Source organism: Onychomys torridus, chromosome 1 (assembly GCF_903995425.1).
Source record: "Onychomys torridus chromosome 1, mOncTor1.1, whole genome shotgun sequence".
Lineage (NCBI taxonomy): Eukaryota > Metazoa > Chordata > Mammalia > Rodentia > Cricetidae > Onychomys > Onychomys torridus.
The window spans coordinates 10,865,044-10,988,232 of record NC_050443.1 but is presented as its reverse complement, the minus strand read 5'-3'; the positions used below and the strand labels follow the sequence as shown (position 1 = coordinate 10,988,232).

Here is a 123,189-nt window from a genome sequence, read left to right as displayed (position 1 = left end):
ATTTGTCTATACCACAGCTGGTTTGAGTCAGTCTTACACCAGGCTAGCTGGCCGTGAACTGGAGATTCTCCTGTCTGCTCCTGTCTCCTCCTAGGAACACTGGGATACAGGCGGCCACATTATACTGTCTGGCTTTTACATGGGTGCTGGGATTTGAACTTGGGTCTTCAGGCTTTTGCAGCAAGCTTTTTTTTTTTTTTTTAATCCACTAAACTAGCTCCCCAGCCCAGAATCCTCTTTCTTGAAACGCTAGCGGCTTTTGTCACCTGCTGCTACAGACAAGCTCACCACTCCTTAGGACACACCAGCCACACACAGTAATCACTGCCAACTAAGTCACCATCTGTTGCATTCCATCCCTTAAGTACCTGGGGGACACCAGTACAGCTACCCTGCTACCAGCCCCTTCTGAACTAGGCTGGGGAGGAGCTGAGGCATCCTGGGTTCTGGGGAAAGCCTGCCTGGTGGGGTCCTGATAGGACAGTCCTCACCACCTCAGCTGGGGTCAGTATGTTGAGTCTCAGCAGCTCTGGCCCAGTGGACGCACCCTCTGAGCCTGTGCAGGGCTCCTCCTGGTCTTGGCTGGGAGTTTGCTTGTACCGGCAGACTGCTGCTGGGAAGGATGTCCACCTCAGTGATGCTGATGAGATCCGGAGTCCCAGGAGCTCTTCGCCAAGATGATCATGTGAAAATGAGGCTCTTAGGATGGGCCCCAAACCAGCATAAAAAGCATACTTATGCAGGGGCAATTGGGGGTCGGGTGTAGCTCAGTGGTACAGTATTTATCAAGCATGCCCTGGTTCCACTCTCAGCACCTCCAGGTAGGGGTGTGTGTGTGTGTGTGTGTGTGTGTGTGTGTGTGATATTTATATATCGTATGGCTGCTTGTATACCTATAGTCCCAGTTACTCAGGAGGCTGGAACGAGAGTCACTGGAGCGCAGGAACTCCAGGCCAGGCTGGGAAACACAAGAGCCTAGTTCTTACCAAAAAAAAAAAAAAAAAAAAAGAATGTGGACCCAGCCATAGTGCTGGCCATGTGACAACAGGGTTGGGGTGACGAGTGAAAGGCCAGGAAAGTTCTCTCTTGTTCTCAGAACCTCCACACACAGAAGACAATGTCTGGTGGTGGCAGCCACTCATGGTTGGTGGCTTGCCACAGCCTTTTAGAGATGGGTCAGCTCTGTAGAGCTCACTGGTGTCCAGGGCCATGGGATTGCAGGCTGGAGGTAGAAGCCAACATCAGGGTATGTGATTCTTCCCTCTGAAAGCTCAGCCATTTGTCCCTCTGTGGCAGCTGTGTTTTGAGACAGGGTCTCTCTCTATTACATAGGCTGTCCTAGAACTCGCTCTGTAGACCAGGATGGCCTTGAACAGATTCGCCTGCCTCTGCCTCCAGAGTGCTGGTATTAAAGATGTGCAGCGCCATGCCCACCTGGATTGGTTGTTCTGAAGCTGTACCCAGTTCTAGTGACCCCAACAGCTGACACTGGAAATGTTCCTTGCTGGACTTCCTGGAGCTCAGCATGGAGGCTGCTGCTCTTCACCACATGACTCAGGGACACCACCCCTGCAAGCCTGCACTGGCAGCCAACCCCCAGGGCTACATGCATCACTGGTCCTGGGGCCGACAGGGTCTCAGCTTTTTAGTACACGAATTTTGGTTGGTGGCAGCCAACTCCTTGGCCTGTGTGAGAGCACACATAAGCCCTGTGGTGTACAGGAACTAAATCCTGACATCCTGTCTAGGTTGGGCAGACATACAGTCAGAGTCTCAAGATAGAGCAGGCAGGATGTGGTGAGACATACAGGAGGTGGAGGCAGGAGGATTGGGAGTCTAAGATCATCCTCTGCTACATGTCAGTCTGGGCTATGTAAGGGCTACCCTGCCCAGAAAACAGCCCTGGCAGCCGCACTCAGCACATACTTCAGGTTCCGATGGTTGGTCCCCCAGCTCTAGTAGATGGTGGTCTTGGCTGATCTAGGATGCACCTATCTATCCCAGCCTCAACTTTGTGAAGAAGCATGTGGGCAGCCTGGTAGATAGGAAGGGAGACATCCGGCCCCCACAGCCTGTGCATCCGTGGGACCCGATGGAGTCAGGAGGCCCTGTCAGTACGGTGGCTTCACCTTCCCTCTGGAAACATCTGCCTGGCTGGAAATTTTTTGTTTTGTTTTTTGAGACAGGGTTTCTCTGTGTAGCCTGGCTATCCTGGAACTCCCTCTATAGACCAGGCTGGCCTTGAACTCACAAAGATCCCCTTGTCTTTGTCTCCCAAGGGCTGGGATTAAAGGCTTGTGCTGCCATAGCACCCCCCACCCCCAAATTTTAAGATACTTTTATTACTTTTTTTTTTTTTTTGAGACAGGGTCTCTCTACATGGCCCTGGCTGTCCTAGAAGTCAGAGACCTGCCTGCCTATTTGTTGATTTACTTATTTGTTTGTTTGTTTAGTGTGAGGGTGCTTGTGTGCCGAGCTCGGGTCACACTCAGGTCAGCAGGCTCAGCAGTCTTTACCCACAGAGCTGTCTCCCCAGCCCTCTTTACTCTGTGTGTGTTGGGGGGGTGGGGGTTGCCTTAAAATTACCTTTTGCTTTAGATTTTTAAATTACATTTTTTGATGATTTTGTGGGGTGGGGTTCATGTAACATGACACATTGCTGAGTCAGTTCTCTCCTTCCACCATGTGGGGCTGGGGGCATATCTAGTTTGTCAGGCTTGGCCACAGGCACTTTTACTCACTTTACAGTCCATCTTGCAGGACTGTGGGACTGGGAGGGAAAAAAAGGTGTAGAGAGTCTGCTTCAAGCCCAGGCTGGGGTCTTGGTTGGGACCCCAAAAGGTCCCCAGGAGTCCCGATTAGAAGGTTGTTTGACCTGCCAGGACCTTATCAAGACCTTCTAGCCATGGTGAGATGCACCTGCAGGCTCAGTGTGTGCTCAGGACCTTGGCAGGGCAGGGTGAGGAGGGGGGCGGTGAGGAGGGAGGGCCAGCAGCTTGCCATCCTGGGCAGACAGGAGCTTTTCAAGATCTCCAAGGTGCAGGCAAAGCAGTCAACCTTAGCTCAGGGCACAGCCAACTCTTTCTGCTGCCTCTGCTGGCAAGTGACTTGGAAGACTTCCTCCATGTACTGCATAATGCGCTCCTCAGAAATGGACAGTGGCAACAGCCACACAACACTCCAGGAAGCTTTTTTTTTTTTCCAGATTTTATTTTTATTATTTATCTTGTCGCAGGGTCTCTCTTTGTAGACCTGGCTTTTCTGAAACTTACTATGTAAACCAGGCTGGCCTGAACTTACAGAGATCCTCCTGCCTCTGCCTCCCGATTTTTAAAGACTTACTGTTTTATGTGTATGAGTGTCTGTCAGCATGTATGTCAGCACCATGTGCTTGCAGGAGCCACAGAGGCCAGGAAAGGTTGTCATATTCCATGGAACTGGAGTTACAGATGGTTATAAGCCACCATGTAGGTGTTGGGTCAGGTTCTCTGCAAGAGCAGTAAGTGCTCGTAACCACTGGACCATCTCTCCAGGCTACCTCTGACCCTGACCCTGATGTCATCTTTCAGATACTATCACCTTGGTTCCCAGTGGACAGGTACTGAGACTTCAGGCCACTCACTCACCAACATGGAGAGCCAACAGGAGCCCCCCTGCAGATTTTTAAGTGTGTGTGTGTGTGTGTGTGTGTGTGTGTGTGTGTGTGTGTGTGTGTGTTGGGGGGTACGCATTGAGAGCAGTGACCACAGGGACCAAAAGAGGGTATAGAATTCTCTGGAGCTGAAGTTCCAGGTGGAAGGAAGGGTTGAGATCTCCTGACAAGGATTCTGGAAACCAAAGATGCGGCCTGCAAGAGCAGCAATCTTGCTGGGCGGTGGTCTGTGAGTTCGAGACCAGCCTTGGCTACAGAGTGAGTTTCAGGACAAGCACCAAAACTACACAGAGAAACCCTGCCTTGAAAAACAAACAACCCAGCAATCTTGCCAACTCCGAATCTATGGGTTCTATGGAGCCTAGAGGTCTAATTCTGGTTGTCTGGCAAATGCTTTTATTGGCTGACTGGCTGTGGAGACATCTTCTAAGATGTTTTGTTTTCATTTTTATTTATTTTTAAAGATTTATTTATTATGTATAGTGTTCTGCCTGCAAGTATGTTTGCAGGCCAGAAGAGGGCACCAGATCTCATTACAGGTGGTTGTGAGCCACCATGTGGCTGCTGGGAATTGAACTCAGGACCTCTGGAAGAGCAGTCAGTGCTTTTAACCTCTGAGCCATCTCTCCAGCTCCTTGTTTTGATTTTAGACAGGGTCTCACTATGCAGCCCTGGGTGGTTTGGAATTCACAGAGATCTGCCTGCCTCTGTTTCTGGAGTATTGGGATGAAAGGTGTGAGCCACCATTCCCAGCACTGTGAAATTCTGAATACTGTCAAATTCCACACCAAGGCTGGAAGACATTTCCTTACAGTTAACGTGGCTGCCTAAATTATGTTCGCTTAGCCAGTAATCCTGAGAGACCAAAGAAGTCAGGGATAGATTGGCTTTAGCCAGAGACCTAAGGGATGTGAAGTCAATACCACCAACTGGTGAACCACATAGTCTGAGAGTGGATGACTTTGCCAAGCTCTTGGTTCCTGGGGTAAAGGTACTGTCCTCTTAGTCTTCAGGGACTGTGGCTCAAAAGTCACTGATTTGGTCAGTGACTGTAAGTCAGCAGTAGAGCCCCTGCCTAGAATCCCCCAGTGAGGGGCTGGGGTGTGGCTCAGTGGTAGATTGCTTGTCTATCAGGCAGGAGGGTCTTTATAAATCCTCATCACAAAACAAAGTCATCCCCTTGCAATTCAGAGCTGAGCTCTGCTGTTCCCTCCCCGCCACACTATAGTGGATGAGGAACCCCAGCCTGAGTGTGTGGCGACATACTTGACCACTGGGGCCTCAGGAGCCACCCACAGGTGTGACGCTCATCCCTGGTCTCTGACCACGCTAGCAGGAAAGGGCCCAGCCCAGCCACAGTTCATACTGTCCCACCTGGCTTTGTTCTGACTCTACATTCCCCTCAGGTGCCAATCCCTGTTCCTCAGCTTCCCTGCTGGTGATGTGGCAGTCAGTACCCAGCCCCAGCCAGTGGCCCTGGAGTGACTTGTAAAACAGGCACATCCTCAGTAGTTCCTCTTGGACAGTTACCTGCCTATCTGGGGAGGGCTGTGCCACACACCCATCTGGTTGAGGCTTAATTAGCCCACATGCTGAGAGGTGGAGCCACCTGATGAGGTCACAGGCACCGCCCTGGGAAATGCCAGTTCCTGCTCTGCCCACAGAGGGCAGGCTTGGGTGTGGGGAACAAAGGCCTGGGATCCCCGGAGGCCTGGGTGCTCCCCTTTGCCTGAGTAACTTGGCGTCTGCCCTTCATCTCCCCTGCCCCCGCAGCCTCACCCACCACCCCCGCAAGCCTCCTACCACCTGGGATGCCAACATCAGTTGCTAGGATGCAGTTCAGAGGCCCGGCTTCCTGAGGAGGAAGTAGGTGGGGGCAGGTGGCATCCTCACCTAGCCAGAAATCTAGGACATGAAGGCCATCCCTGCTTTCCACAGCTTCCTTTATTGCTTTTTTAACTTCCGTATTCCTCACTGGCCCCTCTCTGTTCGCTCAGACACCGGTGTGGGAGCTACCTACTCCAGGAAGCTGCTACCTGCCGCCCTTTTGGCTTCCAAAGTCACCAGGGTGCGTCCCATCCCAAAGCCCGTTGGTCTTGAACCCAGCCCTGCCCTCCACCCTCATGGGGTAGGTGGGATGTGGCTGCCGCCCGTGGCTGCCGGTGTTCTCCATCCCGAACCCAAGTGACCTCTACACCCCTGAAATTAAAGGACTTAGGCCATCGGCCTTGGCTTGCCCCCATGGGTCCGGTCTCTACCGTGCACCTCTCTACTGTGTCCTGATCCATGGGCCACCTGGGACGTCCCTGCCGCATTACTGGTTCCACGACTGGCCTGGGGATCATCCGGAGATGGGGACTTGGGCGGGCTGGGCGGCTTGAGTGCGCTAACGGCCCGGATGAGGCCCATGCGGCGGCGAATGGAATGGTCCAGGTTGACCGTGCAGCGCAGCAAACTCTGTGCCTCGGACACGGTGAAGGGGAAATCAGTGCCCAGAAAGCGCTCAAAAAGCTCAGGGTCGCCATCCAGGTCCAGCACATTCTGCAAGGCCTTGGTCATGGTGTGCAGCTCGCGACTATTGTCGCAGAAGACGTCCCAGAGACGCGCACGGCCCTCGGGCGCGCCCCCCGCCTGCTGCCGGTCCTCCAGGCATTGCAGCACCCAGCTGAGGCGACAAGGCCACTGGTTGGCGAGCACGACCCAAGCCACCGCGTGACGCGGGGTGGGTCCCACGCGGTCGGACTGCTGCTGCTGCTGCTGCTGCAACAGGCGCACGGTGATGGGCACCGTGTTGACGATGCGCCGCATGGACACCACGTTGTCGGGCACGTACTCGTACAAGCAGTCGTGCTCGTCGTGCAGGCAGCAGAGCGCCTCCTGGATGCGCCGCGCCGCCTCCGCGTCCACGCGGCCCTGCGCGCGCTCCCCGTCCGCCTGCGTCTCCACCGCCAGCAGCTGCGTCCCCTCGCCGGCGGCCGAGTCCTGGCTCTGCGGCTGCAGCTTGAGCGTCAGCTCCCGGAAGAGCAGATCGTCGCGGCTGCGCACCGCGTCATGCAGGAACTGCAACTTGGTGCGACGGCCCATGACCGGCACCGAGAAGGGCAGCGTGACCGTGCGGTTGAGGAACAGGTAGCCGTTGTCCGCCGTGCCCTTCATGTTGCCCGCGCTCTCCAGGCACGCGGCCAGGATGCTGGGGTCCACCACCAGGATGAAGATGAAGGGGGCGTGGCTGTCGGACAGCAGCGTGTTGATGGCGTTCAGCACGCCCACCACGCGCTCCGGGTAGCACGTGTCCAGCCCGGTGACCTCGAGCACCACGCGCAGCCGGCGTCGCTGGTAGATCTCCAGGAAGCACAGGAAGTCGGTGAGCAGCTCCACCTCCTTCTTCACCTCGCACATGAAGCCCAGCTGGCTGCCGAACTTCTCACGCGACACTAGGCGCTCGATCTTCTTGCGCTGGCTCACGAACAGGTGCTTGCCCACAGAGTACACGGCCATGAGCAGCCCCGAGCCCGACAGCGTGGTGGCCGCGCCGCCCAGCGCCTTGAGCAGGCCACGACCCGTGTGGCCCGGCGCGTGGCCCCCCAGCGACAGGTACAGCAGCCCCACGCCCAGGCACAGCGCGGCCAGCAGCGCCAGCAGCGCCAAGCATACGCGGCGTCGGCAGTGCCACTCGCGTTGACAGAGGCCGTCGCGTGGGCCACCGGGCTTGTTGCCCAGCACCGAGTACACGCTGAAGGGCAGCGCGCCGTAGTGGTGGCGGATGCCCTCGCACAGCGTGGTCACCAGCCCCGCCCACAGCTTGTCGGTGCCCGCGTACTGCCAGGCGCTAAAGCGGATGAACAGGAAGCGCACGTTCCTGCGCCGCAGGTGCAGCTCAGTGATCACCGGCTGCAGAAACACCAGGAACCACAGCAGCTGCGGGACGCCCCAGCCGCGCACGCGCCGCGGCCGCCACTGCACGCGCTGCAGCTCCTCGCTCTCGCGCTGCGCGGCCTCCTGCTGCATCAGCGCTGGGGGAGGGGAGGGAAAGTGTCAGTGGAGCTGGCCGGGAGGGGCTGGGCCCAGGTGCGTGTAACGAGGGGTGGGAGGCCTGAAGAGAGAGACTGGGGGGGGGGTCGAGGACAGAAGTGGGGACCTCCCTGGAGAGAGATAGAAAGAGTTGGCAAGAGGGGGGAGGCATTCCCAATTCCAACGGGGAATGAATGATAGGCGAGTGAATGAATGAAATATGGATGGATGAATGAACAAATTAATGAACCGCCCATGTACAAGAAGATGAATGGATGGATAAATGAATGAATGAAATGCCCGGGAACAAGATGAATGAATGGATTATGAATGAATGAGTGAGTGAAATGTGGGAAGAGGACAGGCCAGACAAGGAAGCAGGAACACAGCCTGAGTCTTTCTCTGGCTGACGGCTCCTCCTCGGGGAGCCTACCCTGATCAGGCTGGGTCCTGGACACACTCTTGGTGTGACTGTCTCAGGGAGGGCAGGGCCCTGGCTGTTATCTTGGTCATCCCTGGGTCCCCTAAGCACCAAGGAGGTGCTGGCGGCATCTGAACAATGAGTACTCTGGGACAGGATGTGAGCCCAATGATGAGTGAGTGGGGACTGCCACCTCGCCCATGACCTAGCCCAGGGCTGGGACTCAGGAACATCCTTTTCCTGATCTTTTCTTTTTACTTGTCACAGCCCAGGGTGGGAGCGAACAGTCAGCAGGGACTGAACTCACTCCAACCGTGACTGAGTGTGGCAAAGGCTGCCATGTCCAACAGTTGGCCAAGTTTCTGCTGGTGTCTTCAGTGTGCCTCAGTGTGCTTGGGATCTTTGGGGACACCACCACCACCACCACCACCAGAGTGCGGGCTTGCTTCAGAAGCAGAGGTCTGGCCTGCAGCCTTAGTGAAGAACCCAGGCTTTCTCCTTAGGGTACCAGGGAGCAAGGCACACTCTTGAGTAAGGGTGGGGAAGGACCAGAGGATGTGACTTGGAGAACAGAGAAGGGACCAGAGACCCAGTTTCCTGCCCACCCCCACCTGCCCTCGAAACACGCAGCTACTCACTCATGATCTTGTCCAGCATCATGTGAAGACGGCAGCCGAAGGGAGCATAGAAGCCCACCGTCACGGGAACAGGCACGTGACACAGAGTTTTAGCCAGGCAGCTGCAGTAGACATCGTCCTCCGTCAGGATGTCTAGAGGTGGCAAAGGGAAACCGAGTCAGTGGCGCTGGTTGGGCGCCGCCCTCCCTCCCCCTGTGTGCCCTCCATGCCTGCAGCCAGCCCTGCTCTGCCTGCCACCAGCACCTTCCTGCTGGATCCCCACGGTGACTCAGGTCAAAGCCCTCCGCAGAAGCGCATCCACACCCCTTCTAGGATCGGGACCGCCCCAGAGACCCAGAGATGTGCAGAATCTGGCCTAAATCATTAGGCCTGCTCAGCCTTTACATGCCGTGGTTCTCCTAGGAAAATCTCACGGGCCTTCCTTGGGGCACAAGGCCCTCAGAGACTATGACACTCTCACACCCCCAAAAGCTCCACACACACCCCCAGTTTCTCACAGGGATTTTGGAACTGTGGCTTGTGAGCAGGCATAGGGAGCGTAAAGAGACTGACCTGTCATTGGTCAATGCCCTGTATCCAATGACCACTTAGGACACAAGTTCCTCATCCCAGAAGGCCTTGTGCACAAGCACCACAGCGTCCCCTCTAGAGGGGGCTCCTGTTGGACCCAGAATTAGGATGTCCAAAAGGTGGGGCCCAATCATGGAAGCTGATGTGGTGGGCTGCGGGATGTGGCTGTGACTGGTAGCGGAGCCAGGAAGAGCTTAGGATAAGGTGAGCTGAGGTGACAGTGGCCTGGGCGGACCCCAGCCATGCCTAATCAATGGGTGACCTCACCTTACTAAGCCTCTCTTTTTCTGAGTGTGAAATGGACTTCCCGGCCCCGGGGCGCCATGGCAGGTTGTGCATGCCCAACCTTGCTATGAGTTCTCACTCATTACCTGTTGTGCTATTCTCAGACCCAGGTCCTGAAACAGCCGTGTCCTCCACCTTTGCTGCCGCCACCCTGAACCTGGCTCAGCCCCTCCCTCCTCCCAGTGGCCCCTTCTCTGAGCCTATGCAGACCGCCTCGGTCTGGTGCCTCATATGACCCTGCCATCTGAGTGGTACCCTGACCATGGCCCCATTTCAAGCCCGGGTCTCCTTTCCCGTCTGTCTTACCTCCCCTCAAAGTGATTGTCATCTAGTGACCCTACAACTCCTCACTGAGCTGTCTTCCTGTAGGTGACCCTGCTCCCCCCCCCCCCAGCGCTCTCCCCTCTCCCACGCACTCCCGACCTCTTCTTTAACCCCCACTCTCCACCTGTGTCCCCAACACCACAGCTGGCCAAAAAGCTGCCCCAGGTCCTCATCACCCCCTGCCCCTTGTCCTCCCCGGCCTTGTGGGCCAGTTGAGGTAGGGGCTAAGAAGAGAGAAACCAAAACCGGGACACCAGCAGAGAGGAGGGGCAGAGGCCTGTCCCAGAAGTCAGGGACCCCAGGAGTTAAGGTAGAGACCAAGGGCTTGGGAGAAGCGCTCTCCTGACAGGGACCACAGTGTGTGTGGAGCGAGGACAGGCCCAAGGTGCCAGCCAGGGAGCAGAAGGCCCAGGCAGAAGCGAGGCAGATGGGGACGCAGCCCCAGAAGGAAGGCCTGGGCTGAGCACCCGCGCTGTAGGAGGTGAAGGAGCCGCAGGCGGGGGGCGCAGGCAGGGGCCGCGCCTCGGTGGGCTCGCTGGGCTCCAGGAGGGCGCCAGATGCAGAGGGCAGGGCTGCGCTGCTGCTGGCCGAGGCTGATACTGCTGTGGGCGATGGAGCGGCAGGTTGGGGGGCGCTGGCTGGTCCCGTGCGGGCAGCGGCGATCGCCGGTGACCCCTTCTGGGCCCCGCGAACTGGACCGAGCCGCTGCCGCAGAGGACTGGGGGGGGGGGGCGGGGGTTGTCGCTGTTGCTGCTGCCGCTGCCGCTGCAGAATGAGGGGCTGGGGACACCTGCGACAGCCGCCGCCACCCCGGTGGCTGTGATAAGCCTGCTGCCAGTGAGCCTTGGGGGGCAGCTGACAGGGCCCGTGGGGGTGAGTGGCCACCGGGTCCTGGTACCACTGACGACAGCATCCTGGAAGGAAGGAAGTGGGGGTGACTGGGACTGGGTCCCGGTCCCCCTGGGGACACTGGCTTGAACCAGGTTGTGCTGTTTGGTAAGGCTGGCCTGGAGCATCCGTGGGAGCCCCAGGAGTGGGAAGGGGCACAAAGGACCCAGGGACAGGACACACAGGGTCTGCGCTTTCCAGGAACGACCAAGAGAGGACAATACCAGAGATTCGTGCATCTTGGCACCCCAAATCCTGAGACTAATTTCCTGCATCCCTAGCGGGGGGTGGGGGGGTCCTTGCTGCAAAAACCTTAAGGTGAAGATGGTTGAGGATCTACTAGGAGCTGGCCTGGCTGGTCGGAAGTGGCCATGGAGAGGGGACAGGCCAAGGGCTGAGAGGGCAGGTGGGTCCTGAGCTATGAGACCCTGGGAGTCGGTAACAGCTTTAACAGGAAGCCAATGCCCCCTCCCCACTCCCCTTGGTCACTGTGGGGATCTGAGCCACTACCTCAGATGCACTCAATGGGCCCCCCCCTCTACCCTGCGCCTCCCACCCTGTGGCTCCTCTGGAGGCTGTCCCCCACAGCCTGGAGATTGTCCAAAGGGACACCCTGCTCCCACCCCTAGTGAAGGCTCCAACTTCTGGACTCTGCAGGACACACACGTGGTGACACACACCCGTAGCATCAGATTCCTGTGAGGCTGGGCTGGGAGGAGTGCCTGAGCCTAGGAGGTCAAGGCTAGCCTGGGCTACGGAGTGAGACCCTGTCTCAGGCCTTTTCAGTAAGACCAGTCTCTGTAACCCAGGCTAGCCTGGGACTTGCAGCAATCCTCCTGCCTCAGCCTGGAAAGTGCTGGGACTACAGGCATGTGCCACAATTGGCTCTGTTGGCTTTTCTCCCCAGAGGTGGTTTCTGCGGTTGCACATGAATGCAGCACCCCCACCCCCCTACCCACTTCTCCTGCCACAACCCACCCCCTCAAAATGAACTCTTACCTTTTTGGTGCCCCAACTCAGGATCCAAAAAGTATTGCTCGTTGGGGGTCCGGGCACTCTTGGTGAAGCGGACATTGTAGTTCTTCTGCATGGCGGGCCGAGACGTCAGTGGCCCGTTCCTAGATGGAAGGGTCAGTGCTCAGCTCGGTGGGGTCCCTGGGCTATTTTAAGATGACCCCTGTGATCTTGGACATCCAAGAGGCACAGTCCAGATGTGGGGGAGGGGGCTTCCCTGGGTCACTGAAGTGAGGGAGAGACAATGGCCAGATGGTTGGGGTTACCGTGGGGCCCAGTGGGGAGTACAGTGGGATAGGAGGTTGGTGCAGCCTGACCTGGGAAGCCACCAAGCAGAGCCAGACTAGAATCCAAGTGTAGGGAACTTCCCCGGCATGGTGGCACATGCCTTTAATCCCAGCACTCAGGAGACAGAGACCGGAGGGGGAATCTGAGTTTGAGGCCAGACAGAGCTACAGAGTGAGGCCTCTTACAAAGCAAAAGAAAACACAATAAATAAATAAATGTGGGCAACTAACCACGGGGGTGGAGAGAAGGGACTTGTGGGGTTAAAGAGAAACTGGTGTCTTCTGAGGAGACACAGGCAGAGAGGGTGCCGCGTTCAGAGGTTCCGAGGAGTCAGAGCTGAGCTGGGAAGGATACCCTCTGGCCCAGAGCGATGGGAACCTGGGTGACTGGGGTTGGGGATCAGGACAGTGGTCCAGCCTACCACCGCATGCCCCCCACATCCCAGCCTGGGCTCTCAGTACCTACCTGGTGGTGGCCCCGCGGCCCCAGCTCCCCGCCGTGGCCCCGCGCAGGCCTGGCTAGAGCCCAGTGGCGCCCGCTCGCTTGGCCGGTTCTCCGGCGTGTGTCCCCGCCCTTTGGGCAGGCGCCTGGCCTGCTGCTCTCTAGGACTGGGTGCCCCGGACAGGATGAACCCAGGAGGGGGTGGAGAGTCCACAGCAGCCCTCACAGCAGGTTCCTGGACTCCTCTGCTGGGAGGGAGGAGGCAGAAAAAATCCCAACAGTCTGCTGGCTCCTGTGTGGCACAGCTGTGTGACCACGGGTCAGTGACTTCATCTCTCTGGGCTTCCTCATTGATGAATAGGCCAGGTTGGCACCTGTTTCCTGAGGTAGTCAAAAGGATGAGTCCATCCAGCCCTTAGGGCCAGCACCAGCTGACCCATTTACCAAGCGCTGCCCTGGATGCCTCGCATAGATCCCCGGCTTCTAAGCCTGCTCACTCTGTAGCCCCCTTCATCACCACGACCCACAGAAGCCCTGCCCACTTCACAGATGAGAAATCTGAGGCCCAGAGACACACAGCCCCTTCCTTGCCCCAGACCACACAGAGCCGGGAATTGAAAGGAAGTGGTGGCTTCCAGGGTTCTGCCCTGTGCTTGGTCGGGCCAGAGTGGTGCTGGGAAAAATGGCACCCCACACTGTGGAATTCTTTCCTTGCATCAGCGGGGGCCTGGCTGGCCACACTGCCTCCTGCTGTCAGGGCCTGGCTACTTTCCCCCAACTGTGGTTTCTTTCTTGCCAGCTGGCCTTTGAGCTGTCTTTCTTTGGGGAGTGTCCCCTGGCCCATCTGGGAGGCAGGGATGTATCCAGAGGTGAACCGTGGGGTGCCCGTCCTGCCCACTAGGCTGTGTACAATAGAAAGGCCAGACACTCAAGGCTACTGGATCCATAGAGGGGACTAGGGTGGGGCCGACCAGGCAGGTGGTCATGTATGCAAATGTTTAGTTGTAGGGAGCTGGAGAGGGACAGGCCAGAGAACACAGGGGACATCTGGACCACTCTACAGAGGTGGATGCTTCAACCATAGGGACTCCGCTGAGCCTGGTGACATGTATTAGTCATCTCTTGGGAGGCTGAGGCAGGAGGACCACCTGAGTTCAAGGCCAACCTGAGCTACATAACTAGACCCTGTCTTATGTGTATGAATGTTTTGCTTGCACTTTATGTGTAAATACCTGGTACCCACAGTAGTCAGAACAGGGCTTCTCAAATCCTCTGGAAGTAGTTATGGATGGTTGTAAGCCACTATGTGGGTGCTGGGACTCAAACCTGGGTCCTCAGCAAGAGCAACCAGCCCTTGTAACCTCTCAACCATCTGTCCTGTCCAGTGGGAGAGACCTTGTCTTGAGGGTTGGGGACTGGAACGATGGCTCAGTAGTTAACAGTGCATGCTGCTCTTGCAGAGGACTGGATTCAGCAGACATGCACAGAATTACAAATTAACAAGAGCAGCGGTCCTCGTTCCTTCCACTGGGGTCTCAGTTTGCAGTCCTGGGTGCCTCCACACAGCAGTGGGCTGCAGAGCCGGGCCCCAGATGCTACAGGACACAACCAGGAGGCGGTAGTGAGGCTGCATTCACCGTGTCCTGCTGGGCCAGGTGTTGAGGGTGGGGGTGGGTGCAGAGGAACACGTGACAGTCACGGCACAGGTCTGTTTCCACGAACTTTATTGAGCACTTGCCGTCTTGGTGGCGGATGCCTTAATGTCCCTCCATGCCCATTCCAAAGTCACTGGGCCCTTCTGCCTCCTTTCATCCCCTCGTCTGAAGCATGCGATCACCTCAGAGCCTGTGAACTGCAGCTTCAAAGCCACCTGCAAAGGTGACCACTTGGACAGGGCCAAGGTCAGGCAGGGCAAGCCTGGGGTCCTCAGGACTTCTGGATCACCACCTGGAACTTACCTGGAAGGGAAGGGCCACCTTGAACTGGGGCTGGGACGGGAAGCCTGTCAGCAGGCTGGCTGCTCACCTGAACCAACAGCCTGGGGAGGCCTGGAGTGGGTCACGGGGGTACCACCCCCACCCAAGTGGCATGCATCACAGATCACGGAGGAGCCCAGATAGCTGAACATGTAGGAGGTAAGAGGGCTGGCCTAAGCTCCTGACATGTCCTGCTCATTCTTCACAAGTCCCCACAGTGGCAAGGAGGGGGTAGCAGCTGCCCACTGGGGGGCAGGGCTCAGGCCCAGCAGTGCCCTATGGGGTCACCATAACAGCAGATGGGCGGTGAGTTGCTACTCTTTAGAGCCATTGGGGGCCTGGCCAGGGTGTCTAAGATGTCCCACTGGGTCCTGTGCTACCCTCTACCCTTAGAGGTACCGCAGGGACACAAGCTGGGTACATGGATGTGCTCATGTTAGTGGTCTCTGGGCCTCAAATTCCATGTCAGATGGAATAATCTGGTTCCCCTTCCCAACACTGATGGGGGACCAGGGATGGGGAAGCCCCAAAGCCTACACCACATTTAAGGGATGCAAAGCACCCCTTCCCCAGTGACTTACAGGCGGGCAGGGCAGCCACAGAGGCGGTGACCAGGCTCTGGAAGCCCAGTGTATGGAGGGCGCCGCACAGAAGGCCGCAGGTGAAGGCCAGGAACTAGGGTGAGGACACAGACCACTGTGGGAAGAGGGGAGGCGAGCCCCGAGCCCCAGGAGAGGCCTAGCAGGGGGAGGGCAGATAGGCGTGTCCTGTACCGCCCCCAATACCTTGGGAGCTTCCTCTAGATACTGTGACCCCGAGCCCATGGTGACCAGGAGGGGGAAGCTGTTGTCCTGCAGCACGTAGGTCCCCTGGTGACAGAAAAAAGGCTGATGGGGCTGCGCACTGACCGAGGGAAGGACCCGAGCACCCAATCCTGCAGAGCTGCAGGGACCTGGGTACCCAGGAGTGCCAGATGCCCTGGGCCATGAAGCAATGACAGGGAGTGGGCACGGTGTGGGTGCTCAATGGAGACTCTACCACAGCCTGGGACAGGAATCACCAAGTCCAGCCTGCGGAGGGCTCACTCCTGACAGGCAGGCTGAAGAAACAGCCTTGCCACCCCACTGCAGACCTGGCTTCCCTGAAGGGCTCCAAGGAGAAGGGGCAGATTATAAAGGCAATCTATGGTTCTTGCCTCCCAAGTCCCCAGGGGGCCCGCTGTGGCATTCCCTTGTGGGGTTTCCACTGCTCCCAACCTGGAGGCCAGCTCACACACCCACCTGGTGGTTGGTGCGGAGTCCATCCATGTGCTTTTGGAACATGGCAGCCCACAGGTCTTTGCACAGAAACTTGAGGGCATCCAGCTCCTCTCTAAAGGCCAGCGTCTCCCGAGGCAGCCTGGATGAGGATGTGGAATGAAGCCAGGCCCATCCAGTACATGCGTGGGCCCATGAAACCTTCCCCACCCCAGGTCTTGACAGCAGGAACCCCAACATCAGTAGAGGAAGGCAGGTGTGGCTGGCTCTCACCTCTCACCCAGAGCCTGGCCCACACGGAAGCCCAGGCCCTCCAGGACTGACAGGCTCTTCTTCTTTCCCTAGAAGGCCAGGAAAGGGAGACTCAGGAGGAAGCTGTGCAGGTTTCTCTCCTTGGCCAGGAAAGCTCAGCTTCCAGATCCTTCTATCTGATCCTGGTCTTCTGACCAGGTAGTCCCCTGGCCCAGCCTTCTTGTCTGTCCCTGACCCCATGTTGTCCCTGTGAGGTTGGGGACTAGCTGCCAAGTTCAACTAGGCCATCAGTGGCTGGCACAAATACCCAACCAGAGAAGGGAGGGGTTGGGCTGAGCAGGCACGCTGTTCCAGGTGCTCATGGGAACACTGTTTGTGTTCAACCTTGGGGAGCTAAGGCAGGCTGCACTCTATGGGTGGAAACAGGCTCCGAAGGGTTAAGAAGCTGCCCCAGGCCACTGCAGACCCGTTATCCCAGCTACTTGGAAGGCTGAGGCAGGAAGGCCAATGGTGTGCCTGACGACAGAGTACATTCATGTCCAGTGTGGGCAACTTGGCTGAACCTTATCTTGAGGAAAACATTTAAGGCAAGTATGGTGGGGTATTCCTATAGTCCCAAAATTTGGGGAGCAGAGGTGTAAGGACCAGGAGCATGGGGTCATTCTCAACCACAGTGAGCTGAAACCAGCCTGGGCTACACAGGGCCGTCTCACACAGTTACAGAAGAGGGTTGGAGGCGTGGCTCGGCAGTAAGGTATGCTTGAGACCTTGTATCCAATCACACCTCAATACACCAAATCTCCGTGCCAGCTCAGTGCAGGGGGGCCTGGGTAAAGGGCATCTATGTTTCAAATCCAGGTGTTAGCCAGGCATGGCAGTACCACCTATGAACCCAGCACTTGGGGGGCTGAGGTAGAAGAATCACAACCTGAGGCCAGCTGGGCTATATCCGAAGACCCTGTCTCCGCCGCCGACCCCCAAAAGCTGGGCATGATAGTGCACACTTTTTTTTTTTTTTTTTTGAGACAGGGTTTCTCTGTGTACCCCTGGCTGTCCTGGGACTCGCTCTGTAGACCAGGCTGGCCTTGAACTCCACCACCCAGCAACAGAATACACCTTTAATCCCAGCACTCTGCAGGCAGAGGTGGGTAGATCTCTGTGAGTTCAGGGCCAGCCTGGTCCACATAGTGAGTTCCAGGACAGCTAGAGCTACATAATAGAGAGACTTTGTCTCAAAAAAAAAAAAAAAAAAAAGAAAAAAAAAAAAGAAAAAGAAAAAGAAAAAAAAAAGAAAACAAACAAAAAACCCCAAAATATAAAAAAAATGGAAACATTGAAGCAAACCAGCAAAACAGCCCAGTGGGTCAAGTTGCTAGATGCCGAGACTGACGATCTGAGTTATGTTCTGGGGTCTCACTTGGAAGGAGGGAATTGACTACCTGTAGCTGATTTCTGACCAAGCACAGTGGCGCACGCCTTTAACCCCAGCACTCAGGAGGCAGAGGCAGGTGGATCCGAGTTTGAGGCCAGCCTGGGCTACTGCGTGAGTTCCAGGACAGCAGGGCTACAGAGCAAGACTGTTTCAAAACCAACAAGCTGTATGTGATCTTCACACTCATGCCGTGGCCTGTTCCTTACAAAATAAATAAATGTAGTAAGAACACATCACTGAGCAGCCAGGCCTCACCCAAACGGGCAGAAAAGACACACCTTCCCACAGGAAGATGGTGGAGTGCTCTGCTGGCTCCCTCCAGCCTAGGAAGAGAGGATGGCTTTGGTGGCAGATCATATATGCAGAAGACAGATGCTGCTGACCTGCAGGGTGACATGTGGGGGATCCTGTCACATCTGCCCCCTTGGGCTGGTACTGTACCCTCGCACTTCCCGCATGTAGAGGGACCAGGGAGATGGGGTGGCACAGAATGTCTGTGCCTCAGTTTCTTTTTCATGAAAGGAAGGTAGCCTTAGCAGCAGTCCCCTGGGATCCTTATGGGTGAGGGAAGGGGCCAGGGGCATTCAAACCACCTCGTAAGCCTTACTGTAGCACCGTGCACATGGGGTGTGCATTTGTGTCCATCAGAAGAGGTGCTAGCCTGTGGCCAATGTGAAAGAAGCCATTACCTGGAGCAGAACCCTGTAAAGGAGGTGGTTATGTTCCAAAGCTCCAGAACCTAGAATAGCCCATGGTTGGCAAGCCTGGGGACCCTGGTGGCCACTCAATTCCTGGAGGCAGAGCCAGCTCTACTGTTAGGGAATAAAGGTGTCCCTGCTCAGGAGTTTTACAAGGAATGTCCAACCTTCTGTGGCCCAGGCTTCCTGGTTGCAGACATAGGGCAGGCCCACCAGCCGAGTTGGGAAGGGAGAGGGGTCAGAGGGGTCGCTAGCAAGTTCAAGTTTTCCTTTCACAAAATGTGCTGGATGTGTGACCTAGATACAGTGGCCTCAGTTACCCACATGTACAATGAAGCTCAAGGCACTCCCTACTTAGGGATGGTGACAGACACAGCCGTTGTCACTACTGGCTCCCTCTGCCTGTCCCTGGGCAAGGGTCAATTAAGCAGTTGCTGACCTGAACAGACCGGAGTGGCTGGGTCACGGGTTCAGGGGTGAGGTGTTATGGGATAGTTGCACACTGCATGAAGACATATTGCTGTGATTGATTTAATAAAGAGCTGATTGGCCAAAAGTTAGACAGGAGGTATAGGCGGGACTTCCGGGCAGAGAGAGGAACTAAGAGGAGATAATGCAGGCGTGTGTGGAGGATATCTGGAGACACAGAGGAAGCAGGATGGGCCGTACATGACAGATCGTAGATTAATAGAAATGGGCCCATTTAAGTGATAAGACCTGGTTGAAAACAAGCCTAAGTGAAGCCCATGCTTTCATAATTTATAAAAAGCCTCCGTGTCATTATTTGGGAGCTGGCTGATGGGACAGAGAAAGACACTTGGTGCTCCAGCACAGGGTGCAAACACACAAAACGAGAAGTCACAGCAGCCAGCACCGCCCCAATCACAGTCGCTGCCTGGGCCTCTCGGCTTGCGGGGACTCTGCAAAGTGGACTCACAACTTCCCAGAGCTGGGGCAGTATAAGTTTAAGATTGGTCTCACAGTCAAAGAACACAACAGACACACAGAAAGCCAGGTCCAGACACAGAAAACCTCTAAAAAGAATAGTATGCTTAAAAAGGTGCTTAGGTGCTGGGAAAAAGAAAACAGAAAGACACGGGCATATGGACAGTCATAGGAAAAATAGTTAAAAATAATAAAGTAAAATCTGTAAAGAGGGAGTAAAGTAATATTTTAAAAAAACAGGGAGTTTGGACCTTAAATGGTGCTTTTGTTAAATTTGAATTTTTTAATGCTGTGTACACAAAATAATAGCGGCTGAGAGACCCTGGATTATGGAAACTGCTACATTAAACCAACCTATATAGTTTAAGAATGTCTTCACTTCAAAATGGAAGTCAAAAATACCTTGTGGGGCTGGAGGGATGGCTCAGAGGTGAAGAGCATTGACTGTTCTTCCAGAGGTCCTGAGTTCAATTCCCAGCACCACATGGTGGCTCACAACCATCTATGAAGAGACCTCATGCCCTCTTCTGGCCTGCAAGCATATAAGCAGACAGAACACTCTATATGTAATAAATTAAAAAAAAAAAATCTTAAAACAAACAAACAAACCCTTGTGTTGAGGAAGAGGTTATGTCTTTGTTTCCACAGGAAACAAAAAGTTATGGCTCTTCAAAATTAATAAAGATCAAATTTAATTGAGGAAGGTCCCCTGAAAATCTTGGCCACAGTCATTGACTACAGAGTCCTCGTGACTTACTACATGCCATCCTTTCATATGGCATGGATGGAGATTTATATTAGTTTGGATAAGCAGTCCAAGTGGACTTATAAAGTTGACAGATGTCTTTTATCTGCTCAAAAATAGAACAAAAAATAATCTTTAACTGGTCTGCACACCGCACATTCCATACTTGTGTTAATGCAGATATATGTTACCTTTGGAAGTTTGTTTGTTTTCGGAATAAAAGGACCAGACACCAAAAAAGACAAGTAGCCCAAGTGATCCAGCCTCTCAGAATGCCTGTGTTTCCTCAAAACTCTACATTCAGAACAACTTCAAAGTTGCTAGCTGAGATGGTCCAGCCTCACAGACTGTCCAGCCAGGACTTCAGATAAGTCCTTCACTTTCCCATCAATGAGACTGGACAACAGTTAGCTCTCCCAGGACTTGACCATTATCACAATTTTCTCAGGGTCTCATAAAGATGCCATCACCCCAAACAGGAAACAGTCTAGAGAACACAATGCTCACATTCCCAAGAGGTGGAGTAGGTGGTTTTTGGTCATTGGTGGGTTATTGATATCTGTCATCGTTTAGGGTGGTTGGTCACAAGTTGTTATTGATAATGGTCAGGTAGAAGCTAAACAAAGGAGATTAGATTTAGGGATCTCAGTCTGAAAAAAAAAGGGGGGAGTATAGAAATGACAGGAGAAAAGGGCAGGTTACTGAATCTACTTTCAAACTAAAAAAGCAACAACTAGTCTCAGATATTTTACATTGGTATGGATTTTTGTATATTGATACAAATTTAAGGTTATTTTTGTTTATGTATATATGTTTCTACTTATGTTTAAGATATTGTACCTATGTAGGTCATTTAAAAACGCAACATAAAGTTCTAGTCCTTAAAAACTACTATTATAGTGCTGGGCGGTGGTGGCGCATGCCTTTAATCCCAGCACTCGGGAGGCAGAGGCAGGAGGATCTCTGTGAGTTCGAGGCCAGTCTGAGCTAACAAGTGAGTTCCAAGAAGACGGCGCAAAGCTACACAGAGAATCTGTCTCAAAAAAAAAAAAAAAAAGAGAGAGATAAAGTGTTTCAGTTTGAGAGACATAGAGCTTAAATTGTCTATCTAGAAAATGTCTTGAGATCTAAAAAGACAGCTGTAGGATGGAAAGTTATGACAGAAAATGCTTAGGTAAAAAACTTCAAATACATCAAGATAGATAATAGAGTATTTTCTTTGAATATGCAAAATATAAATGGACTGAACACTGTGAATGTAATTCTTACCTGATAATTGTTCTCATTGTATATAATTTTACTATGTTAGAGTTAAAACCTTTCTTTTTTTGTTTTGTTTTTCAAGACAGGGTTTCTCTGTAGCTTTGGAGCCTGTCCTGGAACTCACTCTGTAGACCAGGATGGCCTCGAACTCACAGAGATCCGCCTGCCTCTGCCTCCTGAGTGCTGAGATTACAGATGTGCACCACCACCGCCTGGCAAAACCTTTCTTTTTACTTAGACAAAAAGGGGGAAATGTTGTGGGATTGCTGTGATTGGTTCAATAAAGAGCTGAATGGCCAATAACTAGACAGGAGGTACAGGCAAGACTTCCAGGCAGAGAGAGGAAGTAGGAGGAGATAACTGAGGTGCAGAGGATACTAGGGCATCGAAATTTCCTTGTGGGGCCTGCTATGAGATTTCTCTCAGAGTCCTGGGAAGATGCTATGAATGGCCAGAGGTAATCTGAGAGAAAAGAATCTAAGTACCCCGAGCTCTGTCATCCATCTACTTTATTCTTCTGAGATTAAATTCTATCTATACAGCTTCAATTCTATGCTTACACTTACCTCCTCCAGGTCCCTTCTCCCCTGTCTTCTCACAACTCTAACTCTTTTCTGTCCTGACCTCTTCATCCTCATTCTCCTCCATCTCGGCTCCCCCCGCCCCTAGCTCTTGTCTCCGCCTCACCCACAGCCTGATCCTTCCAATGCCAAGCAAAGCTTCCAAGCTCCCTGCCAGAACTGTGATAGGCAGCTTCATCCACAACCCAAAAGGGGAGTGAATAGAGGTGGGTTGATAAGGCCTGGAATAAGTCAGAAAGGGAACTTATGTGCTCAAAATATATTCTTATAAGTGGTTAGGGGAACCGTTACGAGTCTATCATAAATGTGCTCAAACTACAATCTCACAGCTGGTTAGGTAAAAGATTTTATAAGTCACTAAAATAAAACTGCCTTTATTTTCCTATGCCGCCATATACCGGCAGGGCAGGGTAACTCTGCTTGGAGCTAGGAAACCTGTCTCAAAGCTACATTGCACCTGGTGTGCAAAAAACTCTTTTGTTCTGAGTCAACTGCTCTGGAATGCCATTTAGGCTGAGAGAGAGGAGGGTCTGAGCTTCATTTGCACAAGGAACAAAGCTATGTGCCTGTCTCTTGCGCAGTGTCTCTGGAAGGGTGTTTACCTTAAGTCAGGAGAGAGACTGTTTGCCTCCCCCGCCCCCCAGACAGGGTTTCTCTGTAGCTTTGGAGCCTGTCCTGGACTATCTCTGTAGACCAGGCTGGCCTCGAACTCACAGAGATCCACCTGCCTCTGCCTCCCGAGTGCTGGGATTACAGGTGTGTGCTGTCACAACCCGGGTCCTGTTTGCCATTTTTAACCTAGAATGCTAGAGAAGACTTTTAGGTAAAATACACTGTTATAAGTTCTTGGGAAAGTTATGAGCACACAAAAAATTCATAGCAGGAAACAGCTGATATATTAAAAGCCGAGTAACTCCAAATATTTCTTGATATTAGACTTCTCCAGAAGTATTCCTTGATCCTTCTAGGTATAGCTTTATCATATATAGCTGAATCTCTTATTTCATATTCCTGTGGCCCATAGCACTCAAGGAGACATGGAGGCCTACAGAGTGAGTTCCAGGACAGGCTCCAAAACTACAGAGAGAAACCCTGTCTCAAAAAACCCAAAAAACAAAAACAAGCCTAAGCTAAGGCCAGCCTTTCATAATAAGTCTCTATGTTGTTATTTGTAAGCTGAGCTGACAGCCCAAGAAAATCCGACTGCAGTGAGGAGACAGCAGAAAGCAGCGGGATGGACAGGAAAGGTGGACAAAGGAGAAGCTCCACACCACCACCACAGCTGTCTTACCAGACATGGAGATGGCAGAGCTTCCCCCCTCCCCCAAAACCACTTTGACATTCTGAGTCTCTTATTCTCCTAGAGGAGATAAAGCAGGGGCTCTATTGCCCCTGTGAACAGATGGAGCCTGGCCACTCAGCATGTTTCTAGGGCTGTCCCTGCTGGCCATGTGATCACGGTTAAAAAGAACAGAAGGTATAGTACACAGAGAAAGGACACTGGGAAAGATGTGATCAATACTGGGACAAGTGACGGATTGTACAAAGCAAAGAGCAGCTGGGTCAGGCAGACCCCTACCACAGACAATTCTGGAGCTGAGGGACTGATTCTGTTTTCGACTGTCCCCAGAGACTGTGCAGCTTCCCAAACAAGGACCTTCTTCCAAAGCCCCAGTCCTGAGAACCAAGATAAGCTGTCTGCCTCAGGCGCTGTTCTAAGACCTGACCACTTAACCTCCCCAGATAAACTGCAAAAGTCCTGATGGAATGGAGTGTTTGCAATAGCCCACACACTCCTCCACAGACCTTGCTTTATTTTGTTGTGCTGAGGATAGAACCTAAACCCTCATTGGGGGATTCTAGGCAGGGGCTCTACCACTGAGCCACACCCCAGCCTCTCACTGAGGGATTCTAGACAGGAGCTCTACCACTGATCTATAAACACAGCCTTCTGTAAATCCTTTCTAGATGATTATAATGCTAATACAATGTCACTGCTATATAGTTATACCATACTGTTTAGGAAATTAAAAAGTTTGTAAATAATCATTATAGATGTAATTAAAAAGAACCTGGGGGTTGGGGATTTAGCTCAGTGGTAGAGCGCTTGCCTAGCGCTTGGTCCTCAGCTCTGAAAAAAAAAAAAGAATCTGTGCCTCCAATCCCAGCACTTGGGATGTGTAGGCAGGAGGATCATGTGTTAGAGATTAGAATAGATAAGTGAGAGACCCTGACTCCAGGTGCCGAAGGCACGATGGGATGCATGGCCGACTGTACCACACTGGGAGCACAGCACACAAACCAGACACAGAAGGCTAAAGTTTGATCCAGAGACACTTTTTCCAAGTCAGAGAAGGAATACAGAGTGAGAAAGTATAGTTTTGTGTCTGCACCCCTATACCAGCACTTTCCAGGCAGACAGAAGCAGGAACCTCACCAGAAGCCAGCCTGGGCTACACAGTGAAAACCTGCCTCAAGAACTACATGCTTAGGGGATGGGGGGGAGACATCAGGGACGAAAAGAGAGAAAATAATAAAGATGGCTGACCAGTCTCTACAGCAGGTCTTGAACTCCCACAAGGAACGATCCAGAGGAAGCCATGAGAGCTGCCATGTAGTTTAAAGTCAGGGAGGTTCTGAGACCTGATGCTCAGGCCTCACTCCCACCAACTCTATCATCTCAGCTGTGGGGCCCCAGTAAGGGCAGCGGCGGCAGGAGGGGCTGCCAGAAGGAGCCGGCGAGTTCCCATCTCTGCAGACTCGTCACGGTGACACAGAGCAGAGTACAAGCAGGACCTCAGTGCAAGCAGCCTCTTCATGACTCAGATGGAGGGTCAGGCTGACCTCGCTGGGATGGGGTGGAAGACCCAGGACAGCACAAAGGGACACGTAAGTGGTAGGAACTATTATGGGTGACAATACTTAGTGATCCCAGCAACACCCTCCACATCACCGGGTGGGGTCTTTACTAACTATTGGAACAAAGCCTTACTAAAAGTCCCACTGGGTGCTGGGACCTGATGCGATCATCACAGACTTTATCCGGCTCACTCCGGGCACACACAGGCGGGGACAGATGAGTCGGGGTACTGCTAGGGTGCATTTTTTTCTGAGGAAACGGAAGGACAGGAAGATTAAGATGTTGAGTTGCCCACTGAGTGGTGAGGCGTGTCCTCATCCGCGCCTAATAACAGCCAATTACCCTAATTACCAACGGCTCGGCCCGGGCTGAGCGCCTTGCCCCGAGTCATCTCACTCCACGTCAGCGATGGCGGGCCAGGAAGGCTCGATCGCACCCCACTTCTCCACCGAGAAGCCACCCCCGAGGCCACGGCGTGCCGCTCACCCCCGAGCCAGCGTCTGGGTCCGGGGCCCACAGCTCCGCCACCATCTCGGTGTGCAGGAACTCGAACAGCACCGCGTCCGCCATGCGCCTCCTCGAGCCCCGCGCGCCCGGACGACGCTTCCGGCTCCCATTGGTCCGCTCAGGGGGCAGAACCGGTCTGATTGGTGCTCTGCTATGGCTCCGCCCCTTCAGCCGGCACAGGGAGCGCAGAAACTAGGAAGCGAGGGGGCGGGCCCATCGAGCCCCTTCGTGGGCCGCGCACGTTAGCGTCTTCCGCCCTTACTTCGCTTCCCTCGCTGTTTCCGTGTCTTCGGACATTCCTATTGGCCGAATCTCTGACTCAAGTGACAGTCCTAGTTCAAAAAAATAAAAATAAAAAAAAATTCACGTGTCCTACAGAATTATCATATATATAATATATATATCATATATATATAAATAAAACAACAAAAGCCAAAATAACAACACGGAAGCACTTGTCTAACCGCTTTCCTATTGGCCGGACCTCGATCATGTGACTCTACGCGGAGAAACACCTTCACTTCCGCCAGGAGACGGATCCCTCGGGTTCGGAGCTTCGGAGACCTGGTATGGCCTTCTGGGTGTGGACTGTGGTGTTGGTGACTCCCGGGTAGTGTCCCCTAGGGTGGTCGTCCGCTCTGGGTCCTCCCTGGCGCCTCTGCTGCCTGTGAGCTGGCCTGGAGCACAGTGGAGGGTGTGGGCAGTGCCGGAGGACGCCGGGAACTCTTGGCTACAAAGCTTTTTAAAAATTATTTTGGCAGTATTATGTTGAGACAGGGACTCGGTGTGTAGTTCTGGATGGCCTGAGACTATTGGAGACCAGGCTGGCCTCCAACTCACAGAGATCTGCCTGCTTCTGCCTCCCGGGAGCTGAGATTAAAGGCGTTATTGCTATTTTATATTTACTTACTCTGTGAGTGTGTGTGTGTGCGCGTGTGCGTGCGTGTGTGTGTGTGTGTGTGTGTGTGTGTGTGTACACGCGCGCGCACAAGAGAGCTCAGCGGACAATTTGGCGGGCCCCAGTTCTCTCCTTCCACCAAGTCCCTCCTGGGACGGGGGGTGTCGAACTCACGGCCTCAGGCTTGGCTGCAAGCGCTTTTCCTCCCCTTAAGCCATCTCGCGGGACCTAGTTCCAAAGCTTTGCTTGGCCGGTCCTCCCGGTTTCCCCGATGTGCGCACGAATGATACCGAGATGCAGAATTGCAACCCATGCGCTCACCAGGGGAGACTGAGGCCGAGCCGGAATTGTCTGGGGGTGGCGGGGCTGGTACTCCGGACCTCACGTCCCCGCGCTCCTCTTCTCCAAGCTCCGCGCCATGGCGTCGTCCCAGGGTCGGCGGCGGAGACCGGGGACGGTGGTGCCGGGGGAAGCGGCGGAGACCGACTCGGAACTGTCTGCGTCCTCGTCGGAGGAGGAGGAGCTCTACCTGGGCCCCTCGGGCCCGACGCGCGGCCGCCCCACGGGGCTCCGCGTGGCCGGGGAGGCAGCGGAGACCGACTCGGAACCGGAGCCCGAGCCCACGGCCGCGCCGGGAGACCTGCCCCCACTCGTGGTGCAGCGCGCGGCGGCGGAGACGTGGGGCACGGAGGAGACCCCGGTCGTAGCGCCTGCGCGCTCGCTCCTGCAGCTCCGGCTGGCCGATAGCCAGACGCGCCTGGACCACGACGTGGCGGCGGCGGTGAGCGGCGTGTACCGCCGTGCCGGCCGCGACGTGGCCGCCCTGGCCGGGAGGCTGGCGGCTGCCCAGGCCACGGGGTTGGCGGCCGCCCACAGCGTGCGCCTGGCTCGCGGGGACCTCTGCGCGCTCGCCGAGCGCCTGGACATCGTGGCTGGCTGTCGCCTGCTGCCGGACATACGAGGGGTCCCGGGCATCGAGCCGGAGCGGGACCCGGGATCGAGAGCTTAGGCTGACGACACTGTGTGTGTCCTCCCCACCCTCCTACCCCGCACCTGACTCTGTGATTCCGGATCACCGGGGCCCCCAATGCGTGGTAGCCTCTGGTCTGTGCCGACAGGAGCCGAGTCCTGGCATTTTCTTTGGTTTGGCCTGGTTTTATTCGTAGCACAATTCTGGGATCCCCACCCCCAAACTCGGTCCAGGTTTTGTGGACATCAACTCTGGTCTGTTTCCTCAATCAAGCTTTACTCTGGGGCTAGGCTGGGCTTTGATTTCTCTTGTGAAACCTCCCTGGGTCTAGGCTGGGGTGCGGGGTGGGGGCTGGGGGTCCCTCTAGTTTACATCCTCAAAGGATGCCTGCCACACCGGACCCAAGGAGACCTTCCTACACACCCTGCAGCCCCTGTGGCCAGATGAAGGAACCCAGCTAGACTTGCCTGGGGCAGCGCCCCCTGGTGCTTTGGTCGCTACAAGACATGACTCCACACAAAACCTGCCACCCACTGTGTTAGGTTCTGGATCTCTGACCTCTCTGGGCACTGAGGATCACAGTTTCATTTCCGCTTGTTTGCGTCCCGACTTTACGCTCTTGGCCCTATCACATGCACTCCCTTTGTCTTATCGCCTGGTCCCCCTTATCCCAGTCCCAAGCTGACTTGTAGGATGGAGAGGGAGGAGAGAAACTCTCTGACAGGGGGCATTTCCCCATGAAGTCACTTCCGGGGTCTCCCCTTCTAAGCCGAGGGTGAGTGGAATGGTGGTTTCTCCGGAGAAGGGTCCCAGAGGCACCTGCCTAGCTATGGAAGGTGAAGCTGGGCCCTGGAGAGGCGGTATCGGCACCGACAGTCCCTACATTGGTTCCCGACACCTTGGCAGCTCGCAGCCAGCTGTAACCTCAGCACCAGTTTATCCAACGCCCCCTGCTGGCCTTCGTGGGTACCTGCACGCTGGTGCACATACTTCCCCACCACCACCACATAAAAATCTCAAGGGCTCTTAGAAAATCAGAGCACGGGGATGGAGAGATGGTTCAGCACTTAAGAGCACTGGCTGCTCTTCCAGAGGACTGGGGTTCAACTCCCAGCACCCACGTGGCAGTGCACATCTGTGTGTAGCTCCAGTCCCAGGGGATCCAACATCCTCATCCATACATGCAGGCAAAACACCAGTGCACATAAAATTTAAAAAACTAAAAAGAAAACCAGAGCCCTTCATGTTTGCCTTGATAATACACTTAGTATATTAAGTTAATCCACTTATTTTAGGGGTGCTTGTGCTGGGGTACAATAGCAGCCCTGCCCAGTAGGAGAGACATGAATAAAATCGTCTATAAGTAGTTCTAGGGGTTGGTGTGTGTGTATATATATATACACACACTGTGAGTAGATTTGTGGGGGGTTGTTTTGTTTTTGAGACAGGGTTTCTCTGTGTAATTTTGGTGCCTGTCCTGTATCTCACTCTGTAGCCCAGGCTGGCCTTGAACTCACAGAGACCCGCCTGCCTCTGCCTCCAGTGCTGGGATTAAAGGCGTGCACCACCACCGCCCAGCTGTGAATAGAGTCTTAAAGAATGGCATGCACTTTGGGGAGGTGTAATGGGCTCCAGGTGGCCCAGTCTTGGGAGAGGGTGATCACATGACCTTCCCAGGGACCTGAGGTGAAGGCTCTGGAGGTAGGTGAAATGGGAGTGGGCTCAAGAGAAGGTGCAGGTTCCAGAACAGCACAAGCAAAGGTCCTGGTTCACAGGACAGCATGATTTCCTTAGCTTTGGGTTGTTCTGACAAACTACCCTAAAAAACAACTTCTAGAGATAAAAGGCGGGGATTTAGCTCAGTAGTAGAGCGCTTGCCTAGCAAGCTCAAGGCCCTGGGTTCGGTCCTCAGCTCCAACAACAACAACAACAAAAAAAGAGAAAAGGCTACTGGGTAGTGGTGGCACCGCCTTTAATTCCAGCCCTCTGGAGGCAGAGTCAGGTGAATCTCTGTGAGTTCGAGGCCAGCCTGGTCTACAGAGCCAGGACAGGCTTTAAAAGCTACAGAGAAACCCTGTCTCAAAAAACAAAACAAAACAAAAGGCAAGGTTAAGGCTGGAGAGATGGCTCATAGGATAAGGTGCCTGCCACCAAGGCTGATAACTAAGAACCCATAGTGGGAGGGAACCAGCCTCCAAACTTCCCTCTGGCTTCCACACATATGCTGTGACACATGTGTATCTGAGCCCATCACAAATAAGTGTTTTCAAAGGAAAGTTTATTTTAACAACTCTTTTTTTTTGGGGGGGGGGCTAGGGTTCAAGACAGGATTTCTCTGTGTAGTCCTGACTATGCTGGATCTTGTTCTATGGACCAGGCTGGCCTTGAACTCAGAGTCACCTGCCTCTGCCCCCCCAGTGCTGGGATTAAAGATGCACATCACCGCGGCCGCTGTATTTATTATCTTCAAGTGTGTGTGTGCATGTATCTGTGTGTGCTTGTGCACATGAGTGAAGGTGAGGGTGCCGTGGAGGCCAGAAGAAGGCATGAGATTCCCCAGAACTGGAGTCCCAGGGGCTTGTGGGCTATCCCGTGGGTGCTGAGTCCTGCAGGAGCAGCCAGTGCTCTTCACACTGGGCCATCCCTCCAGCCCCAGGTACCCACTCTGAGCATCTTTCACGTCACTGGAAGTTCTCTGCTATGCCGATAAGCCACGAAAAAGAAATAAGGAAAATCAGTGCACAGATTCTGGGTAAGTGCTGTCAGGTATACATTCAAATCACCCAATGGGGGGGACTTGTCACCCCTGCTATGGAGTGTCCCAGAACCTCTTACCAGATCTCCATCTTCAAGTTCACTCCCTCCACTGTGATGCCGGCCCCGCATCTGGCTACTTGTTTTCTCCCAGATTCTCCTTCTATATATCCTCTCTGCCTGCCAGCCCTGCCTATCCTTTCTCCTGCCTTGCTATTGGCCGTTCAGCTCTTTATTAGACCATCAGGTGTTTTAGACAGGCAAAGTAACACAGCTTCACAGAGTTACACAAATGCAACATAACAAAGTAACACACCTTAAAATAATATTCCATAACAGGCATGCCATCCTCAGCCTGCACATTATTGGTGTTATTATTATTAATTGTTGTTATTATTATTACTTGAGACAGTCTCTCACCAAGCCTGGAGCTCAGAGTTTTAGCTGGACTGGCTGGGCTGGAAGCCTTAGGGATCCCCTTCTCCCTAAACTGGGACAAGGCTAGAGGGCAGCCAGCCAGCCCTTCAGTCCACGGGACTTCGGCTATGGGAGCATGCAGCCATACCTAGGCACCTTAGTTTTTGAGACAAGACCTCTCCCTTACTGAACCTGGAATGTGCTGTTTTGGTTAGACCCATGAGCCATCCAGCCCCTGGATTCTCCTGTTTCTGTTCCCCCAGCACCAGGGTTACAGGCATGCATTGCTGCACCCAGATTTACATGGGTGCTGGGGACTTGAACCCAGGTCCTCATCCATAGGCATCTTCCCAATCTACTCCTGTTTTGGTTTTTCGGAACAGTTTGTGTAGCTCTGGCTGTCCTAGAACTCTCTCTGTAGACCAGGCCGGCCTCAAACTCACAGAGATCCGCCTGCTTCTGCCTCCCGAGTGCTGGGATTAAAGGCGCGCTCCGCTGCCGCCACCACCACCTGGCCAGGGAATTTTAATATAGACTTTAAGCATGATGGTAAGAGAAAGACATAAAGGAGCGTGCATGTGCATGTCCCTAAGAGCTGCGGTTGGTTGTCGACAGAACCTGGAATCATCCAGGAGACTCACCTCTGGGCATACCTGTGGGGGATTATCTTCATTTCCTTACCTGAAGCAGGAATATCTGCCCACTATGGGTGGCAGCATCCCCTGGCTGGGATCCTGGACCAGGTAGAGCAAGCCTTCATCCTTTTCTGCTTCCCGTTGTGGATGCAATGTGACCAACTACTTCAAGCCCCTACAACATCAACTTTCCCTCCATGATGAACTGCACCCCCAAAACTGTGAGCCAGGATAAACCCCTTTATCAAGGCATTTTATCACAGCCACAGGACAAGGGGCTAAGATGGCTGCCTCTGCACCTTGTGTTTATTTCTTTTGTTTGCAGCTGTCTTCCTTCACTAGCACAAGTATAAGCTTCATGGAAAGAGGTGGTGAGGGTTTTGTTTCGTTTTGAGACAGGTGCTGATACACCACTATGTAGCCTAAGGTGACCACAAACGCTCAGCAATCCTACTGCCTCAGCCTCCCAAGTTCTGGATTACAGGCGTGAACCACCACTCCAGGAGGTGGGAAAAACCAGGATGCTCAGCTAGTCAAGAACAGAGGTGAGAGGGACTGAGAAAAAGGATCAGTGGCTAAGAGCACTTGCTTCAGAAGCATGCAAATCTGGGTCCCAATCCTCAGCACACATGTAAAAACCCAGGCATAGCTGCATATGCCTGTAACCCTAGCTTTGGGGGTGGGGGAGACAGTAGATGCCGAGAGCCAGCCAAGCAGAAGGGCAAACATCTGGTTCAGTGGGACCCGGTCTCAAAGCAGTAAGGCAATGGGGGGTGGGAACAGAAGAGGATGTCAGCAAGCTACTCTGGCCTCCTCGTGTGCACATGTGATTACACTGTGTGCATATACTACGTACACACACACACACACACACACACACACACACACAGAATAGAAGTTGGGGCTAGACAGTGTCTCCAACCAGGACCTGGCTGGGTCCAAGTTGGGGGGTGAACCAGCCAACAGGCAGAATCTGTAGTTGATGCAGGAATGTAGCTGGGACTAGGGGAGAGACAGGGGCAGGTAGTAGGTGGGGACAGGGGTGGGGCCGAGGGCCTGCCACCCTCCCCCTTCTATCCCTTCTCCAGAGCAAGAGCACAAAGTGCATGCCGACCTCACCTGATAGTTGGAGATCTGTGTACATACCTATCAGAGGCCCTGGGGCACCCCACCTATGCAGGTGACAGCCCCATGCCGATCTCCTGCGTGGGCACAGTGTCTCTGAGCTGGTGTTCTCTGGACGGCTCGAGTGACCCAGTATGTCTCGCTTGCACAGTGAACACTGTATACATGGCCTGTAGATTCCAAGGCATGGTTAAGTCAGTTCCCAGTTATACTGTCCTTAAAGTGGGAGACTGTTCTAGCTGCCCGGGCCTCTCCCTGGCTCTCTGCCGCCCTCTGTTGGAAATCCTGAGAAGACAGATGTTGTTGCCTGTGAGAATTAAACCAAAACAGTAACAAACTACTGTCCTTAGTGAGCGGCCAGCCTTCCACAATGTGCTGCCCCAACAGCTGTCTGCCCTCAGCCTGGTTCTGACCCTTCATATACTCTGGTTCTAATTTTTCAAAAATTACTTATCTGGGGTGGGGGACAGTACTGCCACCCGGAGCTTATGGGTGTTCTAAATTTTTATTTGAATTTTGTTTTGGGCAGGGGCAGCGTCTCATGTGTCCCAGGCTGCCCAGGAACTCCCTGGAGATTAACATTGAGTTCCTGTTTTCTGGGATCATAGACCTGTGTCAATGTTCCAAGCTGGTGTCTTTTTGTTTTTTGTTTTTGTTTTTTGCTTTTTTGTCTACAGAGTGAGTTCCAGGACAGCCAGGGCTACACAGAGAAACCTTGTCTCCAAAAACCAAATATATGATGTAATAAACTCCCCCCTCTCTCTGCACAGAGACAGGGCTAGCCTCAAACTCAGAGCACTTTCTGATCCCACCTCTGAGTGCTGAGATTAGAGGTATGCTGGAATGGAGTTTCAGGCCAGCTAGGGTTACATATAATAGACTCCGTTGCTAGGCAGTGGTGGTGCACGCCTTTAATCCCAGCACTCAGGAGGCAGAGGCAGGGGGATCTATATGAGTTCAAGGCCAGCCTGGTCTACAGAAGGAGTTCCAGGACAGTCAGGGAAACCCTATCTCAAACAACAAACAGACAAAAAATCTGTGCATGTGTGTGAGTAATTGTGTTCATGTGTGTATGTATGTGTATGAGATTGTGTTTGTGTGTGTGTGTGTGTGTGTACATGTGTGTGAGTTATTGTGTTCATTTGTGTGTGTGCAGGCACACATGTGCCACAGTGTCTGTGTAGAGGTCAGAGGACAGCCTTGAGTTAGTCTCCGGTTCACTGATGCCTACACCAGTTAGCTGACCCAGAAGTTCCTGGGAATTCTCCTGTCTCTGCCTCCTGTTTTACCAAAGGAGTACTGATTACAGATGCCTCCAGTGCCTGCCTTTATTTTTATTTTTTTTTTTCTGAACATAAAAACAGGTTATAATTCAAAAGTCCAGGGTTATTTGAAACTGGAAAATATTTTCTCTGTATAAAATAGTAAAAATGATAACATTTCCCAATAAGCCCTTTTAAGCCAAATAATTGCTGAATTCATACATATAAATATTGATTAGATTCTGGGATACAGAAGAAACCTATCTTCATCTGTTCAGAGAGCTATGTTTTACTTAAGTTGTGGAAGTGAGATTCCTATTCATCTTCCTCTTCACTGTTTGATTTACCAGTGCCTGGCTTTATGTGAGTTCCCAGGAGGATTCGAACTCAGGACCTCACGCTTGTGATTCACCCACTGGGGCCTTTGGTTCTGACGTCCTAGAAGCTCGAGATCTCCATCTATGACTGATCAGAGATGACCCGCGTTCACACGGCACAGGAACCTCGGGAGATTGAGGCCACAGTCTCCCTGCTCAGGCTCTGCATCTCTCTAATGTGTGTCGGCCTCTTTCTCCCACCTCAGCTCCCTTGGCGCTGGGGTGGATGCTCCGGCACCGCCAGACCAGGTGCATGTTTGTCCGTAAATGGTTCATTTTGTACGAAAGAAGCTTAAATAATTCAAAGACAGAAGACCAGCTTATGTTTTTCACTGTGCAGATCCACATTCCCATCTGGTAGCTCTTCCTCTGGCCCCAGGCCTTCCTGTGACATTCTGTGGATTGTCACGGCAGATATGTTCCTGAACCTTTGGTATGTCTGAATACCCTGTTTTGTCTCCTGCTTTGAAAAAAATATTTTAATTGGGCCATCCAGATGGTTCAGTAAGAAAGGGCTCATGCCAACACACCAGACCCGAATTCCATCTCCCCATCCCACACAGTGGAAGAAGAGGACAGATTCTGGTCCTCTGATCTCCACATGCACCAAGGCGCATGCATGTACACACACACACACACACACACACACACACACACACACACACACACACAAATAAATAAATATGTAACACAAATATTTAAAGGGTAGGGTTGGAAGGCTGGGCAAAAAGGCAAGTCATGCTTAGATATTGTTTATAAGATTGAAATACTACAAAGTATTTTCTCTGACCACAGCGGAAGTCAAAATCAAGAGGATATCTCAAAACACCACAAGTATTTGGAAAGTAAATAGCCCAGAGGTCAAAAAAAGGAAGTCAAGAAAATAGGAATTATATAAAACTAAAATGAGAGAGAAAATAGGAAGGTGGGGGTACTGAGATGGCTTGTGGCGGGTAAAGGCGTTCCCAGGCACACTCGAAGCTCCGAGTTAGAATCCTGGAAGCCACATGCTGAAAGGAGAGAAGTCGTCTCTGACCTCAGACATTTGTGCACAATACATAATAAATAAATTAATGTACAGAAAGAAAAAAAGAATCAGGCATTGAGGTACATGCCTATAATCCCCATACTTGGAAGGCTGAGGCAGGGGAATCAGAAGTTCAAGGCCAGCCTCAGCTGAGTACGGAACACCAAAGATTCTACATCCAATAATACCTAAGCTTATAGACCTGAAAGTGGGACCCCCCCTCCTCCCATGTGTGTGCTGTGGGGCACTGTGGGCAAACCTCAGGGACTGTCTTTAGGGTTCTATTACATACCCAGCTCCCTACAAATAGGGAGTTTGGGAAATATTCTAGATCAGAACAGGAAGGCCACCTCCAGTCTTTTTTAATCACACACATGGAATTGTTTCTAAAATTTCTTCCTCCAGGGAGTTGTAAACAATGTCTACCTCCTCCCAAGGTCCCAGCAACAAACTGAGGCACATTCTGCCAAAGTTCACCTGGGGAACCAGAGGCTTGGTTAGGTGTCCTTGTAGAGCAGGGGTAGGGGCTACGGACAGCAGCCACCCTGGAAGGTCTGCACCCAGCAGGAATGATGATGCTCTCACGGCTGCATAGAGGAAGCCCCCCATGCCCCTGGTCCTTCCCAGCCATACGCCCCTCCCGAGGCCACGTGCATTTAGGGCAGAATTGCATACAGCTGGCTGGGAGGGGCTGCCGGACACGCAGGGGAGGATCCCGTTATGGTGACATTTATGTCTGCCCAGCCCAACTCCTGGATATGGCAGTAGTCTGGCTTGTTGGATGCTCCAATAGATAGTACAAAGGGCCAGAGGACAACTGCTGAGGGTTATCTCCTCCTGCCCTGTGGATTCTGAGGATCAAACTGGGTTGTAAGACTTGGCGCCTAGTGCCTTTACATGCTGAAGCCACTCTCCAGGCCCTGGTCTCCAGTCTTTAATCACGTACACAGTATTCCTTTGGGCCACAGAAGCCCCCACTATACCCTTTGCCCATTGGTGTTTTCTTTTTTAAAATAATTCCATTTATTTTTATTTTATGTGCATTGGTGTTTTGCCTGCATATATGTCTGTGTAAGGATGTCAGATCCCCTGCAACTGGAGTTACAGACAGCTGTGAGCTGCCATGTGGGTGCTGGGAATTGACCCCAGGTCCTCTGGAAGAGCAGCCAGTATTCTTAACCACTGAGCCATCTCTCCAGCCCCTGTCTATTGGTGTTTTGTGATTTCCTCTAACAATCTCCATATTATCCAAGTGCTCTACCACTGAGCCACACTCCCAGCCCCTCACTGGGGGATTCTAGACAGGGGCTCTACCACTGAGTCACACCCCCAGCCCCTCACTGGGGGATTCTAGGCAGGGGCTCTACCACTGAGCCACACCCCCTCACTGGGGGATTCTAGGCAGGGGCTCTACCACTGAGCCACACTCCCAGCCCCTCACTGGGGGATTCTAGGCAGGGGCTCTACCACTGAGCCACACTCCCAGCCCCTCACTGGGGGATTCTAGGCAGGGGCTCCACCACTGAGCCACACCCCAGCCCCTCACTGGGATTTGAGGTAAGGGTGTAGCCACTGAATTACACCCTTGACTTGCTTCTTTGAGATGGGATGTCACTGCACCCCCAGGCTGGCCTTCGACTCACAGACGTCCCATCTCAACCTCTGGCGTGACCCTTTGTCTACCCGCTGCTGTCTTTGGATCCTGGCTCCAGTTGGTTGATGGAGTAAATGATTGTGGTCCCAAACCCCGTCAGAAAGTCTCCTCTCTTCCATTTTTCTTCCCAGCAGTGGTCGGGCTCATCTGAGTCATATTCCACTCTGTACCGGCTTCGTCCATCCACATCTCTCGGTGTGACACTTTCAAGGCTAATCTGAACTGAGTGGGGTACCAATGCTTGACCTCTCTCTCTTTAGAGATTTACTTACCTTTTAACAAGTTTGAAGTTTGATTTATTTATGCGTTTGGCCAGCAAGTATGTACATGCACCACATGCACGCCTGGTGTCTGGGGAGGTTAGAGGGTGGCGCCGGATTCCCTGGAACTGGAGTTATAGACAGTTTTGAGCCACCATGTGGGTGCTGGAAACTGAACCCGGGTCCTCTGGAAGAGCAACAAGTTCTCTTGACTGCCAAGCCATCTTTCCAGCTATGTTTATTTGTTTGTTTGTTTATAATTACATATCTATTTGTGTGTAACTGTGTAAGTGAGTCTGGGCGTCTAAGGATGCCCCAAGGCATCGAATCTCCCCGAGCTGGAATTACAGGCAGAAGGCTGCCCGATGCATGTGCACTGGGAACCTGACGCTGATCTGAAAGTGCCGCAAAGGCCTTTAACCCTGAGCCCTTCTTATGTTTTGAGACAGGGTCTAACTTGGTAGCCCAGGCTGACTTGGAATTCATGGAGATCCGGTTGGCCTGCAACTCATGACCCTCATGCCACTGCAATGTCCCCAATTGGGTATTACATATGTGCCCCTGTGGCTACCACTGGCTTGCCATTCCTCGTTATTGACAAATGGCACTCCTGGGCACATATACGCACCCCAGTGTCAGGCACTGCACATTTCTGTGGTTTCAACTTGCATGAAGTGGCTCAGGTGCCGTACAAAGCTGGGCTCAGCAGACAGAGGCTGCCGAGTTTCAGGCCAGCCATGGCTTCATAGCTGTGCCCAAAACAAAACCAAAAGCAAAACAAAACAAAACAAAAAAAACAGGGCAGTTCATGGATATAATCCCAGCACTTGGGAGCCTGAGGCAGGAGAATGGAACGTTAGACTAGCTTAAGCTACAGATCTTGACTCAAAATAATGGCTGGGCTGGTGGCGCACGCCTTTAATCCCAGCACTCGGGAGGCAGAGCCATGTGGACCTCTGTGAGATCGAGGCCAGCCTGGGCTACAGAGGGAGATCCAGGATGGCCAGGGCCACACAGAGACTCTGTCTTGAAAAAGACATCATCATCTAGGGCTGGGGGCTTGGTTGGGGAGGCAGAGTACTTGCCTGGAATGCACAAAGCCCTACATCAGGTGAATTGGCACACACCAGTAATGCCAGCCCTAGGGAGGCAATGGCAAGAGGATCAGAAGTTCAAAGTCATTCTCATGGATGTAGTGAGTTCAAAGCCAGCTAAGGCTACCTGAAACCCCCATCTGCAAAAACAAAACAATATGCATGGTCTTGGAGACAGGGAACTCACTGTAAATATGTGAAATATAGAAGCCAGGCATGGTGGCACACGCCTTTAATCTCAACACTCAAGAGGCAGAGGCAAGCGGATCTCTGTGAGTTCAAGGCTAGCCTGGCCTACTTAGTAAGACCTTAGCCAAAAAGGGCATTGAGAATCTACAGTCCATTTGCTATTACATTTGCGCGCGCGCATGTGTGTGTGTGTGTGTGTGTGTGTGTGTGTGTGTGTGTGTATGTGTGTGTGCTTCTCCACCATGTGGGTCCAGGGGTTCACACTCTGTCCGTTAAGCTTGGTGGCAGGTACTTTTACCACAATGCCATCTCACTAATCCCACACACCCCTTTTTTGTGGGGTGGGGTCTTGAGATGCAGTCCAGTCTGGCCCTATGCCTCTGTTATTTTGCCTCAGCACCCAACCTGCTTGGCACCAAGCATGAAGAGAAGGCCGCTTTTCAGTGATGGAACAGGGAGTCAGGAAACGACAAAGCACGACCACACTGAGATGAAATACATGTGTAATTGTGCAAGCGCCCACCAACGTAACAGCCTGCCCAGTCAGTTCCCCTCTCCTGTACGTCAATGACATTGAGGTGTCACTTTCAGAAGGTCAAGGAAGGAGGAGGGACATCCTCTGGGCCTCTTACGGAGGGAGGCCTGGGCAAAGAGAAGTTAAGCAATTTCCCAGGAGAGACAGGAAGCACAACCCAGAGACGGACAGCTTCCCCTCTGTAGCACACAGCCGGAGGCACTCAGAAGCTAGAGCCCCCATGTTGTTGCCAATGTCCAGACAGACGTGCGTGAGGTTCCAACCCCGGCCCCTGGGCTGACCCCTGGCTGCCTCCTCTTTCTGACTTCTCAGGGAAAAAAAATAAAATAAAACACATCCCAGGCCAGGAAGCATCCATCACAAGCCGTCCAGCTGAGGCCGGAGGGGCAGAGGTCAGCAGGGAGATGACCTCAAGGACTAAGTGGGGACTCGGATCCGGCTTGAGAGGCTGGAAAATTTCCCACCCTGAGACTTTTCCTGCATCAACCCAGGAGGGCGCCCTGGATGCCGCCGGCCCAACCCCCCAGCTCCTTCCTCTCTGGACAAGGTTCCCCTCGCCAAGCGTGGATGGGGAGGGCCGTGCCAAGGTGGCAACCGCGAATCCAGAACGTCAGACACTGGGATACACAAAACAGTGGTGTCCGGCTCAGAGCGGTCAAGTGCCTGCCTCAGAGCCACCCAGATCAGGGTCTCGGTATCACCGGGCAGAGTCCGTGTTCGCTGTCCTCCCTCGGAGTTGGACCCCAGCCCTGGTGGCCTTGGGTGTGTGCAAAGAGTGCTTGGCCCCGGGCCCTGTCTGCCCTCCCTGCACTTGGGACTCTTCCTAGTGTTAAATAGAAACCGCTTTATTCTAAGTGTCTACCATTCCTTAGTAGGCTGGATTGCGGCCAGACCTTGAGGTGAGGGAAAAGGAGGATATTTGTGCAGAGCCTTCCAGAAGGCTCCCCGCCGTGCTGGGCTGTGGGGGAGGAGGGTGCCGGGAATGACCTCGGTGGCCTTGGGGGGCTCCTCGCTCATCCTGGCCTCTGCTTCCCTTCTAGGGGGGACACTCCGGGCTGGGTGGGCTATCTGAGGCGCCTCCCGTCCCGGGGGTCTGCGTCTCAGGCAAGGGGTCCCGTGGAAGGCCGGAGGGTGTATCAGCAGCAACACGGGCACCAGGAGCCTCAGCGCTGGGCTCTGGCTCTGACCGCAGCCGACGGAGGCCGAGGCCGCAGGGGCAGACAAGCCAGCCTGGGCCTGGCCAGCCGGGAGACGGGGAGGCGCCCCAAGAAGAGAGGGAGGCCGAGGCAGAAGGATGAGCGCGGCACGGGGATGTCTGCAAAGAAGGCGCGGTCCCGAGGGGGCGACAGGGTACCACCTTCAGAGAGTTCCAGGTCCCGGGCCACCGCCAGGATCTCCTGACGGGCAGCTGCGTTTCGAAGGCCTTTGATGTCCAGGAGGGCCGCCACGTGCTTCCGCCTGCAGGGAGAGGAGCCCGGGGTGCTTGCTGGAGGGGCCTGGGATCCCGACGGCCCCCAGCCCGGCAGTGCACCCCGCTCGAACTCTGGAACCCTGTCCCATCTCCATGTGCCACCTCTTGTTCCTGTCTCCATTTCCACATGTCCCAGGTGGACTCTTCCAGAACTCTCCAGGCACAGTCGTAAGGACTCTTGGTCCAGCGTCTCTAACACTCGTTAATTTAGCTTTCGGTCTTCACCCTAACTTACCTCACCAGAATACTCTTTAAAAGAATCTTTAACGGTAATGGAGACTGAAGCAAGATCTCACACCTGGAGGACTCTAGACAGGGGCTCTACCACTGAGTCACACCCCAGCCCCTCACTGGGGGATTCTAGGCAGATGCTCTACCACTGAGCCACACCCCAGCCCCTCACTGGGGGACTCTAGGCAGGGGCTCTACCACTGAGTCACACCCCAGCCCCTCACTGGGGGATTCTAGGCAGGGGCTCTACCACTGAGCCACACCCCAGCCCCTCACTGGGGGAGTCTAGGCAGGGGCTCTACTTCTGAACTGTGTCTCTAGCCTTCCTTTTAGGTTTTATTTTCAGATACTCTCACTAAATTGTCCAGGTTTGCCTTGAGCTTGTGATTCTCCCAGCCTCCTGGCTAGCTAGGTTTACACACCTGTGCTGGACTTCCTGAATTTGGTCCAGGTGAACTCTCACTTGGTAGACACTGCAGCAAACCCACTGTCCTCACTCAGCCTAAGAGGGTCACCCCGCTACATCCCAAATCCCTCTCTCTGCAGACAGCCAAACCTCAACTCACTTCATTTAGACCGTTCCAGACCCATCCCCTAGAACACCCACTTCACTCCGGGCACACTCCCCCAAAGGGGCACCTCCGAAAGTCCCATGACAGGTTACAATTCCCGGTCAAGCCGTTCTTGAGTTCAAAACCAACCCTGCCATCCTTGAGTTCAAAACCAACTCTGTCATCCTTGAGTTCAAAACCAACCCTGCCATCCTTGAGTTCAAAACCAACTCTGTCATCCTTGAGTTCAAAACCAACCCTGCCATCCTTGAGTTCAAAACCAACTCTGTTCTGCAAGACCTCATCCTAAATCTTGAGCTACCGTCTCCACTCCACCTCACTCAGCCAAAACAGACCTCCAGAACTGGTGCGATAGATCGGGCCTGCGATCCCAGCCCCGAGGCAGGAGGATTGCCACACACTGGAAACCAACCCAGGCTGCCTCAAAACAAACCCCAAACGAGGCTGGCAAGATGTCTCAAGGCACGTGCGGCCAGACCTGAGGCTGGGGTTCAATAATCCCTGGGAATCAATCACAGGGTGGAAGGAGACAAATGGCCCCTCGCAAGGGACCTTTGACCCTCACATCTGCCCGGTGGCATGTGTGCTCCCCACCCCCACAATTAATACATAAGAATAGTAAACAAAGATGCCGGGCGGCACATCTTTAATCCCAGCACTCGGGAGGCAGAGGCAGACGCTCTCTGTGAGTTCAAGGCCAGCCTGGGCTACAGAGTGAGTTCCAGGACAGCCAGAGCTACACAGAGACACCCTGTCTAGAAAATCAAAACAAAACAAACAAATAAATAAAATCTGACTTTTATCATTTCTACAGTCCCCCTGTGGTGCTGTGGATGGGACCCAGAACTTCATGTATGCTTGGTGAATACTCCACCACTGAGCCGTACCCTGAGGCCCTCATGGGGAAGTTCTAGGTAGGCGCTGCTCACCGGCCACATCCTTAGCTGTCATTTAAGCATTTTTTAAAAAATTTTTATTATTATTATTTTTTTGCCGGAGCTGAGGACCGAACCCAGGGCCTTGCGTTTGCTAGGCAAGCACTCTACCACTGAGCTAAATCCCCAACCCCGCCATTTAAGCATTTAAATCTTTCAAAGTCATTTCCTTTCTCCCTTTCCTTCCGTGTGTGTGTGTGTGTGTGTGTGTGTGTGTGTGTGTGTGTGTGTGTGTGTCTGGTGCTCTGCATAGCTCTGGCTGTCCAGAAACTCACTCTGTAGCCCAGGCTGGCCTCAGACTCAGCAGATCCACCTAACCCCTGCCTCCGGAGTGCTGAGATTAAGGACGTGCACCACCACACCGGGCTGGCCTGTACTTGTTGCTGTCTGACTGTCCTAGATAATGATAACGTCAGTTCTAATTCCCACAACCAGTCCACAATTAGGGTATTACCACTCCGGGCAGCAGATAAGAATGAGACTCAGGGAAGGTCCCAGCTAGAGGAAGTGGCCCACCTAGATTCGAACGTGCGCCGTTGCTGTCCCCTGAGTGTGCACCCGCATGCCCGTGTGTCCCCCGTGTCCCCGGCGGTTCCCTGCATGGCCAGCCCTTCCTGCCGCCAGGCGGCCTGCGCCCCCCTTGCCCTGGGCTTCCTGTGGCCGCTTGTTTGTTTGCGAGGGTGGCGCGGCCGAAGGAGGGAAATCGTATTAAGAATGCCCTAGTCCCAGCAGGAAACGGCCGTCAGACACGCTCGCCGCCACCCTGCCTTGGCGCGGGCCAGGAAACCCCGGGACGGACGGACGCCAAGGAGACCCGCGCCTGGCTGCATCTCACCTGATGTCTGGGTAGTCCCGCACAAGCACCCCGACCTCCACCTGGATGCTGGGAGTGTCCTCCAGCTGCAGGATCTCCGCCAAATGCGGCACCACCTGGTCGAGCCAGGAAGCCTGGGACTCCTGTGGGGACAAGGCTCCAGGGTCACCCCATGCAAGCGCTCAATACCTCTTTGGTGCTGAGCCCTGCTCTTGCCGAGGCCCTTCCCCATGTGTAAAAGGGCCCAGAAGGCAGCTCTGGCCAGCCGTTAGCTAGAACCTTTACTTACATAAATCCGGATTGGGTCGCATGATTTAAAACTGGCTAATTGGCCAGTTGGTAGTGGCACACACACATCTTTAATCCCAGCACTTGGGAGGCAGGTGGATCTCTATGAGTTCGAAGCCAGCCTGGGCTACAGAGCAAGTTCCAAGAAAGCCAGGGCTACATAGAGAAACCCTGTCCTTTTTTTTTTTTTAAAAGATTTATTTATTATGTACACAGAAGAGGGCACCTGATCTCATTACAGATGGTTGTGAGCCACCATGTGGTTGCTGGGAATTGAACTCAGGACCTCTGGAAGAGCAGCCAGTGCTCTTAACCTCTGAGCCATCTCTCAAGCCCAAGAAACCCTGTCTTGAAAAACAAAACAAAACAAAACCAAAAACCCAAAACTCTGCCAGCTAGAGTGGCACACTCCTTTAATCCCAGCACTTGGGAGGCAGAGGCAGGCGGATCTGTGTGAGTTCAAGGCCAGCTTGATCTACCCTCCAGGACAGCCAAGGCTATATAGAGAGACCCTGTCTCAAACAAAACAAAACAAAACAACCCTAACCTATTCCATCCAGGTTTGGTGGCAAATGCCTAATAATCCTGGCACGTGGGAGGTGGAGGCAGGGGGATCTAGAGTTCAAAGTCATCTTCAGCCATAAGGAGTTGAGGCCTGTCTCAGTTGCCTGAGGCCTTATCTCCAAAACCAACCAAACAAAATTGCCAACACTAGGTAGGCAGAGGCTGGAGGTTTGGGGGTTTTCATAGCCAGAGGAGTAGAACTATTCCAGGTCACACCAAAAGTGAAAAGTGCAATGTTCCCATGTGCACAGCCCTGCTAAGATGTCCTGAGGGGGCACCCTGTGCTCTCTCCCAGGGCTGCCTGCAAACCCACGACAATTATCTTGAAAATGTTTCAATGAATGCAAACTCCCAAGGACAAAGGCAGCAGCTGCTGGTGAGTACATCTCCCCCACCCCCACCCCCGCCCCCCCATGACAACTGGGGACAAGTAAATTCTTGGATTTGATGACACTTGGATTCAGAGGTGTTTTCTTTTATTTTTTTGAGACAAGGTCTCACTACATAGCTCTGGCTGGCCTGGGATTCAATATGTAGACCAGGCTCCTGGCTCATCCTTCACAGTGCTGTTATTACAGGATCACCATGCCCAGTATATCTTTTTAAGAATTTATTTAACTTTATTTTATGTGCACTGGTTTCGGATCCCCTGGAACTGGGGTTACAGACAGTTGTGAGCTGCCATGTGGTTGCTGGGAATTGAACCTGGGTCCTCTGGAAGAGCATCCAGTGCTCTTAACCTCTGAGCCGTATGGCTTTTTCTTTAAGGAAATATTTTAGCTGGGCATAGTGGTTGCACTCAGGAGGCAGAGGAAGGAGTTTGTGAGTTTGAGGCAAACTGGGTGGACAGCCTGGAACAGAGAGACCATCTCAAAAGCAAAACAAAACAAAAAATTTTTTATTTTATATGTAGAGGTGTTCTTTCTGCACCGTGTGGATGCCTGGAGCCCCAGAAGCCTTGGAATGCAGTGTTGGATGAGTTACACATGGTTGTGAGCTGCCATGTGGGTGCCGGGAATAGAACTCCAGTTCTCTGCAAGATAGCCAGGCCTTTTGACCCTAAACCACCTTTCCAATCCCCGCACCCCCCTTGGGGGGCTGTTTTTCGGCCTTAAATCCGCAATCCTCCTGCCTCAGTCTCCCTAAAGCTGGGTGGCAGGTGTGCACCATTACGAACCCAGTTTCTGTTGAAGGTCCGTTTCCGAGAGCCTTTCCTCCTCCTGCCTTGGAAGCCAAGCAGCCAGCCCAGCCCCCACGCCCAGCCTCCGTTTCCCAAACCCAGCCGGGCACTCACCAGCCGCCGAAACAGCCGCTGTAGCTGCGCTGCATCCTCTCGGAGCCTCCCGGCCACGCGGCTGCGGGTCCTCGCGGAGCGACAGCGCAGGCGGCCACGCAGCAGCGGTCGCACGTACTCCACCAGCGCCCGGCGGTGCAGTTCGGCCACCAGCACCTGGGGACAGTGGGAGGCCGGGACACTCTCTAGGTCGCTCCAACCCAGCAGGTTCATGAGGAACCCAGGTTCGGCGCTCTGCGCATCCAAACCGGCACTCATGGCACCCGACGGGAACCCGCCCCCTCTCACGCAGTGCCCGGCTCCTCTCTCTACTTCTAGGCCCTCTACAGTCCCCTTAGCCTGTCAGACCCTTAATCAGATACCAATCTCGATAAAGCGTGCCCCACCCCAGGCTCCCCCAAACTCCTTCTTGCAGAAGACCCAAGCTGGCCCTGCACCCTAGTTCCCAGGGGCACGTCTCCCAGCTGCAGCCCCCAGATCCTTGGGTGCCACCAGACAACCGACACCTCACTTGATAGGGTCTCCTCCAGAAGAAGAGCATCTCCACCCTCGAGCCCTCCACCGGGTCAACGCACCTGGTAAGGCTCATCCTGCATCCTGCGCAGGGCCAGGGCCTGGGCGCCGAGTGTGCCCACGATGCCATCCAGAGCCTCGGAGCTGCTCAGCCACTTCCTGCGCATCAGCTTGCTGAAGTGCGGCTGGGTGGGACAGTGAGGAGGGGAGGGTCACAGCCACCTCTCTCCGCCTTCCCACACATCTCTTAGGAAAACCGACTTATTGGTTTTTTTTGTTTTGTTTTGTTTTGTTTTTTTATGCACACTGTAACAGGCTGGCCTTGAACTCTTGATCACCTGGCCTCCATGTCCCAAGTACTGGGATTACAGGTGTGTGCCCCACTCCGGGCTGGGGACACTTATAAACTAAACTCTCCCCAAAGGGAAGAACAAAGGCTGTGTGGTGATTGAGGACATAGGAGGAGGAGGAGGGGGGGGGGAGGAGGAGAAGGAGGAGGACGAGGGGAGGAGGAGGAGGGGGAGGAGGAGGAGGAGGAGGAGGACAGGAGGAGGAGGAGGGGGAGGAGGAGGAGGAGGAGGAGGAGGGGAGGAGGAGGAGGAGGAGGAGGGAGAGGAGGAGGAGGAGGGGGAGGAGGAGGAGGAGGAGGAGGGGAGGAGGAGGAGGAGGAGGAGGGGGAGGAGGAGGAGGAGGAGGAGGAGGAGGAGGGGGAGGAGGAGGAGGAGGAGGTAGGTAGTCCCTGCCTTGCTGGGACTCCCAGACTGCCAGCACAGTGTCAAAACTGGCTTCCTGGAGAGGGAAATCCAGGCTCAGAGGACTGGAGGATGTCAGACAGGGAGTGCAGAGGGAGGGCTAAGCGCCTTCAAAGGTGTAGAATTCGGACAGTGTGTGTGAGAGCTGGGGTAGACCTGGCTAGAGAGACCATATGCATCATTTTTAGGGAGTGTCGCAAAATGAAAACTGGGAGCACATAGCTGGGTGTGGGGGTGCACGTGTTTAATCCTGACATTCCAGGAGGATCTCTGTGAATTCTAGGCCAGTTCCAGACACAGTGAACCCCTGATTGAAAACAACAGAAATTGGGGACCCTCCTTCCAAAACTATTAGGACTTTCAGAACTATGTTCATCATCACCCTTAGGTTGGTTTCTTTGAGACAGGATTCTCTGTGTAGCCCTGGCTGTCCTGGATCTCACTCTGTAGACCAGGCCGGCCTCGAACTCACAGAGATCCACCTGCCTCTGCCTCCCGAGTGCTGGGATGAAAGGCGTGCGCCACTGAGTCGGGCTTTATCATCACTATTATCAGTCCAATTGCTCTATCAGTGAGTAATATCCCAATCATTTTCATTTTCAGAGTCTCATGTACCTCAGGCTAACCCAAACTCCTTCCCCTCCTCTCTCGTCTGCCAGCTTTCTCAGGCCTTCCAGTGCCTCTGACTGTGTGTCTCATATGAAGCCGGGCGGCAGTGGCGCACACCTTTCACCCCAACACTCGGGAGGCAGCACCAAGCGGAGCTCTGTGAGTTCGAGGCCAGCCTGGTCACAGAGAAACCCTGTCTCAAAAAACAAAAAAAGAATGTTAAAAAAAAAAACCTACAATATGAGTGAAGATGAAGACCACAGACTTCTCTGGGCATGGAGACTCATGCCTGGAAGCCTGGTATTCGGAAGGGGGAGGCAGGAAGTCTTGGGACTTTGAGGTCAGTCTGGGCTACATAGTGAGTTCTCGGCTAGCCAGGGCTACATAGAGAAACCCTGTCCCAACCCCCTAACCTCCCCACACACCTTTAATCCCACCCTGAAGAAGCAGAGGCAGGTACATTTTTGGACTTCCAAGCCAGCCTGGGCCACATAGTGAAAGTGTGTCTACTCAAACAAAACAGGGGATTCAGTGGGGAAGAGTTGGGCTGTGGCTCCGTGGTAGAGCCCCTGCCTAGAATCCCCCAGTGAGGGGCTGGGGTGTGGCTCAGTGGTAGAGTCCCTGCCTAGAATCCCCCAGTGAGGGGCTGGGGTGTGGCTCCGTGGTAGAGCCCCTGCCTAGAATCCCCCAGTGAGGGGCTGGGGTGTGGCTCAGTGGTAGAGCCCCTGCCTAGAATCCCCCAGTGAGGGGCTGGGGTGTGACTCAGTGGTAGAGCCCCTGCCTAGACTCCCCCAGTGAGGGGCTGGGGTGTGGCTCAGTGGTAGAGCCCCTGCCTAGAATCCCCCAGTGAGGGGCTGGGGTGTGGCTCAGTGGTGGAGCCCCTGCCTAGAATTCCCCAGTGAGGGGCTGGGGGTGTGTCTCAGTGGTAGAACCCCTGCCTAGAATCCCCCAGTGAGGGGCTGGGGTGTGGCTCAGTGGTAGAGCCCCTGCCTAGAATCCTCCAGTGAGGGGCTGGGGCATGGCTCAGTGGTGGAGCCCTGCACAGTGTGGGAAGCCCTGAGCTTGGTCCCCAGCTCCTAAAGGGTCAGGAAAGCAAAGCTCTGGCATACCCTGCTGCAGTAAGTGCTTTGGGAGAGAATCCTGGAATTCTCCAGGACCCCTATTCCTCCTCTTCCTGCAACAGATGGGGTAGACCTCCACTGGACATGTTGACTCTGAACTCCTAGGCTCAAGGGACCCTCCTGCCTCAGCTTCCCTAGTAGCTGGAAGTACAACTGTGCATTGGCACCCCCATCTGTGTGGGTTAAGTCACCTCCTGTTGTTCTTTATTCTGTCTCATTGAGATGGGGTCTCACTCTGTGAGTCTGGCTGCCCTGGAGCTCACTTTGTAGACTAGCCTCCAGAATGCTGGGATTAAAAGCACGTGCCACCACAGCTGACTGGCCAAAGGTACTGTATTTTTAAAATATTTTATTTATTTATTTTTATTTTATGTGAACATTTGTCTGTGTGAGAGTGTTGGATCTCCCCAGAACTGGAAAGCTGCTATGTGGGTGCTGGGAATTGAACCCAGGTCCTTTGGAAGAACAGCCAATGCTCTTAACCATCTCTCCAGCCCAAGGTACTATGTTTTAATTGGAATAATCAGGGAACATCTCCCTAAGAAGCTGGGCGGTGGTGGCATACACCTTTAACCTCAGCACTGGGGAGGCAGAGGCAGGCGGATCTCTGTGAGTTTGAGGCCAGCCTGGTCTACAGAGCGAGTTTGAGCACAGTCAGAACTTCCCAGAGAAACTCTGTCTTGAAAAACCAAAATGGAAAACAAACAAACTAACAAAAAGATTTGAAAGAAGCAAGGAGGGACCCAGGCTATTGGAGGAGGAGCATCGGAGCAGAGGAAACCGCAAGGGCTGGGGTGCAGAGGCAGGAAAGGGTTAACTAAGGAGCTATGGTGTGAGGAGACTAGGGGGGAGGATATGAGGTTTCACAGCAGCTGACTGAGGGGCCTGGGGGCACAGCAGGGCTTCTGGCTTTTCCTATGGCGATCAGGGAGTCTAGGGTGGATTCTGAGCAGAGAAAGGGTCCGTAGGGTCCCTTTATACTGCTACTGAATGGCTTTTGGCTTCCCTGTGGTCCACACAGGACCTAACCCATTTATTCCCTCACCCCCTCATAGCATGTAAAGAGGCCAGCGAGAGCTGAAGGAGGCTCTGGGGGGCATGGAGAGGCATGACTCTGGGGGAACCTCAGGAGGGAAAGTACTACATTAGCTCTCTCTTGCCGGTACCTCTCTGTCCATCCCACTTGGCCACATCCTCCCCCCTCTTCCTTCCTATGCCCCCCCTTTCCCCCTCAAACAGTTCCAACGTGGCATTCACCCCCAGCCCTCCCTGTTTCCCCGAACGCTGAGTCATGGGTTAGAAGGAAGTGTGGGGTATGGGGGGAGTGATGCCCATCCATCCTGGTCCAGCCCCACCCCAGTCCCCTGTCTCACTCACCTGTAGTTCCTGGAATAACAGTTCGGCAAGGACATGATGGCAGAGTCGGGTCACACGGTCCAGAGCAAGGGCTGAAGCTTCCCGGGCTGGCTCACTTTCAGGGGGCCCCACCCTGGCCAGTCGCTCAGCCAAAGACCTGTGAGCGTCAACAGGATTCAGAGCCCTTCCACTGAATGCCCTGCTGGGACCAGCTGGATCTAGGGCAGCAGATCTGTGATCCCAATGACTGAGGAAGCTGAGGCAGGGGGATGTAAAGTTCAAGGCCAGCCTGGGCTACAGAGTGACTTTAAGACTAGCCTGAATGGGGCTGGAGAGATGGTTCAGTGGTTAAGAGAACCCAGGTTCAGTTCCCAGCACCTACATGGCAGCTCATAACCATCCATAACTCCAGCTCCATGGGACCTCACACCCTCTTCTGACCTCTGAGAGGACTGTATTTACATGCAAACACACACACACACACACACACACACACACACACACACACACACACAAAGAATAAATATTTTTTAAAAAGACAGAAAGAGAGCTGGGCGGTGGTGGCCCATGCCTCTAATCCCAGTGCTCAGGAGACAGAGGCAGGTGAATCTCTGTGAGTTTGAGGCCAGCCTGGTCTACAGAGTGAGTTCTAGGACAGCCAGAGCTACACAGAGAAACCCAGTCTCAAAAAACAAACAAACCAAAAAAAGACTAAAGGTCCATCCAATTCAAGGATAAAACTCTTGCCAGGTGGTGGTGGCACACGCCTGTAATCCCAGTGCTCAGGAGACAAAGGCAGGTGAATCTCTGTGAGTTTGAGGCCAACCTGGTCTACAGAGCTAGTCCAGGACAGGCTTCAAAGCTACAGAGAAACCCTGTCTCCAAAAACCAAAAACCAAAACCAAAACAAAAAACTCTTGCCCATTCTCCTAGGGCTTGGATTGGATCGCCATCAATGGGGGGAGGGGGGCAGAAAAGGAGCAATATACATGCACACAGTAAAATATTAAAATACAGATGCTGTTGGAACACAGCCCAAGAGTGTGAGAAGAATCCTGAGTGCTTGTGAGAAGTCTCTAAGAAGCCAAGACAGTGACCTCAGTTTACTAAAAACACAGACTTGTTCTTGGACAGTGCTTTCATGCCCTCCCAGGCATCTTGGGTAGGAGTGAACGTGCTTCAGACTAGTCCTCACAACTGGCTACTGATATTTGTTTATTATGTACGCCTCTATGGAAAAACATGGTTTTGCCACGTGTGGCTTGTCCTTGTGACTGTACACTTTACTCAGGTGATTCCTCTTAAGAGTATAAACTGTCCGATGCTCTGAATAGAGTTGGCTATTGGAAACTTTAGTCTGCCTCATTTATCAGCTCCATTCTCCCAGGTCCTACCATCTCTAGATTTTTTTCACCAAGACATGGTTTCTCAGTGTGACCCTGGCTGGTCTGGAACTCGCTCTGTAGACCAGGCTGGCCTCGAACTCACAGAGATCCTCCTGTCTCTGCTTCCCAAGTGCTGGGATTAAAGGTGAGCACCACCATGCCCAGCTATCATTTTGAGTGCATTGGTAAATGTGTAAACTACCAGTCAGAATATAAGCGGATAATACCAATAACATTGATTTCTCCCAAACGGGCCAGAATTTGGTGGTCAGGAGAATCACCATCATTATTTATCATTTTATTTCTGGGGGCATGCCTGCTGAGGTGCACATGTGGAGGTCAGAGGACATCTCGAGAGAGTCAGTTCTCTCCTTCCATCATGTAGGTCCCAGGAATGAAAGTCAGACCACCAGGCTTGCCTGCAATCAATTTTCACCACTGAGCCATCTCACCCACTCGAACCCCCAATTTTATGAAGGCCATTTAGGGGTGCAGCTCAGTGGTAGGGTAGTCAGCAGGTGCCAGGAGCTCGGTTTCATCCCAGCAGTGACAATTAATCAACAAAGCCTGTTCTGGAGGCAATTGCCTGCACTCTCAGCCCTCGGGAGGCAGGTGCCGGAGGACCAGAAATGTTCAGGGATACATGAGACCCTGTGCCAAAAACCTAGCCAATAAGTTGAATTTAAAAATTGTATGTGGCCCGGCACTGTGGCGTACCCTTTAATCCCAGCATTCAGGAGGTGGAGGAGAGCAGATATCTGAGAGTTCAAAGCCTGCCCAGGCCGCGTCTGTCTACGTAGTAAAGTCCAGGACAGTCGGAGCCTAGAGACCCTGTCTCAAAAATTAAATGCAATTTAAAGTAGGTTAATAGGAAAGAAAGGTTTCTTTGCACACTCATGTGGGGGCCACAGGTGAATATGAGGTGTCTTCATCAATTGCTTAATTTTTTAAAAATTTATTATGAGTATGGGGTGTTTTGCTGCATGTGTATCAGTGTTCCACCTTTGCGTGTGGTGCCTTTGGAGGCCAGAAGAGGGTGCCAGATCCATTGGAGCCGGAACTACACAGTTGTGAGCCTGAAGAAGTGGGTGCTGGGAATCGAACCTTGGTTCCATGGAAGAACAGCCTGTGTTCTTTTTTTTCCAGAGCTGAGGGCCGAACCCAGGGCCCTGAACTTGCTAGGCAAGAGCTCTACCACTGAGCTAAATCTCCAACCCCTCAGCCTGTGTTCTTAACCACTGAGCAGTCTTTCAAGCCTCCACCTTATTTTTTGAGAAAAGAGTTTCACTATGCCTGGTGTTTACGATGACTGCTGGGGATCCAAACTTGGGCCTTCATTCTTCAAGTATAGCCCCGCTATTTCTCCAATTCCAACACAGATATTCCCCTTGGATGGATGGATGCTGCAGTCTGGACAGCAGTGGGTCACCACCCCCACCATCCCCCAGACCCGATGCCTCTGACATCCCGTGTCTACGCTCCCCAGGATCAATGATACCCACCCAGACCTGTTTCCCCAGTTCAGCCATCACCCAGACTCCCACACACTGTCCCCCAAGGGTGTTCTCACCTCAGGGGGGGCCCACAGTTGACCAGAGAGATAGTCCTGCTGATGTAGGTCTCAGAGGGCAGTTCACGGATCCCTGGGTTCTCGTGGAATCGCTCCACTCGCTGCTGGAAGCTGATGGGAGAAGGGGCAATGGGCACAGCAGAAGGCATGTGCTGCTGGTCAGAGCCTCATGCCAGACACAGGGGCTCTACCACTGAGCCACACCCCTGGGGCCCTCACTGGGGATTCTAGGCAGGGGCTCTACCACTGAGCCACACCCCAGCCCCTCACTGGGGGATTCTAGGCAGGGGCTCTACCACTGAGCCACACCCCAGCCCCTCACTGGGGGATTCTAGGCAGGGGCTCTACCACTGAGCCACGCCCCAGCCCCTCACTGGGGGATTCTAGGCAGGGGCTCTACCACTGAGCCACGCCCCAGCCCCTCACTGGGGGATTCTAGGCAGGGGCTCTACCACTGAGCCACACCCCAGCCCCTCACTGGGGGATTCTAGGCAGGGGCTCTACCACTGAGCCACGCCCCAGCCCCTCACTGGGGGATTCTAGGCAGGGGCTCTACCACTGAGCCACACCCCAGCCCCTCACTGGGGGATTCTAGGCAGGGGCTCTACCACTGAGCCACACCCCAGCCCCTCACTGGGGGATTCTAGGCAGGGGCTCTACCACTGAGCCACACCCCAGCCCCTCACTGGGGGATTCTAGGCAGGGGCTCTACCACTGAGCCAAGCCCCTAGCCCCTCATTGGAAGAGTCTATGCATCTTCTACTGCTGAGCTTTGACTCCAGGGTTATCATTGTCTTTCTTTTTAAAGATTAATTTTATTTTTAATAATGCAGATGCATATGTCTCTGTGCACATGTGTGCTGGTGCCTGGGGAGACTGTGGACATGGGATCCCCCTGGAGCTGGAGGTACAGGCAGTTGTGAGCCATCTCACATGGGTCCTGGGACTGAACTCAAGTCCTCCCAAGCAAACTTTTTGGCAGCCGTCTGGCTGCCATTCATCCTGACTGTCTCAGAATGAACCAGACCCTGATGGCCAGCCCGCACAGACTGCGTCTCCCCACTGCCCCTTACCTCTGCAGGAACTCTGCCAGCCCGCCCAGGCAGCAGTGCGCCATTCTTTCCACGAACTCCTGACTGATGTGGGGCGCTCTCTCTGTGTGTTCTTCCAGCAGCTGTGTGCACCAGGAGGGGGAATAGAGACACGTGTGTGTGTGTGTGTGGGGGGGGGGGTCGGTCCTCCTTCCTCCCCTCCCTTGCCCCAGGCTATCCCTCCCTCCTCCTACCTCACAGACATCTTGGGCCAGGTTGCTGGGCCTGTAGTCCATGCTGCCCCACTTTTCCTCATCTTCCTGCAGCACCCGGAGAAGGGCTGCGCGGGTCTGGGCCTGCAACAGGGGGATGGACCAGCAGGAGTCAGGTGCAGCCTGGGACCTTGGTCTCTCACTTGAGCAGCTTCAAGAATTTCTGGGCTCAACCCACAAACCCCGAAGCCAAGGAGATGCTTGGAAGCTGCCCACCTCCTCCTTCCCTGCATGCTGTTTAGGACTGAGTATTAAAACCCTGTGGTGTGGTGTGGATTTTCTTTAAAGATATATAAGGCAGATGGTGGTGGCGCACGCCTTTAATCCCAGCACTGGGAAGGCAGAGGCAGGCGGATCTCTGTGAGTTCAAAGCCAGCCTAGTCTACAGCCTGGTTTAGAGTTCCAGGACAGCCAGAGCTGCACAGAGAAACCGAGAGAGAGAGAAAGAGAGAGAGACAGAGAGAGACAGAGAGAGACAGAGAGAGACAGAGAGAGAGAGACAGAGAGGGGGGGTAGAGGGAGAGAGGGAGAGAGGGAGAGAGAGATTTATATTTGCTTGTTTATGTGTTTATGTGTGTGTGAGGTGTGTGTGTGTATGTGTTTGAGGTGTGTGTGTGTGAGGTGTTGTGTGCATGTATGTGGTGTGTATGTGTATGTATGTGTTTATGTGTGTGTGGGGTGTTTGTGTATGTGGTGTGTGTGTATGTGTTTATGTGTGTGTGTGTGTCTGAGGTGTGTGTGTATGTGGTGTATGTGTGTGTGTGTGTGTATGTGGTGTGTGTGTATGTGTTTATGTGTGTGTGAGGTGTGTGTGTCTGAGGTGTGTGTGTGTATGTGGTGTGTGTGTGTGTGTGTGTGTGTGTGTGTGTGTGTGAATGTAAGTGCCCACAGAAGCCAGAAGGAAGTGTCAGATTCCTAAAGCTGGAATTACAGGTGGCTGTGTACTTGGCTGATAAGGATGCTAGAAACTGAACTTGAGTTTCACTTAGCTGCTTAGCCATCTCCAGCTCCAACACCACGTGTGTGTGTGTGTGTGTGTGTGTGTGTGTGTGTGTACCCACACATATATAAACATACACATTTGTGGGGGGAGTTGTTTGTTTTTGAGACAAGCTTTCTCCATGTAGCCCTGGCTGTCCTGAAATTCTATAGACCAGGCTGGCCTCAAACTCAGAGATCTGTGTGCCTCTGTCCCCCAAATGCTAGAATTGAAGGAGTGAGCTACCATGTCTGACCACACTTTGTATTTTTAAACTTTAACAGCCAAGGGGTTTAAAAGGTGTACATGCCACTGTTTGAGGGTGATAAGGCTCTGCTACTGGGTCCTGCCGAACAATTGGTTTAAAATGCTCACATTTGGGCTGGGAAAGTAATTCAGTGGGAGAGCCTTGACCTCACACGGACAAGGCTCTGGGTTATTCATGACACCATACACAGAAAGAGACACACCTAAGAGTCCTGAATTAAAAGAATGCCAAAGGTTAAATGATAGGTGTTTAATTCAGTGGTGGAGCCTCTGCCTAGAGTCCCCCAGTGAGGGGCTGGGGTGTGGCTCAGTGGTGGAGCACTTTCAAAAGGCCCCTGTTCCATCCCAGCAATGTGTGGGGCAAATAAGAACTCTGGAGCTTTGCCTCTCTGACTCCCTAGTGCTTTAATTCAGTGTGTGAGAGGAACTTTAGGAATGTGATTCCAGCAGTCCCACCACTTGTTTTTGTTTTGTTTGTGATTTTGAGACAGAATCCCACTATGCAGCCCTGGCTGGCCTGGCTCCCTCTGTAGCCCAGGCTGGCCTGAATTCACTGGCCAGCCTTTGTTTCCCGAGGGCTGGGATTAAAGGTGTGTGTCATTCACTGCTTTCTCTTCTCCGATGTGTGAGGTGTTGCCAGGAAACTCAAATGCTGGGCTGCTGTGAGGCTCTGGGACTGGGGTCTGAACCTATCAAACCTTTGTGTGGTGGGGGTACACTTGGGAGGTGACATGAAATGTAGAATGGTCAGGCATGGTGGCGCAGGCAGAAATTTCAACGCCGGGAGGTTGAGGCTCTGTCAAAAGAACAAAGTTAAGAATAAAGAGAAAAAGGGAGAAAAGGAGCTGAGGAAGGAAGAAGGAAGGTTTGTTTGGATTTCTGTCTGTCTTTGGACGGAACTCAGGCCACCACAGGGAAAGGGAAGTGGAAACACTGAGTGGGGAAGGGGAGCTTGCCAAGCCCCTCTGTGACCTCCAGGGTGCCTCCCCATCCCAAGTGGCCGAGTACCTTCACATCTGTGACACATTCATCCTCCAAACCACGCAGGGTGCCAGCGGACAGAAGGGGCCCCAGCTCCCCATTCTCCAAGGTGACCACGTCTACCAGGCCCAGGATCTCCCTGGGATGGGGAAATAGGATACAGAAAGGTCTGTGAGAGGTGGGGCTGAGACCCGGGGGCCCTCCACGTGTCCCCACAGCCTCGGTGTCGGCGACCCTGGGCCACTCCCTTCCTCTCTCGGGCAGCCTTTCTCGTCCCTCAAAGGAAGTGTTTAGAATTATGTTTCCCTTGGCCCCAGTACTCTGAGTCAGCTCTCCTGACGGATGGTGTCCGGGCAAGACTTCGCTGTCAAGTTCAGGCTTGACGAGCGAGCGGACTGGAGCTTCGTGGGGGCAGAGGCTCCCTTGGGCTTCTAACCTTAGGAGCTTTGCCTCACCTGGCGGGGGATGGGGTGGGGGAGGGGCTTTCCAATCCAGCTCCACACTCGCCCCTATCAGGCAGCTCTGTAACATCATCACCATCATCATCGCCCACCCTGCACCTCCCATCACCCAACCTCACAAGATTTTTCTCGTGGGACCTGCTTGGTCAGAAATGCCATCTTCCTCTGATTCAGACTTAGCCTGTGTCTTATCGCTTCGAAGAGCTTTCCGGACCCATATCCTGCCTCCACCTGTCACGGACCATCTGAGACCTCACTGACATCAATTCTAAAGGCTACTGACTTCAGCCTTCCTACTCTATTGATGACAGTGTTCTGACCTTTGAGATATTTTTAGGGACTGTGTAGCCCAGGCTAGCCTGGAACTCATTATATATAGCCCAGGCTCACTTTGAACTCCTGATCCTCCTGCCTCTGCCTCCCAGTTGCCTGAGAGTACAAATTTGTGTGACTACATTGAGCACCAAGGTCCTGATTTTGCTACATCCCTTCCTTCTCTGATGTGTGACTTAGAGGTGGCTAACTTATTCCCTCTCAGAGAAGGCGTGATGCCCAGCCCAATGGAGTTATCTCCATATCACACCCTCCAACCCCCACAAGTACAGTCCATTTGGGGATTCAGAGGCTCACAAGATGTAAGACTCTAAAATTGGGAGGAAGGACCTGTGGTGCTGAGCTATAACAGAACTCAACAGTGTGGGGACAGTCAGGGTCAACAGTGACTAAATCCAATGACCCAAAGGGAGTACAACAAAGGTTTAGGCTCCTTAGCTCCAACATGCTAGGCTGGAAGAGTTATAAACCTGCCAAGCCTTAAAAAAAAAAAAAAAAAAAAGAATCCCAGCACTCAGGAGGCAGAGGCAGGCGGATCTCTGTGAGTTCAAGGCCAGCGTGGTCTACAGAGTGAGTTCCAGGACAGCCAAGGCTATGCAGAAAACCCCTGTTTCAGGGGGGCAAAAATTCAGGGGTTGGAGAGAAGGTTCAGCTGTGAAGAGCACTTGCTGCTCTTACAGATGACCTGGGTCTGGTTCCCAGGACCCACACTGGGCAGCTTACAATCGTCTGTCAGTCCAGCTTCCCCGGATCCACCCCCCACTTCTGGCTGCCATTAGCATCAGTATATGCATACACGTGCATGTGTGTGTGTGTACACACATACACACACACACACATACAAATGAAGAGGAAATAAATCTTTTACAAATATCTGCATAGCTGGCTTGTCTCTAGATACTTGGAAGGTTGAGAGGGAAAATTGGAAGTTCAAGGCTTGCCTGAGGTAGAGTGAATTCAGATCCAACCTGGGGTACAGACTAAGACCCCGTCTCAACAAAAGATAAAAGGGGCTGAGGCTGTAGCTCAGTGCAGATTGCTTGTCTAGAGTGTGGGAGCATGCAAGGCCAGGATTTAATTCCCAGAACAGACAGACAGACAGACAGAGAGACAGAAGCTACTATTTTCATTTGTTGGTTTGTTTTGAGACCAGGTTTCCTTGTGTAGCCTTGGCTGCCCTGGAACTAGCTCTGTAGACCAGGCTGACCTTGAACTAAGAAATCTGCCTGCTTCTGCTTCCCAAGTGCTGGGATGAAAGGTGTGTGCCACGACTACCCAGCAAGAGAGCTACTATTTTTTAAACTATTGCATGTATGCATGGTCAAAAGGGGCAAGCATGTCATGTGTGCGTGGAGGCCAGAAGACATCTTTGTGGGGTCTCTTTTCTCCTTCCACCCTAACAGGGGTTCCACTTCATGTAACCAAGCTTGCGTGGCAAGTCTCTTTACCTCTGCGACATATCACTGGTCCCTTACAATTTCATTTCATTTCATTTTATTTTATTGAGACAGGGTCTTTCTATACAGTCCTGGCTGTCCTAGCACTCACTATGTAGACCAGGCTGTTCTGGAACTCACAGAGATCCACCTGCCTCTACCTCCCTAGCGTCAGGAATACAGGCGTGGGCTATCACCCCCTGCTGCCTTCTGGAATTCTCTCAGACTGAGGGTCAGTGGAACAGATTCACAATGCTAAACTCCTGGGACTGGAAGGGTGGGCAGCTAGTCCTGCTCATGTTATGAACAGTTCACCATTTCCCAGAAGGTCCACAGCACTCAGCTACCAGCCTGCTGTGGATTAAAGGGTGCTGAGAACTCAGAAGGAGAACACACAATGGAGTTCTAGGTCTGGAAGGACTGCAGTGCTAGGATTTGAAGTCTCCAAGAGGCACAAAGCTGGTATAGGAGTGGTATAAGGTCAGTAAGGGTCAGTGTCTAGATGGTCGCACATTTGCTCGGGTCTAATGAGTCCCGGTGTAGTGTGCACATGTAATCCCACCACGAGGGACCGCCCACTTAGCTTTAACTGCCAGCTCAAGAGAATCCTCAACTAAGGAACTCCTCGGTCAGTCTGTGGGGGAATGTCTTGATAGTTAACGGACATAGGAGGGTGCAGCCCACTCTGGGTGGCCCCCTTCCCTAGGCAGGCGGTCCTGAGCTATACAAAAGAGTTAGCTGAGATGCCTGCCTGCCTGCCTGCCAGCCAATGGCATTCCTCCATGGTTTCTGCTGCATTTCCTTGGCTGTGAGTCCTTGGGTCCTAGGTCCTTCTCTGTGTGTTGAACAGGTAGCCAGCCTGCCTTCAAGTTTCTGCTTGAGTTCCTGCCCTGATGTCTCAAAGTGAGGGAGAGTGAGGACTGCGACCTGTGAGCCGAACGAATCCTCTCCTCCCATACGTTGATTTTGGTCAGAGTGTGGTTTTTTGTTTCTTTGTTTTCAAATCACAACAAAAAGGATGAAAGAATAAGGAGGTAGAGGAGGAAGATCAGAAGGTGAGCTTGGCAAGGAGTCAGTACTGCAGCCAACGAAATGTATCTGAGACTTGATTATTGTTATGGGGGAGGGGAGAAGAGGAGGATGGCGGGGTGGTTAAAAGCGCTTGCTAGAATTTTTGAAAAGGTCCTGTGTTTCGTTTTCAGCACCCACTTTGGGAGCTTATACCCGCCTGTTACTCCAGCTCCATACAGTGCCTTTTTCTGGTTTCTTTCGGGCACCCGCATGCCTGTGAACATACACGTGCACAGATAAGCATGCATAAAAATAAAAACAAAAGGAAAAAGCTGGGTGGGGCGGTGTTTGCTTTAATCCCAGCTCTCAGGAAACAGAGGCAAGCGGATCTCTGAGTTCAAGGCCAGACTGGTCTACAAAGCCCGACCCTGCCTCAAAAAAAAAAAAAAAAAAAAGCTCAAGTTAGCCTGGGCTACATGAGACCCTACACCTAAATCCAATACCTCCTCAAACAAGGTGTCTAGGGTAACGTGCGCACGGCCCGGGGCGCCCCAGGCTCACCTGGGGTACACCTGATGGTGCCAGTGCAGCAGGGCGTAGCGATCGGCCAGCGGGAGCCTGCGGCGCGCGGCCGCCCCGAGCCACTCCGCCAGCGCCTCGTGGTAGCCGCGCAGGTAGACGGCGCCGGCGCGCAGCCCCGCGGGGTAGGCGGGCGCCAGGCGGCCGCGCACGGCGGCCACGTCCTCCAGCAGGCGCGCGCGCAGCGCCTCCAGCTGCCCAGCCAGCGCCCCGCGCGCGCCCGGCGCCGCCGCCTCCTCCAGCCGCTCCCGCGCCGCGCGCGCCACCGCCTCGGCCCAGCGCGCGCGCAGCTTGCGGGCCGCCGCGGGGCCGCGCCGCGCGTCCGCCGCCTCCTCCTGCTGCAGCACGCGGCCCAGCTGCGCCACCGCGCCCGCGCCCGGGCCCGGGGCCGCCAGCGCCTCGCGCACCAGCGCCCAGAGCTCGCGCTGCAGCGCCTCGTACAGCAGCGCCACGTCCCGCGCGCGCCGCCCCGCGCCCGCCTCGGCCTCGGCCGGCGCCTCCGCCTCCAGCTCCAGGATGTGCTCGTCCGCCCGCGCCAGCTCACGCTTCTGGATCAGGCCCAGGATCTCCAGCACTGTGGAGGGGTTCGGGGGAGAGAGGGGTGTTAGGAAGCGGGGCAGGTGCCCCCGGGACCCGCAAAATGAGAGAGTGGGGAGATGAGGGGAGAGTCAGGGCGCGGGGCACCCAAAATGAGACGGGGTGGGGATACGGAGAGGGTGTCAGGGCTCGGGACCGGGCCACTAGTTCCCCCCAAAATGAGAGAGTGAGTGTGGTTGTCAACCTTGGTGATGCTCGCCCTTAACATCAGCAGTTGCACCCAAGAGAGCCGCCTGAGCCGGGCCGGTGGTGGCGCATGCCTTTAATCCCAGCACTCGGGAGGCAGAGGCAGGTGGATCTCTGTGTGTTCGAGGCCAGCCTGGTCTACAGAGTGAGATCCAGGACAGGCAACAAAACTACACAGGGAAACCCTGTCTTGTGAGTGAGAGAGAGAGAGAGAGAGAGAGAGAGAGAGAGAGAGAGAGAGAGAGAGAGAACTTGTCACACACCAAACAACAACAAAGGGCGAGATGGCTCCGTGGACAAAGATGCCTGCTGACAAGTTTGACGACCTGAGTTCCATCCTCAGGACCCACATGGTGGAACTTGTTCTCTGTCCTTCGCGGGGGGTGGGGTGGGCGGGGGGGGGGCAGGCCGGGGGAGCGCTGCCTATAATCCCAGCACTGGGGGGTGGGGGATGCACAAGGATCAAGAGTTCAAGGTCGGGTTGGGGATTTAGCGCAGTGGTAGAGCGCTTGTGGATCCTCAGCTCCACATTAAAAAAAAAAAAGAGTTCAAGGTCTCAGGGTCGGAGGGGGAATCTGATCCCCTCTTCTGGCCTCCTTAGCACACATGTAGTGCACAGAAGTACATGCAAAGCGTGTACACATAATAAGATAATTTTAAAAAAGAGTCCAGTTTGAGGCCATTTCTGAGGTACATGAGTTTCTGTCTCCAAAAAATAAATAAAAATAAAAAGGAGTCAGTAAGGTCCTCAGAAAGGACCAAAAGGAGGAAAGGGATTGGGGAAGCAGAGATTGGGAAGGAAGGTGGAAGACGAGCTTTGGAGAAGATCCTGCCCATGGGGGGTGTGGTCTCTCATCTGCCATCCTCGCACTTGGGAGGCTGAGGCAGGAGGACTGCCCTTGGGTGCCAGGCTATTCCGGGCTATCCTGAGCTCCAGGCGAGGCTGAGTGATACAGAGAGGAATGTAACGAGGAAGGAAGCGGGAGATGAGAGGGTTGGGGAGGGGCTGGAGAAGAAGGGGGCAGTCAGAGAGAGTGGTGATGGATGGGTGGATGTGCAGGTACAGGAAGGTCAGATTAAGGGAAAGACACTGGGTTTGTAGGAGGGGCCGTGGTGCAGCTTGTGGGGGTGAGAGCCGTGTTACCTGGGTAAGTAATTGATGGAGATAGCCGTAGGAGGGGACCAGGGGCAGGCTGGGCAGGGCAAGTTCTAGAGAGCAGAAAAGGGTCTTTGGGGTAGAGCGGAAAGGGCATGCTCTACCAAGGAGGGACCCACTGCAAGGGGAGTCATAGATTTGAGAAGCCGTAAGTAGAGGCCAAGGGGGAGGAGGGTCCCGTTGGCCAAGAGTTACCCTCAACACCTCCCCCCCCCCTCCGCTTCCTCCCTGGCAGAGAAGCTATTTCCTGAGCAGCGCTATTTCTGCCCATCCGTTTCCAGAAGGCGGGGGCTCCAGTCACCCCCTCCTCACCCCTCCGCTGTGCTCTCCCAGTCCCCAGGGAGACTGAGCTGAAATAGCCTCTGTCCAGGATGTGGAGGGCATCAGAGGACAGGAGAGGCTCCAGGAAGGTCCCCTGACTCTGAAGTGTGAAGTGGGGGATGGGGCTGAGACTAAGAAAGGTTGGCACAGGGCTGGGGGGGGGGCACGGAGTTTGGGGGAGGCAGGGAAGAAGGCTGAGTGAGGTGGAGGGCATTTTAGCGTCAGAGTGAGCTTGGCATTGGGATTTGCAGATGGAACAAGAAAGCCAGGCCTGATGAGGCAGACATAATCCTATCTACTGGGGAGGCTGAGGCAGAAGGAAACCTAAATTCAAGGCTAGCCTGGGCTACTTTGCAGACCTTGTCTCAAAATTAGGAGGAAAAAAAAAGAGCCAAGTGTAGTAGCATACACCTGCAATCCCAGGACTCAGGAGGCAGAGGCAGAGGCAGGAGGATTGCCCTTGAGTTGGAGGCCAGCCTCATTCACACATTTCCAGGCCAGCCAGGGCTACATAGTGAGGCTTCTCAAAAAGCAGAGTGGCTGGAGAGAGCACTGGAAGAGCAGAGGACCCAGGTTCAATTTCCAGGGCCCACATGGTGGCTCACAGCTCGAGGTTGAGGGGATCCAATGCCCTCTTCTGGCCTCTGGGGGCACTGCATACACATGGCGCACATACATACACACATACATACATGCAGGCAAGCTCATAAAATAACAATAATAAAGCAAAAAAAAAAAAAAATCCCAAATACAAAAGGGTAGAAAGCCGTGGGTTCAATCCGCTGTCTTGAAAAAGGAAAGGAAAATAATTGAATTTGTCCATTTATATTTTTGGTTGTGAGCCTAGCCTGTAATGGTTGAGCTGCCTCTCCAGCCCTTATTCACTCATTATTGTTGTTTGTAAGCGTGTATATGATGGGGCGGAGCGAGGGTCCGAGTACGGTCAGAGGCAGCTTTGTGGGGTGGCTTCTTCCTTTCATCTTTCCCTGGGTTCTGGGTGTGGAGTTGGCGTTTCCTGGCTGTTCCAGCTAAGCTGCCTCCCAGGCCCAGGAATTGAGAACAGTATGGTAACAGGTCAGGAAGAAAGGACCACCAAGGAAGCACTGGAGCATGGCCTGGGAGTCTGGTTGAGGATGGACAGGGGTTGGTATTATGGGTTGGCTGTGTCCCCTCAACCAAGATGTGGCTTCTAGTCTTCTAGTATTCCAAATGTGACTTTAGTTAGAAATAGAACCTTTCTAGACTTCATGGGCACATAGGTCCTAAGCGAAAAGCTGATGTTCTTAAGAACAGAAAATGTAGGATAGGGGATATGGCTCAGCAGGTAAAGGTGCTGACAAACTGAGTTTGATCCCCTGGATCCACATGGTGGGAGGAGAGAATTGACTCTTGCAAATTGTTGTCACACACACACACACACACACACACACACACACACACACACACGGAGGCGGGGGAGACACAGAGGGAAATGAGAAGAGACACAGGGACAATTCCACACAAGGGTGGAAGATTTTCTAATCGTAGGATGATTCCAAGGCATCCAGATTCCCAGCAACCAGCCAGAGCTGGGAAGAGGCATGGGAGGGTCCCCTACGGTTCGTGCCTGTTGGACAGAGTCCAGAACCAACTACCTCTACTCTCTAAAGCACCCACAGTGGCCGTAGGAAGTAACCCAGGTGCTGCGGGACGGAGGTGGGGGGGTGAGCGGCTGGGGCGGGTGTTTTGAAAAGCAAGCCCGGACAGGACATCGAAGTGGAGTTGAAGGTTGAGGGAGGGGTGAGGTTCAAAAGGAATGAGGCTGCACAGCCTGAGCTGGGGCTGGGGTGGGGTGGAGCTCAGGGCCAGGCGAGCTGGGGTATCGGGGAACAGGACCTGCCTGCACAGAGTTCTGGAACATGGGGCATGCTATCTGGGCTTTTATTTGGTGTAGGACGTGGACATGAGAAGTTGAAAATGACCTTTGCAGTCGCTAACATTTATTTAGTGTGTGCATGTGCCCATGTCAGGGTCAGACGTCAATGGTTCCCTTCCACCATGCACGAGACCAAACTCAGGTCATCAGGCTTGGCTGTAAGTGCCTTCGTGGGCAGAGCCATCTCACTGGCCCCTTTTCTTTCTTCTCTTTCTCCTTCGCTTATGTGATTTCTTTCTTTCTTTCTTTCTTTCTTTCTTTCTTTCTATCTATCTTTATTTTTTATTTATTTATTTATTTTTGTTTTGTTTCTTTGAGACAGGGTTTCTCTGTGTAGTTTTGGTGCCTGTCCTGGATCTCGCTCTGTAGATTAGGCTGGTCTTGAACTCACAGAGATCTGCCTGGCTCTGCCTCCTAGTGCTGGGATTAAAGGTGTGGGTCACCACTGCCCGGCATACTTATGTGATTTCCCTTCCTTCCTTCCTTCCTTCCCTCCTTCCTTCCTTCCTTCCCTTTTTTGTGTGTATTTATTTATTTATTTATGATTGTATATGTGTGTTGAGGAATGTCCACGTGTTGGGGGGTACGACTCTGAGGACTCCGTTCCCTTTACCTTTATGAGGGTTCCAAGGATCCAACTTACTGTCAGGCTAGTGCAGTAAGCACCTTAACATACTGAGCCATCTTTCTGACCCAAATACGGAGTTCAGGGAAGGATGGTTGGGTGTGGGCTGTGTGACTTGAGATGGTGTCACAGATAAAGACTGGCAGAAAGACGGGGGACGCCCCCCTACGGTTGATGGATGCAGCAGTGAGCTCCCCCCCACCCTGTCTGCATCAAGAGTCCCCACTCACTCACCCGACAGTGGCTCCTTCATCTTTGGGGGCTCCGGGACTTTGGGTGGGGGCTCAGGGGCCGCCTCGCCTGCAGGTACCACTCTCTCTGCCAGGGATGCCCGCCGGGGCTTGGGCCCGCGCCCAAGTCTCAGGAAAGCCAGTCTCCGAGCAGCCTCGCCAGTTGGCTCCTCATCGCCGTGGGTTCGGAACCCCTGAAAGCGGGTCAGGAGGCCAAAATCGGCTGAGCTCCTCCGTATACCCGGTGCCAGCACACGGCCCAAGAAAGAGCGGGCTTGCCCGTCCCCCGGGCTGCCTGCCCGTCGGCCCGAGGTCCAGCCCAGTCGGAAGTGAGCCAGCCCGGCCAGCTTCTCCAGCGTGGCCCTCCGGCCACACGATGTCCCATTAGGCAGTGTCCCCGGCTCCCCGGCCTCTTCTTCCAGCGCTGGAGCGTCTTCAAAGGGGTTGCGAGAGGACCGCAGGGGCAGAGTCCCTGCCCGCGGCACCTTGGGGTCTCCCACCCCCAGACTCTTCAGGATTGGCATTTTGACAGGCTGGCACCTGCGGAAAATAATGACCAAGGTGGTGTTGGTGACGGCGTCCCTGTGTGCTGAGGACTTCGATTAGAAGGCGCCAGGCACAGGTCTGGATACTTGGAGACTCCAAGCCAGGCATCCTGACATACCTTTAATCCCAACATCAGGGCTGAGGCAGAACTGAGAGTTCCAGGCAAGGCAGGGGTGCCTAATGGCAACTGGTCTCAGAACAGTGAAGACAAAGCTGCATGTGGCAGCCCGCCCTCGGTAATCCCAGCCCTGGGGAGGATCGGGAGTTCAAAGCCAGTCTTAGCTACACGAAAGTTTTTAGGGCAGCTTGAACTAAACTACAGGAAATGCTCTCTCCCTCCCTCCGTCCCTCCCTCCCACTCATATTCTCTTTCTCTCTCTCTCTCTCTCTCTCTCTCTCTCTCTCTCTCTCTCTCTCACACACACACACACACACACACACACACAGCTGACAATATTAAGAAGACAAAAGAGATGGATGTGATGACACACCCCTATAACCCCAGCACTCTGGAGACAGAAACAGGAGGATGGACACCTGTTCCGCAGCATGGCCTGTCCACATAGTGAGTTGCAGGCCAGCAGGACTAGATGAAACCCAGTCTCAAAACACACAAACAACTAGGAGCAAAACAAAACAAAACCAAAACTATAATGGAGATGTGTCTCAGTGGTAGAGCCCCTGCCTAGAATCCCCCAGTGAGGGGCTGGGGTGTGACTCAGTGGTAGAGCCCCTGCCTAGAATCCCCCAGTGAGGGGCTGGGGTGTGGCTCAGTGGTAGAGCCCCTGCCTAGAACCTCCCAGTGAGGGGCTGGGGTGTGGCTCAGTGGTAGAGCCCCTGCCTAGAATCCCCCAGTGAGGGGCTGGGGTGTGGCTCAGTGGTAGAGCCCCTGCCTAGAATCCCCCAGTGAGGGGCTGGGGTGTGGCTCAGTGGTAGAGCCCCTGCCTAGAATCCCCCAGTGAGGGGCTGGGGTGTGGCTCAGTGGTAGAGCCCCTGCCTAGAATCCCCCAGTGAGGGGCTGGGGTGTGGCTCAGTGGTAGAGCCCCTGCCTAGAATCCTCCAGTGAGGGGCTGGGGTGTGGCTCAGTGGTAGAGCCCCTGCCTAGAATCCCCCAGTGAGGGGATTGGGGTGTGGCTCAGTGGTAGAGTCCCTGCCTAGAACCTCCCAGTGAGGGGCTGGGGTGTGACTCAGTGGTAGAGCCCCTGCCTAGAATCCCCCAGTGAGGGGCTGGGGTGTGGTTCAGTGGTAGAGCCCCTGCCTAGAATCCTCCAGTGAGGGGCTGGGGGTGTGACTCAGTGGTGGAGCCCCTGCCCAGCATGCACAATGCTCTGAGTGTGATACTCAACGCTGCCATAAAACAAGAAACGTACTAGTCTTGGGACCCACTCCTTGCAGGCAGTGGGACACAGCTGTGACGCAGGGTTCACACTGTTCCAAGTCCTGCCCATTTCTAAGTCTCCATCCTTTGTCCCTCCTTACCCCTCTTCGCGGTTGGAACCTATGACCTCTTCTCTGCCGCAGTCTCGGGTTTTTTCAGACTGAAGTACAGGCTGACCCGAAACTTAGGTAGCTTAGGATGGCCTCAAACTTGAGGTGATCCTCCTGCCTCTGTCCCCTAAGTGTGCCTACAGCTGTGAGCCACCACACCAAGCTTATTTTATTTTTGAGGCAGAAATCATGTAGTGCAGGTTGGCCTTGAATTCCGATCCTCCTGCCTCCCCTTCCTGGATTACAGTGGTGCACCACCATGCCCTTTCAGCTTCTTGGCAATGGCAGCTCTGCTTTGAAGACTTCCACGTAGTATAAACCTGATCCTTCCTCTCCTGAACCTTCCACAGCTCCTCAGTGCCACGGGCACGAAGTTCAGACCTCTCATCACAGCCGCAGGATCTGCAGGCTGCACCTTCACTGGAGCTAATAAATCTCCCGGTTCCTTTTCTCTGGGCTTGTGTCTATGTGTCCCCCCACATGGAGCCAGGTCTCCATGCTTTGGATCTCAGTTTCAAGGTTGCCTCCTCCAGGAAGTCCTCCTGACCCTTGGGTCTCTTGTAACTCCTGGACTCCCTATGGTTCCCTCTATGGTTGTCCCTGTCTGGGGACAGGTCTGCATCTGGACTGAGAGCCTGGGGACAGCGGGGCTGGGCCTGTGTCAGTCACTGCTGCGCCCCTGGCTCAGAGCATGGGCCAGGCACTCTGGAATGGGTGCTAACAGGAAGCAAAGGAAGGAAGGAGGCAGACAGTTCATTCCTTGGGGGGGAGGAGGTCATGAGGAGCAGGCCACACAGGACCTGAACTCTGTGACAAGGGGCTTGGAATGTTTCCCAAGGGAACTAGCGAGCTATGGCACGCATTTTTACTTTACCTTATTTTCAGTATTGTGCATAGAACTCAGGGGCCTGGTACAGGCCGGGCCCGTGCTCCACCACTGATATACCTCAGCCCCTCACCATCATTTGAACTTTATCCGTATTGTGTGTGCTTGACATGGCCACCAGAGTGCCACAGCGCTTAAGAGGAAGTCAGTCCTCTCCTTCTAATGTGGGTCCCGGGAATCGAACTCAAGTCCTCAGACTTGGCGGCATGTGCCTTTACCCATTGAGACTTCTCAAGGGCCCCTTCTCTTTCTTTTTTTTCCTTCTTCTTTTTTCTTTTTTGGTAAAATGCACCCTTCAGGGTCAGCAAAGATGGCAGAGGCAGATAAATCTCTGTGGGCTTTAGGTCAGATATTGTGGGCTATATCATTCTAGCCAACTAGAACCTCACTATATAGACCCCGTCTTAAAACAAAACAAAACAAATAAACAAACAAAAACAACAACAACAAGATAATGCACCCTACCAGCGCAAAGGATGTGGTTCAATGGTAGAGCACTTTCCTGGCTGAGGATCTGAGTTCGATCCCCAGCACCCACATGGCAGCTCACAACTGTCTGAAACTCCATTCCTAGGGGATCCAGTGCCTCTATTTTGGCCTCTGAGGGCACCAGGCATACAAGTGGTGTATCGGCATACATGTAGGCATAACATGAATACACATAAGATAAAATCAAAATTAAAAAAGCAGAAGCGGCATTGCAGTTCCTATGTTTTGCAATTCAGTACTTCCCTTTTCTTTCCCTATGTCATGAACTCGTGACATTTGCTGAGGTATAGTCAGTCACACTGCCCCGGTTCCCTTGTTTTAAGGGCTGCCTAATATTCCAGACTAAATTGGGTAAATAAACCATTGGATCTTTATTTTCTTTCTCCCCATGGGCTAGACCAGACCCCAGAGGTGGTTTTGAACCGGGCCAGTGCGTGAAGGGGGAGACTGCAGAGCCGTGGACCCGTGGACAGGACTCCTCCGAGAGAGGATGCGGCTGAGGGTAAAAGTGTCCGTTCTTGCCGCAGGACACTGAACTAACAGGCATAAACCTAAACAGACCGTAAACATCCACTGTTGCTTGGGAGCCCTCTGGTTTCTAGACACACCGTTGTCAACCTGCCTCCAGTTTCCACGGCCCCTACCCGCCATGAGGCAGTCACCATAGCAACCCCTTGCTTGGAGCCCCCCATGGTGGCGTAAAATTGATACACGCCCCCCATGGGCACAAACTATTCACACATGGGTTTATTAGCCTTCCCTCTTCCGGAAGGCTCCGCATGCCTCACCCAAAAATGGTTCCAGGGCCGGTGGGGTGGCTCGGTGGATCGAGGCGCTTGCCACCAAGTCTGAGTTTGATGCCTCCTATCCATATGGCGGAGGGAGAGAATGGACTACTAAAAGTTGTCTTCTGACCTCCACGTAGGCACCGTGGCACAGGAGCGCCTGACACGCACGCACACAAACAAATTAATGAAAAGTGCCTCCATCCCTCCCAGTGATGGCACTCACATCCCACCAAAGGACTTCTGTGCCTGTAACTTCTGGTGCCAACCGAACCTGGCAATGCCCAGACTTGACTCGCCGCTCACTCTAACGCCTCCCAAGCACCCCGCAAACTATTCCCAAACTATTCCCAGCACATTCCCAAACTGGCAGCAGCATTTACCCCAAACCTCCTCACCCCACCTCTTTCCCCTTCCTGGCTCCGACACCTCCCTCTGCAACCTGGCTGCGACATCCTGCCCCCTCCAACGCCCTCCGCTGCCTCCCGGTGCCCAGGCCCCTGACTCACTTCCGAGCCGCGCTCAAGCCCCCAGCCTCCGGGTCCTGCAGGATGTCTAGGCCACCAGCGTTTCCCCCTCCCGGCCCCTCCTCCTCTTCCTCACTGCCAGCCTTTTCCCAAACCCTCCTTAGTAATGCTGACACTATCAAGCCCTCAGCATCGAGCTGGGTATGGTGGCACGGCCTCCTGCAAGCCCAGCGCCTGCCCTGGAGGCTGGGGTGGGAGGACCACATGCTTTTGAGACCCTGTGTACAGACAAACCCGCAAACGTGGTGTGGTAAGAGCATGCCTTTAATCTTGGCCCTCGGGAGGTAGAGGCAAGAGGTCTATCTGAGGCATGTGAGGTCAAAACATCAAAAGCCAAGGCAAGGGATGTGGCTCAGTGGTGCAGCCGGCAGACTCCGGGCTTGCATAAAATCCCAGATTCCCAACCCAGCACAGGAGAGTATAAGCGGCGCAGGCCTATAATCCAGGCTCTCTAGACACGGAAGCGGAGGACTGGAGCGTCAATATCATCCTTGGGCATATAAGAGTTTGAGGCCAACCTGGGCTACATGAGACTGGGAAAAATAATTATTTATTTTTGTTTCTCAAGACAGGGTTTCTCTGTGTAGCCCTGGCTGTCTTGGAACTCACTCTGTAGACCAGGCTGGCCTCAAACTCACAGAGATCCATCAGTCTCTGCCTTCCAAGTGCTGGGATTAAAGATGTGCACCACTGCTGCCTGGCTGAAAAATGGTTTTTAAAAGTCCTTAAGCTTGACTCTTACTGACAGCTACATTACAGACCTTGATCTCATCACCAGTGGGAAGCCTCCAAGTCCTTGCCTCGCCTGCTCTCTCTCTGTCTCTCTCTGTCTCTCTCTCTCTCTCTTTCATTTTATTTATTTAGATTTGTTTTCGAGACAGGGTTTCTCTGTGTAGCTTTGGACCCTGTCCTGGAACTCACTCTGTAGCCCAGGCTGGCCTCGAACTCACAGAGATCCACCTGCCTCTGCCTCCCGAGTGCTGGGAGTAAAGGCGTGCACCACCACCGCCCAGCAAATTTTATTTATTAATGTATTTATTTTGGGTGTGTGGGTGCACACGTGTCATGGTCTATATGTGGAGGTCTGACATAAAGTTGCAATAGCCAGCTCTCTTTAGACCTTGTGTGTCTCTGAAACGGAATCCAGTTCCTCAGGGGCAGCGAGCACCTTTACCTGCTGTGTCATCTTGATAGCCCTGGCCTTTCTATGTATTTATTTATTCAGACAGCCGAGATCTCTAATCCAGGCTGGGTGGAAGTCACTATGTAATCCAAACTGGCCAACCTCCTGCCTCAGCCTCCTTAGTGCTGGGACTGCAGGTGTGCAGCTGTAGCCGGGTTTTCTGGGTGCTGCCACCCTCATCTCTTGGGAGGCAGCAAGCACTGGCTCCATCCTCCCCATCAGAGTTCATTAGACGGAACATCCCCTCTCTCCCTCCTCCTCTGCCAGTGGTCCCCAGATCTCTACAGGCCCTTCCTCCCTCTCTGGAACCCAGAGTCCTCCAGGCCTCGCCTGCCCTCCGCCTTCTGCCTCTCCCGCAGAAGCCACGGAACTCAGCCATCAGCCTCCCTCTGCCCACCCAGCCCTCCTTCTTGCAAGGTTCTGGGTTCTGATGAAGCACCCGTCCTTGGGAGAACCTGGGGGTATGCATTTTTCACCCCCAGACACTCACCTCCTGTCTGCTGTCCGTGCCTGTCCCTCTGTCCCTTCTTGCTGCCAGTCACCAGACTACTTGGGCCAGGACTGCTGAGAGCTTGGATCTGAGGAGGGGGGGCTTGGAGGAGGACAATTTCCTGTCAGGAAGCCCCTCCCTCTCTGGGGCCAGGGGCTGGAAGGCCCCATTATCTGTCTGCCCTTCTCAGCCAGGCTGTGGTTGCGCCCTGTTGTGACAAGGGCCACAGCCCCCTGTCCCCACCCTTACCCCCCCCAGCTTTGCTGGGATCTGCCCGCCCTCCTGCTGCTTTTCACGCCTCCCAAGGTAACAACACCATCCTGTGTACCCGGGAGAGACACCCTGAGTTGGACGGGGGCCCACAGCTGCGCTCTAGAGTAATGGAGCCCTGGATGGGGTCTCAACCCCTGCTCAGGGGGCAGGACTCAGAGGGAACCCTGCTTGTCCCAGAGGCTGGGCCTGGGCATCCAGTGGGATAGCTCTGGTATGGCTTTAAAAACGGAGTTCTCTATGCCTAACAGCCTCTGTGCAAGGCTCTGTCCTCCTCCTCTGCCCTGCTGTGGGCCAGCCTCCCCAGACCTGGCAGAGCTGCCGCGTCCCACTAGTACATTCCACAGTGTTTTGATGTCTGTCTGTCTGTCTCTCTCGCTCTTTTTTCTTCTTCTTGAGACAGGGTCTCACTGTGGAGCCCAGGCTGGCCAGAAACTCAATACATACAGCAAGCTGGCCTCAAACTCCCAGAGATCCTGCCTCCCAAGTACTGGGATTAAAGGCATGTGCCACCGTGCCCGACCCTTCTTTGTGTGTGTTTGGTTGGGGTGGGGGTGCTGTAGTCCAATCCAGGGCCCTGTGCAAGCTGGTCACGTGCTCTCCCACGGTACTGTTTCCCAGTTCATATCTGTCTCCTTTACGGATTCACCGACTCACCCAATCCAATGTGGATGTAGTGAATCTGACTTCCCTCCCCGCAAGACAGGTTTTCTCTGTGTAGAATCTGACATTTTATAAAAGTATAGTATTCATTTGTTTCATGAGTATGAGTGACTACATGTATGTATGTCTGTGCATCAGACGCATGCAATGCCCAAGCAGGCTAGAAGGAGACAGATCCCCTGGAACTGAAGTTACAGATGGTTGTCCACCACTGTGTGCGCTGAGAATTGAACCCCGGTCCTCTGCAAGAGCAGCCTGTTCTCTTAGCTGCTGAGCCCTCTCTCCAGGCCCAAGTTCACCCTTTTACGTCTTACAATTTAGTGGGTCCTGGTGCACTCACAGGGCTGTAGTGGAAGGTGCCAGCATCTGAATGCAGGACATCTCCATCACCTTGAAGAGAACCCACAGACTCTGACAGCCAGGAATCCAGGGCTTGTATTTCTCGGTGGAGTTTTGAACATTCCGTAGAAAACAAATTGTATGATGTGACCTTTTGTGTCCTGCTCCTTTCACTAAATGTCACATTTTCAAGCTTCATCCACTTCATAACACTCAGTCTCTGCAACCTCTAGGAGATGGCTTCGTAGGAGGGATTGGAAAGTGGGAACAGAGGCAGACCCTAAGAGTGAGTAGGAAGACAGCCATCTGCCCCCTGGTGGTGAGTGTGAGTACTGCATCTGTCGGAGCTGGTCCCGGGGAGGGGGCGGGGGCTGTTCCACGTGGAGGACCCCAATCTACCCTGAAGAGTCTCTGGGGGCCACCAGGCTCCTAGACAGCCACTTAGACCTCCTCGCTTAACATTCTCTAGTCCCCACTTTAGTTTTTGTTATTATTATTCTTGGTTTTTCGACACAGGGTTTCTCTGTGTAGTTTTGGAGCCTGTCCTGGAACTCACTCTGTAGTTCAGGTTGGCCTCGAACTCAGAGATCCGCCTGCCTCTGCCTCCCGAGTGCTGGGATTAAAGGTGTGATCACTAAAGGTGTCCTGGAACTCTCTATATAGACCAGGCTAGCCTTGAACTGACAGTCTTTCCTACCTCAGCCTACCAAGTGCTGGGATGCTGGACATGTGCTACCAACCTGGTTTGGAGCATTTTATTTATATATGCAGTTTGATTTATAGTTACACCTTGGCTGCATTATTACTACTGAGGAAAAACAGAAAGAAAGGAAGGAAGGAAGGAAGAAATTATTGCAGGTAAGAGACCAGGGTCCTGAATTCAAATTCCTAGCACTTGGAAGACTGAAGCTGGAGGATAAAAGTTGGAGGCGAGTCTCTGCTATACAGTGAGACCCTGTACAAAAGGAGAGGTAAAAAAATTAAAGTGTTTGTCTGACATGTATCATTTCAGGATTTGGGAGGTTGAGGCAGAAGGATGGCTTGAAGTTCAAGGTCAGCCTGGGACCCTGTCTCAAAAAACAAACAGCATTTTACCTGGGAGGGGAGTGTGATTGCAGAGGTGGATTTCACGTCTCAGGGTGAGGCTTATCCGGATGTGCTGACCCCTCAATTTCCCCAAATGTGGGAGTTGACTGCATAATTTGTGGGAGGGAAGCCAGGCCAGGCGGTGGTGGCACACGCCTTTCATCCCAGCACTCGGGAGGCAGAGTGAGGCGGATCTCTGTGAGTTCGAGGCCAGCCTGGGCTACAGAGTGAGTTCCAGGAAGACAGAGCATGCGTGCATCACCTGTGGAGGCCAGAAGAGGGCACCAGGTTCCCTAGAGCTGAAGTTACAGATGGTTGTGAGCCACCATGTGGGTGTTGGGACCTGAACCCAGGTCCTCTGCAAGAGCAGCCTGTGCTCTGAACTGCTGAGCCATCTCTCCAGCCTCCCAATTTGAATATTAATTAATTTGCTTACTTGCATGCTTGCATAATTTAGTTTTTTAAACCGTGTTTAGGCTTAACAGCTAGTCCCATAATAGTTTCGAGTGCACTAGCTCTAGCAGTTTGGTCTCTTCCCCCTAATTCCTTTTGACAGGATCTTGCTCGCGTAGCTCAGGCTAGTCTTGAACTCTCTGTGTGGTTGAGAGGATGTCCTGGGTCTTCTGAACCTTTTAGGACACCACCATGCTTGGCAACGTCTAATTTTCACAAGAGGAAACTGAGGCTCAGGAAGATTTTCAAAGCCAGCAAGGCAGAGACCTTGTGGGGGGCGCACCTGGCTCTGGACCAGGACTATGCCACCCCCTCTCCCTTCCATAGCACAATGGCGCTGTGTGACCTCAGCACAGCCCTCACCCTCTCTGGTCCGTTTGCCCCTGCAGGCCTATACCTGTTTGGGCTCCCTCTCCCTTATTGCAGACTGGGAAAGTGAGGCCAGCACAGGTTGCCTGTCATCCAGCGACACTGCATCTTCTACTCCAGGTCTGAAGCTCAGGATGACCTCGAACTTCTGGCCATCTTCTCTTCACACCATGGCCTGGCTTCTTTTTGTTTTGTTTTGTTTTGTTTTTGTTTTTTGAGACAGGGTTTCTCTGTGTATCTTTGCATCTTGCTTTGTAGACCAGGCTGGCCTCGAACTCACAGAGATCCGTCTGGCTCTGCCTTCTGAATGCTGGAAGTAAAGGCGTGCGCCACCACCGCCCGACCTGGCTTCTATTTTTTTTTTTTTTTTTCCTTTTCTTCTGAGACAGGGTCTTGCTGTGTAGTCTAGGCTAGTCTCGAACTCACAGCAATCTACCTGTCTCAACCTCCCCAGTGTTAGGATGACAGGCACACAACCACCGCTCCTCTCTCTCTCTCTCTCTCTCTCTCTCTCTCTCTCTCTCTCTCTCTCTCTCTCTCTCTCTCTCGTTCTTTATTCCTTTTCTCTGCAGATCTAGACTCCTTGAGTATCTCTTTGTCTCTTTTCGTTCCTTCCCTCTGCCCTGGCGCCTGGGTCTCTCCCTCTCTCTCCCTCTCTCTCCCTCTCTCCCTGTCCCCTTTCTGCCCTCAGTCCTTTTGTCTCTGTCCTTGGCTTCTCTCTCCTCTTTGTGACTCTGCTTCTTCCCACCTCGTGTCTGTCTGCGTGTCCCCGTGTCTGTGTGCGTCTCTTCCACCTCTCAACATCTCCCCCTGCTCTCCTCCTCGGCATCTCTCTGCCCTCCTCTTGGCCGCTGACTCCCGCTTCTCCTGTGCGAACTTGCTGGAGACCCGGCGCGCCCAGACCTGCCTCCGCCCCCAGAACCCCACCACCACCCCCAGCCCGCCCGGGCCTGTACCTTTAAGAGCCGGCGGCGGCGGGGGCGGGGTCTCCGCCGGCCCCGCCCCTCCCGCCCCGCCCCCTGACGTCCCTTCCTCCCCGGCCCCTGGTCGCCTCCCTCCGCCGCCGCCCCGGGCCGGCTCCGCGCCCCCTCCCCGGCCCCCGCCCGTGCGCCCTCCCGCTTGCCCGTCGCCCAGATGGCGCCCCGGGTCCCCTTTGCACGGGGCCACTAGCACCCTCGCTGTCGTCTGCCCTCCCCCGTCCTGCCCTCGCTCGCTCGCTCCTCTCGCTCGCTGGCTCAGCGAGGACTCGGGCGTCCACGGCGCCCAGCTTTTTCGAGCTCGCGTCCCCAGGTCGGCTGGGGGGGGGAGGGGAAGAGAGGGGACCCCGGCATCCCCCCCCCCCCCACCCGGCCGCCCCTGTCCCCTTCCCTCTCGGGACCCCAGAGAAGATGTCTTCGAGGACGGCGCTAGCCCCGGGCAACGATCGGAACTCGGACGCGGTGAGTGGGGCCCGGCCCCTTGGGGAACCTTGCCTGGGTCCAGCCACGGAACCCCTCACCGCGCCGGGCCACCGGCCGGGCCGGTGCGCACCCGCTTCCCCGGCTCCACAGCCCCCACCGACGTTTCCCATGACTTTGAGGCCTCTCTGTTCCCTCCTCCCCGCAGCCCCGGCCCAGCCCGACCCCTAGGGGCGCCCCTGTCTTTGGACCCTTCTCTTGTCCCTCCGCAGAGCGCTTCCGCCCGGTCTCTTCCCTCCAGGAAGCCCCTTCCCCTGCCCGCCGGAGCCCCTCCCTTCCCCGGCTGCCGCGTCTGTCCCCTCCTCGCTCGCCCGCAGCAGCTTCGGCTCGACCCTTCCCGGCTCGGCTCGGCCCCGGGTCCCCGAGGCGCAGCCCAGGCTCTCCACCCCTCCCCCGCCCCAAGCAAGGCCTGGCCCTGCTGTCCTCCCTGCCTCTTGCTTGTCGGGGTGCTGGCTCCCCCTGCCACCCCTAGCCAGTCCCCAGGAGCCGCCTCCCCCAGGAAGCCAAATGCCACCTGGGCCCAGGGCCCTGCCTGGGTCCTTCAGGGTGTCTCCGCTCCCCGGCTTGGCCCTGCTCGCCCGGCAGCCCTGCCCTTGGACCCTTGGCTCTTCTGGGCTCCCCTAGATGCGACCCAGACACAGCTGGTCTTCCTACAGGAAGTCTTGGCTTCCAAGCTGCGGGCTTCCACCCCGGGCTTGGGTTTCCAGGCACTGGACCAGGCTGCCTCCCGGCTGCCTCCTGACCCTCCTCAGCTTGCAGGCAAGCTCAGCCCAGCCTCACGACCCCTCCTCAGCCCCCTCCCCATCCTCCTGCTAACTGAAGCCCTCCTCCGTCCCCCTGTACCCCCCGCCCCCCCGTTTCCTTGCTAGGCTTCTCTCTCAGCTTCCTGCCCTCAGATCTGCGCCCTCAGACTCTTGGGTGGACCCCAGGCTCTAAGCCTCTCCCCCTGGGGTTGCTCTGCCCAGGCCTTTGACCTCCGGTGCTGTGGGGCCCTTAGCCCTGACTTTGGGAGTTCACTGAGCCCGGAGCATCTGGTTCAGGGACTCCTGGTTGCACCCTGTCTCCCATCCCAGGGCTTCCGTCTCTCACAACACGTCCCCGCCCCCCACCCTCCGCATTTCCCATAATTCTGACAGCTTTCCAGGTCCCTCAAAACCAACTCTTCAATTCATTCCCACTAAGATGTGGGTTCCTCCACCCCCCTCTTATCACCAGAGCCAACCAGACACTTTGTTCTGAGACCGTCTCTATGTATCCACCCTGGCTCTCCCAGAACTCGCTCTGTGGACCAGGCTGGCCTCGAACTTGAGATCCATCTGCCTCTGCCTCCTGAATACAACCAGGGGCTTTAATCTCAGTCTCTAATGCATGCCATGGATACTCCCCTCTGCCCCTCTCCCCTACTGGCCCAAGTTTCAAGTTGGAGATTTCAACCAGGCCCACCCACCTTGGTTCCCCTGTCACTCCAGAGAGGTACTCGGTTCCCGGGTCTTGGGTTCAAATGCTGCCTCCATGTGCCAGATTGTACTGTGTCTTCAGGCTACTGGCTTTCCCTCTCTGAGCCTGATTCCTGTCTTGGAAAGTATGTGTGTGTTGGGGGGGTGGGGGTAACGACGTGAGTCCCGCAAAGAATTACCGGAGACATGTGGGTGAAGGCTGGTACATCGGCGGCGCTCACGGCTGTTGGCTGCTGGCATGATTGTGGATCTGAGTCAGAAGGCGGCGCGTTCTCCAACTCCAGCTGTTATTAGTTGTCAGGCAAGCTCACGGAGCCTGCTCCAGCCTCAGTTTCCTTCTGGGTGGGCTGATGGTGGCACCTCCCTGACAGGGACTTCCTCAGGTCACTGTGTTGTGGTTATTGCTACCTTAATTATTCAAATAGACTCAGATTCACTTCACATTGCTGTGTGACCTCAGGCCAGTGACCTCACCTCTCCAGCCTCGATTTCCAAATCTGTGCAATAATTGGGCTCCTAGCGGGCTTTGCTCTTCCCTGTGTTCCTAAGATTGTTGGCGCATAGTAGGGATACTAACCCTAAATCTAACTCCTGACTCCAGTCTGTAAGGATGATTTTTATCTTGACTGGAGTGACACCCATTTCCTTCTGCGGTCTGAGGTTTCAGTCGCTCCCCTGCTACCTGGTGACTGTGGTAACAGCCACATACGGGCATACTCTTCTACCCCAAGTTCTAGGGCAAGGAGACCAGGGGCCAGCGTCCCTAGGTTCCCTAGCAACAGGCCTGGTGTTAGGGCACTGGTCAGTCAGGATCCGGGCCAGCTGGTGGTGCTGGCCAATTTTAGCTCCTGCCTCTGACCCCTGGGGGGTTTCATCATCCTTTGCCCCAGCTACCCCCTTGCAGGGGTCCCTCCACCATGCAGCCCTCAGCAGACTGTCTTCTGGTGTTAGAGGGAGCCCCCTGGCAACACCCAACAGGGATTCTTCAGGCTGTTGGCTCAGCAGGGATCAGAGACCTTATCTGTCTTCCTTCTCCACCACCTGCCTGCCCCTGGGGCTGGGGGTGGGAGTGAGTGCTGCTGGCATGTGGGAAGATCAGCACTCAGGAGCCTGGAGCCCAGGACTCAGGCCAGAGTCCCTGGACTGCTCCTCCACAAGCCCTGTGCCCTTGGGCAAGGCGCTCTCCCTGTCTGAGCCTTGGGGAAGTTTGAGTCTAAGCTTGAGAATATTCACTGTGGCTGCACCCACAGTGGAGCTGGGGTGCAAGTGATGTGAGCAGGGACAGGTGGTGAGGGCTTCAGGGGTGGAATTCGGAATCACTTGGCCTTGGGTAGTCTGGTTTTCTTTTTACTGGAAGTAGCAAGGACTAGACCACAGGCCCAGGGCTCTGCCTACTACATCCACAGCACAGTACAGAGGGTTAAAGCCAGGGCCTTCCTTGTGCATGATAGGCAGGTTCTCCACCACTGACCACATTCCAGCCCCTCACTGGGGGATTCTAGGCAGGGGCTCTACCACTGAGCCACACCCCAGCCCCTCACTGGGGGATTCTAGGCAGGGGCTCTACCACTGAGCCACACCCCAGCCCCTCACTGGGGGATTCTAGGCAGGGGCTCTACCACTGAGCCACACGTCAGACCCTCACTGGGGGATTCTAGGCAGGGGCTCTACCACTGAGCCATACCCCCAGGCCCTGATTAACAGTGCTCTACTGCTGAATTATTTCTCATCTCTTTCACTTGTTCCTGAGGCAGATCTCACTGAGTTGTCCAGGCTGGCCTTGAACTCTCTCTTTCCCCTGCCACCCCCCACCCCCTCAACAGATCTTGAATTTAAAACCCAATGGCCTCTGCTTCCCAAGTAGCTGGGATGATGACGGGCCTGGTAGGCATCATCCTCTTGCCTCTTGTGAGAAAGCTGGGTGAACAGGGCTGGCCCCTATCCAGTCCCAGCCTTTGTTGCTCCCTGGACTGTGGGGGCGCAGGGGCCTCCCTCACTGGGCTCCCTTGGGAATGGCGCGTGGGTGAGGTGCCTGTCTGCACAAGACTTGGCCGTTGGTATCATCCACCTAGTAAAAACCACGTGGAAGCAGGCGTGGCGGAGTAAGCCAGTGAGCTCAGCTGCTTGGGAAACCGAGGCAGGAGGATTTCAAGTTTGTAAGACCTTATCTCAAAATGAAAATGAGAGTTGGAGGGTGGGATGGGGAGGTGGCTCGTTGGGTAAATGCTTACTGTGTGAATATGAGGGCTTGAGTTCAGATTCCAGCATCGACACAGAAGCTGGGCATGGCAGAACACGCCTGGAACCCCAGCACCGGGTCCGGCCGTGGGGCGGGTACAGATAGGCCGATACTAGGCACTTGCTGGCCAGCCGGTCCAGCTCTAGATTCAGTGAAGAAGGCGTGTTTCAAAAACTCAGGTGGAGAGTAATAGAGGAAGTTACCCAAAGCTGACCTCTGACCTCCACAGGGGAGCACATCTGCACACACATACAAAAAGAAAGGGGATGTAATGCAGCCATGGAGCCTGTGCCTGGGGCGGGGCTGGGGTGTGGCTCAGTGGTGGAGCCCCTGCCTAGAATCCCCCAGTGAGGGGCTGGGGTGTGACTCAGTGGTAGAGCCCCTGCCTAGAATCCCCCAGTGAGGGGCTGGGGTGTGGCTCGGTGGAGGAGCCCCTGCCTAGAATCCCCCAGTGAGGGGCTGGGGTGTGGCTCAGTGGTAGAGCCCTGCCTAGAATCCCCCAGTGAGGGGCTGGGGTGTGGCTCAGTGGTAGAGCCCCTGCCTAGAATCCCCCAGTGAGGGGCTGGGGTGTGGCTCAGTGGTAGAGCCCCTGCCTAGAATCCCCCAGTGAGGGGCTGGGGTGTGGCTCTGTGGAGGAGCACTCCTATAGTGTATGAGAACTGAACAAAAAAAAAAAAAAAGACAAAAACAGGTATAGAATTATGAGTCAGACTTACATACCAGTTTGACAAAATAGCTGGGTTCAGATCCCAGCTCCAGGCCTCAGTTTCCTTTACCTGTAAAGTGGGGATGGTGATTCATAGACTGTATGTGCTTGTGAAATGCTGGTTGTTGCTGTGGGGTGCCCTGGCAGATCTTCCCTGACACGGGCAGCCTGGGCCTCAGCTCTCTGGCTGTCCGACCTTCCCCCTTCCTCCCTGTCCGGGGTCTGCTTTTCTTCAGCTGTGAGAGGGACATGGAGGGATATCTGGCCAAGAAAGGAAGGCCCAGTCCCTGGAAGTTCCCAATCAGGACAGGGCAGCAGGAACAGAGGAGCTGATGGCGTGGGAGATGGCAGGGAGGGCATGTCACACTGGGGCAGGGTGGTGGAGGGCGGTCAGGAAGAAACAGTGTTTCGTGGAGAGGTGGACAGAATGGCCAGCACGGGATGTTTAGGTAGAATAAAGAGCTCCGTTGTTTGCAGGAGAATCTGGGGCAACCGTGGCGGCGAGACAGCTCCCCCCATCTAGGACCTCCCAGAAGCCCCCGAGTCTGTGCCCATTCTGAGCTTGATTTCTCTTTTCATATAGACGTGGGCTGCTCAGGAGGATCAATTATAAACTAGGTATAAGCTGGGCATGGTGGCACAAGTTTGTAATCCCTGCACTTGGGAGGCTGAGGCAGGAGGATCAGGAGCTCAGGGCTAGCCTGGGCTACATGAGACCCTGGCTCAACTGTAACATAAAACCCTACATGCATGTATTTCCAGCCCTTGGGAGGCAGAGGCAGGAGAATTGTTGTTATGCATTCCAGCCCAGCTTGGGCTACAGAATGAGACCCAGTATAAAAAAAAAACAAAGAAAGAAAGAAAGGAAAAATATGTCAATAAATAGAATACCACAAAAGAGTAACATTAATCCTGTAATAGAGGCATTCTAGTAATAAGGAGTTTAAGGTCATCTCCAGTTACATGGTAAGTTCAAGGCCAGCCTGGGCTACATAAGGTCCTGTCTAAAAAGAAAAAAAGAAAAAAAAGAAAAAAACCAAAGAAAAAATGCTGGAGTTTTTTTTGGGGGCGGGGGCGGGCAGGTGGTTGTTTGTTTGTTTTTGTCTTTTAGTTTTTCAAAACAGGGTTCTCTGTGTAGCCCTGACTGTCCTGGAACTCATTATGTAGACCAGGCTGGCCTTGAACTTGAACTCACCTGCCTCTGCCTCCCAAGTACTAGGATTAAAGATGTGTCCACCACCGCCACTCGGCTGATTGCTAGAATTTTCTTTTGTCTTTTTCTTTTTTTTTTTTTTTTTTGGTTTTTGGTTTTTTCGAGACAGGGTTTCTCTGTGTAGTTTTGGTGGCTGTCTTGTAACTTACTTAGTAGCCCAGGCTGGCCTTGAACTCACAGAGATCCGCCTGGCTCTGCCTCCTGAGTGCTGGGATAAAGGCGTGTGCCACCACTGGCCGGCTTAGAATTTTCAGTGTAACATTTTCAAACCATAAAAAGTTGGGCCTTGTGTCGCGAGGGGACCACTGTAAAAATGTCTGGATTGTCGGCTAGGAATGAGGACATGTGGGGTATAGAAGCGAGGGTCTGGGGCCTGGAGAGATGGCTCAGAGGTTAAGAGCACCAACTGCTCTTCCAGAGGTCCTGAGTTCAATTCCCAGCAACCACATGGTGGCTCACAACCATCTGTAATGAGATCTGTACTTAAGACCCTCTCCCACCCTCCCCATTCCCTCAGCCCAAGAAAAATAGACTTTTGGCAGGCCCAAGTGTGCTGATGGATGGATGAAACGGTGTTTGGGATTTGTGCCGGCCGGGAAGGGAGTGTTGGGTCTGGATGGAGATTGCCATTCATGGAGGTAGAAGAGTGTAGCCTGAGGATGCTGGTGGTCCCAGGAGAGAGAAGGGAAGGGGGGGGTCTCAGTCCCCCCACTTTGTGCATTGGTTGGCATAGAACCCTGAGCCTTGTGCCAGGGAACCAAGTGTTCTACCCACCACTGAAATACTTCCCCGGTGCTTGGTTTTTCTTGAGACCGGTGTGGTGGTGGTGGTTCACAATTATCATCCCAGCCATTGAGAAGTGGAGGCAGGAGGATGGACATTAAGGCTTCTCTCGGCTACATGATCTGCTTAAAGCCAACCTAGCTTCAGAAGAGCCTATCTTAACAAAACAAAAAGAGAATCTCGCTATGTAGCCCAGGTTAGCCTGGAACTCAGTGTGTAGTGGAGGATGACCTTGTACTCCCAGTCCACCTGCCTCCACCCTCCAGAGTGCTGGAACCCGGAGTTTGATGCCCACTAGGCAAGCTCCCCGCCCTCCGAGCACAGCCCCTGTGGGAGAGGGGGAGGTCCCCATCATTTTCCTGTGGCCCGAGTTTGGAAAGGGGCAGGAGGGCCTAGTGGGCCAGAGCTCCAGAGAGCCCCCCACCCTGGCCCTCAGGTGCCTCTGTGGTGGGGAGGGACTGGGATGGCTCATCTGCTTCTCTCCACTCAGCATGGCACCTTGGGCAGTGGTCGATCCTCAGACAAAGGGCCATCCTGGTCCACCCGCTCCTTGGGTGCCCGTTGCCGGAACTCTATTGCTTCCTGCCCGGAGGAACAACCCCATGTGGGCAACTACCGCCTGCTGAGGACCATCGGGAAGGGCAACTTCGCCAAAGTCAAGCTGGCCCGGCATATCCTTACGGGTCGGGAGGTGAGTGCCTGTGACCAAGGGGCTCCAGGTGGATGGCAAGGCAGGGGAGTTCAAGAGGTGTGAGGTCAGAACTGGTCCTGCCTGGCCTTCTAATGCTAGGGAAGTCCCCCACTTGCTCAGAGTTTAAAGTTGGTTTGGTTTTGTTTTGTTTGGAGATGGGGTCTCTCTACATAACCCTGCTGCCCTGGAACTCCCTATATAGACCAGGCTGGCCTTGAACTCACGGAGAGCCACTGCCTCTGCCTCCTGAGTGCTGGGACTAAAAGTGTGTGCCACTGTGCCCAACCTAAAACTTAAAGGGTTTTTTTGTTGTTGTTTGTTTATTTTTGTTTTGTTTTGTTTGATTTGTTTTGAGACAGGGTTTCTCTGTATAACAGTCCCGGCTCTCCTGAAACTCACTCTGTAGACCAGGCTAGCCTTGAACTCCCAGAGATTCACCTGCCTCTGCCTCAAGTGCTGGGATTAAAGGTGTGCGCCACCACTGCCCGGCAAAGTTTATTTATTTGTTTGTTTGTTTGTTTGTTTATTTGCTTTGGTTTTTGAGACAAGGTTTTCCTTTGTAGTCCTGGAATTTGCTCTTGACCTTGGAGATCTGCCTACCTTTACCTCCTGAGTGCTAGAATTAAAGGTGTGTGCTTGCCACACCTGACATAATGTTATTTTTAATTTGTGTGTGTGTGTGTGTGTGTGTGTGTGTGTGTGTGTGTGTGTGTGTGTGCATGTGAGAGCAATGCCCACAGAGGCCAGAAGAGGGCGCCAGATCTTCTGGAGCTGGAGTCACAGGCAGGTGTGGCTGCCTGACATGGATGCTGGGACAAATACTGTCCTGTGGACGAGCAGCAGCACTCTTAAGTGCTGAGCCATCTCTCTAGCCCCTGCTTGCTCAGATTTTTCCAGAACAGTCCTAGTAGGAAAAGAAAACCAGTTAGAAGGTTCCCTGAATTGCTAGGAAGTCTCAGGTCATAGGCATGTGGTCTGCCTTCCTCTTTGGGTTTTGCATATTTTTATTGTATTGTTTGCTTGTTGTATATGTGTATATATATGTGAGGGAGGGACCAGACAGGACATCAGGTGTCTTTGCTCCTCACCTGTTTGCCTTTTGATGGGTTCTCTGACTAAAGGTCCCAGCATCCATTGTCCTGCCTCCAAGTCTGTCCCAATGCTGGGCTGTGAGAGGCTGGGGGTGTGGCTCAGTGGTAGAGCCCCTGCCTAGAATCCCCCAGTGAGGGGCTGGGGTGTGACTCAGTGGTAGAGCCCCTGCCTAGAATCCCCCAGTGAGGGGCTGGGGTGTGGCTCAGTGGTAGAGCCCCTGCCTAGAATCCCCCAGTGAGGGGCTGGTTATGGCTCAGTGGTAGAGCCCCTGCCTAGAATCCCCCAGTGAGGGGCTGGTGGTGTGGCTCAGTGGTAGAAGGGGGTGCCTGGCTTGTACAAGGCCTCTAGTTTGATGCCCAGGAGCACATAAACCACATAACCCAGAACCCTAAGAACCAGGTGTGGTCATTCACACCTTTGATCCCAGCACTTGGGAGGCAGAGGCAGGCAGATCTCTGAGTTTGGAGGCCAGCCTGGTCTACAGAGCGAGTTCCAGGACAGCCAGGGCTTTTTAAAAAGCAAAACAAATCCTAAGAAACAGAATGGCAGGCTGCTTTTACTCACCAGTGTAAATACAAGCTAAAACCCTTTTCTTTTTTGAGATGTTGACCAAGGCTCAAATCAAACCCCCTTTTATTTTATTTTTCCATTTATTCGTTCTGTGGGTGCACATATGTATGGAGGGCAGAGGACATCCTGCAGGAATTCATTGTCTCCTTTCACCCCGTGGGTTCCAAGGCTCAAACACCGGCTGTCAGGCTCAGTGGCGGAGCTGTCTTTACCAGCTGAACTGTCTGACCACCAACCCCCATCTCAAACACAGTATTAGGGATGGAATCGGGCAAACAAATTAGCATCAGCCATATGACAGCGGTGCTGGGCCCCTCCCGGGAAAGCAGAGTTCCTCTCTGTGCCACAATTTATTTCTGTGCTTCGTCACATCCACAGATGAAGGGAACCATATGATCATCTTCAATACTGGCATGCAAAGTGCCTGACAAATTTCTCAAAAATCTGGGTGTGAGAATCCAGCAAGGGCACAGGGCCTGTTCCCCACAGAGCGAGCACAGGCTGTTCCCCATGTGTGGACTCCATTCCAGAGGTTGCTTTTATTTTTTTCCCCCAAGATTTATTATATATTTTTTAAATTCCTCCTCCCCCTTTTTGAGGTAGGGTCTCGCTGTGTAGTCCTGGCTGGCCTAGAACTCATGGAGATTCCCCCTGCCTCTGCCTCCCAAGTGCTCCACCACACCCGGTATAAAATTCATTGATTTACTTATTGATTTAAATTATGTGTCTGTGTTTCTGTGGGTGGATATGTGTACAAGAGAGCAGGGGGCCAAGAAGGGCAGGGGATAGTATTGGATATCTTGTAACTGGAGTTGCTGATGATTGCGAGCCCCCAGGTGGGTGCTTGGGGACTGAACTCTGCAGGGCCCTCTGCAAACAGCCATGGTGCTTCACATCTCTCCCCTATCCCCTTGTGGCCTGGAACTTGCTGTGTAGACCAGTCTGGTCTCAGCCTCCCTCGGCCTCCCCATTGTGACATTACAGGCACAGAGCACCATACTTTGTTCATTTAAGACTTAACATTCAAGTAACAGTTAAGAAAATTTGAGATAGCATTTCATGTGTCTCGTGTAGCCCAGGCTGGCCCCAAATTTGCTATGTGATCTGAGGTGGGGGTTTTGACCTGCCTGCCTTCTTTCACCTTCAGGTTGCTATCAAGATCATTGATAAAACGCAGCTGAACCCCAGTAGCCTGCAGAAGGTGAGGCCCAGAGGAGGGGACATGGTGGGACCAGAGCCGGGTGAAGGCCTGGCAGGGAAAGAGACCCCAAACCATCTCCTCACTGCTGTCTCTTCTTCCTCTCTGGCCTTGCCCAGCTGTTCAGAGAAGTCCGAATCATGAAGGGACTCAACCACCCCAACATCGGTGAGGAGAGGTCGGAGCTGGCCCGGAAGTAGGCCGGGGTGGATCCTTGGGAAGGGAGAGTGGGACGGCGTTAGAGAGACCCAGTCCCTGGTGGCGCTGTCTGGCTGTGCGACTCTGGGGAGATGACTTAGCTTCTCTGAGCCTGTGTTTTGTCTTCTGGAGTACGGATCTGTACCAAGGTTGTGATGACTGGCTAAGAGGAGCCGCGTGAGCCATGGCATTGGGCTCATGTGAACCGCTGTGCAGTCATTAGGCAGAGGTGAACAAAGGGTGGCTACTGAGGGGCACAGCTTAGCCCCCCTGGGTGACATGCATCTGCTCGGTACTGCCGGTACTGCCGTTGCCGCCACCTCCGGCACGGGTCCCAGGCCTCATCGAGCTGAAGCTCTGTGTAGAGAGGGAGGCTGAGCGGATGGAAAACCTGGCCACAAGTAGGGGGCCACCGAGGGTTCGGGCAGAAGGCGGGTGATGGTTGGCAGATGGCTGTGGGGTCTGGTGGAGAATGGCCACTCTTCACTCACCTAACCCTGCATCCTTCCCTCCCCCTCCCAGTGAAGCTTTTTGAGGTGATAGAGACAGAGAAGACGCTGTACCTGGTGATGGAATATGCCAGCGCAGGTGAGGCCCTGCCCCCATGCCCTGTACTCACACCCCCTTGCCCCCCACACCCTCCTCTCACACCCCCTGCCTCCACGCCCTATGCTCACACACACCTCTGCACCCCTACACCTTCCTCTCATACCCCCTGCACCCCACCCTGTGCTCACACACCCCCTGCACCCCCACACCCTCCTCTCACACCCCCTGTACCCCCTTGCACCTCCATGCCCTGTGCTCATACCCCCTGCACCCCTTTGCACCTCCACGCCCCGTGCTCACACCCCCTGCACCCCCACGACCCGCACTCACACCCCCTGCACCCCCACGCCCCACGCTCACACCCCCTGCACCCCCATGCCCTGTGCTTACACACACCCCTGCACCCCCACACCCTCCTCTCACACCCCTTGCACCCCCACGCCCTGCGCTCACACCCCCTGCACCCCCACACCCTGCGCTCACACCCCCTGCACCTCCACGCCCCGCGCTCACACCCCCTGCACCCCCACGCCCTGCGCTCACACCCCCATGCCCTCTGGCTCCAGCCTTGACCCCTCTTCCTCTCCATCTGCAGGAGAAGTGTTTGACTACCTCGTGTCGCATGGCCGCATGAAGGAGAAGGAGGCCCGAGCCAAATTCCGACAGGTGAGAGACCGGGTGCCCCGGCCCTGGGAAGAGCGTCTGAGGGAGGGCTCAGTGGAGTGCCCGCAGGTGCGCTGCACAGGGGTGAGGATGTGTGGGGACTCCGGTGGGAGGAGGCTGTGGGGACCTGGGGGTGCAAGTGATGGAGGTGGCCTGCACACATGTGCGCGCGTGCGCGCGCACACACACACACACACACACACACCCGTGAGTGTGCAGAAACACACGCATGCACAATCTCATAGAATGTACACAGAAAGGGAAGTGGTCCTTGACGAGGTGTGTGTGTAGGTGTGTGATGGCTGTGTGCATTGGAGTGCCGGGTGTGGGTGGGGCTTCAGGGTGGCAGGATCTGTAGGTACTGGTATGGGGTGTGTCATGGCAGTGCCCTGGTGTGGAGGATTCCATGGAGGGCATGAATTGAGGTGTGGATCTTGGTGAGTGAGAGCGTATGGAGATGAGAGGACACACCAGATATGAGGTGAGGACATGCAGTGTGAGGAACAGGGTGAAAAGATCCATAGTTGTCGGGGTGTGAGAGGTATGTTAGCATGTGTGGCCTGTGAGTGGACACCGCTATATCTAGTATTGGTTTGAGGGTAAGAACCTCCTTCAGGTACAGTGAGGACTGCAGCCCCCACACCTGTTTCCAACATGGGACAGTTGAGCTTCCAAACATGGGCTAGTCTCAAGGTCTTAGTGCTACAGCCATGGGTGTGTGTGTGTGTGTGTGTGTGTGTGTGTGTGTGTGCGCGCGCGCGTGCGCGCGCGCATGTGTGTCATCTGCCTGTGAGAATATCAGGTGTCAGGGTGCTGAAGTCTGCCTGAGTCCCCAGGGCCTCACTTGTGCCAGGGGCGGTACTGGGTGTGGAGGTCGGCCGTGGCTGGCGGCTTCGCGGCTGGTGACCGTCTCCCACCCACCGTAGATTGTGTCTGCCGTGCACTACTGTCACCAGAAGAACATCGTCCACAGGGATCTAAAGGTAAGCCCCTCCCACCAGGACCCCAGCACCCCGGCCCCGCCAGCCACTCCTCAGTTCCCCAGCTGCCACCTGGGACCCAGGGTTCTCCCTGGTGGGAGGTGGGAGGACCTTGGGACCGAGTGTCCTGGGGTGGCCTCTAGGAGGACAGTGGGGTGAGATACGGTATTCGGCCTCCAGGGCCTTGCTGTATCTCCGACATCTACTCCCTCTTTGGACCTCTGGAGCCTGTGAGAACTTAGCTTTCAGGCCAAGGTCACTCCACAGAGTCTTGGAAGCCCAGGGTTTTAGGGTGATGCAGAGGCCACGGCGCCAGCACCAGGGGATGGGAAATTGATCCCTACAGGCCCACCCAGCCACCTGCTGCAGCCAAGCTTGGTGGCCTCTCTGGTCTTTGTCCTCAGACCCCCAATTAAAGAAAACACAAATCTAAGACCCGATAGGCCCGTAGTCTGGGTCACCCTGCTGTGTGCTGGACACACCTACTGTGTGCTGGGCTGGGCACTAGGGGCTTTTAAGACAAACTCTGTGCCTGAGACCAGAGTTGTTTCATTGTTTTTAAAGCTCTTGGGGGGCTGAGGTGGGATAGTGGGTAAGGGTGCTTGCTGTTCCAGCCCATCGACCTGTGTTCAGTTCCTGGGGACCCACATGGTGGAAGGAGAGAGAACTGACTCTACACTTAGCCTTTGACCCCCACAGGTCATGTGCACCTCCCATCCCACTCCTCAGTCATGCACATTTAATTAATAAAAAATAAATAAATAAAGGCTGGAGAGATGGCTCAGTGGTTAAGGGCACCAGCTACTCTTCCAGAGGACCAGGTTCAATACCCAGCACCCACATGACAGCTCACAACTATCTGTAACTCCAGTTTTGGGGGATCTGACACCTTTACACCAATGCACATAAAATAAAAAAGTTAAATAAATTTTTTATTTTAAATATATTTATTTATTAATTTTTTTTTTTCATTTTACATGCCAACCCCAGTTCCCCCTCCCTCCCACTCTATCCCCATCCACTCCTCAGAGTGGGTAAGGCCTCCCTCCCATGGTAGTCAACAAAGTCTGGCATACCAAGTTGAAGGAGAGCCTAGCCCCTCCCCATTGTATCAAGGCTGAGCAAGGTATCCCACCACAGGGAATGGGCTCCAAAGAGCCAGTTCATGCACCTGGGATAAGTCCTGGCCCTGCTGCCAGGGACCCCACAAACAGATTGAGCCACACAACTGTCACCCACATTCAGCAGGCCTAGTTCAGTCCCATGCAGGTTCCCGGGCTGTCAGTCCAGAGTCAGTGACTTCCAACTAGCACCGGTCAACTGTCTCTGTGGGTTTCCCGATCATGATCTTGACCCCCTCCTCCTCCTTCTCTTCTCCTCCTCCTCCTCCTTTTTTTCTGAAGGCTGAATGCCATTTATTGAAGGAGGGAGGAGGTCTTAAATACAGGCTTACAGCACAGTGGGAGAACCCCGGAGGGCAGAAGTTTGCTTCTGATGTTTTTTTTTGTTTGTTTGTTTGTTTTTCCCCGGAGCTGAGGATCGAACCCAGGGCCTTGCACTTGTTAGGCAAGCGCTCTACCACTGAGCTAAATCCCCAACCCTAAATTTATTTTTATTTTATTTGCATTGGTGTTTTGCCTTTATGGATGTCTGTGTGAGGGTGTCAGATCTTGGAGTTACAGACAGTTGTTAGCTGCCACGTGCGTGCTGGGAATTAAACCCAGGTCCTCTGGAAGAGCAATCAGTGCTCTTAACCACTGAGCCATCTCTCCAGCTCCTAAATAAATTATTTAAAAAAATTAAAAAACAAAAAAACCACAGGAACCTGGGCCTAGCCCAGTGTGGTACATGCCTGTAATCCCAGTGCTTGGGAGGTAGAGGCAGGAGGATCAGGAGTTCAAGGCCAAGGGCAAGTGCTTTGTTTGACACTTGCAAGGCTCAGTCTCAACCACAGAGGACCAAAGGGGATCAACAGAAGTTTAAGGCTAGCCTCGGCTACACAAGACTCTGTCTCAAAATAGCAACAACCAACACAAAACCTGGGGGAAGTTGGATGTGGTTCCTCTCACTTGTAATTCCAGATCTCAGGGATGAGGCAGGAGAATACATGAGTTGGAAGCCAGCCTGGGCTAAAATGCTTATAGCCTTATGCCAGCTAGAAGCCCATGGTCCCAGCACGTGTGGGGTGATTGCCATGAGTTGGAGGATAGCCTGGGCTCTGAAGTCAGGTCCAAGCCAACTTGAATCACATGAACCCTGTCTCAGCAAAAACAACAAAGACAAAAAAGGAATCCTTGATGTAGACATTTAAGTAGTTTCCAAAGACATGAAGACCACTGAGGAATGGCTGTGGAAAGTTCTGGAAACGTGCTCTGTCAATGACTGGATACTTATGAGGCAGGCACTTGGCCATGAATGACCTGCTTGGTCGATGGGGAGAATTAACCTGGAGGTTGTGCGCCATCTAGTGCAGGAGACTGGAGTCGTTTTCCCAGGTCCTGATGGCGGCTGCAGCATCCAAGGCCATCAGAACTCAGGTCAAGCAAGGCTGGACTGTGGCGCCTCAGATGTCAGGAAAGAAAATGTCACCAGGCTGTGGGCATGGCTCACTCTGAAGAGCGCCGGCCTGGCATGTACAGAATCAAGGGCTCTATCTATTACCAAGTCCACATAAACTGGGTGTGGTGGCACATGCCTGTAACCCCAGCCTTGGGGAGGCAGAGGCAGGAGGATGGCAAGGTAGGTCAGGAAGGCTGTCGTGAGCCTCTGTCTTCACCCTCTGCCCCCTTTCCCTCTCAGGCTGAGAACCTGTTACTGGATGCCGAGGCCAACATCAAAATTGCCGACTTCGGGTTCAGCAATGAGTTCACACTGGGCTCGAAGCTGGACACCTTCTGTGGGAGCCCCCCGTACGCCGCCCCAGAGCTGTTCCAGGGCAAGAAGTACGATGGGCCAGAGGTGGACATTTGGAGCCTTGGAGTCATCCTGTACACGCTGGTCAGCGGCTCCCTGCCCTTTGATGGGCACAACCTCAAGGTACCAGGGACAGGGCGGGCAGGGTCAGGTGGGCTTGAAGTCACATGGTCAGATAAGGAGCAGGGATACTTGAGTGTCCACTGCCTGGAGGACAGCCCATGTGGCCAGTGCTGTTGGGGCCCAAGCTGTGAGCTGCACAGCTGGTGGATTTGGATTCTAGTCTTGACCTGCTCCAGGGGGGAAAAATCATTAGAAACTTCTGGGTCATGCCCCATTTAAGGCTTTTCAAATCTGCCATGTGTAAAGAGAGACAGAAACATGGCAGGAGGGGTGAGCCTCAAAAACAGTGACAGAAGGCCAGGGCGGGGTTTCATTCCTGTGCAGTGCCCAGAACAGGGAAATCCACATAAAGCAGAAAGCAGAAGCAGGCTAGTGGTTACCTAAGGCCAGGGTGGGGGAGAGGAGAGCAGCTAAAGGACTCAGGGATTTTGCTGTGTGTGTGTGTGTGTGTGTGTGTGTGTGTGTGTGTGTGTGTGTGTGTGTAGTACTACAGATGGAATTTAGGGCCAAACAGACTATCACTGAGCCACATTCCCAGCCCCTCACTGGGGGATTCTAGGCAGGGGCTCTACCACTGAGCCACACCCCAGCCCCTCACTGGGGGATTCTAGGCAGGGACTCTACCACTGAGCCACACCCCAGCCCCTCACTGGGGGATTCTAGGCAGGGGCTCTACCACTGAGCCACACCTCCAGCTTTCATAGGGCATCTTTTAAAATGATAAAGTATATTCTGAAATTAATAGTGGTGATGATTGTGCACTTACCAGACACTAGAGCTCTTCAGAGTTGTGCATTTACGGATTGTTTTTGTTTAAACGCTGTGTAGAATGGGATGTGACTGTCATTCTAGCACTGAAGAGGCTGAGGCAGGGGGATGTCAAATTCAAGGTCAGCTTGGGCATCTTAGTGACACACTGTTTCAGTAGAAGTCAAAGGGAGCTGAGGTTGCAGCCAGTGTTCAGGAAGTCCTGGGTTCCACCCTCAGGACCACAAAAAAACAAAAAACAAAAAAAAACAAAAGGCACACAGAAAGATTCCATTCACATTTACTGGACATTTCTACAGTGGATCCAGGCAGAAAACAAAGGGGATGAGCAAAACAGAAAATATGTATTCCTTGTTGCCCGGCACTGGGGAGGAACCCAGATAACCGGGAGTTACTGAAGTGTGGGGTTCATCAGCGTGATGTGAAGGTGGGCTTTTTGTTGGTGGCAGTTTGCTTTGAAGTTTTTGCTTTGAAACATTGCCAATGCACAGAAAAGTTACAAGGAGAGAATAGAGACACCCAGTACTTCTCAGGAGGTGCATGCTGGCTGACATCCAGCCCCAGAGCTGGCTCTGTGGCTGCATACGCACGTAGCCATGTCATTATTGATGGCCTGCTGGACAGTTCATTGTAGACACTGTGTCCCTCTGTCCTTAAAGGCTGAGGTAGTTATCTCCTGAGACCAGGGACGTTTTCCTGTGGCTGTTCACACACAGGAAATACAACATCAGAACAGTGCCAGCCTCCACCCTACAGGCCATAGTCAGACATCATTTCTCTGAGGGACACTGACCACGCCCCACCCCTCACTGGGGGGGTTCTAGGCAGGGGCTCTACCACTGAGTCACACCCCAGCCCCTCACTGGGGGACTCTAGGCAGGGGCTCTACCACTGAGTCACACCCCAACCCCTCACTGGGGGACTCTAGGCAGGGGCTCTACCACTGAGTCACACCCCAGCCCCTCACCGGGGTACTCAGTGATTTGACCTGTGACTGGATTCAGGTCAGCTTATTTTCAGAGTGGCCCTCAGTCTGGATGGCCTCGTGTCCCCTGGTGGGTAGTTCCCGGAGGAATTCCTCAGCCGCTCCCTGTGTCAGGGAGGATTGGCCAGTGCAGGAGAGCATCTAACGAACAGGAAATGCCTTTTACTTTTTGTCCTAGGGTAGAAGGCTGAGCCCTTGACCCTCAGGAGCCCCTCCTTTCGTCCAAGACTCTGTTGAACAGCAGTCTTCATGCCTGTGGAGGCACAGCTGTGAAGCGCTTGAGATGTCCCGGGGCACAGAGAGAAGGGCTCCTGTGGTGGAGTACCCTTCGGGAAGAAGTTCAATAGCCCGGTTGCCCCGCTCATGCCCTGTTGTACTGGTTCTACCAGAGTCTGCAATTCAGTTGTGTTCTTTTAATTATTTATTATTTGAATGTGTGTGTGTGTGTGTGTGTGTGTGTGTGTGTGTGTGTGTGTTTGCCCACATTTGCGCCGGTGCCCACAGAGGCCAGAAGAGGCCGTTGGATTCCCTAGAACTAGAGTCACCTAAGGAAGGGTGTGAGCTGCCTGATGTGGGTGCTGAGAACCCAGACTTAGGTCCTCTGCCAAAGCAGCAATCACTGTCAGACACTGAGCCCATCTCTCCCGCCCTGTACCGTCATGTGGCGGGGGGGGGGGGGGGGGGGGGGGGGGGGGGGGGGGCGAGGTTGCTGTTGGAGACCTATCTAAGTTCTTCCATATTGCTCGGTGAGGCTGCATCTCTTAGTCACACCCGGAGCTCTCTCATGTGGCTGCTCTGGCCGGCCCGCTTGCTCTGGCGACCCCATCTCTGTCTTCAAGGCTGGACTTACAGGCGTCTGCCATGCCCTCCTGGCATGTAGGTGGGATTTGGGGATCTGAATCCCTGTCCTCACACATACATGCTTGACCAGCACTTGGCCATTGAGCCATCCTCACAGCCCTGTCATGTTCTCTTTGAGTCCCTCAGGCAAGTTCCTGTCTGGGGGGTATTAACAGTGTCCTCTTGAGGGCTGGAGAGGTGGCCCAGAGGCTAAGAGCACTGGCAGCTCTTCTAGAGATCCCAAGTTTGAGTCTCAGATCGAAGGGATCTCACACCCTCTTCTGGCTTCTGTGAGCACTGCACACACATGCCCAGATAACCACACACACACACGCGCACACACACACGCGCGCGCGCACACACACACACAGACACGTTTAACTTTTTAAATTTTATTTTTAAAAAGAGTTATCCCCTTGAATGAGGTATGGTGGCACACACCTTTGGGGGGCCTAGGTGGGAGGGTTGTGAGCTTGTGGCTAGCCTCATCTATAGATCAAGATTCTTCCTCCCAAACCCCAAAATAAGTAAGCACATGAAGATCATTCTTGGAAGAGTATGGCTGTTATGGAGACAGACACTAGGTTGGGGACAGTAGCTGGGTCCCTTCCCATTACAAACCTGCTCTTTACGTGCTGGTCACTCTGTGGCTGAGAGTGTGGCTTTCCTTGGCAGAGTGCTTGCCTAACTCATCCTAACTTCAATCCCCACCATTGGATAAATGGAGTGTGGTGCCCCAGGCCTGTAACCCCAGCACTCCAGAGTCAGAGACAAGATGATCTAGACTTGGCTCTACAACAGGTTCGAGGCCAGCCTGGACTACATGAGATTCTATCTCCAAAATCTGAAGGGGAAAAAAAAAATTAGACTGTTAAAAGAAACTTCAGGCAAGGCGTAGTAACACATTGGATCCCAGCACTTGGGAGACAGCCAGAGCTACACAGTGAAACCCTGTCTCAATTTTTTGTTATGCTTTGTTTTTCCAGACAGGGTTTCTCTGTAGACCAGGCTAGCCTAGAACTCACAGAGATCCACCTGCCTCTGTCTCCCAAGGGTTGGGATTAAAGATGTGTTCCACCACCACCTAGCCAAAAAGGAAACTTTTTTAATTAAAAAAAAGCCGGGTGGTGGTGGCACACGCCTGTAATCCCAGCACTCGGGAAGCAGAGGCAGGTGGATCTCTGTGAGTTCGAGGCCAGCCTGGTCTACAAAGCGAGTTCCAGGACAGGCTCCAAAGCTACAGAGAAACCCTGTCTCAAAAAAACAAAAAAACAAAAAACAAACAAAAATTAAAACTAGAAATATTAAGGGTCTGGGGAATGTGGCTCAGTTAACTGTCTGTGGAGATGCAAAATCCTCCATTCCATCCCCAAGCACCACATAACCTGGCATGGCAGCTCATACCTGTCACCCAGCGTTCTCGAGGTGGGAAAGGAGAGTCAGAATCATAGGCTTGTCCTTGATGAAGCAGTGAGTTCGAAGTCTTTTTCTGTGAGACCCTGTCTTGCAGTTGGGGAGGACTTTTAAATGACTGCCTTTAGGGTGCCCCCATTTCACAGATGAGAAAGTGTGAGGTCAGGAGAGTGGAGCTAAGTTTTCCTGACTATGTTTGGGCTGGAACTTTGGTCATCAGTCACTTCTTCCAGAAAGTCTGGACATGGGGGGTGGGAAGCAGACCTGTTTGCAGAGGAGGGGTGGTAGGGTGAGCCTTGTCTGCAGAGGTGAGATTGGGGGAGAGAGGGGAAGCCTGTCTGCAGAGGTGAAGTGAGATGGGGCAGGGGTAGGGGGGTGAGGCCTGTCTGCAGAGGTGAGGTTGGGGAGGGGAAGCCTGTCTGCAGAGGTGGGATGAGGCCTGCCTGCAGAGGTGAGGTGTGACGGGGGCAGGGCCGAGGCCTGTCTTCAGAGGCTAGCATGCCCTGTCCTGTCTCCCCAGGAGCTGCGGGAGCGAGTTCTCAGAGGAAAGTACCGAGTCCCCTTTTACATGTCTACAGACTGCGAGAGCATTCTGCGGAGATTTCTGGTGCTGAACCCCGCAAAACGCTGTACTCTAGAGGTGAGCCCCAGCCTCGCACCCTCTGGGCCCTTCCTGTCTCCTGATCCCTGTGGCTCCATCCATCTTGCCTGGGGCTGGGGCCCGGCTCTGAGGGGAGGTAGACAGCAAGGAGGAGGCTCCTGGGCGGTCCCCGCCACGTCAGTAATTAAGCTAATGAACTCTTAGGATGATTACAGGGTGCTGGGGACCCAGATGATGCGGAGGAGGGGGGTGGCAGGGAAGACTTGGGGGGGGGGGTGGAACTGCTGGCTAAGTCTCAGTAAGCCCTCAGTGTGGGGGTGTAGGCTCCGCGGGGAGTCCCGCTCGGAAGATGGGAAGCTCTGTGTCCCTTCTGATGCCTGTCTCCCTTGTCCTCAGCAAATCATGAAAGACAAATGGATTAACATTGGCTATGAGGGCGAGGAGCTGAAGCCATACACGGAGCCCGAGGAGGACTTCGGGGACACCAAGAGAATTGGTGAGGGTCAAGGAAGCGGGTGCCTCAGTCCCAGGGGTGCGGTGCCCAGAGCTCCTGCCCGTCAGTGTCTTGCTAAGGCTGAGAGCAGTTGAGGAATGTCTGTCCCTGCACCACATTCGAGCTGTGTGACCCCAAGCGAGTGTCTGCCCTCTCCGCTTCTAGGAAATGGCAGCACTCACACAGGCCAGCTCAGCACTGGACAGCTTAGGGGAGGGGTTGATCTACATACACACTTACCCCAGTGCCTGGTGTGTGAATGAAGATAGGAAAACGAATCACTGAGGCTGGAGACATGGCTCAGAGGTTAAGGGCACTGGCTGCTCTTCCAGAGGACCCGGGTTCAATTCCCAGCACCCACACAGTAGCTCACAACTGTCTATAACTCTAGTCAGGAGATCTAATGCCGTCTTCTGGCCTCCACAGGCACCAGGCATGCTGGTATGCACAGCTATCCATGCAGGCACAGCATCCCTACACATAAAATAAATAAATAAAATAAGCCACAGATCAATCCGGCTTGGTAGTGTGTGCCTGTAATCCAAGCACTTGGGTCATCCTTAACTATGTAATGACCTGAGGGCCAGCCCTGGTGACCTGAGATCCTGGATTTAAAAACAAAACAAAACAAAAAAAATCCAGCAAAAATAAATCTAAGAAACTTCTGTTCCACGGCTGAAGAAATGGACCACCTTAGGAGTGTCGCCACATAGTCAGCTTTTATGATCGCAACTAATAGAAATTATCGTTATAATATTATTACTTTTAGGTTGGGGGTATGGCTCAGTGGTAGAGCCCCTGCCTAGAATCCCCCTGTGAGGGGCTGGGGTGTGGCTCAGTGGTAGAGCCCCTGCCTAGAATCCCCCAGTGAGGGGCTGGGGTGTGGTTCAGTGGTGGAGCCCCTGCCTAGAATCCCCCAGTGAGGGGTTGGGGGTGTGGTTCAGTGGCAGATCCCCTGCCTAGAATCCCCCAGTGAGGGGCTGGGGTGTGGCTCAGTGGTAGAGCCCCTGCCTAGAATCCCCCAGTGAGGGGCTGGGGTGTGGTTCAGTGGTGGAGCCCCTATCATGTGACTGTTCTGATGCTAACTCTGTGGCCTTGCGGGTGGAACTTTTTGATTTGTCAAAACTTGGTGGTGTGCATATGTTGACCTAACCAGTGTGTCTTTGTAGTTTGAACAATGATTGGCCTGACCTGGGTCACATGCCTACTCTGGGTAGGAGCGGGCAGGGGTTAGCAAACTGGTCCCATTAAGGAAGGAATATTCTTCCCCAAAAATTTATATCCGCTGGCAGAGGGGAGAAGAACAGACAGTACTGACCGATAGAGGGGTGGAAGGGACAGCCTGGGGAAGGAGACTGACCCTTCTCTCCATCCATCTCCCAGAGGTAATGGTGGGTATGGGCTACACACGGGAAGAAATCAAAGAGGCCTTGACCAGCCAGAAGTACAACGAGGTGACCGCCACCTACCTCCTGCTGGGCAGGAAGACTGAGGTCAGAGGTCGTGGGGCCTCAGGCCTGGGGTGGCGGGACTTGGGGGCCGGCAGCTCGGACAGAGGGCTGAGGTGCCTTTCATGTTTTCTCTCGTAGGAGGGTGGGGACCGGGGTGCCCCAGGGCTGGCCCTGGCACGGGTGCGGGCACCCAGCGACACCACCAACGGGACGAGCTCCAGCAAAGGCAGCAGCCACAACAAAGGGCAGCGGAGTTCTTCCTCCACGTACCACCGCCAACGCCGGCATAGCGACTTCTGTGAGTGCCCCCACCCCGGAAGTCTAGCCCAGCCTTGACCGGCTGTCAGAAGCCCGCCGAAGCTACCTACAGATGCCAGGGAAATGGATTGTGTGAGGAGTTGGGAATCTCACTAGATAATCCAGGCCAGCCTCAAATTCACCGTCTTCCTGCCTCAGCCTTCCAGGTGGTGGGATGACGAGGCATCGGGGTGTACCATGTAGTGTAGATCAGTTGACGAAAGCAGGCACTCCAAGATGAAATGTAAGACCTGTGTGGCAGCAGGTGGGGCCAGCCTCTCTGATGGATGAACCCCCGAACAGCAGCTGTACAGAGGTGTATTTATTGAAGTGACACAAAGTACTTCCTCATACCACGGTCCCTGATCTAATCTACATGTCTTACTAAAGGAGGGCATCGCATGCCCCCGTGACTTTAGTTCTTTATTGTGTGTCGTTTGCAATGTACAGTAAGAGCCTCGGGTGTGCTGGGGCGTTTGTGACCAACGTCATGGGATGGCTGCTAGCCCCTCAGCAAGACAGTCACGGTTTCCACACAGATTCTTCAAGGTCAAAGTACTCCTGAAAAACAGTTGTTCATTCTGATGTCTACCCCATACAGTGATTTCTGCTAAATTCTCACAAGTTGGTTCGAGAGGAATGGAGTGCTGGGTGCCATGTGGGTGCTGGGAATCGAACCTGGGTCCACTGAGCCAACTCGTTCGTGCCAGGAACCTTGGACGGCATGAGATCCTGCCTCACAAACATGAGTCCAGAGGCGGGCTGGGAAAGGGCTGGCTTCTAGAAAAACATTCAGACCCCACACAGATGATAATCTTTCTTGCACCCTCTTAGTTTCCTGAGCTTGTCTTCCTCTCTCCTTAGCTTTCCCTTGTCCTCTGAGTTCACGGGTCCCTCAGTGCTCACTGTTAGTGTGGTCCAGGCTTTCCCTTGTCCTCCGAGTTCACGGGTCCCTCAGTGCTCACTGTTAGTGTGGTCCAGGCTTTCCCTTGTCCTCTGAGTTCACGGGTCTCTCAGTGCTCACTGTTAGTGTGGTCCAGGCTTTCCCTTGTCCTCTGAGTTCACGGGTCCCTCAGTGCTCACTGTTAGTGTGGTCCAGACGGTAGCTGGACTCCTTAGCCTGCCTGTCAGGGATAGCTTTGCTAAGAGTCTAGTTGGGATTGGCGCTCTGTAGCTGGAGCACAGGACACATTGCACAGTGTGGCTGTCAAGGACCTGCCTTCTTGTTACTCCAAACTGATGTGGCCTCCCACGGAAGTCTGAAACTTAGGTCCTTACTGTTGCGGTGAGAAAGCAGCCTGGGAAAGAGCTGAAGGGAGACAGGGTTTATTTAGCTCAGGGTTACAGTCTGTCCTGTTGGGGATGTCACAGCTTCAGGAGCTGGCCACATTGTATCCAGTCAGGAGCACCGAGCCAATGCATACGTGGGTGTGTGTTAGTGCTCAGCACACTTTCTCCGCTCTTACACAGTTCAGCCTGCAGCTTCCAAGCCTAGGGACTGGTGCTGGCCACCATGGGTGGGGCTTCCCGCTGCAATTAACAGAATGAAATTCTGTCTCTCTCTGTCTCTGTCTCTGTCTCTCTCTCTCTCTCTCACACACACACACATACACACTCTGACATGCCCACAGGCAAACTAATCTAGACTGTCCCTCCCTGGACTCCCCAAAGTTGTTCTAGATTGTAGACACTGACCATCAATCACTGTTACCAAAAATTTTTTATTAGAAATAAGGTCTTACCATGTAGCCCTGGCTAGCCTGGAGCTCTCTGTGTAGACCAGACTGACCTGAAACTCACTGAGGCAGACTGTGATGCCGAAACACCATAAGAAAATGTACCCAACCAGGCGGAATCCTGGCACTCGAGGCAGAGGCGAGAGGATCTCAGAATTCGAGGCCAGCCTGGGCTACAGAGAGTTCCAGGACAGCCAGGGCTCCACAGAGAAACCCTGTCTTGAAAAGCAGCCCCTACCCCACCCCCCAAAAAAAGGAAAAGAAAAAAAAAACTACAGCTATTATAAAGTGTCCTAAGGTTCTGGGGGCCCCCTGGATCCCCTCTCCTGTCTCTGGCGACCTCGGCTCTAACTGATCCGTCCCCCCACCAGGTGGCCCGTCCCCTGCCCCACTGCACCCGAAGCGCAGCCCCACCAGCACCGGGGAGACGGAGCTCAAAGAAGAGCGGCTGCCGGGCCGGAAAGCCAGCTGCAGCGCGGCGGGGAGCGGGAGCCGAGGGTTGCCCCCATCCAGCCCCATGGTCAGCAGTGCCCACAACCCCAACAAGGCAGAGATCCCCGAGCGGCGGAAGGACAGCATGAGCACCCCTGTGAGTGGCCGAAGTAGCTGGGGAGGGATGCAGGTCCCACCCCCACCTCCATTGCTGAGATCCTGCCCTCATCGCAGACACGCCCCCACTCTGTGATCTTTATTTAACATATGCGTTTGCACCACACATAAATCACACACACACACACACACACACACACACACACACACACACACACACACACACACACACGCCCTATACCACAGAAATCATCCTCCAAGCCTGGCCCAGCGCATGCCTATAATTCCAGCACTCAGGAGCCCAGAAGCAGAAGAATTATGGGTTCCAGGCCAGCCTGGGCTAGAGAAATCTGTCACAGAAGGAAAGAAATATAAATACAAAAAGAATAAGGAGAACGTTGAAATTCTTGTTACTGTTTAAAGAATTAACCTCAGGGTTAAGGGCATATTTAGCTCAGGGTCCAACACATCCCTGCAGTACCAAAATATGCCAGAAGAGGGCGTCTGACACCTCCATCCCCACCACACACACACACACATACCCAGGAGCTGGAGTTTATCCAGTTGTGAGCCACTGGGGGTGGATGCTGGACTCAAACTCAGGTCCTTTTAAGGAGCAGCAAGTGCCCTGCACCACTAAGCCGCCTCTCCAACCCCTGCAATTCCAACCTTAGGCAAGCTTTCGAAAAGGGTATGGGATGCAAGGCTGATCCTCAGTGCCTGCTGCTCTGAGGGGGGTGAGCGTGGAGAGGGGCTCACCTGAGCTGGTGCTGGCAGCCACCGGGAACCACAGCTGGAAGGTTCTGTAGGAGCATGTTGGGGGGAGCAGGAGGACTGCTCTGAGCAGGTGACAGGTCCTGTGGAAGTCTGGAGAAGGAAGTGGGAAGAGCGGGAAGTGAGACTCAGCTGGTAGCTGCTTGCCGCCCACAGGCAGGCTGCACAGACCTCTCTTCCACACCTGGCTGGAGGCAGGAGGACCAGAAGTTCATTCTCAGCCTGGGGTACACGAGCCGCTGTCTCACACAAAGGAGGGGGCTGGAGAGAGTGGCTAAGAGCACTGGCTGCTCTTGCAGAGGACCTGGCTTGGATTCCCAGCACCCACATGGTGGCTCACAACCATCTGTAACTCCAGTTCCAGGGAATCTGACACCCCCTTCTGGCTTCTTGAGGGCACTGCATGCAGGTGGTGCACAGACATATGTGCAGCCAAAACACTAATACACATAAAATACAAATAAATCATTTGGGCCAGGTGGTGGTGGTGCACACCTTTAATCCCAGCACTCAGGAGGCAGAGAGGCAGGTGGATCTCTGAATTTGTCCAGGTTAGCCTGGTCTACAGAGTGAGTTCCAAGACAGCTAGGGCTACACAGAGAGACCCTGTCTCAAAAAACAAAATTATTTAAAACATAAAACTTACACTGGAAAGATTACTCAGCGGTTAAGAGCACTAGCTGCTCTTCCAGAGGTCCTGAGTTCAATTCCCAGCAACCACATGGTGGCTCACAACCATCCATAATGAGGTCTGGTGCCCTCTTCTGGCCTGCAGGGACACAAATAGGCAGAACATTGTATACATAATAAATAAATAAATCTTACTTTAAAAAAATAAATCTTTGAAAGGAAAAGTATGTCGTGGCAGAATGCAATAAGGTGTGGGGAGGCTGGGGGGGGGGACATCTTCTTACCTCTTGTCCCTTGGTGTGTCTCCCATAGAACAACCTCCCCCCTAGCATGATGACCCGAAGAAACACCTATGTGTGCACAGAGCGACCAGGGGCCGAGCGCCCGTCCTTGTTGCCAAATGGCAAAGAAAACAGGTATGTGAAGCCAAGGCTGGGGATGAAAGGGACCTAGGGAGGGAGTGAGCTACCCCCACCCTGCACACACACACTGATGATCAGAGCCGACACATGGCAGGGTGATGTGCCTAGCAGCATCCCCCTGCCCTTCATGGGCAGGTCTCACCGCTGAAGGTGTTCCCACGTGGTAAACCAGTCCTCAGTGCTGAGAAGGTTGGCCTCCCTAACTACCACCCACCAGCCTAGGAACCAAGTGGAGTTTTTGAATAGGAAGTGAGTGACCACACACACACACACACACACACACACACACACACACACACACACACCATGGCGCTAAGCACCTGAAGGACGAGAAGGGATGATCAGATTTCAGTATCAACCTTGCTAGCCTGAGCCACATGAAATCCTATTTTGTTTTGTTTTAAATGAGCACTGGGGAAGTGGCTAAGTTGGTTAGCGCTTGCCTGACATGCCCAAAGCCTTGGATTTGGTGCCTATCCTACACCAGGGCAGGTGCCACACCCCCAGCTGGAAGGGGAAGGCAGGAGGATCAGAAGTTTAAGGCCAACCTGGGCTACATGAGATCCTGTCTCAATATAAAAAGAAAGAGAGGCAGGAGAGGTGGTCAGTGGTTAAGAGCACTGGCTGCTCTTGCAGAGGACCCGGGTTTGATTCCCAGCACCCACTGTAACTCCAGTTCCAGGACATCCGATGCCCTCTTCCAACCTCTGCAGGCACCGGGTCCATGTGGTGCCCAGGCATACATGTAGGCAAAACACCCAGGCACATAAAAAATAAAAAAAAATTAAAAACAACTTTTCTTGAAGGACTAGGAAGGGGAACAAAGGGAACATGAGTTGGTTCCATCCAGACCTAACATAACTCTCACCTACCAAGCTTTGGGCACATTATTGGCTGGTCCCCAGTGAATTCTGGGACTGAGCTGTGTATGCATATGTGTTATGATTTGGTGGGTGTCAATGTGAACCTGGGACTTCTCAGCACTGGGTTAATGGGTTAACGGGGAACATTGCATGTTTCTTGTCTCGAAGTGGGGCTGGTACTAACTGCTCCCAGGTCCCATAATCCTTTATCCAGGATTTAGTCTGTAGATGACATTTAATGACAAGGAGATTATTTGGTAGTTATTAAATTAAAAAATACTAATAACGGGGATTCATCAAGCAGCAGCTCTCTGGCTGACCTAAGCCTGTCCGGAAACTGGCTCATTACAACCAACTGCATTGCTTTCTGGGTAGGTCCTAATCCCTCCATTTTGCAGCTGAGAAGAAACAAAGCACAGACGAGTTAAGTAGCTTGTCTAAAGTCACACAGCCGCGCGGTCGAGTCATGGAGCGAGGATTCCAGAGTCCTTAATTGTAATCAGCCTAAGATGTCAAGTTCTGACAGGGAACGGGGCTGAGCTGTAGAGGAGGCCGTGGCATCAGAACCATGGAGGTTCCGATTTCTGAGACAGAAATCTACGAATAGATTCTCCCGAGCCTGTCCGTGTCCATGCGGCCCCTGCTCAGGGTCTGAGGCGTCTGTGCCAACTGCCAGGCTCCCAGCAGTGCCTTTGAGGGCATGGCCCAGAAACCAGCACCAACAGCTGCTGGCCGCCTCCCGGGCGGAGGCAGACACCGCGTGCTGGAAAAGTCTCCGGCTGGAGGCTGTGTGCCTGAGCTGGCCCTGAGGGTTCGGATGCCCAGGGAGAAGGGGCAGGTGCATTCTCGGGGAGGTCCGGGCCCCTGGGGCCGTACACATTGGAGGTCTGGTGCTACGGTTCTGGAAGCTAAGCAGGGTCAGGTCTGGTTAGAAGCTGGGTGGGAGAATCACCCGGACCTGTCTCTCTCTGCCCACAGCTCCGGTACCTCGCGGGCGCCCCCTGCTTCCCCCTCCAGTCACAGCCTGGCTCCCCCATCGGGAGAGCGGAGCCGCCTGGCTCGGGGCTCCACCATCCGCAGCACCTTCCACGGGGGCCAGGTCCGAGACCGGAGGGCGGGGGGCGGCAGTGGCGGGGGTGTGCAGAACGGACCCCCAGCCTCACCCACGCTGGCCCACGAGGCCTCGCCCCTGCCCTCCGGGCGGCCCCGCCCCACCACCAACCTCTTCACCAAGCTGACCTCCAAACTGACCCGAAGGTGAGCCGCGGCAGACGTGGGGTGTGGGTGTGGGCGGGGCGGGGGCGGGGCCTAACCTGTCTTCTCTGCTTCGCCTCCTACACCTGACCTCCTTCTTGGTCCTCTGCACCCCTGTCACCCTCCCACCTCCGTACCCCACAGGGTTACCCTCGATCCCTCTAAACGGCAGAACTCTAACCGCTGTGTCTCGGGCGCCTCTCTGCCCCAGGGATCCAAAATCAGTAAGTCCCGCTCTGCTCTGTCTCCACCTCTCTGTCGGCATGGTTGACTGAGTGTGTGTGCTTACGTGGAGTCTGTGGAGTGGAAAAAGCGGAGTGTTGGGGGCAGAGGTGGGGGGCAGGCTCGCTCGCCTGAGTGACCTAGAGCGAGGCATTTAGCTTTTCTTGTTGGCTTCTGCAACATGAGGCTAGTGACCACAGAAACTACCTCCAAGGGTAGTCCTGGGGACTCGGGGAGGACCTTGCTGTGGGAAATGCTTTTGAGAGTGTTACTCAGACATGGATTATCATTGCCTGTTTCTGTTACTTATGAGTACCTACTATGTGCCTCGCGTGGCTAACAAAATGGGAAATATTCCCCACACTGACGCAGCCACCCTTCTAATAGAGGACAGAAGGTAACACATCGGCCATGAGCTACTGAGACCGACACACTTGCGATCTCAGCACTGGGGGGCTGAGGCAGGAAGATCTCAAGTTCAAGGCTAGCCAGGATATAAAAGGATAATATGTCCAAAAACTGCAAAAAGAGTAAAGCCAAAGGGTGTTTGACGGAAGGAAGGACGTGGTTCAGCTGTAATCACTAGCCTAGAGTTCCCCAGTGAGGGGCTGGAGTGTGGTTCAGTGGTAGAGCCCCTACCTAGAGTTCCCCAGTGAGGGGCTGGGGTGTGGCTCAGTGGTAGATCTCCTGCCTAGAATCCCCCAGTGAGGGGCTGGGGTGTGGCTCAGTGGTGGAGCCCCTGCCTAGAATCCCCCAGTGAGGGGCTTGGGTGTGGCTCAGTGGTAGAGCCCCTGCCTAGAATCCCCCAGTGAGGGGCTGGGGTGTGGCTCAGTGGTAGAGCCCCTGCCTAGAATCCCCCAGTGAGGGGCTGGGGTGTGGCTCAGTGGTAGAGCCCCTGCCTAGAATCCCCCAGTGAGGGGCTGGGGTGTGGCTCAGTGGTAGAGAGCTCACTAAGGAAAGTGTCTGTCATTTGAAATACCTGTGTGTATCTGTGACTGTGAGTGTGTTTGCACCTTTCTCTATGTAGGTGTGTCTGCCTTTTTTTTTTCATCTTTCAAATCCTTCAGTATTTCTCCTCCAACCTACACTAACCATTTACATGCGGACCCCACTCTGGATGGAAGGGATCAAATCCAGACTACAACTTTCCCAGCAGCCAGCAAGTGGGAGAGCTGAGCTGCAGTGGGGGCTGTCTGGAGTCTGGTGGCAGTGGGTGGGGGAGGGGTTTGCTTATGTCCGGATTTACATTCTGCCCCTCTCCCCTCCGCTAGGGTCGCAGACGAACCTGAGAGAATCGGGGGACCTGAGGTCACAAGGTGAGTGTGGTCCCCACCCTGCCTGCCTGCACACACCCTTTCTAAGGCCCCATCTTGTGCTCTAAAAACCAACTTGCTGGAATGTTCTGGGGCCCTTCCTCCTGTCCTGAGACTCATTTCCACCGCGTCATGCCTCTGCACCTTCCCATAGTTGTCAGTGTTTTGAGCCTTGTCCCACCTGCAGCCCAAGGTCCCTCTAGTATCGGCACCTCTATTACCCACATCTTTCATCCAGTGCCTGCAGGATGTAGCAGATCCAGCCATGGGATAGCTAAGTGTCCACACAGACCCAGCCTGTAAACTTTTGAAAGCCTCTCTCAGTCACTCCTACTGGGTTTTACCATTCTAGGACAAAGGAAGCCACAGCCTCTGTAAAAACAAATAGATACCACTGTGTTCTGATAGAACATTCTATCCATGTTGGCTGTAGTCACACAGGTCTGCCAATCCCAGCACCTTGAAGGCTGAGGCAAGAGGAATGCATTTTCAAAGCCTACTGAGACTATGAAGAGCTGAAGCCAGCCTTGGGCAAATTATAAGATCCTGACTCAAAGTTTGGGGGTAGAGAGCTGAGATGTAGCTTATTGGTAGAACCCCTGCCTAGAATCCCCCAGTGAGGGGCTGGGGTGTGGCTCAGTGGTAGAGCCCCTGCCTAGAATCCCCCAGTGAGGGGCTGGGGTGTGGCTCAGTGGTGGGTACTTACCCAGCCTGCCAGAGACCCTAGACTCTAGCCCTACAGTGAGAAGAGAATACACTTGCACAGGTATACTCCAGTAAAACTTTACAATGCAGGCAGCATTACAGTCTGCACCGCGCTGCTTAGTCCGACACACCACTAGTTCAGAACCCTCCACAATGTCTCATTGGCTGGGGGTGGGTGGCATGTCTATCTCTAAACCAAGGCCTGTGGCCTGAAGAGTTCAGAGCTCTGATTGGTCAGCTTTCATATGCTCATACCTGACATACACTTATTGGCCAGAACATTGACTATCCCAAACCAAAAAAAGATGAGATGAGAGGACCCTGCTTGAAGACACCTGTGATGCCATTCCATGGCTCAGGAGGTTGAGGCCAGTATGGGCTACACAGTGAGATCCTGTCTTAAAAAAAATAAAATATAGCCAGGCATGGTGGCACATTCCTTCAATTCTGGCAGAATTGGGAGCCAGAGACAGGCAAATCTCTGTGAGTTTGAGGCCAGCCTGGTCTACAGAGTGAGACCCTGTTAATCTGTGATCTGAGTGAGAATGTTGGTCCCTTATGGAAGCTGTCACTACCAGAAAAAGGATATTGGTTAGGATGCAGGTGCAGCAGCTCTTGGGAGGCCAAAACCACACAAACTCCTCTCCCAAAACATGGGACACAGCTAGGGTAACTGGGTCACTTGTTGTCTGAATCCATTTCTTACAACCCTGTCCCTTAAAGGCCAGCTGTCTTTTGACCCATGTTGTTGCTGACCTGGGTCACAGGCCCAGCTAGTTCTGTGGAAAAAATGATAGGAATTTCACCCTCTTAGCCCACAGATGGGGTGTGTGTATGCACCTAGCTGCAAGGGAGGCTGGGAAGTATAATCTTCAGTGTGTGCCTAGCTGCAAGGGAGGCGGGGAAGTACAATCTTCAGTGGTATTTTTGTGTTCCTGTGCATTTTGGGGTGGGAATGCATGACCCCTCCTCTGCCCTGTCTGACCCCTCCTGTCCCCTCTTCAGTTGCAATCTACCTTGGGATAAAGCGGAAACCGCCCCCCGGCTGCTCCGATTCCCCTGGAGTGTGAAGCTGACCAGCTCTCGTCCTCCTGAGGCCCTGATGGCTGCCCTGAGACAAGCCACCGCAGCCGCTCGCTGCCGGTGCCGTCAGCCGCAGCCCTTCCTGCTGGCCTGCCTGCACGGGGGTGCGGGCGGGCCCGAGCCCCTGTCCCATTTCGAAGTAGAGGTGTGCCAGCTGCCCCGGCCCGGTCTCAGGGGCGTCCTCTTCCGCCGAGTGGCGGGCACCGCCCTGGCCTTCCGCACCCTCGTCACCCGCATCTCCAATGACCTCGAACTCTGAGCCACCACCACCACCACCACCACCGCCACAGCCACCATCACAGCCTGGGTCCCTTCCTCTTTCTCTGGGACCTTTCACTTCCCCAAGAGGGGAAGGGGACAGAAGAGGGGGAGCCCCATATCTTGACCTCAGTTTCCCTGGATTAGATTGGTGGACAGAGACAGTCCTCTTGGCTATCGTGGGGACACATGACGTGATAAAATAAGGCTTGGCAGGGGGAGCTAGTACCCTCCTGGGGCCTCTAGTGCCCCCTTGCTCTGCTGCAGGGAGCCTGAGGAGACTTTGGGCACAGGAGTGAAAAGGGAAACTGAGGAAATTCTCCCATTCAGGGAGACCTGCCAGGCATAATGACTGAACTTGGGGGTGCAGGGAGTGGGGGGGCCACAGGCAGAAACTTTCCCTCCCTCCCCTTATGCTCGAACCCCCTTCCTGCCCCAGGCTGGCGCGGGGCACTTTGTACAAATCCCTGTATATACTCCTGTCCCTCTGCAGAGGTCTCGGGGAGCTGCCGCTGTCACTCCGGTTTTTAAGTTATTGCCCCCCCTTCTGTCAGCTCCTCATCTGCAGCCTGTTACCCAATAAATAATAGGAGAGTCCCTCTGGCCCCCGAACCCCTCCCTGGCCGACCTGGGGTTTTGCTTCCCGGCCCTTGGCCTGCAGGTGAGCCAGGGAGCTGGGGACTTGACCCCAACCTGTGGTTCTGCTTGCTGAGCCTTGGTTATCTCATCTGCAGAATGGGAACAGTGGGGTTGGAGGGTCAAGGGTGACTGGAAGAGGTCAGAGCAGAACTCAGCCTCCTCAGTGAGGCCCAGCGTTCTGTCTAACCCTCCTCTTGGCGACCTGCTCCCCTCTGCCGTATTACACTGGACTCAAAGCCTCTTCCTATTCAGTAATACATGTATTCAATAAACACTCATGACTGGTGCCGACTCCACGCTAGGCCCAGTTCTGGACAGAGTATAGACCTCGTCTGTGGGGGAAGGGCTGGATGTAACCAGAACCCAGACAGCCCAGGGCATAAGGGTTTGCGGAGACATTCCCTGGGTTGTAGCTGTGGCTGGGTCCATGAGGTGCTTGCCTGGTGGGGTGCCATATTCCATCCTTATTCTGCAAAAATCAGTCCTGTTGACAGTGCTGACACATACCTTTAATCCCAGCACTCCAGAGGCACAGGCAAGCAGATCTCTGTGAGTTCAAGGTTAGCCTGGTCTACATAGTTGAGTTCCAGGACAGCTAGGGCTACACAGAAAAACCTTGTCTGGAAAAAACAAAACAAACAAACAAACAAAAAAAACAACAGTGTGTGTCTGGCCTGTAATCTCAGCATGGTGGAGGCAGGATAAGGGACATCCTGGGATACACAGAGTTTGAGGCCAGTCTGAGATATGTAAAATAACTCTACCAAAAAAATTTGTGTTTTTTTTTTTTTGTTTGTTTGTTTTTGTTTTCTTTGAGACAGCGTTTCTCTGTGTAGCTTTGCCCCTGGAACTCGCTTTGTAGACCAGGCTGGCCTCAAATCACAGAGATCCTCCTGCCTCTGCCTTCCAAGTGCTGGGATTACAGGCGTGAATCACCAAAAAATGTTTTATGAATAGAAGTTGAGTAGGCTTTTGTTTTGCCCTGGAGTCCTAAACAGCTCTGCCAGATGTCCACCAATTCGGCCGAAGTAGTAATTTTTGGCTTTTAACACTTAAAAGCATTAGGCTCGTCTTACTAAGCAGCCCAAGCTAGCCTTCAACTTTCAGAGAGTACCTTCTGTGGGGACAGCCCCAGCCCTGCTTTCACAGGAACTGCATTCCAGAAGAGGGCTGTCTGGGGTATTGTGTTCAAGGACAGTAGGAAACCATGGTGAGGTGGTCAGCATGGCAAGATGCTGGAAGTTGGGCGGGTGGGGGAAGGGATGGGGTGGGTCAGCGGGTGGACACTGAGAGAGGGGATCAGGAGGCAAAGCGGACAGGAGACTAAATTCTCTTAAGTCTTTGTCCTCAGTAATGACTGAATGCTGGGGCCAGTGTTGACGCATGCCTTTAATCCCAGCACTCTGTCAGTATGAGGCCAGCCTGGTCTACAAGGCAAGTTCCGAGACGGCCAAGGCTACAAGGAGAAACCCTGTCTCAAAAACCAACAATATAACAATAGTGATGGCTGTGAGTGGAGCCAGGACCAGCAGTGAGGTTTTCAAATGGATATTACCCAGGAAGGTCTAGTATCGGGCAGGCAGTCCTTGTCACCTAACCTCTATCTCAGACATCCTGTGAAGTCTTGGGGACAGACAGCCCCGGACCTCAATTAAGCTGAAGGCAGGACATGAATTTCTTAATCTCTAATGACTTTATTTAATTTTTTGAAGATTTCATTATTTTGTGTGTGTCTGTGTGAGCTTATTTGTGCTGTGTGCAGGCAGGTCCCAGGGGAGGCCAGAGGAGTTACAGGCCCCTGTGAGCTTGATGTTAGTGCTGGACTGAACCTGTGTCTTCAGCTGGATCAGCAAGTGTACCCGACAGCTGAGCCATCTTTTTTTTTCTTCCAGACAAGGTTTCTCTGTACATCACTGGCTGTCCTGGACCTCACTCTGTAGACCAGGCTGGCCTCAAACTCAGAGACCTGCCTACCTCTGCCTCCCAAGCTGGGATTAAAGGTGTGCACCACCACACCTGGCCAGCTATCTTTCTCTAGGACCTGGTCTTGCTATTTATCTCTGACTGCCCTTGGACTTTTGGCAATCCTCCTGCCTCAGCCTCCAGAGTGCTGGGATTACAGGGTGCTGCTACTGTGCCCACCTCTAAGGGCTTTCAACCTGTGTCCTTTTATTTTGAGACCGTCTCTGTGACTCCTCAGCTTGGGTTATGGATACCTGCTGCATTGCCTAGCTTTTGGGTTGTTTTTGGCAGGATCTCATGTAGCCCAGACTGATCTTAAGTGCTGTATAGCCAAGGCTAGCTTTGAACTCCTGATCCTCCTGCCTCCACCTCCTAAATTCTGGGATTATAGGTATAGGACACTCACTATGTAGACCAGGCTAGCCTCAAACTCACAGAAATCCAACTGCATCTACCTCCTAACTGTGGGGCTTAGGGGGTGAGTGGCCTTGTCTGGCAATAATTGACTTCTGTTACCTACCCCTTTCATTCTCAAAATCTTGCCCTTCCACGCGCCTTCTGGCTCTTTCCTAGGACCAAAGATCCCCCACCTGAAGGACTTTCTGGTGAAGATCCAGCCCACACCCTCCATCTGGAAGCAGAAACTCAGGCAAAGACATGTAGCCAAGGTGGGAGTGGGTGAGCATGGAAAGCAAGAGCCAAAGGTCATTTGGCAAAGGGTTTGCCTGGCAATCAGGAAGTCTTGAATTAGGTCCCCAGCATGGGCATGGTGGCACACACCTGTAATCCCAGCATTCAGGGAGTGAAAACCAAATGATTAGAAGTTCAAGGTCACCAGGGTGTGGTGCTGCCTGCCTGCAATCCCAGCTCTTGGAGTTCAAGACCAGCCTGGGCTACATCGTAAATTGGAGGCCAACCTGGGCTACACGAGATCCTGACTTTGAAGGAGCACCAACCACAAAAGGGGACTGTGGCAGATTTTTTTTAACTATTCCCCTTTGTGTATTATTTGTGTATGTGATGTGGAAGGGAACACCTTTGTCAAGACAGCTCAGTCTGGGGAGTTGGTTCTTCCCTTCCTCCTTGACATGGGTTCTGGGATCAAACTCCCAGCATCGGGCTAATACAGTGAGCACTTTTCACCTGGCGAGCTGCCTCCACTAACTGCCAGCTAGGAGGGCGTGGTGAGCCTCCTTGTCATCCCGGGGGCGGGAGGCTGAGGCAGGAGGTTAATGCAAGTTTGAGGCCAGCCTGGGCTACATAGTAAGTGCATATAACACACACACACACACACACACACACACACACACACACACACAGCCAAGTATAGTGGTGCACTCCTCTAACCTCAGAACGTGGAAAGTGGAAACAGGAGAATTAGAAATTCAAAGCTATCCTCAGCTACACAGGGAATTCGAGGCCAGCCTGGGCTGCATGAGAGGCTGTGTCAAAACAACAAAAAACCGTGCAGCTAGAGAGGGCCGAAGACAGGAAACCAATGAGACGCCTAAGTGGGAAGCCACGGTGGCTAGATGCCTTAGTCCCCGCTCCCTCTGCCACAGCAGCTGCCACACTCACAGCTAAGGCCACCACGGACTTTTATTTGAGCTTGGGCATAGGGAAGCAGCGTGCGCTCCAGACGCGCTCGGGAGCGCCGGGGCGGAGCTCCAGCTGGTGGGCGGGGCTCCGGGGAGGCGGGTCCTCATTGGCCAGAAGCCAGAGGACGAAGCCCACTGATTGGACTTCCGAGGGGCGGGGCTCCAGATGCCCTCCGCTGGCCGGTGAGCCCCGCGCGGCGCCTACTTCTGTGCAGGGATCATGTCGTCGATGGCCTGGCCCTTCTCCAGCTTCTTCTCCATCTCCACCATAAGCTTCACGCCATCCACCACCAGCTGCACCTGTTCCACCTCGGACGAGCCCAGCCGATCGGCGTTGGAGATGTCGAACACCGCGCCCACGGCAGCCGTGTCCACGCCACCTGCGCGGGAGCAGGGGCCACGGAGGCATGAGCAGGGAGGGAGCAGAGGTTCGGGGACGCCCCTGTGCCCAACTGCAAACGCCTCGGGAATTCGCTGTACACAGGTCACCGGCTCTCAGTACTGGGGACCACATGCTTGGAATTTATGGTGAGGTCCTCGCTCGACCATCCGACATGAAATTATAGTACAGGCCGGAGAAATGGCTGAGTAGGTAAAGATGCTTGCTGATAAGACCGACGACCTGTGTTCAATTCCCAGGACCCACGTGGTGGAAGGAGGGAGCTGAAGCTGTGCTCTGACCTCCACACAAGTGTCGTGAAATGGGGAGTCACCTCTCTCACACGGATAAATGAATTCAATTTTAAAACTATGCCGGGCATGGCGATACACGCCTTTAATCTCAGCACTGGGGAGGCCGAGGCAGGAGGATATCTGTGAGTTCAAGACCTGCCTGGTCTACAGAGTGAGTTTCAGACCAACCACAGCTGCACAGTGACTGTCTCCGTGTGGTGGGGTGGGGGACCCGCCGAGGGAGAATATGAGGGTTAACAGTGGCTGCCTGTGGTCCAATTGGCCTCACTCCATTTACTGATTGAGAATCAGAGGCCCCACGGAAGGGTCAGGGACGTATGTAAAATGCACATCAAATAGCCTTGACCCCGGAACTTGCAGGGGTGCCCCTCCCCAGATGCGGCCCATACCTGTGCCGCGCTTTTGCAGACGCAGGCGGGTGAGAATCTCTTCGAACTTGGCATGCTTGCTGAGGTTCGCCAGCTTCACGTGCACGCCTCCGCGCAGCCCAGTGCCCAGGTTGGAGGGGCAGGTGAGCACGTAGCCCAGGTGCTCGTTCCACATGAAGGGGTGACCAGCCTTCTTGAAGATTTCCTCAATCTGGGGTGGGGGGAGGGCATAGGGGGTTGGGCTCCAAATGCAGTCTGCCGGGGGGGGGGGGTGTTTCTGAGGGACAGGTGTTAGCATGCAGTGGGGGTGGAGTTCCCAAGGGGTGGGAGTGGAGAACCAACCCGGAGGAGTTCTGGAGAGAGGCATATGGCAAGGATGGGGGCAGGCTTCAGACCCTGGGTGTGGGGGATGGGGCTTAGATTGGGCACCGGGTAGGGGGCACGGGGTGGGGGGTGCGGGCCTTCGAAAATGGATGAGGTGGGTTCTGAAAGGTGGGGCTCAGGCTCGGGCTGGGATTAAGAAAGTTGGCAGGATGGATTAGGGGTGTCTGAGTGTGGGGAAGGGTTGGGACTTTCTTGGGGAGGTGGGTAGGGTGGAATCAGAAAGAGCAGAGCTTGGTCTGTGTGTGTGTGTGTGTGTGTGTGTGTGTGTGTGTGTGTGTGTGTGTGTGTGTATCTGTGGATGTGCATGTTTGTGTCTGTGTGTATGTAGGTAAGAGGTGGAGACTGGAAAATGATTGGGGAAAAGCCTGTTGATACCCGTGGAAGGAGAGGAGTCTTGGGAACTGGGCACCGTGGTTTGGAAGGGCCGGGCTGGGTCTAGGAAGGCGCATGACTTTACAAAGTGGGTGTTGCGGTCAGGATGCAGTCCCAGGTCCCGGAGGAGGGTCAGACACCCACCTTCTGCAGGCCCACGCAGAAGCGACGGAAGACCTCCTTCATGTTGCCCCCCTTCTCCATGGAGATGACGCGGAGGTGGTCCTCCTCGTTCACCCACACCAGGAAGCTTTTGTTATCGTTGTGCCTAAGAAGGGGCAACCCGAGCCCCAGAAGTGAGCAGGAGTTCCATGGCCCCGGAAAGTAAATGCATTCCTTTGTCCAAACACAGTCCCTTCCTTTGGGCACGGGAGGACATGTATGAGGTACACCTGGTTCCCAGTCACACGTCTGCAAAACTTCAGTCTTAGTTTGACTTGCTGCCTTCCGGGCACCGACCTGGTATCTTGGCACCCAGAAGGCTGAGGCGGGAAGAGCTGGTGTATGAGGCCAGCCTGGGCAACAGAACGAGCCAGCATAGGATACGGTGGCAATGTACCTCCTGTGACCACAAGGTCATATCGACAATGTTTATCCGTTCAGATCCCAAGCTACTTATCCCAGGATTCTGAGATTTCAACCGTCTTCAGTTTTTTAATTTATTAAAATAACAATTTGAATTAGAATCACTTTTTATTCAGAATGTGGGGGTGTTGGTGTGTAGCCAGGCTGCCCTTGAATTGATAATCCTCCTGCCTCAGCCTCTGCAGTATAATGATTACAGGCATGCATCACCAAGCCTGGTATTATTATTATTATTATTATCATCATCATCATTATTATATTTTCATACATGTATTGTGTTGTACAATGGATTTTTGTAAAGATGGTCTTTATTGACCAGAATGGTTCCTGCCATCAAGTGATTCTCCTGCCTCAGGCTTCTAGAATAGCTGTTGCTACAGATATGTATGGTCATACACCTAGTAACAGAGCTTGGATTTGAACTGAGGGAGTAGTTCAAGTATAAACATTTTATTTTGTTTTTGTTTTTTTGGTTTTTCGATACAGGGTTTCTCTGTAGCTTTGGAGCCTGTCCTGGACTAGCTCTGTAGACCAGGCTGGCCTCGAACTCGCAGAGATCCACCTGCCTCTGCCTCCCGAGTGCTGGGATTACAGGCGTGCGCCACCACCACCCGGCTTTATTTTGTTTTCTTTGCCATACTGAGGATTAAACCTGGGTTTATACATGCCAGTCAGGTGCTCTACCACTGAGCCACACCCCAGCCCCTCGCTGGGGGATTCTAGGCAGGGGCTCTACCACTGAGCCACACCCCAGCCCCTCACTGGGGGATTCTAGGCAGGGGCTCTACCACTGAGCCACGCCCCTGCCCCTCACTGGGGGATTCTAGGCAGGGGCTCTACCACTGAGCCACACCCCAGCCCCTCAATGGGGGACTCTAGGCAGGGGCTCTACCACTGAGCCACACCCCAGCCCCTCACTGGGGGATTCTAGGCAGGGGCTCCACCACTGAGCCACGCCCCAGCCCCTCACTGGGGGATTCTAGGCAGGGGCTCCACCACTGAGCCACGCCCCAGCCCCTCACTGGGGGATTCTAGGCAGGGGCTCCACCACTGAGCCACACCCCCAGCCCCTCACTGGGGGATTCTAGGCAGGGGCTCTACCACTGAACCACGCCCCAGCCCCTCACTGGGGGATTCTAGGCAGGGGCTCTACCACTGAGCCACACACCAACCACTCCAACTCTCTTTTTAAATTCTTCTTTTGGTTTGGTTTTTCAAGAAAGGGTTTCTCTATGTAGCCCTGGCTGTCCTGGATCTCACTCTGCAGACCAGGCTGGCCTCGAACCCAGAGATCCTCCTGCCTCTGCCTCCTGAGTGCTGGGATTAAAGGCATGTGCCACCACTGCTTCTTTTCAATTTTTATTTTGAGGCCCAGTCTATCTTCAAACTCACTGTAGTCTGGCTGGCCCTGAGCTGGGAACCTCCTGCCAAGGCCTCCCCAGTAGCTGGAATAAGAGGCCTATGCCATTAGGCCTGGCTGATGTAAGCTCCTCACTGTGCTTCTTTGGTCTAAGTTTTCTAAACCATGACATCTGACCAGGGCCAGGCAGGTTGGAAGGCAAGGGCTCATGTGATGGAGAAGTGTTGGGGGGCTGGAAAGAAACTGGAGGGGCCAGGAGAGGAACTCACCAGATGCCCCGGGCATCGGGCCAGTCTCGGGCCATGCCTGAGGCCAACAGCAGAGGGGACACAGGCTTGTCAAACAGGAAGTGGTCATCAATGAGCTGCTGCTGCTCCTGCTCCGTCATGCTCTTCAGAGGGTAGTACTTGCCTTTGAATTCACCTGTCAGGCTGTTAAGAGCTGAGGGGCCACAGGAGAGCAATCAACATCCTGTCTCGCCTCAGCTGGGGTACCAAGGACCCCACATTGCTGCCCTTGATACCCTGAGCCTGGACATCAAAGAGGTCTCCAAACCACCTATACTCCACATCTAAACCCAAATACATGTCCTGTTCCAAGAATTCATGGACACCCCCCCCCCATGCCCATGTCCCGCCATGTGCCATGTCCCCAAGGAAATAAAAAGTAGACCCTCCCACCCAGTCTACCTGCAAGAGAGTTGTGACTCTTGGACCTTTTATGGTTTTTGTTTCCGAGACTAAGCCTCATTATGTAGCCTAAACTAGCCTCAAACTCCCTATGCATGATTTAATCACAAAGGGCTTAAGAATGGCCACTATAAGGGGGCTGGAGAGATGGCTCAATGGTTAAGAGCACTGACTGCTCTTCCAGAGGTCCCAGGTTCAACCTGTAAACGACATCCAGCGCCCTCTTCTGTCCTGCACATGCAGGCAGAATACTGTGTACATAATAAACACATATTTAAAAAAAAGAAAATTTAAAAGGGGGTTAAGGATTTAGCTCAGTGGTAGAGCGCTTGTCTGGCAAGCAAAAGGCCCTGGGTTCAATCCTCAGCTCAAAATAAATAAATAAATAAAAATAAAAAGCTATTGTAGAATTTACACCTTGTGCTGGCTAGGGCACACACTTGTAATCCTAGCATTTGAGAGGCTGAGGCAGGAGGATCACTAGTTGGAGGCCAGCAACAAGGACTACACTGGGAATCTCTGTCTCAATTAAACAAGAAAAAGAGAAATTTACAGTGACTACTATAAACATTTGTTTGGGTTTTTGTTTGTTTGTTTGTTTGTTTGTTTGTTTTGTTTTGTTTTCTTGAGACAGGGTTCCTCTATGTAACAACCTGGCTGTCCTGGAACTCGCTCTGTAGACCAGGCTGGCCTTGAACTCACAGAGATCCTCCTGCCTCTGCCTCCCAGAGTGCTGGGATTAAAGATGTGCGCCACTGGCACCTGGCCTGCCCTGATTTCTTCCTCTCTCCCTCCCTCCCTTCCTTTCTTTGGTTTGTTTATTTGTTTTTCGAGACAGGGTTTTTCTGTTTAGCTTTGGAGCTTGTCCGCCTCCAACTCACAGAGATCCACCGGCTCTGCTTGGGATTAAAGGCAAGTGTGCGCCACCAGTGCCACCAGCGCAATTTCCTGTTTTTGAGGCAGAGTCTCACTATGAATCCAAGCTGGCCTTCAATTCGTGTTGATCCTCCTGCCTCAGTAGGGTGCCAAGCCCAGGACAACTAAAGGAGCAACAACCCTCTGTGGGTTCTCCGCCACACTTGCCAGATTCTTGGTTTTGTCGCCTCACCCATTTTGAGAAATCTCAGCTGCAACAATGTTTGCTGAATTAATGAATCAACAGGTAAATGAGTGAATGAGCGATGCGCGAACAATGAGTATGAAGAATCCAGGGTAGCTGAGTGCAGGACTTCCCAGGCTGACTCAGTGTGAGATGTCCCCAAACCCGGAGCACAGTGACCAAGCCAGCTAGCGGAACGGGAACCGGAACCGGAACCGGAACCGGGTGCAGCTGTTGGGGACCTCACCTTCCACAGAGAGCTTCTCCACGGCGCGGCGCTCCCCGCGGGAGCAGTGCGGGGGCAGCGTGTAGCCCTTGATGCTGCGGCCAGTGCGCACGCGGCTGCTCAGCACGTAGTTGGGGTCCAGGTCGTCTCCGCCCTGGGGAGCGATGGGGTGTCAGGGAGGGCAGACCTGGCCAGCCCTGGTCTCCCCAAGAACCTCGTGGGTGTGGAGGTGCTCTATGAGTCTCACTGCAAACCCTCCAGGGTATCCCCAGTCCTCCTGGGTGTTCCCCATGTCCTCTGGGATCTCCCCACTTCCTCCAGGGTCTGCCCTAGATCTTCTAGGGTCTCCCCAGGTCCCCTTGGATCTCCCCTAGATTCTTCCAGGTTCCCAAGTTGGCACTGAGCTCCTTCCTGCGCCCCACCGAGCCTCACCTCACTGCCCACCACCCCCACCTACCCTCAGGATGTGGGGTCCCATTTCCTGGGGGGGGGGTGTTTCTCTCTCCGCCCCTCCCTCTCTCTGTATTTGTCTCCCCATCTCTGTGCCTACCCCACTCCTTGGGGGTCACTGACCTTGAGGTTCTCGTGGTTGAGGTCGGTCTTATGCTTGTCTGTGGGTTTGTAGCCACCATGGCGGTCCTGGATGATGGGGTCAAACAGGTCCTTGAAGACCGTGTAGGACTCCTCATCACCGGCCACACAGCCCACCGTCATGATGAAGGGGTGACCTGTGGGGTGGGGTTGAGGTCATCGCCGGAAGCTTAGGCATGTGACGGTCCAATATGGGAAAAGGAGCCATCTCAGGGTCTAGGTGTTTACTGGGGCCAAAGATGTTAGGGCTCCCTGGAGTCCCCGGATTGTAGTATCTCAGCTCAAAATGGTGAGAAGCTCAAATAATTCACCTCCACAAACCATCCAGGTAAGAGGCTTGAAAGACCCACTCCTGGGTGGTGACTGCAGAGCAGTGGTAGAGCCCCTGCCTAGACTCCCCCAGTGAGGGCTGGGGTGTGGCTCAGTGGCAGAGCCCCTGCCTAGAATCCCCCAGTGAGGGGCTGGGGTGTGGCTCAGTGGTAGTGCTGAATGGTAGTGGTGGAATAGTTATCTACCATGCAGGAAGTCCTAGATTTCATTCAAAGGAAGGGAGGGTGGGAGGGAGCCCAGGCTCCCTGGGAGAGGCAGGAGTCTGCCTCGTGGCCTCCAGGCCTCTGGTCTGTCTATCCCACTATAGGCTCACCTGGGTTGTCCACCCCAGTCTGGATAACATCGTCCAGAGTGAAGCCGGAAGGGGTCTCCTTATCTCGAAGCTTCTTATAGAGATCGGGGGTCAGCACCTTGGCCATGTGGTTGTTATGCTTGCTGAGGTCAGGGTACTCTTCCTCAGGTTTGTAGTTGAGCTTGAACTTGTTGTGAGTGTTGCCGAACGGCATGGTGGCAGCTTGTGGGACCCTGTGCAGGCGGAGGGGATGGTGAGGTTAGTCTCAAGAACCCAGCTGCTGGAGGCTTGAAGCAGGAGTCCTCTCTCTGAGAACCCCAGCCTAAGTTGGCCTGATTGATGTGGCCACGTTCTGGCTGTGTGACCTTGCTGGGACCCAGTCTCTCTAGCTGGGAAAGAGAGTGAAACCTTTTGTCCGAAGCCAGAGAAGTATGATGATTAAAAAAAAAAAATTTAGAATCTGGGGGCTGGGTCTCAGTTGGCAGAGCGCATGCCCAGCATGCACAGGACCCTGGGTTTGGTTCCCAGCAAAACCGGATACGGAGGCTCATGCTTGTAATCCCAACACTTATAGGATCAGATGTTCAAGGTCATCCTCAGCTACATAGACAGTTGGAGGCCAGCCCCAGCTACACGAGACTGTCTTAACCCAGACTGAATAGAGGCCTTGGCTGGGCATGATGGCCCACATGTGTAATTCCAAGACCCTGAAGCTGAGGCAGGAGAATTGCAGTGAATTCAAGGCCAGCTTGGGCTATGGAGTGAGATCCCGCCTTTCAATAAATAACTAAAAATGGATGAAAAGAGCATAAAAAGAGCAAAGGATCTGGAATCTGATGGCCTGGGCTTGCATCTCAGCTCATTGCCTTACAACAAGCTGTGTGGCTTTGAGCAACTTGCTTGACTTCTCTGTTTCCTTAGCTATAAAGTGGAAACTGTGACAGTGCTCACCCTCTTGGAGGGATTTGAGGACAGGTAAAGCACCTGGGCCAGTGCCTGGCATATGACACACATTATTTTATTCAGCTATTTTTCTGGGGTCTGTGACGGTTTTAATGAGAATGGCCCCCACATGCTCGCATTTGAAGGCTTGGTCCCCAGTGGGTGGAACTGTTTGGGAAGGATTGGGAGGTGTGGCCTTGTGGGGGAGTTTTCAGTGGGGGTGGCTCTTTCTGCCTCCTGGTTGTGGATAAAGATGTACACTCTCAGCAACTGCTCCAGCGCCGTGCCGGCCTGCCGCTATGCTCTCTGCTGTGATGGTCATGGTCTCTAACAGTCTGGTACTGTGAGCCCTAAAGTAATGCCTTCTTTTTTAAGTTGCCTTGGCTGCGGTGTTTTGTCACAGAAATTGAAAATCAATGCCAACAAGCCGAGAGGTCCCGAGTAGAGATTATATGTGTACCCCTGAGAGAAGCGATAAAGGTTCCATTGAGATTCCCAATCCAAATCAGTCCAGGTGAGGGCATAGGAAAGGTCCAGGATGCGTCACCCACCTCTCTGAGTCCCTCTGCCTCTGGGTGTCTACAGGGCCCCTGCTCCAAATCCACATTCCTAAGTCACTGCTGTGTGGCCCCAGGCTGGTGACTGGACCTCTCTGAACATCTGTATCCTGGGGACCGAGGCTTTCCCATGGGACTGGCAGATCTCTGAGCTGGAGTCCACAGCTGGTAGGCTCTGGCATCTGGCATGAAACCACAGCTGGGACTCCGCAGCTACTGTTACATCTTCATTTGTGTGTGGGGTCATGCCTGTGCATGGTTGTGTACGTCCGAACGGTGACTAAAGGGTGACTTCAGGTGCCGCCAACTTTGTCTTTTTGTGTTTGTTTATTTGTTTTGAGGCAGGGTTTCTCATAGGCCTGCCTGGAGCTAGGCTGGCTGGCCATCGAGACCCAGGGATCCATCTGTCCCCATTTTACCAATAGTGGGATTACAGATATTCTCTGCCACAGCCAGCTTTTTTGGTTTGTTTGTTTGTTTGTTTGTTTTTCAAGACAGGGTTTCTCTGTGTAGCTCAGGCTGTCCTGGAACTCACTCTGCAGACCAGGCTGGCCTTGAACTCACAGAGATCCGCCTGCCTCTGCCTCTCCAGTGCTGGGATTAAAGGCGTGCACTACCACCGCCTGGCTCCCCTCTGTTTGTTTGTTTTTTGTTAAGAGTCGTGGATTCTGGCATTTGAACTAGGTCCTGCTGCTCACAAAACAAACTGTATACTGCTCCAGACTTACCATTTTTATTACAATTGTTATTATTTTATTGCTTTTTTTACTAGGACCCCTGCAGGTCTGACAGTGGGGGGCATCCGTGCCTCCACCATCAGGGCTGGAAGGCCTCAGGGAAAGGGGCCAAACTGAGAGAAGGGGGTGGGGCAGGGCAGACACCCAAAGCCCTTGAAGCTGCAGCTTGGTGGCTATTTTTAGATGCTCCCCACCCCCACCGCACCTGCCCCTCCGCTCACGCCAGCTCGCCTTGCACTAAGTCAGCATAGAGACAGGTGGGCTGGGGTGGCCAGGACACACGGCCAGGCCCCGGGGCTCAAGGACACCCTGGGCTTCCAGCCCAGACCGCTCCCTTCAGAGGGTGCCCCCCCACAGCGTGTCACGGACACCCCAGGAGACACTGAGGCCAGAGACAGAAGTCGAGCACCCTCGGATCCCCCGACACAACCCATCACAGACTCCCTAAGATCACAAGGTAAACTGAGTCATGGAGTCACACCCTCAAGATCCCAGAGACAGACAGACAAAGGGACTCAGGAGAGCCAGGGGACTGTAAGACAGCTCATTACAAGACACTGACAATTTGAATTTGATCCCCACACAGAGTGGAAGGAGAGACCCTCTGTCCTCTGTCACATGGGCATTGTGACCTGGCCCCCAGCCCCCACACAAGATGAATGTAATGATTCTTAAAACTTAACAGCCAAAGAGAGAGCATCAGGAATAATGAGGCCCAAGGTCACAGGGACGAAACAGATCCACAGGGTGACAGAGTTGACAGGTGTCATAGAGACACCCGCCACCTCCTTCTCGGATAAATTCTGCTCAGCGCTGGTCCCAGTCTGCCATGACTCACAAGCGGGGACACTTGGCAGCTGCTGAGACCTCAGTGGGGACGTTTGTCCCCACAGTTTGTGCTGCAGAATTCACAAGCATAACACTACATACAGAGTGAGCGGACCCCTGGACTCCCCACCCCCCCCCCCCTGACCCTCTGCAGGCCCTACCTGGCTGGGCGGCTTGGGAGAGGCTGTCTCTGTCCTGGAGGTAATGCTGACCCGGGGGCAGAGCCCGCAGCCCCTGGGTTATATAGAGAGGCCGTCAGGGTGTGGTTGACCAGGAGGGGCTGTCTCCAGGGAGGAGCCCCTGAGGGCAGCTGAGCACTCAGCTCATTGCCCGGGCACCGTGCCCATCCCGAACCCAGGCGTGCTGCGTGCCCAGCCCCATGGCCTTGTATGGGCTGCCCCAGGGGCTGGCCCGTTCACTGGTTCCCAGACCAAGTGCTGAGTCGAGCTGGCCGGGACAGCTGGCCCCCCGCCGGGAACATGCAACAGTAATATTTTGAGTGTCCCAGGCACGTAGAAGCCCTGGCCCCCTGAGTCTGCTGTAGCCTGCCACAGGTCCCTGCGGCTGCGACGACGACCAGGACCCTCCCCTGGGCCTCACTGCTTGCTGAGAACCAGCAGCTGGGAGAACCGTTTCAGTACGGTTTTGTGTCTTTGAAATAGGGTCTTACTCTGTAGCCAAGGCGAGCCTGGAACCCACTATATAGTCCAGGCTGGCCTCAGACTTGTGACAGTCCTCCTGCCTCAGCCTTCCAAGTAGGATCACATGCCTGACTTCACTTTCATATTTATTTATTTTGGCTTTTTGAGACAGGCTCTTACTATGTGGCTCTGAACTCACGGCAGACCCCCTGCCTCAGCCTCCCAAGTCGTTGGGATTCCAGGTGTGTGCCATCTTTTGCAGATCAGAACCCGGGACCTCATGTGTGCCAGGCAGATGCTGTTTCGTGGAGCCACACCTCTGTCCTGCAGCTCCTGGGGGGAGTTTTGTAGTGAGAGCCAAGGCCCTCCAGACCCTGGGGAGGACACAGGCCTGTGGTCACCCGGCTGCAGAGACGGCAATGACCATGCCAGAGTTCTAGAACCAGGTGCAGTTTCACCCCAGAGCCTCGGCACTGGCCGCTCCCACCATTGTGGAATGGACAAGGAAAGAAACAAGCAGAAAACCTACTCAAGGGAGGGCAAGCTTGGGCCTAGGGCAAGTGGTGGTCACCCTCGGCCTGCCCCCTGCCCTGGATCCACTGGGGACAGGGTTATTTTTAGAGTGAGCTTCTCCGCCATGTCTATGGAGCCCAAGACCCGGGCACTGGGATGGGGGGGCTCAGGCAGCAGGTGTTGAGGGGCCGCCACGTGTCCGAGTTAATTATAACCAGGCAGCTCGTGTGTCCCCAGGCCTTGCCTCCATACATGGGCAGCTTAGACCCCTGGTGGCTGCTCCCATCCCCAGGGAAAGGTAGGCTGGGTGGTCCCAGAGCTGTGGAGGGCAGACTGGAACAGGACGTGGAATGACAGGAGACTTTTGGGCTACGCCCACAGCTGTGACACCTGTGTAGCTGTAGCAAGTATGCCGCTGCGCTGGGGCCCAGCAGCTGAAGGGTTGAGGTTGGAGCTTCCTGGAGCGTGGCCTCAAGCGGTTCCCCCACAATCAGCAATCGTCATGCAGCCTGAGGATCCCAGGAAGCCCTGGAGAACGAAATGGCCTTGACGACAGTCCTTGTTGGCACGAATCATGATCTTTCTCTGTATGTCTTATCTGTGTGTTCTCCAGTTAACAAC

General features: G+C 53.8%; 6 protein-coding genes and 1 non-coding gene across 13 annotated transcripts; 3 read left to right on the top strand and 4 right to left on the bottom strand.

Moving 5' to 3' along the window:
* Positions 1-4,363: 4,363 nt before the first annotated feature.
* Nkpd1 (NTPase KAP family P-loop domain containing 1) lies at positions 4,364-13,209 on the bottom strand. Of its 2 annotated transcripts, XM_036182709.1 has the most exons (5): positions 12,557-13,209; positions 11,789-11,907; positions 10,369-10,815; positions 8,723-8,854; positions 4,364-7,665 (listed from the first exon to the last, which is right to left on the bottom strand). In XM_036182709.1, exons 2-5 carry the CDS (start codon positions 11,877-11,879, stop codon positions 5,867-5,869), a joined length of 2,469 nt encoding a protein of 822 aa, XP_036038602.1. In that variant the 5' UTR covers positions 11,880-11,907; positions 12,557-13,209; the 3' UTR covers positions 4,364-5,866. The 2 variants fall into 2 exon arrangements, with proteins under 2 accessions (XP_036038602.1, XP_036038593.1); XM_036182700.1 differs by lacking the exon at positions 10,369-10,815.
* Positions 13,210-14,239: 1,030 nt separating this feature from the next.
* Positions 14,240-26,643, bottom strand: Trappc6a (trafficking protein particle complex 6A). 5 transcript variants are annotated; one of them, XM_036183421.1, is made up of 9 exons: positions 26,267-26,640; positions 25,512-25,724; positions 25,027-25,379; positions 24,673-24,789; positions 16,038-16,105; positions 15,789-15,906; positions 15,294-15,377; positions 15,090-15,183; positions 14,240-14,490 (listed from the first exon to the last, which is right to left on the bottom strand). In XM_036183421.1, exons 3-9 carry the CDS (start codon positions 25,108-25,110, stop codon positions 14,459-14,461), a joined length of 597 nt encoding a protein of 198 aa, XP_036039314.1. In that variant the 5' UTR covers positions 25,111-25,379; positions 25,512-25,724; positions 26,267-26,640; the 3' UTR covers positions 14,240-14,458. The 5 variants fall into 5 exon arrangements, with proteins under 5 accessions (XP_036039314.1, XP_036039340.1, XP_036039324.1 ...); XM_036183447.1 differs by lacking the exon at positions 15,090-15,183 and having other exon boundaries at positions 26,267-26,643; XM_036183431.1 differs by lacking the exon at positions 25,512-25,724.
* On the top strand, positions 25,511-28,009 carry Bloc1s3 (biogenesis of lysosomal organelles complex 1 subunit 3). The gene is made up of 2 exons (XM_036183466.1): positions 25,511-25,614; positions 26,355-28,009. The coding sequence occupies exon 2, from the start codon at positions 26,364-26,366 to the stop codon at positions 26,952-26,954; it is 591 nt and encodes a 196-aa protein (XP_036039359.1). The 5' UTR covers positions 25,511-25,614; positions 26,355-26,363; the 3' UTR covers positions 26,955-28,009.
* An 11,328-nt stretch (positions 28,010-39,337) lies between these two features.
* Positions 39,338-70,514, bottom strand: Exoc3l2 (exocyst complex component 3 like 2). Its single transcript, XM_036182610.1, has 12 exons — positions 70,494-70,514; positions 64,104-64,639; positions 59,052-59,643; positions 55,277-55,388; positions 53,005-53,106; positions 52,793-52,893; positions 51,720-51,830; positions 48,786-48,921; positions 44,989-45,111; positions 44,414-44,569; positions 42,289-42,410; positions 39,338-39,702 (listed from the first exon to the last, which is right to left on the bottom strand). Exons 2-12 carry the CDS (start codon positions 64,621-64,623, stop codon positions 39,408-39,410), a joined length of 2,370 nt encoding a protein of 789 aa, XP_036038503.1. The 5' UTR covers positions 64,624-64,639; positions 70,494-70,514; the 3' UTR covers positions 39,338-39,407.
* Positions 70,515-72,852: 2,338 nt separating this feature from the next.
* LOC118576968 lies at positions 72,853-73,017 on the top strand. Its single transcript, XR_004944151.1, has one exon. It is a non-coding gene; the product is annotated as a U1 spliceosomal RNA (small nuclear RNA).
* Positions 73,018-74,703: 1,686 nt separating this feature from the next.
* On the top strand, positions 74,704-108,121 carry Mark4 (microtubule affinity regulating kinase 4). Of its 2 annotated transcripts, XM_036182649.1 has the most exons (18): positions 74,704-75,112; positions 82,019-82,219; positions 85,029-85,082; positions 85,199-85,247; positions 85,800-85,865; positions 86,422-86,492; positions 87,416-87,472; positions 90,269-90,505; positions 95,032-95,151; positions 95,509-95,608; positions 96,989-97,098; positions 97,195-97,354; positions 99,461-99,678; positions 101,355-101,458; positions 103,306-103,584; positions 103,726-103,805; positions 105,075-105,119; positions 106,827-108,121. In XM_036182649.1, exons 1-18 carry the CDS (start codon positions 75,062-75,064, stop codon positions 106,889-106,891), a joined length of 2,067 nt encoding a protein of 688 aa, XP_036038542.1. In that variant the 5' UTR covers positions 74,704-75,061; the 3' UTR covers positions 106,892-108,121. The 2 variants fall into 2 exon arrangements, with proteins under 2 accessions (XP_036038542.1, XP_036038534.1); XM_036182641.1 differs by lacking the exon at positions 103,726-103,805.
* Positions 108,122-111,345: 3,224 nt separating this feature from the next.
* Positions 111,346-121,673, bottom strand: Ckm (creatine kinase, M-type). The gene is made up of 8 exons (XM_036183148.1): positions 121,576-121,673; positions 118,372-118,583; positions 117,711-117,865; positions 117,159-117,291; positions 115,393-115,564; positions 113,323-113,446; positions 112,444-112,633; positions 111,346-111,741 (listed from the first exon to the last, which is right to left on the bottom strand). The coding sequence occupies exons 2-8, from the start codon at positions 118,562-118,564 to the stop codon at positions 111,563-111,565; spliced, it is 1,146 nt and encodes a 381-aa protein (XP_036039041.1). The 5' UTR covers positions 118,565-118,583; positions 121,576-121,673; the 3' UTR covers positions 111,346-111,562.
* Positions 121,674-123,189: the final 1,516 nt, after the last annotated feature.

Coding starts and splice junctions, on each gene's coding strand:
- Nkpd1 (XM_036182709.1), bottom strand. CDS start 11,879: ATGCAGAAGAACTACAATGTCCGCTTCACCAAGAGTGCCCGGACCCCC. Junction 10,816..11,788: donor TGAGTTGGGGCACCAAAAAG/GTAAGAGTTCAT, acceptor CCTTCCTTCCAG/GATGCTGTCGTCAGTGGTAC. Junction 8,855..10,368: donor CTTCACCTCCTACAGCGCGG/GTGCTCAGCCCA, acceptor TGCCACCTCTAG/ACATCCTGACGGAGGACGAT.
- Trappc6a (XM_036183421.1), bottom strand. CDS start 25,110: ATGGCGGACGCGGTGCTGTTCGAGTTCCTGCACACCGAGATGGTGGCG. Junction 15,378..15,788: donor GACTCCGCACCAACCACCAG/GTGGGTGTGTGA, acceptor TTCTGTCACCAG/GGGACCTACGTGCTGCAGGA. Junction 14,491..15,089: donor TGTGGCTGCCCTGCCCGCCT/GTAAGTCACTGG, acceptor CTTCCCTTCCAG/GTAAGTTCCAGGTGGTGATC.
- Bloc1s3 (XM_036183466.1), top strand. CDS start 26,364: ATGGCGTCGTCCCAGGGTCGGCGGCGGAGACCGGGGACGGTGGTGCCG.
- Exoc3l2 (XM_036182610.1), bottom strand. CDS start 64,623: ATGCCAATCCTGAAGAGTCTGGGGGTGGGAGACCCCAAGGTGCCGCGG. Junction 55,389..59,051: donor CACCATCAGGTGTACCCCAG/GTGAGCCTGGGG, acceptor TCCCCATCCCAG/GGAGATCCTGGGCCTGGTAG. Junction 39,703..42,288: donor CGGGACTACCCAGACATCAG/GTGAGATGCAGC, acceptor CTCTCCCTGCAG/GCGGAAGCACGTGGCGGCCC.
- Mark4 (XM_036182641.1), top strand. CDS start 75,062: ATGTCTTCGAGGACGGCGCTAGCCCCGGGCAACGATCGGAACTCGGAC. Junction 85,083..85,198: donor ACCCCAGTAGCCTGCAGAAG/GTGAGGCCCAGA, acceptor GGCCTTGCCCAG/CTGTTCAGAGAAGTCCGAAT. Junction 86,493..87,415: donor CCCGAGCCAAATTCCGACAG/GTGAGAGACCGG, acceptor CACCCACCGTAG/ATTGTGTCTGCCGTGCACTA.
- Ckm (XM_036183148.1), bottom strand. CDS start 118,564: ATGCCGTTCGGCAACACTCACAACAAGTTCAAGCTCAACTACAAACCT. Junction 117,292..117,710: donor TCAACCACGAGAACCTCAAG/GTCAGTGACCCC, acceptor ATCGCTCCCCAG/GGCGGAGACGACCTGGACCC. Junction 115,565..117,158: donor GGAGAAGCTCTCTGTGGAAG/GTGAGGTCCCCA, acceptor GTGGCCCCTCAG/CTCTTAACAGCCTGACAGGT.